Source organism: Vipera berus (assembly GCF_964194415.1).
Source record: "Vipera berus genome assembly, chromosome: W".
Lineage (NCBI taxonomy): Eukaryota > Metazoa > Chordata > Lepidosauria > Squamata > Viperidae > Vipera > Vipera berus.
In genome coordinates this window covers 75,280,834-75,395,833 of record NC_138210.1, presented here as the reverse complement: position 1 = coordinate 75,395,833, position 115,000 = coordinate 75,280,834, and the positions used below count along the sequence as shown (strand labels likewise).

Sequence of the window (115,000 nt, the reverse complement as noted above, 5' to 3'; positions counted from 1 at the left end):
TCGCGGGCCGGATCCGGCCCCCGGGCCTTGTGTTTGACATGTCTGGTGTAGGGTTTCCTGCCTCAGCAGGGGGTCAGACTAGATGACCTCCAAGGTCATCCTTCCAACTTTATTATTACTGTGCACATCCGGCATAACTGCAAGTTGAGTTGCGTGCACATGTGCGTGCAAGCTGGCCTGCCCATTGTGTGAATTGAGGTGTGTGTGTGTGTTTGTGTGTGTGTGTGTGTGTGTGTGTGTTTCTCCTGGTGCATTGCTTGCACGGCCCGGTTGCGAATTGGCCACGTCCCCCCCGAGTGGGCCACGGCCCGGCGATTGGGGACCCCTGGTCTACAAGGTAGAGGGGAACCCCAGATGGGAGCCATAGCTAAAAAGAGACAGGTAATTTTGAATTGCTTACTACGTTCCTCTTACTCATGACCTTTCAAGAATTGGGGAGGGGGGCTGAAACGGAGCCCCCCGCCCAAGGGAGAGCCACAGATGAAGGCTTGCAAGGCATGATTTGGGGGCTCAGGAAAGAATCTGGCAAGGCGCACCCCGTCGGAAGGAAGCTCACCTTTTATCCTGGGTGCGTCCTCATTTTCGGGGTCAAACGTCATGGCCAGATCCTGGTAATCTCGGATCATCTTGAGACCCTTCCCCAAACACCTGGAAACACCACACCCAAGTCACGGGACCACACAGGTGCTGAGTTCACGGACCGTCCGTCCCCCCTGCGTTATTTTTCAGGAGCTGCTCCTGAACCCAGAGCGCCTTGGTGGCCTCTGAGCTTGGATGCTTTCTTGCAGAGGTTTCTAGCCCTGATGATGTTCTCTAGTTGGGTCACGAAACGTCTGCAAGAACACAACCAAGCTCAGAGAGCACCAAGGACCCCAGTGCAGTTGTCCTCCTCCTCCTCCTCCTCCTCCTCCTCCTCCTCCTCACAACCCCCCTCCCTTCTAGCACTGATGGTGTTCCCTAGTAGTTGGGTCATGAAAGATCTGCAAGAACACAACCAAGCTCAGAGAGCACCAAGGACCCCAGAGGAGTTGTCTTCTTCCTCCTCCTCCTCCTCCTCCTCCTCCTCCTCCTCCTCCTCCTCCTCCTCCTCCTCCTCCTCCTCCTCCTCCTCCTCCTCCTCTCCTTCTTGGCCCTGATGGTATTCCCTACTTGGGTCATGAAACGTCTGGAAGAAAACAAGCAAGCTCAGAGAGCGCCAGATATTCCCCTTTTAATCTTTTAATCTTTAATCTCCTATAATCTTCTTTTGCATCTGAAGCCACTGCCTTCTTCTTTCCTCGGAGGAAGACCCCCGCTGGCCTGCTAGGCCAAGCCCAAGCCCCCCCCCACCCCACACACACACTTCCCGAAACAACCCCAGAGAGAAATGGGTCCAACCTGCAATGGGGACGAGGCTAGTCCTGGTTGAGGTTCAAAGGGGCCCACGCGTTCCCTTTTTCCTCTGTTGGTCTTTGGACTGTCAATATTTCCTCCCTGAGAGACGTTTCAAGGTTTGCCAAAGTTTGCGCAAAAGAGAAGCGCCCGGCTGGGTCTGCCCTGGGCCTCTTATACTGGGCTCAACGCTCAGCCCCTCCCTCGGCTCTGGGCCCTCCCCCCCTTTCAGGAGAGCATTTCCACAAAGAGAGGAACTGTAAGGAATCCTCAAAATGGGACCCAGAGGCAGGTTTCAGAGACCAGGCAGAATAGGATGGGATAGGATAGGATAGGATAGGATAGGATAGGATAGGATAGGATAGGATAGGATAGGATAGGATAGGATAGGATAGGATAGGATAGGATAGGATATAATATAGAACATACAGTAGAACATATAATATAAAACATAGAACATAGAAAGAACAGAATATAGAATATAGTAGAATAGAACAGAACAGAACAGAATACAATAATAAAATACAGAATAGAACAGAACAGAACAGAATATAATAATGAAATACAGAATAGAATAGAATAGAATAATAAAATAGAATAGAACAGAATAAAATAATAAAACACTGAATAGAATAGAATAATAAAATACAATAGAACAATAGAATAATGAAATACAGAATAAAATAATAGAATAATAAAATACTGAATAGAACAAACAGAATAATAACAGAACAAAACAGAAGAGAGCTTGAAGGGCCCTCGGAGGTCTTCTAGTCCAGCCCCCTCGGGCAGGACAAAGACCGAAATGAGAGACCTATTAGAATGGTGACAACCACTTGGAGTCGCTCTCCAAGGAAAGAACCGACAGGCATTTGTCCAGGATAGAATAAAGTGTCCTGTCTTGGGCCCCCAAAGGTTGGACTAGAAGACCTCCATGGTCCCCTCCAGCCCTCGGATTCTAGGAAGGTCTATGAACTGCGACACCCAAGAGCTGCAACAGGTACCTGTCTGGCAAGAATTCCTTGTAGGTTCTGGGGTCTTTGGTGGTCTCTGAGCTGGATGGTTTTTCTTGCAGACGTTTCATGACCCCGCTAGGCAACGTCATCAGTGCTGGAAGGGAGGAGGAGGAGGAGGAGGAGGAGGAGGAGGAGGAGGAGGAAGAGGAAGAAGAGGAGGAGGAGGAGGACGACGATGACGATGACTGATGGGTCCTTGGGGGTCTCTGAGTTGGGTTGTTTTCTTGCAGAGGCCTCATTACCATACTTCATCAATGCACTAGAACAGGGGTCCCCAACCCCTGGGGCTGTGGACCGGCACCGGGCTGCAGCACACCGCAACCAGTCCGTACAAACAAGAAAAGCCCCATCCGTAGGATGCAGGCGCACACTCTCCAGTCCGCGGAAATACCTCTCTCCACGGAACCGGTGGTCCCTGGTGCCCCGAAGGTTTGGGGACCTCTGCACTAGATCATTACTTAATGAAATGTCTACAAGAAAAGCCACCCAGCTCAGAGACCACCAAGGACCCATCACTCCTCCTCCTCCTCCTCCTCTCTGCAACCCCCCTCCCTTCTAGCACTGATGATGTTCGCTAGTTGGGTCATCAAACGTCTGTGAGAAAACCACCAATTCAGAGCACCAAGGACCCCCCCTTCTTCCTCCTCCTCCTCCAGCCCCCTTCTACCATTGATGATGTTCCCTAGTTGGGTCATGAGATGTTTGCAAGAAAATCGCCCAGCTCAGAGACCACCAAGGACCCATCACTCCTCCTACTCCTCCTCCTCCTCCCTTCTAGCACTTATGACGTTCCCTAGTTGGGTCAAGAAATGTCTGCAAGGAAACCACCCAGCTCAGAGACCCCCAAGGACCCCACAGTCCTTCCTTCCTTCCTTCCTTCCTTCCTTCCTTCCTTCCTTCCTTCCTTCCTTCCTTCCTTCCTTCCCTGATGATGTTCCCTAGTTGGGTCATGAAAGGTCTGCAAGGAAACCACCCAGCTCAGAGACCCCCAAGGACCCCACAGTCCTTCCTTCCTTCCTTCCTTCCTTCCTTCCTTCCTTCCTTCCTTCCTTCCTTCCTTCCTTCCTTCCTTCCTTCCTTCCTTCCTTCCTTCCTTCCTTCCTTCCTTCCTTCCTTCCCTGATGATGTTCCCTAGTTGGGTCATGAAACGTCTGCAAGGAAACCACCCAGCTCAGAGACCACCAAGGACCCCACAGTCCTCCTCCTCCTCCTCCTCCTCCTCCTCCTCCTCCTCCTCCTCCTCCTCCTCCCTTCTAGCACTGATGACGTTCCCTAGTTGGGTCATGAAAGGTCTGCAAGGAAACCACCCAGCTCAGAGACCACCAAGGACCCCACAGTCCTCCTCCTCCTCCTCCTCCTCCTCCTCCTCCTCCTCCTCCTCCTCCTCCCTTCTAGCACTGATGACGTTCCCTAGTTGGGTCATGAAAGGTCTGCAAGGAAACCACCCAGCTCAGAGACCACCAAGGACCCCACAGTCCTCCTCCTCCTCCTCCTCCTCCTCCTCCTCCTCCCTTCTAGCACTGATGACGTTCCCTAGTTGGGTCAAGAAATGTCTGCAAGGAAACCACCCAGCTCAGAGACCACCAAGGTCGTCCTTCATTTCCACCCTGAGTTGTGGAAATGGTCCAGCCCGGCCTCTTCACCCCACCCCCCATGCCTTCGGGGTGCGCTGGAGCTGGCCTTGGGCTGGACCAGTTTGGGTGTTGTCCACCCCAACATCTCTCCAAGGTCCCCTCTTGAGGTAAACTGTCCTAACGGCCATCAGTCATTTACAGGGAGTCCTTGATTTGCGGCCATTCCTTTAGTGACCATTCAAAGTTACAACCGCATTGGGGAAAAAAATGACTTAGGACAGGTCCTCCATTTACAACCGTCGCAGCATCCCCCCCAGTCACGTGATCAAAATTCAGACCCTTGGCAACTGGTTCGTATTTACGACGGTCGCAGTGTCCCCCGGGATCAGGCGATCCCCTTTAGCGACCTTCCCGCAGGCAAAGTCGACGGGGGAAGCGGGACTCACTTAAGGACCGTGTGACTAGCTTAACGTCTGCAGCGATCCACTTAACGGCGGCAAGGAAAGTCGTAAAACGGAGCAAAACGTGCTTAACTCACTGAGCGACAGAAATTTGGGGCTCAGCTGCGGTCGTAACTGGAAGACTGCCTGTATAGTATCTCAGGGTCCATATTAAGACCTTAAGTGACCCCCTCCCCCCCCTCCGAATTCCCGAGGAGGTGCGTGTTCAAGACAATGTTCCCGTCTTCTGCACGGATCCTCTCCAAATTGAGAGGCTCTCGCATCTGACAATCAACACAACTTCCTTTGGGCACACAAACTCTGTGGCCTTTCTTCCCGAGGTGAACCTGGACCACATGACCATCTCAGCTTCTAACGGGCAGCAACCACGTCCTGCAAATTTGCTGATGAAAAAGTTCCAGGCTTTCCTGGAACTCGGTCAGCAATATTGAGGGTTTGGGTGAAGGAACTCCTCCATCGGCTGCACAGAGCCTTCTTCTGGAGAACTTTCCACCCACGTGTGGCCTCGTTGACACTTGTCGTCCCACATCAGAGCTCTGCAAAGTTGGCAACTTGTGGACCTGACTTCCTAGAATACCCCAGCCAAGAGGGAGCCACAACGGCTTGGTATGGCCACCCGTGGAACAGGGCATCCGGTGTGGGCTTGGAGAGCAAGCGGTTAAATTTCGTTTTTAGTGTGTGCCATTGTGCCCACAGTAAAAATTGACAAGAGTTTATCTATCTATCACCTATCTATCTATCTATCTATCTATCTATCTATCTATCTATCTATCTATCATCTATCTATCTATCTATCTATCTATCTATCTATCTATCTATCTATCTATTATCTATCTATCTATCTATCTATCTATCTATCTATCTATGTATCTATCATCTATCTATCTATCTATCTAACTATCTATCTAGCTATCTATCTATCTATCATTATCTATTATCTATGTATCTTTCTATCTATCATCTATCTATCATCTATCTATCTATCTATCTATCTATCTATCTATCTATCATCTATCTATCCATCCATCACTGTATCTATCTATCTATCTATCTATCTATCTATCTATCTATCTATCCATCCATCCATTATCTATCTATCTATCTATCTATCTATCTATCTATCTATCTATCTATCTATCTATCTATCATCTCTGTATCTTTCTATCTATCTATCATCTATCTATCCATCCATCATTGATGTATCTCTCTATCTATCTATCTATCTATCTATCTATCTATCTATCTATCTATCTATCTATCCATCACTGATATATCTATCTTTCTATCTATCTATCTTTCTATCTACCTATCCATCCATCATCTATCTATCTATCTATCTATCTATCTATCTATCTATCTATCTATCTATCTATCTATCTATCTATCTATCTATCTATCTATCTATCTATATCTATTGATAGAATCCACAAGTCATAAAAGGGCCAATTTTGAAGACCCCCTGACCTACAGTTGCAAGAAAAAGTACGTGAACCCTTTGGGATTACGTGGAGTTTTGCATGAATTGGCCATAAAACACGCTCTAAACGTCATGTGTCACAACAATAGAAAAACACAGTCTGCTTAAAATAATACTACACAAACATTAGCTGTTGTCATGTTTTAATTGAACATAAGATGGAAACATTCACAGTGCAGGGTGGAAAAAGTATGTGAACTTTTGGACTTAATAACTGGTTGACCCTCCTTTGGCAGCAATAACCTCAACCAAACGTTTCCTGTAGTTGCAGATCAGACCTGCACAACGATCTGGAGTAATTTTGGACCACTTCTCTTCACAAAACTGTTTCAGTGTAGCAATATTCTTGGGATGTTTGGTGTGAATCACTCTCTTAAGGTCATGCCACAGCATTTCAATCGGGGTGAGGTCAGGACTCTGACTGGGCCACTCCAGAAGGCGTATTCTGTTCTGTTGAAGCCATTGTTTTGTTGAATTACTTGTATGCTTTGGGTCATTGTCCTGTTGCATCACCCATCCTCTGCGGAGCTTCAGTTGGCGGACAGATGGTCGTACGTTTTCCTGCAAAATGTCCTGATAAACTGGAATTCATGTTCCCATCAATGACAACAATCCGTCCAGGCCCTGAGGCAGCAAAGCAGCCCCAAACCATGATGCTCCCTCCGCCATGTTTTACAGTAGGTTTTGATGTTGGTGTGCTGTGCCTTTTTTTCTCCACACATAGTGTTGTGTGTTTTTCCCAAACAACTCAATTTTGGTTTCATCTGTCCACAGTATATTTTGCCAGTAGTGCTGTGGAACATCCAGGTGCTCTTTTGCAAACTTCAAACGTGCTGCAATATTTTTTTTGCACAGCAATGGTTTCCTCTGTGGTGTCCTCCCATGTACTCCATTCTTGTTTAATGTTTTCCTTATTGTAGATGTGTCAACAAAAATGTTAGCATGTGCCAGAGATTTCTGTAGGTCTTTAGCTGACAATCTAGGATTCTTCTTTACCTCATTAAGCATTATGCGCTGTGCTCTTGCAGTCATTTTTACAGGACAACCACGCCTAGGGAGAGTAGCAACAGTGCTAAACTTTCTCCATTTGTAGACAGTCTGTCTTACCGTGGACACATGAACATCAAGGCTTTTGGAGATACTTTTGTAACCCTTTCCAGCTTCGTGCAAGTCAACAATTCTTGATCGTAGGTCTTCTGAGAGCTCTTTTCTGCGAGGCATGGTTCACGTCAGACAGTGCTTCTTGAGACCAGTAAACCCAAAACAGGTGTGTGTTTTTAAAGGGCAGGACAGCTGTCAGCAACACATCCAATATCATCACGCTGATTGGAGTCAAGGTTGGCTCACTCCTGGCTCCAATTAGCTCTTGGAGAAGTCATTAGGCTAGGGGTTCACATACTTTTTCCACCCTGCACTGTGAATGTTTCCATCTTATGTTCAATTAAAACATGACAACAGCTAATGTTTGTGTAGTATTATTTTAAGCAGACTCTGTTTTTCTATTGTTGTGACTTACATGACGTTTAGAGCGCATTTTATGGCCAATTCATGCAAAACTCCACGTAATCCCAAAGGGTTCACGCATTTTTTCTTGCAACTGTATACTACAACTGTGCATCTGCTTTTTCTTTGTTTTTCTCTACATTAAACCTCATTTTGTTGGATGGGGCCCCTTGTTCAAGTTTTTCAAGATCTTTTTGGATCCCGAGTTTTTCTTCTGGGGTGTTGGCTACTCCTGCCAGTTTGGTGTCATCTGCAAATTTGATGGGTTTCCCCCTCAATTTCCTCGTCTAAGTCATTGATGAAGAGATTGAAGAGTCCAGGGCCCAAGACGGAGCCTTGTGGTCCCCCACTGCTTACCTCCCTCCGTGTGGATGTAGTGCCGTTGAGGACTACTTGTTGCTGCATCCCGGTGGTCAAAATTCAGACGCTTCGGCAACTGACTTATATTTACGACGGTTGCAGCGTCCCCGGGGGGGGTGTCACGCGATCCCCCTTTTGCGACCTTCTGACCAGCAAAGCTGAGGGGGAAGCCAGATTTGCTTAACAACGGGGTTACTCACTTAAACACTGCAGTGATTCACTTAATGACCATGGCAGGGAAGATCGTAAAATGGGGCAAACTTCACTTAAGAGCTGTCCGGCTTAGCGACTAACCTTTTGGGCTCAATTGTGGTCGTAAGTTGAGGACTACCTGTAATTTAGTCAAACAACCAGCCACAACATTGCTGAAGAAGAAGCGGTGGCAGATAAATGGAATTTTGTGTGCCCGGAAAGTTGCAAAATAAACGCTCCCCCTTCCCCAGTTACGCTTCTGTAAAGCGCAAACTTTCTCTTTTCCTTCCAGGCAACCCTCACAAATAAAAAGATTTATGTTTATAATAATGCTTCTGTGGGGTTTCACTTCCTTCTAAATTTTCTCTGAAAATGCTTTATTTTGCAGTTCATTTTTCCCCCCTAAGGGTTTGCCTTAAAACATCTTCTCCAGAACTCAGATTTTTTTTTAATTTTGCCTGTTTGCAACTTTTTCTTGTCTTTATCCTGTCTTGGCAGCAATACAGAGGTGTCCGGGCAAATTAACCAACCGTGGGGCAATTCAATTTAAAACGAAAGAGAGTTTTAATAGCGGTGAGCTCCTTTCGAGTTTCACCCACGTCGATTGTCCTGGCCCAGGCAAAAAAACCCTCTCACTTTATCCCTCTGTTTGGGACTGCCTGATTCCTACAAACAGGAATGATTCGATGTGATCGGATTGGCTCACTGCGCATAAAAGGGACAGCAAAAGCAGGGCATAATTACTGGGGAGACTTTGATGAACTAATTCATAAATTAAGCCCACCACCACGCCCGAAAACTTAGGCAGGATCGGGGCTCGGAGTGAGACACCCCCTGGAACCCAGCCTTGGGAGGCAGATATGTGGGGAAGTTGAAGCTGTGTGGACTTCAACTCCCAGAATTCCCCTGCCAGCGTTTTCTTTTTTTTTTTGACTTGAGAAAATGAGTCAGAAGTGTTCGAAAGAATGCCAAAATTTAAGTAAAAATCCCTTCGCGCCCCCTGCCCCCTTCAAAGATCCATAAACACGTAACAGACATTCTCTATGTACCAGAGGGGTCTCCAAACTTGGCCACTTTAAGACTTGTGGACGTCAACTCCCAGAATTCCCCTAGCTTTGGCCCCGCCTAGCTGGCCCATGGCCACACCCACAGTGGCCCTCATTCTTCCCCCCCTCCCCCCAAAGAATCCCCCTTCTAAAAGGTGCTCCCCAAATTAAGGGTCTAAAATTGATAGGCCAGGTGGGACACACACACACACACACACACACACACACACCAGCTCTGCAAATGTAGAGATTGGAAGCAAAAGGAAGTTCCAGGCAAAGCCGCAAACCCTAATCCTCGGAAAGAGGAAGTGATTGGACGTCTCCGAAAACAGGAAGGCAAAAGGGCATCTTTTCATGAATGGGGGCTGGGGGTGGGTGGGTGGGTGGAGGCCATGACTCAGAGCCCCCTGAGAAGAGGGCGGACCCCCACCCCCACCCGTCCCCATCTTGCAATGGGCAGAGGAGGCCCAGATTGGCCGATGGGTCAGGAGTCGAGCTGGGGGTGCAGAATGGCTGCTGAAGGGGCTCCGTCCATTTGGAGGACGCAGACCCCTCCCTCCCTCCTTTGCATTCCTTTTTCTTCCTTCCTTCCTTCCTTCCTTCTCTCTCTCTCCCTCCTTTTTCTTCCTTCCTTCCTTCCTTCCTTCCTCCCTCCCTTCTTCTCTCCTTCCCTCCCTTTTTTCCTTCCTCCCTCCCTTCCTCTCTCCTCCCTCTTTTCTTTTTCCTTCCTTCCTTCCTTCCTTCCTTCCTTCCTTCCTTCATTCCTCCCTCTCTCCCTTCCTTCCCCTCCCTCCCTCCCCTTTTCTTTTTGCCTTCCTTCTTCTCTTCCTTACCCTTTCCTTCCTTCCTTTTCTTTTTCCCTCCCTCCCTCCCTCCCTTTTCCTCCTTCCCTTCCCTTCCCTTCCCTTCCCTTCCCTTCCCTTCCCTTCCCTTCCCTTCCCTTCCCTTCCCTTCCCTTCCCTTCCCTTCCTTCCATTCTCTCCATTCCATCAAATGGGCCTGGACAAGTCCCTGCAGTTTTTTTGGCAAGAGTTTCCCCCACCCCCCAAATAGGGCCCAGAGAAAGTGGCTGGCCTGAGGTCTTCCAGCCGACTTTGTGCCTAAGGTAGGACTGGAACTCACAGCCACCCATTTTTCCACCTCAGTGCCCCAAAGTGGTTCTCCTTCCCTCTCTACCTCTTTGCAATCCTTACCAAGCCCCACAGGCAAAGTGCCAGCAGTGTCTCTCTCTCTGTGTGTGTGTCTGTGTGTGTGTGTGTGTGTGATCACAGCCGCAAGGCATAATTCTTAAAGTCTTGGAGAGGAGTGTGTGAAGACCGCACAATCAGTGACAAGGGGCTCCCCCTGCTGGTGCCTTTGTGTTGTTGCCGTGTTCCAGGGTGGGTGTCGCGCCCTTCCCAACACAATGCTAACACGACTTTGTGCTTAAGGCTACCTGAACAACATCTGGCAATTCTGAAGGTACAAATTTGCCGCTGTCTCTTTTGCAGACTGAGAAGTTAGTAGGTTTCTGGGTTTCTTCCTCTGTCCGGGCTGCGTCTCCACTTATCTGACCGTCCTTAAGCAGCACCCCTTTCTCCTGAGGCAGCCTTGCTCAACCGTGGCCCCCACAAAGATGGGTGGACTTCAACTCCCAGAATTCCCCAACCAGCATTTTGCATTCTAAAAAAAGCTGTCATCAAATTCCTCGAGATTAATATCAATATATTATATTTATTGAGACCAAGATTTAAGGCCATCCAAGCAGACAGATTGCTCGGTCTCTTTTTACTGTAGATTTCAAAAAAGACTTTTAAAACGAACTGGGGCCGGGGGTGGGTGAGGGAGAATCCCAGCTATTGAATCCCACCCCCCCAAAATAAATCACTCTGCCAGATGCGCCGGTGGGTTTTCATTAATTTTTAATTATTCATTGCCGAAGGCGATAATATTTCTATGCAAAATACTCTTATATCTCCCCCCCAGCCCAGCCCCGCCCCCACCCCTGCCGATCCTCAGTGCCCCCGCCCGCAAGAAAACCCCCCCAGCTAGTTCTTTTAATTTTTATTTTACTTGGGGTTTTTGTTTTTGTGGCATTTTGGCAAGGGGAACGACTGACCCTTTTTGTGCCTGACCAACTCCTTCTGCCCCCCCTCCATCATTGGGCGCTATGTGGGGGGGGAAAACGGCATGGGGGGGGCTCAGGGATCCTGTCCCTGGATTGAAAGCCCTTGACAAGTCAGTCAGCAGGATGGCTGGAGAGGGGGAAGGGTTAAGACCCCCACTAGCTCCCCGAAAATACAGGCCCAACCCCTGGGGCCAAAAGCAGCCAGGTTTGCAGGATGGGGGCGGTCTTTGGGACCCGGGGTAATAAATAAATCTTTCTCTCTCTATACATATATATTTATATATTCCCCCCTACCCCCTTTTCCCTGGACAATGGTGCCTCCCAGCCAGCTGCCTTCTCTTCCTGGAATCGGCCACTGGGGGGGCACCCAGAGCCATCTAGACCACCCCAAGCTGCCTCTTTGTTGTGCTCAGAAAAAAAAACGCTTTTTTCCCCCTGCCTTCCTCTCTCTCTCTTTCTCCCCCCCCCCCACAACCTGGACCAGGTGAACGTCCACCTGGATGCGCGTAAAAGAAACCCAACGTTTGAAATAAAAAATGAGGAGGTGGTCTACCACCCGGGGGGTGGGTGGGTGGGAGGCGGGCAGGCGGACCCAGCAGTGGGGAGGGGGTCTCGAAGGCTTTCTTCTTCATCGGAAGGCCATGTCGAAAAACGGGATCGATCTGCTGCCTCCCATGTTTTCTCTCATTCCTGCAAACGCTGAGGACTAGGAACTTGATTTGCTTTCCGGAGAGTGCCCGTTGCGTCGAAACGGTTCGGGGCGGATAGAAACCGCAAGGCAGAATGTGCCAATGACTGAAAATTCTCCCTATCGTTTTACTCCGTAATTCACAATTTCTGCCCCCCCCCACCGCCACGAGTTCCGGAATTATCAATTTTGCATCTTATTTTGTGTGTTGCAGAGGACTTCCCAAGCGGTAAAGGGTGTGGGGGGAGGGCGTAATTTCTCTAACCGACCTTCTTCCCCCTCCAAGTTTCTCTTTGTTTTTTGCTTGTATGTACAAAAATAATAATAATAATAATAATCCGTTCCTCTTTGAAATGACAATTTTCCAATGGAAAATCAAAAGCAATTCTCCAAAGTAGATTTTTCCCCCATTAAAAACTGTTTCTCCTTTATATATTTGTGTTGGTTTTTTTTCGTAACATCACGCACAGCCGCACCAAAAGACTTGATATGACCGCAAAAAGAATCACAGGACATAGAAAAAAAATATTATTATTTTTTGCTGTTTATCTTCTTTTTCTCTTTTTCTCCTCTCTTCTTCCTTTCCCTTCCATGGAAAGAAAAATCCCCCCCCCCCGTTTTTTGTCCTCTCTTGAAGCTGCAGGTGACTCTTCATGTACTCAAAGAAATCAAAAATAAGAAGAGCCAAAAAAAGGAAAAATGCAACAATTATTTCGCATATATATGAATAAAATTCCTAAGTCGCTTGGCTATTTGACGCAAGCGTAATTCTTCTCCAATTCTTGTTTGAATTCAGTGTCTCTCAGCTTCAGCAACTTTAAGACGAGTGGACTTCCCACTCCCAGAATTCCCTGGCGCTAATACATTCCTTTTGACATGTACACCCATTGTGGCCTGCTTACTCTCTTTTAATCCCTTCCTCTGCAATCTCTCCGCTCTAGGAGATGATAGGAGAATAAAAACAGGTATGGCCGACTGGGCAATTCTGGGGCTTGAAGTCCATTCCTCTTAAAGTTGCCGCGGTTGAGAAGCACTATTTTAACGAACAATAACAATAATTCTTCCCTCGAAATATACGGAGGGAGAGAAGGAAAGCTCATTTCTCTTCCTTTCCGGGGGAGGGGGAAGGGAAAAGATATTTGAAAAAAAAAGCAAAATGTTGGGAGAATGATTTGAACCCTTTTGCAGAGGGATTTTTTTCTCTCTCTCTCGTCTTTTTCTCCCCATTGTCTCCTTCCTCTGTTCAAGAAGATGAAACCCACACGAATCCAAAGTCTTGCCAAATTCTCTTTCCGGTGTGTGTATCCAATGAGGAACTCTGCCTTGGCCACATCCAGAAGACGTAAACAGATCAAAAGTGTCTTCTGCTTGTAGGAAAAAAAAAGAAAATAAAAAAAACATCCTTTTCCTTCCTTCTTTCCTTCCTTCCTTCCTTCCTTCCTTCCTTCCTTCCTTCCTTCCTTCCTTCCTTCCTTCCTTCCTTCCTTCCTTCCTTCCTTCCTTCCTTCCAGATTCCTGGCCCGCTTCCTGCTTGCCAAATAAAAGAGATCAGAATCTAAGGACTAACTCCCCCCCTTTTTTTTCTCCTCGCCCCCCAAATGACCGCATGCAAATGCTAGCACTGTTGGGGACCAAGGGGGAGGAGGTCAGAAGCCCCTCTTTTTGCGCTGCGGAAAGAAAAACTGGGGGAGGGCATCGCCACGCGAGTCAGACAAGAAGGGGGAAAAAAAGCAGACTGTCTTCGCGCCCCCCCCCTTCCCCATCCGAGTCTTAAAACGAAGAGAAGAAGAAACTCAAAGTAAGGGCATATCTCGAGGCGCTTGCCCATCCCCCCACCCCAAAAGAGTGGCCAACAGCTAAGTTCAGGGGGGGGCAAGAGGCAGAGGCGCTCCTCTGCTCCAGAGGCAGCTCCGGCGATGCGGTTGCAGAGTTGGTGCGGTTGGTGGGTGGAATTCAGGATCCCGGGGAAATTTAGTTCATCGCCCTAAAGTCTCTCACGAGCCGGAATCCAGATATAAGGACCAGAGAGTTCCTCGACGATTCTCTTGATCTTGTGGTAGACCTCTTCGAAGCTCTCTCCTTCTACGATGGCTGGAGGGGAGAGAAGAAGAGAGGCTGAGCACCATGGGGTAGCAAGAGGGGGATCCTCTGAAGGTGTCATGGCCCCATCGGGATCCCCGTTCAGAGGAGGAGGAGTTGGAAGCGGGACTGTCCGGCGGGGAGATACCGGCTGCAAGGATGCCCGAGGTCCTACATCCACACAAACACACTTCGATCACCTCCGGATACGTTTGTGGAATAGATACGTGCAGCTGGACTAGAAACTTGAGATTATAGGGGTGTTTTTTTTAAAAATAAATAAATAAATTGTGAAGATACAGATTCGAACCTACCTGAAAAGCATTCTGTGAACTCCTGCTCCAGTTTCGTAGCTCTGTCGAAGGCCTTCCGCGCCTGCTCCTCCGTTATCCGCTTGTTAATTTCTCTGGGGTCACAAATGGCACACGTTAACCACCCAGCAAAACCCCATGGACCGCCTTGTCCCCTCGTTCATTTCAAACCTGGCTCTCTGCACATGGGCAGAGAACCCCACTGGGGTGGTTCCTCCTCCTCCTCCTCCTCCTGCCTGGTCTAATGGTCCTGTGTTTGCTCAGGGTAAGGTAGACTATTCCTGAACATGGAAGCTCCAGATGTGTCGAAGTAGCCTTCCTGCTGATTGTGAGTGATGGGAAAGGTAGTAGTCCAGACCATTTTGGTTAGAGAAGGGTAGAATTTGAGCAAAAAAACAAATTTCTGCCCTGGAGCTGATGGTCATTCAAGGGGACCCCGGACTGTTCTCTTAATGGAAAAAGGACTGAAGTCACTTAAGTAATTGAGACCTAACTTGCGTGTCCCTGACTGCCCCTGAACATGGAAGCTCCATCTACCAAAACTCCTTCCAGCCAAGGGCGGAGCCAGGGTGACCTGCTGTCTTTCCTGCTCTTGTGGCAGGGAGTTCCACAGCACAATCCCCTTACCATTTGCCTTGCCTTGCCTCCGTGTCTCTCTCTCTTCCATCAGACCCCAACATTGGGGAAAGAAGACAAAGCTTTCCCCTTAGCCCCCTTGCTTGGCTGCAGCCTCTTTGTAGCCCCCCCCAACCCTGACCAGCACACGTGTAGAGCCCCCCTCCCAGCTCCCCACCCCGCAGAACCCCCTAACTCACAAAACATTCTCGAGGGAGTGGGGCCGGATGAAAATGGCGATGGGGTGAAGCTGAGCGGCTTGCAGCCTCCGAACAGCGTTGGCGGAGACGTCCAAAATGCAGTGCTTGCCCTGGAGGGGGGAGGGGGGTTGGGGGAGGGAAGAGAACGATGGGCTCAGGAACTTACACTCACAACCGTTGCAGCATCCCTGTGGTCACGTGATCCAATTTCAATCGGCATGCTTTTATGACGGTCGTACCGTCCTGGGCTCACGTGATCCTCATCTGGGACCTTCTGACAAATAAAGTCGACGGGGAAGCCAGATTCCTTTAGCAACCGTCTTGCTGGAGTGATTCACTGAACAACTTTTGCCAAGAAAGACGGCAAACTGGGGCAAAATTCGCTTAACGACTGCTTTGCCTAGCCAGGGAAATTTTGAGCTCCGTGGCAGTCATACGTCAACGGCTCTTTGTGTTATACATCATATTCTCTGGTGGGTTTTGGTGCAAGTCCAGCTGTTTCAGCTGACTTGGCTAAGAAGCTGCGTGAACCAGCCCCAGCGATCGCTCCTTTGCAGGGGGGTGTCTCAAAGGTGTGTGTGGGGGGGTGTCACGATATGGCAGCCACAGCCATGTGGACAAAATCCCATCCCACTTTTTATGCTCCTCCTGCAGAACAACTCTGCTCACCCGTCTCCGTGTCCTCCCACATACCTGCTCAGCCACTTCCCGTACGGATTGGACGCTTGTCCCATAAAGGTGGCTATTGTATTGTCCGGCCTCGATGAACTTGTGGCTTTGAATGTCCTTCTCCATCTTCTCCCGCGAAGCCACAAAGTGGTAATCTCGGCCGTCCACTTCGTACTCTCGTTTCGGCCGCGTGGTGTCTGCAAGGGAGAGTTGGCGTCGCTCCCTTCCACAACATAGGTTGGAGGAACCCTCTCCGTAGGTGTAGGCCCCCCCTCCCCCAAATCCGTTTCCCCAGATCCAGTAAGAGATCCCAAATCCCCAGATCTCCCACGTGGGAGGACCGCTCTGTGGTGGACTCACGTGGCACGCAAGAGCCGAATTTGTCTGGAAACTCAGAGAGGAGGTCATCGTTGACACGGTCCTTGGTGGGCCCCAAAATAATGATCGGACGGGCATAATGAACTAGAACGAAAGGCAGGCAAGTTAAAAAGAGGAAGGGTCATCATGATTAGAAGGGGGGGATCCAAAATCCAAGCAGGGATCTCGAAATTTCGAGCCACTGAGATCATTTGCACATAGCCCAACGACGCGTGCAAATGTAGGTAGGGTACGACTGCAATTGTGTGTGAGTTAGGACTTCCACAAAAGGGGAGATCACTGTCCCCCCCCCCACTCCCCTCCCGGAATCATTGTTGTCCAAGTATTCCTCGACTTACAATTCACTTAGTGACCATTTAAAGTTACAATGGCACGGTTTCAGCCTCCCCCAGGCACGTCCTGAAAATTTGGATGCTTGGCAACTGACTCCTATTTATGACAATCTCAGCATCCCGGGGCCACTCTTTGCGACCTTCTGACAAGCACAATCAATGGGGAAGCCGGATTCACTTTACAACCGTGTTACTCGCTTAACAACTAAAGTGATTCACTTAACAGCTGCACCAAGAAAGGTTGTAAAATGGGGCAAAACTCACTTAGCAAGTATCTCAGTTAGCAATATAAAGTTTGGGCTTAGTTGCGACCGTAAGTTGTGGAGTACCTGTATTTAAAAGTGGGCATGGTAAGACTCGGGAAACAAGGGACTATGCCGGAGGTGTGTGGTGTGTGTGATTGTGTGTGTGTGTCCAAAAATTCAAGATGGCAGCTGTTGTCCGCAGAGAAGCCCGGGTGTGTGCAAAAGGCCTAGAGAGGCAAGTATCTGCATTGGAAGGGAATTAATTAGCAGAATACTACAAGAACAGAATTGGAAGGACCCTGGAGGTCATCTAGTCCAAAGGTTGTGGACTGGAGGAAATGGGAGGGGGAAGCATTTTACACATGTGCGTGCGCACGGGCACCTACGCACTGAAAACGGTGCGGGGCTAGCGTGATACTCACTAACCCTACCCCATCCTTACGTGGCGCAGCGTCATTTCTGTGCCCTGTGGCACGGCAGCATCCATTTTTTGTGCCTTGCAGCGTGGTGGTGACTCATTTTGGCACGCCGCAGCATGGCGGCGCCCCGTTTCCCCACCCCCGTGGCATGGTGGGCATCCCATTTTCATGCCCTGAGGTGTAGTGGCGGCATCCTGTTTTTGCGCCCCGTGGCTCAAGCATGCAGGTGGGAGAAATCCAGAACATTTTCCCAGTTATCCCAAATGGGCTTCCTGGCTTCTCTCGGGCTGTTTTGGAACTGTTTGACTTTGATGTGATATCAAAGGAGAAATCAAATCGATTGTCGCCCTCCCCCCCCCCCAGGGTTGAGGGAGGTGGAAAGAAAAAGGCAAAATCTGGGGAGGTGTAGTGCTTGTGGTGGTGGTGGGGTTTGCCAGAGAGTTTGGCCAAGGAACCAACCCCCCCCCCGCGCCAATCTGCTGCCTTTCAGAAGTGTTTGACTACACCTCCCATCACTCCCAGCCGACTCAGAGACGCCTTTCAACTGCCTTGACCAGCGATGGGTTCTTCGGTCCCATATCTACATCCGATAACCATTTCTACTTGTCTTTCCTGAATTGCCTACGTTTTTCCTCTTTTTTTCTTCATTGGGGGGGGCATTTCACACAGCTTTTCTGCCCGCTGCATTTGCACTGGAAGATGGGACACCGATGTTGTGAAACACAGCACCAGTGGGGCGGGGGACAAGCAAAGAAGCCAGAAATGGGGGGGGGGGTTCACCTTCCATTTGCACAACAGTTTCGTAGCTCAACACAGCATCTTCTCGACCTGCAGAGGAAAAATAGGGAGTGTGGTCAAATATTCTTCCAGGAGGAGGAGGAGGAGGAGGAGGAGGAGGAGGAGGAGGAGGAGGAACAGGGATAGCGGAGAGAAAGAGACAGCAAGCAGGGAAGCGGACAGGAGGAAACGGAGGTTCCCCAGGGGTGGACAAAGGTTCAGGAAGCAGGACCTCAAGAGACTGACACCCACCTTGACAGCCTGATCCAGGGCCCCGATCCTGGAGGAGGGAAGGAAGGAAGAGAAAATAAGGAAGAGGAAGAGAGAAGGAGCAGAGAAAAAGAGAGGGGAACGCACACCACTGTTTCTGTGAGGGAGGTGGGGACAATGTCTGTGGACACTGGAGGGGTGTTCCTCCTCAAAGAGGGGGGGCTCTGGAAGGGAAGCTTCTTCCCCAGGACTCCAGGCGCAGGACTAAAGGTGGCAGCTGCTCCCACCCTGAAGAGGTTCTCCAGATGTGGAGAAAGCCCACCACGTTGTCCAGCAGGACACACAGATCTGTAGGACCCTGCTCGGGTGCGCTGCTCCGTGGACGTTAAACTGTCTTTCCCACACTGCGCAGACGTGTCTCGTTAGAAAGGTTTTTCCAAGCTGCAGAAGAGATCTCCGGGGCTAATTCAGGACAGATCCCTCTACACACACACACACACACACACACACACACAAAACACGCACACACGGGTCCCCAGGAGAAGCCTAGCAGGGGTTTGACGGCAGGGAACAAAAACGAGAGCAGCGTGCCCGGCCGGAGCTTGGCTCGGAGCTGGGTTCCCCCACCTCCTCCCTTTGAAGACTGGTGGACTTTAATTTTGAATGCCCAGCTTGCAGGCTAACAAATTACTAAAAGGTGTTACAGGTTGTGCTGGAGTTAGGGGACAATTGGGAGTAGGACTCCCACATGGCTTCGTAAACGGAGGTTGTTAACTGAATCACAGTGCTGGTTAGGCGAGAACTTCCTTTTGCTTCCTGCTAGCTCCACTACCAAAAGCTGGCAGGAAGTTGCCACTCCCAGGTGTTTGCAAGCAGGTGGCAGGTAGGTAAGCTGCCGGTGGAGAGGAGTGTGGGAGTGGCAGGGGAGGCCTGGAGAGCCTTGGAGGGGAGGAAATTGCCGGGGTGTGTAAGTGGCAGGGGAAGTGTGACAGGGATGTGCAGGGTGTACAAGAGTGTGAGGGCGTGTGAGGGTGTAATGGACATGATGAACCTTAGGAAGGGTGCATGGGAGTATACGAGCGGTGGGGAGATGCAGCAAGGCTCGGGGACGGAGTGTGAGTGTGCAAGGGAGGCACGGTGAGGCTTGAGAAGGGTGTACGGGCAGTGGTGGGATTCAAATATGTGAACAGCCAGTTCTCTGTGTGGATGCCACTTCCAGAAGTCCGTTCTGGGCCTGGGCAGCAAAAAAATTAGCTACCGGTTCTGCTGAACTGGTACGAACTGGCTGAATCCCACCAGCGTGTATGGGGCTGTGCAAGAGGCTGAGTCAGCGCATGCTTAGAGGGTCGGGTGAGGAAAACTAACATCAGTGACCTGCCATCTTTTCTGCCGTCTTCCCCAGTGACTTTCTGGGGAAGCCAGCAGGAAATGTCACGAACGGCTTTCACATAATTGTGAGGCCCTGCAACCACTTGTAAAGGTGAGCCAGCTGCCAAGCGCCCAGATCACAATCATGTGACTTCATAACGTAACTCCGAATGGTTATAACTCGAGAACTACCTGTAATCAGAGAGGGTTTGGCCAGACTCCAGATTAGACGCTTCTCGGTAATTCCAAATTATCTTGACAAATGTCTCACAGTTACGTTGGGGTCCTGAACCCCGTCTTTTTCAAGACCAGGGATGGACTCACCTTTGCTTTTAATCGTGTCCACTCCCGTCGCTCGACCCTGCAGAAGGCAGAGAGAGAGAAGGCGCATCAGCTGGGGATCCCAAGGCCTTCCTTCTCAGCCCCCCAACGATCGCTAAAGTCCAGGATCTTCTCCAACTGCCCAAAGATGGGGGCTCCCCACCATTAAAACCCACCCCAAATGGCATGAGACCATCAAATTTCGCCGCTAAGAATTGAGCACCTTACAAGATTTCCCACCAATTTTACCACATCGATTGACACGATCTAGCACATCAATTTTTGGCGACCGCAAACCACCAAAAATCTTGCAGGGGATTTGCTGGTTTTCGCACAACCAGGCAAGACCACAGACATGTTCCACTTTTGAAAGTCGCAGGAGACACACACACACACACATCCCCCAAAACCCTCTCCCTTACCGCCTCTTGCTGGGAATAAAGCCAAGCTCGTCACTGTCACCATCCGGATGGACGCGTCGCGCCTGCCACCATTCCTCGTCGGAAGCGTCAATGACATGTAGGACGTCGCCAAAATGGAAACTCAGAGCTTGGCTCAAGAAGCCACAATCCTTGGTCTTGTCGTAGTCGAAGAGAGCCCTGTTTGATGGAGGTGGGAGGGGGAATGGGAGTGGGCGTACAGGTGAGAAGGCCAAAAAGTCACGGACTGTTTCAAATTTGCTCCTTAAATTCGCTGGATGGTGAGATGGGCTGCATATACAGTTTCTCAGGAAGGAAACCCTACAGCATTTCAGACAAACGGCTGTCCAGTCTCTTCTTAAAAAGTTGAGGACTGTCTGTGAATGGGACATTTCCACCAGGCAAGTTGACAGATTCTTATTTTTAAAATAACACCATTACCACCACTCTGGTGATTGTTATTTTTTTGTGTGTGTGGGGAGACACCCCTGGATTCTAGGACGGGGGCCTAAGGGCTGGGGGCTCACCGGATGTAGAAGCCCCTTTTGGGGTTACTCCGAAGCGAGGCGGTTCCTGAGCCCAAACTGCTATTCATCAGTTGTTCCCGCAGATCGTGGATCTTGGCTTCGAAGCGGCTGTACTCTGGAAGGGGGAAGAGATCCAGAAGCGGGTCTGTGTGTGTGTGTGTGTGTGTGTGTGTTTGTGCGATGCTGGGTCATAGAATCACGGAGTTGTAGAATTGAAATTCCCCCAGAGATCATCAAGTCTGCTACTTCTCCAACCTTGGGGACTTGAAGAGCTGAGGACTTCAACTCCCAGAATTCCCTGGCACTAATACATTCCTTTCGATATGTACACCCATCGTGGCCTGCATACTCTCTTGTAGTCCCTTTCTCTGCAATCTCTCCGCTCAAGGAGATGACAGGAGAATAAAAACAGGCCCGGCTGGCTGGGGAATTCTGGGGGTTGAAATCCTCCCCTCTTAAAGTTCACGAGGTTGGGAAGCATCAAACACAGAGATGATCACTGACACCTCCAAAAGCGACAGGTGACATGTCAATGTGCCCCCCACCCCCATTTCAAACAGCCCCCTCCTCTGCAGACATTTTCACCCAAAGCACCTGCAGGGCAGGTCGAAAAAGTCAAGAGGGCAGCCAAGACCAAAGTTGTGCCTCTTTGTTGTGCACGGCACAATACAGGCAGTTCTCAACCTACAACGGTTCGTTACGGCAATGAAAAAGGGGGCTTATGACCATTTTTTCACACTTAACGACTGTCGCAGCCTCCCCAGGGTCACGGGATCAAAAATTCAGATGTTTGGCAACTGACTCGTATTTATGATGGTCGCAGCGTCCTGGCGTCACATGATCCCCTTTTGCGACCGTCTGACAGGCAAAGTGAGGGGGGAGGGCAAGCTGGATTCATTTAACGACCGTGTTATTAACTTAAGAACTGCAGTGATTCACTTAACAACTGTGGCCAGAAAAGTCCTACAATGAGGTTAAACTCACTTAGCAAGATAAATTTTCGGCTCCATTGTGGTCGTACGTTGAGGACTCACCTGTATTGACACCCATACCTCCCCAACCCCATAGACACCCCCATTTCCATCTCCCTCCCTCAGGAGTGCTAATAAAATTGGGGAGGGGGAGATTAAAAAAAACCTAAAAATTCTCCCCAAATTTTCACCCCAATCGTCCTCAGCGGGATGGATGCCCAGTCATAACTAGCCAGGATGAAACACCACCAGGAAAGCTCACAAATTATCATTTTTTTAACCCCCCCACCCCCCTCCTCGCCACTTTTCAGGTGGAGGGGTTGACTTTCACCCACCCTGTCTCCCACCTCCCCTCGTGTGTCCTGCATTGGGTCTCTCTCCCCCACCCCCAAAAAATATATCTCACCATCTGGCTTGTACTGGGCGATAATGGTGACCGTCTGCCCGGCGTTTTTCAGAGCGATGGCAGCTTGTTCGTGGGTAGCGTTCCTGAGATCCACGCCGTTGACCTGTCGGAAGAGGTTAATAACCGATCAGAAGAGCTGGAAAGGACCTTAGAGGTCATCTAGTCCAACCCCCTGCTGAGGCAGGAGACCATATATCATTTCAGACACGTGGCTGGCCAGTCTCCTCTTAAAAACCTCCAGTGTTGGAGTGTTCACAACTTCTGGTGGCAAGCTGTTCCACTGGTGAATTATCCTCACTCTTAGGAAATTTCTCCTTAATTCCAGGTTGCTTCTCTCCTGGATTGGTTTCCATCTGTTGCTTCTTGCTCTGCCTTCAGGTGCTTTGGAGAAGAGGGGGAACCCCCCCTCTTCTTTGAGGCAGCCCCTCAAATACTGGAATACTGCTATCATGTCCCCCTTAGTCCTTCTTTTCTCTAGACTAGCCATTCCCAAATCCTGCAACCGTTCTTTGTATGTTTTAGTCACCAGGCCTTGGATCCTCTGAGTTACTCTTCTCTGCACTTTTTCCAAAGTTTCACCACCTTTTTTGTAATGTCGTGGCCAAAACTGGCTGCAGTATTCCAGATGTGGCCATACTAAGGCTCTGTAAAGCAGTCCTAAATACTTCAGCTGATTTTGATTCTATGCCTCTGTTTATACAACCAGGGATTGCATTAGCTTCTTTAGTTGCTGCCGCACACTGCTTATTATACTGCTCATTATTTTATTTTATTTTATTTTATTTATTTTATTACATTTATATACTGCCCTTTCCCGAAGGACTCATTATAAATAAGCAGTTTGCGGCAGCAACCAAAGAAGCTAATACCAACCCTGGGTTTTATATTATAATAAATATTACATATATATCATTATATATATATATGTGTGTGTGTGTGTGTGTGTATGTATATGTATGTATGTGTATATATATATATATATATATATATATATATATATATATATATATATATATATATATATATATATATACATATATATATATATATATATATATATATATATATATATATGTATGTGTGTATATATATATACACATACATACATACATACATACACACACACACACACACACACACACACACACACACACACACACACACACATATATATATATATATATATATATATATATATATATATATATATATATATATTATTTATTTAATTAAATTTTTATACCGCCCTTCTCCCGAAGGACTCATATATATATGTATGTGTACGTGCCCACAGAGAGGGCCTCCTCAGGGTGCTTCCGGTCAGGGAATGTCGACTGGTGGCCCCCAGGGGGAGGGCCTTCTCTGTGGGTGCCCCCGGCACTATGGAACCAACTGCCGGTTGAGCTCCGGATGGCATCGGACCTCCGATCCTTCCGTCGCGGGTTGAAGACCCACTAGTTTGAGTTAGCTGGTCTGGCCTGAAGGGGAATATGGGTTTTTAATTGGTTTTATTATTTTACTATTGCTGTATTTTAATTGGGCATGGTTTAATTCTCTTTTAATTTTTGTACAGTTATTTATATATGCCCTGTGAACCGCCCTGAGTCCCTAGGGAGAAGGGCGGTATAGAAATCCAAGAAATGAAATGAAATGAAATGAAAAATATATATATATATATATATATATATATATAGGTCCGACCCATCGCGACCCTATGGACAACGTTCCTCCAGGCTTTCCTGTCCTTTTACCATCTTCTGGAGTCCATTTAAGCTCACGCCTACTCTCTCTCTCTCTCTCTCTCTCTCTCTCTCTCTCTCTATATATATATATATATATATATATATATATATATATATATATATATTCACGGGTATGTAGGTCTTGGCGTATTTTCCCGTGTAAGATTGAGAGTGTCTTACACTCTCAATCTTAGACGGGAAAAGACCCGAATACGCCAAGACCTACATAGATAAATAGATAGATAGATAGATAGATAGATAGATAGATAGATAGATAATATATAGATATATATAGATATATAGATATATACATATACATACATACATACATATATATATATATATATACTGTATATATTGATAAGCAGGATAATAAACAGTCTAATAAATATTACAATAAATATTATGTATATTTTAAGCAATATCATAAGCAGGATAATAAACTATAATAAATAGTATAATAAATATTATATATATTATCATAAGCAGGAAAGTAAGCAATATAATAAGCAGTATAATAATTAGTAAGATAAATATTATAATATATATTACAATAAATATTGTATAATAAGCAAGTATAATAATTAGTAAGATAAACATTATAATATATATTACAATAAATATTGTATATTATAACAAGCAGAATAAACTATAATAAATATTATAATAAATATTATATATATTATAGTAAGCAGGATAGTAAGCAGTATAATAAATATTATATATATTCTAATAAGCAGTAAAATAAACTATAATAAATATTATAATAAATATTATGTATACTAGCAAGCAATATACTAAGCAGTGTAATGAATATTATATATATATGTATGTATGTATGTATGTGGTGGCACGACAGCTCCCTTTGAACCTGGAGGAAACTGAATATCTAGATCCGTACCAATCGGGTTTCAGACCCGGGCACAGCACGGAGATGGCATTGGTCGCACTGGTGAATGATCTCTGGCGGGCCCGAGATAGAGGTTATTCCTCTGTCCTGGTCCTATTAGATCTATCAGCGGCTTTTGATACCATCGACCATGGTATCTTACTGCGTCGTCTTGAGGGGATGGGAGTGGGAGGCACCGTTCTGCAGGTGGTTCTCCTCCTACCTCTCGGACCGTTCGCAGACGGTGTTGGCAGGAGGGCAGAGGTCAAGCCCTAGGCCTCTTAGTTGTGGAGTGCCTCAGGGTTCGGTGCTCTCGCCCCTCCTGTTCAACATCTATATGAAGCCGCTGGGAGAGATCATCCGTAGCTTCGGGGTGAAATATCATCAATATGCTGATGATACCCAGCTATTCATCTCCACCCCGAACCAACCCAGTGATGCCCTCGATGTGATGTCCCGTTGCCTGGAAGCAGTACAGATTTGGATGGGAGAAAACAGGCTTCGACTCAACCCGGCCAAGACTGAGTGGCTGTACATACCGTCATCTCGTTTAGTCCAAGAGGTTCCATCTCTGACTATAGGAGGAGAGATGTTACCTCCCATTGATAGAGCACGCAATCTGGGCGTCCTCCTAGATTCACGACTCAGTTTTGAAGATCATATTGGAGTCGTGGCTAGGGGGGCATTTGCACAGATTCGTCTTATATACCAATTGCGCCCCTTTTTGGACCGAGATGCCCTACGTACAGTCACCCACGCACTCGTAACCTCCCGTATTGATTACTGTAATGCTCTCTACATGGGGCTGCCCTTGAAGACCACCCGAAGGCTTCAGCTGGTGCAGAATGCAGCTGCACGGGTTGTGATGGGAGCACCCCGATACTCCCATATTACACCCCTCCTGCGTGAGCTGCATTGGCTACCAGTTGCCCTCCGGGTGAGATTTAAGGTGCTGGTACTTACCTTTAAAGCCCTACATGGCTTAGGTCCGGGATACTTGCAGGACCATCTGCTGCCGGGAACAAATTCCCATCGTCCAGTACGCTCACACAGAGAAGGCCTCCTCAGGGTACCGTCAGCTAGGCAATGTAGGCTGGCGACCCCCAGGGGGAGGGCCTTCTCTGTGGGAGCGCCAACCCTATGGAATCAGCTCCCCCCTGAGCTTCAGATGGCCCAAAACCTCCAATCCTTTTGCCGCGGCCTCAAAACACTCCTGTTCCACCAGGCTGACCTGGACTGACAGGCATTTTAATTAATTTATATTTAGAATTTTTAATTTATTTTTAATTCTTTAATCTTAATTTATTGCACAGATGCTTTCAATTTTATTTTTATCTTGATTTCTGTACTTATTATATGTTTTGTTGTTAGCCGCCCTGAGTCCTTCGGGAGATAGGGCGGGATATAAATCCCATCAATAAATAAATAAAATAAATGTATGTATGTATGTATGTATTCTGATATGCAGTATAATGCCTACTATCCTGCTTATTAGTCTGGTTCAACCCCAGGCCTGCTGGCCCTTCGAGGGAGCCGCAGGAGTGGGAGGGGGTGTCTCTTACTGAGAAGATCTGGTCCCCCTTCCGAAGTTCCCCGCTGAGGTCAGCCGGTCCTCCGGCCAGGATGAAGGAGATGAAAATGCCCTCGCCGTCTTCGCCCCCCACGATGTTGAACCCCAGCCCTGTGGAGCCACGGTGGATCACGATGCGGCGTGGTTCCCTGGAGAGAGAGAAAAAAGTGAGGGGGTCCCAGGGGGTCATCTAGTCCAGCCCCCGCTCCCCTGCTGGCTGGGCTACTCTGGGAGTTGAAGCCTACACATCTTCAAATGGCCGAGTTTGAAACGGACTCCCCTCCTCCCGATGTCTCACGTGGCTCCTTCCGTGGCCTTCCTTCCGAACCCTTTCGGGTAATTAAATCTGTGCTCGGATCTCCACTTGGTGACCCTTTTCAGACTAAGCCAACCCAAATCCTTCGCATCTTCCTCTGCGGTGGCCGTGCGCCCTTTGGCAGCCCACTGGGCTCACTCCAAATTGAAACTGTCTTGGCAACTGACTCGCATTTATGATGGCCGGAGCGTCCCAGAGATCTCGTAATCCCCTTTGGCGGCCTTCTGACAGCCCAAGTCAATGGGGAAGCCAGATCCGCTTAACAACCGTGTTCCTCATTTAACAACCGCAGTGATTCCCTTAACAAGAGTGGCAGGAAAGGTCGTAAAATGGGGCAAAGCTTGCTTAAAAAACTGTCTCGCTTAACAACCTAAATTTTGGGCCCAGCTGTGGCCAAGCAGAGCCGTTCACTGTCCTTGGTGCTGAATCCACAGCTGCCTTCAGCACCAAGGACAGCCAATGGCTCGGCCGAGGCTCTGCGCCAGGTGCGAGGAGGCCACACCCTGAGGAGGCGGAGCCAGCACTTACCTGGGAATATCTTCCTCCCCCATCAGTTCTTTTGGGATGGGGGAGTACCTCCGAGGAGAGGTGGGGGTCATGGCTTGTGGGTAGTCGCTACCCAGGTAACTCTGATGACCGATTTCGTTGTCCAGGTGATGAGAGTAAGCTAGCCACAAAGAAGAATAATAATGATGATGATTTATTGGATTTATACACCACCCGGCTTCCAAACGAACATGCAAGGAAGCAAAAGGGAAGGAAGCGGGATTAAAAAAGGGGGAGGTGGCGTTTTTGCAGAGGCAAAGAGCTTTGATTAAGAATTTGCACACACACAAAAATGTATTTCTCATCTGTTGGTGGGCAGTAATGTGTTTTTTTAATAGATCAGTGAAGCTCTGCAAATGTTAAAAATAAAGGCCTTTAAGGTCCCTCACAGCCAGAGATATAAAAAAAAATCCCCCAGTTTTGCAAGTATGATGAGTTTAGTCGGGTTTCCTCTGGAGAGGTCAGGGTCATTCTCAAGCCCATGGATGACCAAGGATGCCTCCGTTGTGAGGTTCTCTAAGAAGGGAGGAGGTGGAGAGAGCAGGAGGAAGGGGCGGGAAGCCACTCACAGGAAGTGAGGTCAGGAGGGGCGTAAGAGTCGTTCAAGTCGAGGGTGGTGGGCTTGGCCACCTTCAGGTACACAATGTCGAAGGTGTTCTTCAGAGCTGCCACAGCGTCTTCGTGCATGACATCCTCCAGGCTCACATTGTTTACCTGCAAGTAGGGGGGGAGAAAGGGCTGTTGATTGACAGACTCACCTGTGGTGTTGGGTGAAGGCACTCCGCGTCCCACTCAACCCATTTTCATCCTGGCTAGTTACAAACTTAGCATCTGTTTAGCTCAGCATTTCTCAACCTTGGGAACTTTAAAAAGTGTGGACTTCAACTCCCAGAATTCCCCAGCCAGCAATGGGGAATTACACATCTGAGATGAAGGGAGACGTAATCCCTGAAAGATCACCTCTTGTGAAAGTTGTGAATTTCCCCCAGCCTACACTTAGGGGTGCCGACAGGAAGAAAGAGCCAGCGACATCACATATATCATGACTTAAATGCACAAATTTGTGAGTTCGCTTAAGTTGGGCTAGGTTGGGTTGGGTTAGGTTGGGTTTAGTAGAGTTGAGTTGAAGAGTTGGATTGGGTTGAGTTGAGTAGAGTTGAAGAGTTGGGTTGGGTTGAGTTGAGTTGAAGAGTTGGGTTGGGTTGAGTAGGGTTGGGTTAGATTAACTTCAATTGAGTTGGGATGAGTTGAGTTGGGTTCAGTAAGGTTAAATTGGCTTGAATTGAATTGTTGAGTTGGGTAACATTAAGTTAGGCTGAGTAGCATTGAAGAGTTGGGTTGGGTGGAGTTGGGTTGTGCTTGATGAATTTCAATTGAATTGGGATGAATTGAGTTGGGTTTGGTAAAAGTTAAATTGGGTTGAATTGAATTGTTGAGTTGGGTAAGGTTAAATTAAGTTGAGTAGTGCAGAAGAGTTAGGTTGGGTTGGATTTGATGAACTTCAATTGAGTTAGGATGAGTTGAGTTGGATTGGGTAAGGTTACATTGGGTTGAGTTGAATTGAGTTGGGTTGGGTAAGCTTAAATTAGGTTGAGTTGAATGGAGTTGGGTTGAGTAAGGTTAAATTGGTTTGAGTTGAATTGAATTGGGTTGGGTAAGGTTAATTTAGGTTGAGTTGAATTGAATTGGGTTGGGCAAGGTTAATTTAGGTTGAGTTGAATTGAGTTGTTGGGAAAGGTTAAATTAGGTTGAGTTGAACTGAGTTGGGTTGAGTAAGGTTAAATTAAGCTGATGTCAAGTTTCCGATGTCAGCAGCGTTGACAGCTGAGTTGAGTCATTAGGCTGAGTTGGGTTGGGTTGGGTTAAATTAACTTGAATTTAGTTGGGTTGAGTTGAGTAAACTGAACTGAACTGAAGATATCTGAAGCATTATGGCTGATTTGGCCAGATCTATCATCCCTTGTTAATCTGGACTGAAATTATCTATTCCTTTTGGCTATCTCTAGATTTAACTTTGGGGGAATTCTTGTAAGACCGTTCCCCCACCCGGGTTCTTGGGCAGCCCACAAACAGTCCCACCCAGCCCAGGCCTTACCGCCAGGATTTTGTCCCCGATCTGCAGCCGCCCGTCCTTGTGGGCTGCTCCGCCCTCAATGATTTTGGTGACGTAGATGCTGTTGTCCCCCGGAATGTGCTGGTTGCCCACACCGCCCGCAATGCTGAAGCCCAGCCCTGTGGAAAAAGTCCAGAGGAGAAAGTTTGTGATAGAGAAGGGTGGAGAGCAGGGTGCACGTAAGGTGAAAACATCTGGAGGAAACATTTTCTTAGGGCTGAATTCTTTTTAACACAGGTCCACCACCTATGGTCCACAGCCCGGTACCGGGTCCACAACAGGCCACGGGAACACCTAGCGAGCTCCACCCCACTCGCGGGAGTGCTTTTAACCATTTTAAGAAGATCCCATACAATCTCTAATATCATCTAGCCCAGAATTTCCCAAACTTTCTGGCTTGACAGCCCAGCAGGGAAATATGCGTGCACGCAGCCCTGCACGTTCATGGGCAAACGGGAGCACGCAGGACACCGGCGCTAGTGCGCGTGTGCCCCCGCAAGTGGGCTGCGCGTACCCATGGCACATGAGCTACCGCCTGTGTGCATGCGCAAATGGGCCACATGCCCCCCACGGCACAGGCACGTACATGCAAATGGGCCGCAAGCGCCTGCGTGACACTGGCGGCGATGCTAGCGTTCCCACGCGTGTGCAAATGGTGCTACCGTGAGTGGGTGGGGCTCGCCAGCTATTCCTGGGGCCAGTGGCCAACCTGGGTACTAGTCCAACCCCCAGCCCATGTCAGCATCTACTGCGTGACATGAGCATCTGGATAACTTGAAGGCCTCCAGCAATTAGAACTGACATTCCATACTAAAAGACAGCATGGATGCAACAGCCCTTCTCCCTCATTTGTGCCCAGCACGTGGCCTTTAAAGATACACTGTGCCTGCCACTGGAGGTTCCATTAGCTGTGCTAGGGCTGACAGGATGGTGGGGGTGGAGAAGATCTTTTTTTCCCTCTATGAAGGGTCCCTGTTCAGAAGCAGAACCAGACACGAATTCTCCACTTAGGGCAGTACTTGTCACCTTTGGCGACTTGACGATGGGTGGACTTCAGCTCCCAGAATTCCCTGGCGCTAATACATCCCTTTTGCTAGGTACACCCATTGTGGCCTGCATACTCCCTTGCAATCCCTTTCTCTGCAATCTCTCCACCCTAGGGGGATAGGAGAAAAAAAAAAGAAAGGCATGGCTGGCTATGGAATTCTGGGAGTTGAAGTCCACCCATTTTAAAGCTGCTGAAGTTGAGAAAGACTGGTTTGGGGTAACGTGGCTTCACCCAAGAGTCCTAAAGAGGGGGAACATGAGCTCCCCCAGGTCTGTGGGAAGTCCTGGGGGGGGCTGAGGGTGGTTACCTTTAGGACCTTTGATCAGCTTGATCTCGATCACCTTCTCTGCCAGCGGTTTCCGGCGCATGACGTAGAGCCGCACGATGGAGCCGGCCTCCTTCAACGCTTCCACTGCCGTGCTGTGGGTCACCTCCCGTACGTCCACATCGTTCACAAAAAGAATGCTGTCGTTCACTCTGTTCCGGGGGAGAAATCATAAAAAAAAATAAATCAGAATTGTAATTCCCCCCGGGAGTCATTTGGTTGACTCGGGCAGCTGGAGAACTGGAATGCACGAATAAAATAGATTACAGGCAGTCCTCGACTTATGAGCACGCGCTTAGTGACCATTTGAAAAAAAAAGGACTTACGACTGCTTTACACACTTACGACTATTGCAGCATCCCCTGTGGTCACGTTGTCAAAATTCGGACGCTTGGCAACTGACTCGCATTTATGACGGTCGCAGCGTCCCAGGGGCGGGTCACGTGATCCCCTTTTGTGACCTCCTGACATGCAAAGTCAATGGAGAAGCTGGATTCGCTTAACAACCGTGTTGCTAATTGAACAACTGCAGTGACTCACTTAATAACACTGGCAAAAAAGGTCGTAAAATCGGGCAAAATTCACTTAACAGAATAGAATAGAATAGAATAGAATAGAATAGAATAGAATAGAATAGAATAGAATAGAATAGAATAGAATAGAATAGAATAGAATAGAGGATGGAATTGGAATTGGAATTGGAATTGGAATAGAATAGAATAGAATAGAATAGAATAGAATAGAATAGAATAGAATAAGAAATGGAAAGAATAGAATAGAATAGAATAGAATAATAAGAGAATAATAAAAAATAGAATAGAGAGGAACAGAACAGAACAGAATAGAATAGGGCTCAATTGTGTTCACAAGTCAAGGACTCCCTGAAATAAATTTTAAAAGGGGGGAAGAGATGGACCATGGAAGCTGGGTTTTTGGGGATGGGGGGGGCGGACAGAACTGATGTCCTCTTGGTCCCCTTCTTCAGATCTGGCTCCATTTACGGCAAAGAGATCAAAGGAACAAAAGGGATTGTGCGAGATTTGAGATAAATTAAGCTAGGATGAAGCTTGGATCATAGTTTTGGGGCCACCATCTTGACTTTTTTGACTTCTTGGGGGGGGGGAACAGATAAAGACCCCTGCTCAGTCTCTCCCTATTTTGACCCGCTCCCTTGCAAAGGATCAGATGAAAGCCTTCGGCCATATTGTTTGGGATGAAGGGAATATCCGGGTAGCTTTTATCAGAATTTCTGTCTTGCTTTTCAAGCCTCGCAGGTGACAACTTTAGCCAGTCTTGGGGGTGGGGGGGGGCAGGGGGTGGGAAGCAGCTCAGCAGGGCTAGGGATGGTGAGTCCTGGGATGGGACACCACCAGGAGAGCCAGGTTTCTAGGTGGATCTAAAAACCGAGCCAAGCAAGAAGGCAAAGCCATCTCTACACGGCCTCTTCAGAGAACGCAGCGCTGGAAGGATTCTTCCACCCACCCCCCGCCACCCCACGCCCGACGTTCACCTTAATCTGCCATCTTGAGCGGCCGCCCCTCCAGGGATGATTTTGGTGATGAAGATGCTGGGGTCGTCGCCAACGTGTGGATTGTCGGTGCCCCCGGCAATGCTGAACCCCAGCCCGGAGTTGCCCTGCGAGAGAGTAAGGTCTAAGTACAAACTTCAACTCCCAGAATTCCCCAGCCAGGAAGGCATCCTTAAGTCCTGCAGACTTCAACTCCCATAATTGAGATTGAGATTGAGATTTATTAAATTTATATGCCGCCCTTCTCCCCAAGGACTCAGGGCGGCTCACAACAATAAAAAATTAAAAAACATAAAGTACAAAATTTAAAAAAGAATTAAACAATGGATGTAATAAATGACAATTTAACCCAGCCAGAAAGGCATCCTTAAGTCCTGAGGACTTCAGCTCCCAGAATTCCCCAGCCAGGAAGGCATCTTTAAGTCCTGCAGACTTCAACTCCCAGAATTCCCCAGCCAGGAAGGCATCTTTAAGTCCTGCGGACTTCAACTCCCAGAATTCCCCAGTCAGGAAGGCATCCTTGAGTCCTGCAGACTTCAACTCCCAGAATTCCCCAGCCAGCATACTCATTGTGGCCCTGATTACTCTCTTATAATCCCTTCCTCTCCAATCTCTCTGCTTTAAGGGATAGGTGAAAAAAAAACCAGGCATGGCTGGCTGGGGAATTCTGGGAGCTGAAGTCCACCCGTCTTAAAGTTGCAAAGTTGAGAAACATACGTAAATGACTTCTTTGTCCCCTTGATTTCGCACGCACGCACGCACGCACACACACACACACACACACAAACACACACACTTACCCTCTCTAGTGTAATCTCTTCATATTCCATCTCGCCTTCGGTTCCATTTACCTGCCGGGAAAAAAGAAGGATGCGCAGTGAGAGGTTTGATGGAGGCGGGTTGGTTTGCTGCCCCAAGAGGGAAAAACTTCTGGAAGACCTTCGGGATTCGGGCGGTGGGGGTGGGGGGGTGGGGAGAGAGGCGGAAGTGGCCAGCGAGGGGGGGTGTCATGCGAGGGCGGGGTGGGGGGGGGCTGGCCAGAGGACCTGGGGGAGGCGTCGAAGTGGACCTCTGCGGAAACTCACATAAGCTGGTGCTTCTAAAGTGTCGGTGTTGACAATGACGGGTGGAGAATTGGCCTGGAGACAGACAAAGAGAGAGAGAGGGGGGGGGGAAAGAGGAGGGGGCGAAATTATAGGACTGCACAGCCTGGAGGCCACGTCTCCTGATAATCTCTTTCTTGCAAGGGTCTTCAGCAGATCTGGATCTGCAAGGGCCGGGGACCCCACCCCTGGATGCTTTTTCCACCCACCCACCCCTCGTGCATGCAGCCTGGACAACCCCCTTCCCCCCCCCCGCCTCCCCCAGCCTGACCCCCCCCAAAAAACCTCAAATCTGCATTCTCCCTTCCATCCATGCAGCCCCTTCGCAGGGCCATTTTATGCTGGAGCCCAAAACGCCGTGCAATGCAAACAGGGATCTCCATATGAAAATAAAATAAAAATAAAAATAATAAAATAAAATAAAATAAAATAATAAAATAAAATAATAAAATGAAATGAAATGAAATGAAATAAAATAATAAAATAAAATAAAAAATAAAAATAATAATAATAATAAAATAAAATAAAATAAAATAAACCAAATATTGCACAGTGGGTTGCCGAGTGCAGGGCGCAAAATGTGGCTACCCTGAGTAGCTGGTGGGGTCCCTGACTGACGGAGACGGGGCAAAGGGAGGGGAGGAGAGGGCCCAAGGGAACTCCACGCATATCTCTTGCGATGCCAAATTGGGACACCGGTAGGCATCGTACTGGCGGGGTAGCCACGGGGGTGGGGGTGCCAACCTGTTTGGCCTGGAATCCAAGAGGGCTGAAGTCCTGCTTGGCTCCCCACCCACTCACCTCTCTCTCCCCCCACTCCATTTTTCATGCTTTCCCTCTTTTTCTTCCACCTCCAGTGGCTGACAACAGTCTCCATGGCAACGCCATGACAACAGCATCTCCCTCTGGGGATGCAAATGAAGGGGACAGTCCTCAGGTGGGAGGGGCTGAACTATGTATTTGGGGAGGGGGGGCTATTTTATTGGAAAGAGGGAGGGAGCAACCCCAGTCTCCCCCCCCCAGGCCAAAATGACCCTCCCGTCCGTCTGTCACGGGGGCAAGGAAGGACGTCAGCCCAGCTTCCCAACCTGAACCCTCTTTGGGGGTGGTGGTGTTTGGACTACAGCACCCATCAGCCCCCGCCCGGGGTGGATGGACATTGGAGTCCAACGTCCCGTGGGCAGGGGAGGCTGGAGGGGTGTAGTGGAGGTCTGCGTCTGGAAATGCACATTTGAACTCCTCAGGGTGATGCCACAAACCACGGCTTCCTCGTTGGAGCGGCGACACGTCAACGAAGCCGTGATGTCATCAAGGCTTGTTCCCAGGGCAGGGATTATGGGTGGGGAATGGACAGTCTGGATTCATAGCCTAACCAAGGCCTAACCAAGAATTATTAAGGTAGCGGCAAAGAACGTCAGCCATTCCACGGAAGGCGGGGGGGGGGTGTATATATAAATTTATTTATTCAGCCTGATAAATTCAATATTTCCAGACAGCGTGGAAATTCTTTAAGTACTGTTGGTGTGAAAAATGGATTTTTTTTCACGTAAATTTCAATCTGCAACTCCCGATAATTCACCATTTTTTTCAGATTACTTTTAATCAAACCGTACAGCACCTAGAATAGCAACAGTTCTGTCTAGTGGTTAAGGCACCGGGCTAGAAACTAAGGAGCCGGTGAGCTCTAGTCCCGCATTAGGCATGAAACCCAGCTGGGTGACTTTGGGCCAATCAGAGGAGACGGTGAGTTCTAGTCCCGCCTTAGGCATGAAAGGCAGCTGGATGAATCTGAGCCAATCACCAGGAGACGGTGAGTTATAGTCCCGCCTTAAGCATGAAAGCCGCCTGGGTGACTTTGGGCCAATCACCAGGAGACGGTGAGTTCTAGTCCCGCCTTAGGCATGAAAGGCAGCTGGATGAATCTGAGCCAATCACCAGGAGACGGTGAGCTATAGTCCCGCCTTAAGCATGAAAACCGGCTGGGTGACTTTGAGCCAATCACCAGGAGACGGTGAGTTCTAGTCCCGCCTTAGGCATGAAACCCAGCTGGGTGACTTTGGGCCAATCACCAGGAGACGGTGAGTTCTAGTCCAGCCTTAGGCTTGAAAGGCAGCTGGATGAATCTGAGCCAATCACCAGGAGACGGTGAGCTATAGTCCCGCCTTAGGCATGAAACCCAGCTGGGAGACTTTGGGCCAATCACCAGGAGACGGTGAGTTCTAGTCCCGCCTTAGGCATGAAAGGCAGCTGGATGAATCTGAGCCAATCACCAGGAGACGGTGAGCTATAGTCCCGCCTTAAGCATGAAAACCGGCTGGGTGACTTTGAGCCAATCACCAGGAGACGGTGAGTTCTAGTCCCGCCTTAGGCATGAAACCCAGCTGGGTGACTTTGGGCCAATCACCAGGAGACGGTGAGTTCTAGTCCCGCCTTAGGCTTGAAAGGCAGCTGGATGAATCTGAGCCAATCACCAGGAGACGGTGAGCTATAGTCCCGCCTTAGGCATGAAACCCAGCTGGGAGACTTTGGGCCAATCACCAGGAGACGGTGAGTTCTAGTCCCGCCTGAGGCATGAAAGCTGGCTGGGCTTTCTTTCTCTCTCAGGCCAACCCACCTCACAGGGTTGTTGTTGAGGGGAAAATAGGAGGAAGAAAAAGCATTTGGCCTATTCGTTGCCTTGAATTACTTAGAAAGTAATAAAAGTGTGATTTAAAAAATCTAAAAATAAAGAAGTAAATAAAATAAAAGCTTTTTAACAACTGTTCTGTCAGGCACGCTACATATGAACGAGAGGCCTGCCTCTTTAATTATGATGATCATTATTAGGCCGCTCAGTACGAATTGGGACCCCCCCCAATCCCCCCAATATTCAGCCCCTATTTCCCCTCTACAAGGATCGGCAGGGCAGTTCCCAGGATGCCCAGCCAACAGAGCGCAAAGAATTCTGGGAATTGCAGTCTTTCTCCTAAGGGTGCGAGACTAGGAAAAAAAAACAACCCAATTTAGCAAAGGAACGCCCCCCCCTTCATCTTCCCACGTTTCCCTTTCCTTCCCCAGCGCGCCCCACCCCTCATTCCCAACCTGTCCTTCCCTATTAACAGAGTCCTTCTGGTGGGGTTCACTTTCGTCAGGGTGACTTCAGAGGTCATCTAGCCGAGCCCCCGGTTCAAGGGAGGACCCGCCAGCGTAGCAGCTTCGCCAGTTCAAGTGCCCCCCCCCACCCGCCAGGGAATTTTCCTCCTTTATACCCTCCCCCCCATTCCCCAGGTTAGAACCAGGCCTGGGTTCAACTCCTGCCTTCGGGGGCCAGAAAGGAGAAGCCCACCCACCCTTCTGGGTGAGGACAACATCAACCCTCATCCACCTTGTGGCTGGATGGGCCCGGAATCCCTGAAGAGCTCTGGAGAGGGACTTGGATTGTAGACCCCCCTCTGAACCTCTCAAAAACCCCAGCCCCTTTTAAACTGGACCCCCGAGGGGGGGGGCGGGTCTGACCAGGGCAGAGCAGAGGAGACCCTCCCCCTAAGCTCCCGTGTTTGGCCAGCCTGACTGCTTGGCCCATTTTAGCCTTAAGGGTTTGAGACCCCAGCCCCCCCTCCTCTTTTGGTCTCTGCCCCCAGGCCCCCACAAGGTACAACTGTTTCCCCCCCCCCCCCCACACACACACAGCAAGGAAGATGCCAGCCTGAGAGACAGCAGAGAAGGCAACTGCCTCAGTCCGACTACAGTTCCCAGTGTCCTCCGCCTCCTCTCATCTGACAAACCCTTGCAGTCTGGCTCTCCTGGACCTTCCCCTGTCCTCCCCCACCCCCACCCCCACCCCAAGCCTCTCTCTCTCTCTCTCTCTCTCTCTCTCTCTCTCTCTCTCTCTCACACACACACACACACACACACACACACACACACACACACACGGACCCCATCTGCGTCTCCCCACAAAGCCAAACCCTTCTCATTCTCCACCCTTCTCTTGTTTGAGAAACAGCAGACAGGACACAAATCCACACACCCACAACTGAACTAAAAGCAAAGCAGCCCCAGGTCAGAAATGGCATAGGGACTCCTGCCTGAGTAGGGGGCTGGACTAGATGACCTACAAGGTCCCTTCCAACTCTGCTATTCTATTCTATTCTATTCTATTCTATTCTATTCTATTCTATTCTATTCTATTCTATTCTATTCTATTCTATTCTATTCTATTCTATTCTATTCTTATTCTATTCTTCATTCCTATATTCTATTTTGTTCTGTTCTGTTTTCTATGTTCTATTCTATATGCCATTCTATATCCTATTCTATATTCTAATTCTATATTCTATTCTATTCCATTCCATTCCATTCCATTCTATTTTTCATTCCTATATTCTATTCTATTCTATTCTATTCTATTCTATTCTATTCTATTCTTCATTCCTCTATTCTATTCTATTCTATTCTATTCTATTCTATTCTATTCTATTCTATTCTATTCTATTCTATTCTATTCTATTCTTCATTCCTCTATTCTATTCTATTCTATTCTATTCTATTCTATTCTATTCTATTCTTCATTCCTCTATTCTATTCTATTCTATTCTATTCTATTCTATTCTATTCTATTCTATTCTATTCTATTCTATTCTATTCTATTCTATTCTATTCTTCTATTCTATTCTATTCTATTCTATGGATGGAAGACCACCAGGAAATGCCAGTAACCAAGGAGGGGCTATGCTGGGAACTTTAATATTATTTTTTTTAGAAATCCAGAAACAACAGAAAAATCCTCGCTCGAGGCAGCCAGCTTTTCAAACCTCCAACATGCCACCCCTTCCCAGTACCATGGGGGGGGGGGGAGAATGGAAGGAAGGGGGGATGAGGCGTTGAACCCCAACTGGTCCTGGAGAGCCGGAACAGGCACAGCCCCCACCTCCTGGGGTCTCTACTCTTCCCACTAAGAACGGAGACTGTGCCGTGGGCTGGTGCCAGGTTGGCATCTGTGAGTGGGTAGAGGCGTTGTGTAGGAGACGTTTTGTAGAAGCACAAGCAGGTGTGGCGGTGGGGGGGGCAAGGGATGATCTCGGTGGGGGGCTCTGGGGAAGGGGGTGCCGTGTGCGAAAGAGAACATGAGGGACGGCTGCGGGACCAAAGGGGATCTTCAAATCTGCTCATTGTGACAGGGACCCCAAATTGAGAAGACTGCGCTGATGTATCTGCACTCTGCACATGGAGCCTCTGCCTGGGCTGGCTGGGTGAAATTAGGAAGTCGCCAGGCCCATTAGGGGGAACGCTGTTGTCGTTTGTGCGACACTCCTGTGCGGCGTTACAAAACTAACAACCACGGTCCCCAACTGGGAGCCCTCCAGATTCACCCCGGCACTACAAAACGTGTTCTCCTAAGTCAGGGGTCTTCAAATGTGGCCCTTTTAGGACTTCTGGACTTCAACTCCCAGAATTCCTCAGCCAGCATGAGGGAACTATGACCCTTTGATGACTTGTGGACTTCAACTCCCAGAATTCCTCAGCCAGCATGAGGGAACTATGGCCCTTTTATGACTTGTGGACTTCAACTCCCAGAATTCCTCAGCCAGCGTGAGGGAACTATGACCCTTTGATGACTTGTGGACTTCAATTCCCAGAATTCCTCAGCCAGCGTGAGGGAGCTATGGCCCTTTTCTGACTTGTGGACTTAAATTCCCAGAATTCCTCAGCCAGCGTGAGGGAACTATGACCCTTTGATGACTTGTGGACTTCAATTCCCAGAATTCCTCAGCCAGCGTGAGGGAGCTATGGCCCTTTTCTGACTTGTGGACTTAAATTCCCAGAATTCCTCAGCCAGCGTGAGGGAACTATGACCCTTTGATGACTTGTGGACTTCAATTCCCAGAATTCCTCAGCCGGTGTGAGGGAGCTATGGCCCTTTTCTGACTTGTGGACTTCAACTCCCAGAATTCCTCAGCCAGCATGCCTGGCTGAGGAATTCTGGGAGTTGAAGTCTACAAGTCCTAAAATGGCCACGTTTGAACACCCCTGATTTAAATGATATCCATATGCAGATTCTCATGCAGATCATTAAACTAGCTTTGCAGATTCAGAGTAATATTCCAGTAGAACAAAACTAGAATATGACTATTTTCTATTTTTCTTTTTTTTAAAAAGGAACAAACTTTCCTTTTTTAAAAAAAATCCTTCCCTTTAGAAAATTAGAACATCAAAGAAAGGCGGGTGGAAACACATTTCCCTAAGATGTTTAACGATTTTGTTTAACAATTTTATTTTATTTTTTTAACTTTTTCCCCCCAATGTCTTTTGTTTAATTTTATTCTGTCTCTGCTGAATTTTTTTTCCCCGTTTGGATTTGAACCGTTTGAATAAAATCAAATGAAATTGTTAAACGTATTCCTGAGATGCTAGATTTTTACATGCAAGCATGTCAGGGTGACCAGCTGTTGAGACCATCCCTATCCAAAATCACAGGTGAGATTTTGGAAGTTTTTAAGAAGAGACTGGCCAGCCATTTATCTGAAATGGTTTCCTGCCTGAACAGGGGGCTGGACTAGAAGACCTCCAAGGTCCCTTCCAACTCTGTTATTCTATTCTATTCTATTCTATTATTATCTATATTCTATATTCTATTGTATATTCTATATTCTATTCTATTCTATCTATATTCTATTGTATATTGTATATTGTATATTCTATGTTCTATGTTCTATTCTATTCTATTCTATTCTATTCTATATTCTATTCTATCTATATTCTATATTCTATTGTATATTCTATATTCTATATTCTATATTCTATATTCTATGTTCTACATTCTATTCTATTCTATTCTATTCTATTCTCTATTCTATTCTATCTATATTCTATATTCTATGTTCTCTATTCTATTCTATTCTATTCTATATTCTATCTATATTCTATTGTATATTCTATTCTATTCTATTCTATTCTATTCTATTCTATTCTATTCTATTATTTTCTGTACTATTCTAATTATTCTGCTGGCAGCGAGCTCCTCATGCAAATGCTGACCTTTAGCATAAGAGATCAAGGCAACCCCATCCCTGTTTTTTTAATGCCGGTTTGAACCCAGAGCCAACCTCGGGTGTCCTATTAAATGTGGGCTTGTGGAAGTTGACACCCCTGAATTAATCTTCTAGTTGCAAACAATGATTCCTTCACCCCACCATCTTGACCCCACCTTCACTTTCTAGAAAGCCCCCTACCCACCCCCAAACCTGGCCAGGCGTGTCCCAATGGGGTTGCAAAGAAGAGAAGGCACTCTGCCCCCTGGTCACAGGCCCCGGGATAATTTCCCAGGATGGCGATCAAAACATGTTAGGGAAGAAAGAGAAGGCTGGGGCGCAGGTAAGGGACATGTGCTGGGGGAGGGGAGAGATGGCCACTCAATGCCCCCATCTTCCCCACCCGTGTTGGAGTTGGTGGACCTGTATTTTTTCTCCTCCACAGTGCCTTGATTAAAATATTGTTTTCTGCCGATTTGTCTGGTGTCAATCCCTGCTTATCTGGAGCACGGGAAAAACAAATCCTTTTCTCTCTTTCTGTCTCCTTCCTTCCTTCCTTTTTTCTTTCTGCCTCTTCTTCCTTCCTTCCTTCTTCCCTCTTTCTCTTCCTTCCTTTTTTCTTTCTGCCTCTTCTTCCTTCCTTCCTTCTTCCCTCTTTCTCTTCCTCCCTTCCTTTTTTCTTTCTGCCTCTTCTTCCATCTTTCCTTCTCTTTCTCTCTCTCTCCCTCCCTCCCTCCCTCCCTCCCTCCCTCCCTCTCTCTCCCTCCTTCCCTCCCCTGGGGACAGGACCCATTTTGGCACACACACAACCCACTTTCCCTTTCCAAAAGGAAAAGGCCTGGGGGGGGCACTAAATCTCCTGCCAGGAAGGGGGCAGCTCGAATTATCTGGAGCGGCTAATGAGGGTGCCTGGTTCTGGGTTGGAAACTCCAGGAGTTTTGTTTCAGCAATCACACACACACACAACACACACACAACACACAACACACAAACCTCTTTCTCCAAGAAAGCTGGATCCAGGTTTGTCAACCTCAGTGTGTTGAAGAGGGGTGGACTTCAATTCCCAGAAGTCCCCAGCCAACCATGCCTATTTCACCCCCCCCTCCTACCCTGTAAAGCAGAGAGATTGCAGAGGAAGGGATTATAAGAGAGTAAGCAGGGCCACGACAGTGCCGGGGAATTCTGGGAGTTGAAGTCCACCCCGCTTGAAGTCGCTGAGGTTGACAAACCTTGATCTAAAGAGTTGATTTCACAGCATCTCCATCTCTCTCTCTCTCTCTCCCCCTGAACTTCCAAAGACCCCTTCATCATCATCATCATCATCATCATCATCATCATCATCATCATCATCATCATCACAGGAACGGCCCCGTCAATCTGAAGCCGCATCTCGGCTGAAATCTCAGCTCCCGGGAAGGGGGGGAGGAGAAAAGGAAAAGCCCCCCCCTCACATCAAAACCATGGAGGGAGGGGGGATTTAGAAGTCATCTGGCAACACCTGAAGGCCTAGCAGCCCTTTGGGGCCGAGCCCCCCCACCCCAGCCTCGCCCCCCCCACAGCCTCTGCATTAATTCCCTCCCTCCACCCCCCCTTGCTCACCTTGCCAAGCAATGCAGCATTTTCTTTTTTAGCAGACGCGCACAAACAGCGGCAGCCCTTTTGCATCTCCCAAGCAACACCCTTCCTCACTCCCTCCTTCTTTTTTTTGACGGGGGGGGGAGGAAGCAGGGAAAGCGATTGAGAGGCAGGCGGGGGTGGGGTGGGGGAGAAACTGAGGCAGAGAGGCCCGCGCCGGGCTGCAGAGAGGGCAAAAGTGACACCCCTCCATCCTTTTAAAAAAAGGGGGGGGGAAAGGGGCAGGGTTTGGGACGAGAAGGAAAAAGTAAAAGGGGGGGGCTAAAAAATTGAATTATGCAACCGAGGGGTCTTCTCTCCTTACTCATTCCCCGCGCCGCCCCCGCGGCCCCCCCCCCGCGCAGGCCACTTTCTCTTTCTGGGGGGAAAAATGTCAAAAATGGGAAACCGTGCGTGCTGCCAGCCGCCCCCCTCCCCTCCCCTCCCCTCTCTCTCTCTCATTCATAATTCCAGTAGAAACTCGCTGACGCCATCAATTGTCTCGAAAGCTGACGCGCTCCACCGGCCCCAACACACAACAACAACAACAACAACAACAATCACAACAACAGACACAGAGACACGCGCGCCCGGCGCCCCAAGCGCTGTCAAACTACCCCCCTAACCCAAGTCCTATTATCCAGCCTGCAAATTTCATCTCTAAACCCCCCCACCCCCCACCCCCACCCGGACCCCTCCTCAAATTAAAATCGCCTGCTCCGGGACACGCAACCCCTCCCCCCCACTGCTGGGGGTGCGGGGCGTCTCTCGGAGGGGGAGGGGGGGTCTTCCTATTTCCCTCCCCCGTGCAAATAATGTACGTAGACCCCCCCCCCAAGGGTTTGCCACCGCGAACCCCTCCCCCCTCCAATCGGGTTTTCCTGGCGGCTGGGGGCGGGCAAGCCAATCACTTCTTCTCCGATGCAGTGTGTGTGGGGGGGGTTCCTTGGGGGGGGTCACTTGTTAGGGAGCCTGCGGAGAGGCTTGGAGTTTGGGGACCCCCCTGGCCGGATGGAAAGAAAAGTTTGTAAGCCCCCCCCCCCCGTCCCCGTATGGCGGTCCCACCTCTCCCCCCCCCCACGAACGGAGCTGTCCTGCCGGAGCTGCACCCCCCCCCCGACACACACAATTCCCTAAGAGATTGCACAATCTGCCCCTCCCCCCATTGCTCAAGTCACTCCCCCCCCCTCAGGCCTGAGCGAATCCAGCCCCCTCCCCCATCACCCTTTCCAAAATCTGCCCCTCCTCTGTCTTTTGCCCCCCCCCATGCACGCACCGGATCAGCCCCCAAATGTAACCCAGAGCCCCAAATATTTGCAGCCACCAGTCGGGAAGTATGGGCTTTGTAGTCCCGTGCAGCTGAAAAACCAGGCTCTGTGTGTGTGTGCGTGTGCGCCTGCCGAGATCCTCAAATCTGGGGAGACCCCCCCACACCCCCAAAACATCTCTGTTCTTTGTGCAGCCTCAAAAATAAAAAAAATAAAACCCACCCCGTCGTTTTAAAACCTGCCCCCTCAGCCGGCTTACAACCCCGCTCTCTTTGTCCCCCAAATTACGGACCCCTGCCCCCCCCATATCACTGCCCCCCCACCCACCCCCCAATACCGTTAGGAGATGCCGTTCTCTCTTCGCCTTCCGGACGTTGTTAAGAAAACGCCGTCCCATTTTCTTGGCATACCAGACGGAGACAAACATGATGTGGCACACAGTAAGGGAAGTGAGGGGGGGGGTGACGGACCGAGGCAGCCCCCCCCGCCCCCCCAGTTCTTTAGAAGCAGCTTCAAGATTCCCCAATGACTCCAAGCTTTGCTTTTCTGGACTGGGGGGGGGCTAGTTGGATTTGCGATGCCAAAGGGGGAGGGAGGGCAGCCCTGGGAAACTCCTGCTTTTTTGGGGGGTGGGGGGGTGGCAGGAGGCTAGATTGTGCCAACGTCTTGGGGGGGGTCAGCAAGGAAGGCGCTCTACCCCTCCCTCCCGCTCATCCTCAGGGGCAACCCCCTTCCTTCCTCTCCTGGTGTGTGTGTGGGGGGGGCAAACCGGCTCACGCCCCCAACGGGCTCCTGAAAAGATGGGGAACAGTAGCAGGTGTGGGGGGGGCATCAGGGAAGGGGAAAAAAAACCCCAGCCTGCCCCTCCCGTCCCAGAGAGAGAGGGAGAGAAAAATAAAGGGGGGGGGAGAGGAGCAATATCTAGGCCCGGAGGGGAAAAGGGGTCTCTCTCTGCTGCCACGGGGGAGCGTTTTCCTAGGCGCTCTGGACCCCCACCCACCCTTTTTTTCCTGCCTCCTCAACCCCCCCCCCCACCACCACCCCCAATCTGCCGGCACGCTCCTCCCCGTTGCCTTTTCGGAGCAGATGGAGGCCCAGATGGAAGAGGAGCCGAAGCCCCCCCCCCCACCTCCCCATGCCTGCTGGGGCCAAAGGAGCAGGAACGAGGGGAGCCAGCTCCTTTTGGGACGGGGGGGGCCTCGGGCAGAAAGCGAGGGTCTCTCTCTTCCGCCGCCCCCCCTCCACAACAACACCGGGCGTCCCGATGCCTCCCCTTCGCCTCCTCCACCTTTTCATTGGCAGGAGAGAAAGGGGAGGGGGCGTCTGAGCTTCCGGTGGGGGCAGAAAAGCTGGAACGGGGGCTCTGGGCCTTCGTGGGGGGGGGGTTTGCGGGAGAGGCGGGGAGGGGGCTAGGACGGAGGAGACCTGGCTTGGGGAGGGCTCTAAGTAGGAGGGGGGGTTCAAATCGGCCCCCCCTTTCCCCCCCCTGCCCGGAGGGCTGGGGAAAGGGAGAAGAAAGGAGGGGGGGAGGGGCTTCGCAGGTGGGCCACAGGTCCCGGGCCGAAGGGATGGAGCGCGGGGGGGGGACCCCCGCCCGAAACCCCTCCCCCTCCCTTACCTGCCCAGGAAAGACGGACGAGGAGGGCAGAAGAGTGGGTGGGGGGGCTCCGCGCCCAGGCAGGCTGGGGTGCGTCTCCCCTGGCATCCGAGCCCCGAGCCAGCCGGACCTGGAAGAGCCGGCGGTCCGAGGATGCCCTGCCGTGTGCCGCCTCGGCCACCAGGGGGCGCCCTTCCCCTGCCGCTGCAGCAGCCTGCTGCCAAGCCTCGGGGGGGGGGGGGGCTGCTGGCCCAACTTGCCTGCGTGGGCGGGGGATGGAGGAGGAGGAGGAGGAGGATGGGAGATGTGGTCCCTGGCAGGGGCCGGCCGAGGCCAATCAGAATAAATGGGGAAGGGGATTCGGGCTGCAGGCCTTGATCCTTTTTTTTTAATTATTATTTTTTAAATTCTCTTGCGATTCGACGGGAGGGGGCCTCAGTTTCATCCCCCCCCACCCCCAAACAATCCTCCTTCTCCCTTCCTCTCTCCACCCCCCCCCCACCCCACCTTCCCTGCCTTTGGTCCAGACCTCAGGGAATCAGGATTCGAACCAGGGATCGGGGAGCTAGTGGTAGCAAGCTTTCCCGATGCACACGTTCTAGGGAAAAGGCAGAAGCTTTGGGACTTTTTCCTGAAATAATTCCTTGGGATTTTTATCTCGCCCCCTCCCCACCCCAGACTAGCCCCTTTCTCTACCCCAGAATAGCCCCTACCCCAGAATAGCCCCCACCCCAAATTAGCCCTTACCCCAGACCAGCCCTTACCCTTTTTCCCTACCCCAGACTAGCCCCTAACCCAGTTTAGCCCTTACCCCAGATTAGCCCCTAGCCCAGTTTAGCCCCTACCCCATAGCCCTTACCCCTTTTCCCTACCCCAGACTAGCCCCTCCCCTCTAACCCAGATTAGCCCCTCCCCCTATAGGGGATCCACAGCGGATCCCTCCAGAGGTTAACCTCTCCGTTAGCAGCCCTGTCGGCCACAACAATAATCCCTTCCGCTGCGATCTCTCTCTCTGCTCCAGAGCGTGGGAGGCAGAAAACGGCCATGGCGGCTGGCTGGGGAATTCTGGGAGTCGAAGTCCGCCCATCGTAAAGTTGCCCAGGTTGAAAAACGCTGCCCTAAATTAACACCGACAACAAAAAACAGGGAACGCGCACGTTGACTCACAAGCACGCTAATTCCCGCCGCTCTGCTTGCGAAGGAAAACCTTCGCAAGGTACTTAAGCCCTGATTAACTGTCCTGACCTTTCAGCTGCGCAGGCCATCCAAATTAAATACATTTGCATCAGGACAGGCCCGGCTGTCCTGCTGTGGCCCTTCGTCACGTTGTCTGGGACGGAGCAGATGTGACGTCCGTGAAGAATGCACAGCTTTCTTTGGGCTTTCGCAGCCTCCATTTTGACTTTTTTGCCCTCCTGGGGGGACTCTCCTGTTCATAACCAAAGGCAGATTACAGTAGTCCTTAGCGGTTCCCGTTCCTAACTTCTATCTCTCTCCATGTTGGGAAAGTCCTCAGAGAGGTGTTATCAAGCGGGGAAGTAGCCTCGCATCCTGTACAGCAGCTGCAAGAGGCCTCAGCCTGAGATTGCCTTATTTCTTCATTTTATTTCTTTATTCAATTTATTAAATCAAGTTACCCACGCAGGCTAACTCTGGGCGGCTTACAATATAGCCGTAGCTGGCTGTGTCCAACACCTTACAAGGTATTCCTCGACTTACAACAATTCATTTAGTGTCCCTGGTTACGACGGCGCTGAAAAACCATGACTCAAGGCTGGTTCGCACACAACTGCTGCAGCCTCGTGCGGTCAAAAGTCGGACCCGTGGCAACTGATTTGTATTTGCGGTGGTTTGCAGTGTCCCGGGGTCAGGCGCCACCCTGTTTCGCGACCGTCTGACAAGCAAAGTCGACGGGGAAGCCGGGTTCCCTAAACAATGGTGTGACTCAGTTGATGGCCGCAGCGATAGACTTAACAAGGGTGGCAAGAGAGGCCACAAAATGGGGATCAAAACCCCACTTAATGAATGTCTCACTTAGCAACGGGAAACATTTGGCTTAATTGTGGCCGTATGTCAAGGAGCACCTGCGTAGGAACACTATGGGCTGAAAAATAGCAGAAAAACACCTGCAGAACTTCACAGCAAGCTTGCAGAGGGGACCACACCTCCTTGCCACCCCACCCCACGTCTAACCGCCCATCAAACCTCACCTCCTCTGACGCGTGCCCACCCACTTTATAGAGAGCGACGGGGGAACGGTCCCCCTCAACTTGCGACGTTTCTGCGGCGGGGAAGGAAATGACATCACGCAAAGTCCTGCCTTAACATCCTCTGAATGTAAAGTCGGGGTCTCCAAACTTGGCAAGGTAAAAAGCCTTCTGGACTTCAGGTCCCAGAATTCCCCCGCCAGCTCTGTTCACTTTTACTGTAATCAAGACATATTACATCTACCGCATACCCACCGTCTATTAAGAACAGGGCTCTTCAAACTGGGCCCTTTGATGACTGGTGGACTTCAACTCCCAGAATTCCCCAGCCAGCTCTTTTCACTTTGCTGAAACCAAGACACATTACGTCTACTGCATACCCACCGTCTATTAAGAACAGGGCTCTTCAAACTTGGCCCTTTTATGACTTGTGGAGTTCAACTCCCAGAATTCCTCAGCCAGGTGCCATGCCCATTTTCTGCCTCCCACGCTCTGGAGCAGAGAGAGAGAGAGAGATTGCAGAGGAAGGGATTACAAGAGAGTAACCAGGCGTTTGAAGAACGATTAAGATTAAGTTACCTTATCAAGCAATGCAATAAACTTTGGAAAAGTCTAGCCCTATTTCTCCTCCTATCCTTGCCGAATTTTGGCAAATGCTTTCTGGCTGGGGAATTCTGGGAGCTGAAGTCCACAAATCTTAAACGTGTCCAAGTTTGGGGACCCCTGGCAGAACGGGCATTGCCAATGGGGGCTGTGCCTCTTCTGCTTCTCAAGGACTGGAGGGAAACACGTCGCTGCGATGGAGAGTAGAAAGGTGTTGTGGATACTTTGTGGCTATGCTCAAAACAACAACGGAGCTCGTCTTGGCAATTTCGCACAGGGGAAACCCAGTCACATCCGGGCACCTTCTGGAAAAATCTGGATTCCTCTCCTTTTCGGAGCCCTCTCTCGAACACAGACCTATTTTGCTCCCGCCCAACCCCCCCCCCCGGAAAAAAAAAAGCTTTCTACAGATGTGCCACCATTCCCGCCGCACGACAACGTGAAAGACATGGAGACGTTAAGGCCAGCCCACCTCAGAAGGTGCTGAAGAGAACATTCCCCACCCTTTCATTAGCATTTATTTAATTAGCATTTATCCCTTGTTCCTACTTCACCGACTCTTAAGAGGAGAAGAAGCGCAATCAATTAAAAGCCGCGAGGTTGCACAAGCCGCATTTAAAAAAAAAGGGCCAGCAAGCAGCCGACTTGTAGTTAGCACGCTTCAACGTTACAAAAAGGAGGCTTTCCTCTGAATGAAAGAGGATGGGGTACCACCAGGAAATGCTGCCCAGCAGACCGGGAGGATCCCCTTCCATATTGTCGCGAGGACAGCCCCACAAATCTATCGACGGGGATCCCCCAAAACTCAGCTCCAATTTGTGGAAATTCACGAAAGGAAGTGGGGGAGCGACGGTCTCCATCTTGACTTTTTTGCCCTTATCCTCGTGCTAAGTCCGCGTTTCTCCCTTTATTTTTACTTTTTTTTTTTTTTTTTGCAGCGGGTAGGAAATTTGCATCAACCTGTGCGAAAATTTTATGCAAGATTGCAGGAAAATGTTCTTAATCATATTCTTGCTTTCAGGAGAAAGAACCAGCAAACAGCGCAGAACTCTGGAAGGTCTCAAAAAAACTAATTTCAACCTTCCTCCTTCGCAGAGAGAGAGAAAAATGGAGTTTCTGTGTGGTCAAAGGAAGTTGATATCCAGCTTTCTCAACATCCTTGAAGCCAGTTCGTCTGATGCTGAAGGCACCAGGTCAGAAACCAGGAGACGGAGAGTTCTAGTCCCACCTTAGACATGAAAGCCGGCTGGGTGTCTTCGGGCCAATCACCAGGAGACAATGAGTTCTAGTCCCGCCTTAGGCACGAAACCTGCCTGGGAGACTTTGGGCCAATCAGCGGGAGACGGTGAGTTCTAGTCCCGCCTTAGGCATGAAAGCCGGCTGGGTGACTTTGGGCCAATCAGCGGGAGACGGTGAGTTCTAGTCCTGCCTTAGGCACGAAAGCCGGCTGGGTGACTTTGGGCCAATCAGCGGGAGACGGTGAGTTCTAGTCCTGCCTTAGGCACGAAAGCTGGCTGGGTGACTTTGGGCCAATCAGCGGGAGACAGTGAGTTCTAGTCCCGCCTTAGGCACGAAAGCTGCCTGGGAGACTTTGGGCCAATCAGCAGGAGACGGCGATTTCTAGTCCCGCCTTAGGCACGAAAGCCTGCTAAGTGGCTTTGGGCCAGCCATTTCCTGTCAGCCCAAGCCACCTCACAGGGTTGTTGTTATGGGCAAAATAGGAAGAGGAAGGAGGATTAGGTATTCTTGCCCCCTGGAGTTACTTATAAAGCAATAAAGGCAGGATAGGAATCTAACGCAAACAAAAGAAAACAAAATAACAAAAAGAAAACAAAACCGCATTCCTTTTAGGGAAACTCTCGCAAGGGCTGCCTCCCAATTTGTGGATCAGACTTCCCCAGAAGACCTACTCGGCGTGCGAGATTTCAAGGCATTCCCCGGCCCATCTCCCACACCTGCCCCCCCTTTGGGTGGCAGCCACCCCATGCACCATTCGAACGCAGCCCGTTTAACCGCCCCAATCCTCCCCACGGCTTGTGGTTATAAATACAGGTACCTCTCAGCAGGGCAGAGCGGAGGCTACGCGTGTCGAAGGGCTGCGTGGAAAAGGTTGCGTGAGGGTAGGGGGTCGCCAGGGGCCACGCAATGCTCCAAGCCATGCCTGTCATGCTCACACACACATGCAGAGAGGAGACAGAGTCACAACAGGTAGACAGACTCATGGGGAGTCCCTGGTGCTCTCTGACCTGGGTTGTTCCCTTGCAGACGTTTCGTGACCCAACTAGGTAACATCAACATCATCAGTGCGAGGAGGAGGAGGAGGAGGAGGAGAGGGAGGAGGAAGAGGAGGAGGAGGAGGAGGAGGAGGAGGAGAACTGTGGGGTCCTTGGTGTTCTTTGACCCAGGTTGTTTCCTTGCAGATGTTCCATGACCCAACTAGGGAACATCATCAGTGCTAAAAGGGAGTGTTGGGTTATTCTCTGTTGATATACAGTCGCTTCTTTGGCCCGTGTTGGTGGGCATGTGGTTTTGTCCTTGGTAGCTCTGGGATGGGTGCTTGAGCAAGGGGTTGGACTACTAGAAGACCTCCAAGATCTCTTCCAACCCTTATTATTCTGTACAGGTAGTCCTCGACGTACGGCCACAATTGAGCCCAAAATTTCTGTTCAGTGAGACGCTTGTTAAGTCCCACCCGTTTTGCCACCTTTCTTGCCACAGTTCTTAAGTGAATTACTGCAGTTGTTAAATTAGTCAAGATTGTTGTTCAGCGAATCTGGCTTGACTTTGCTTGTCAGAAGGCCGCCCAAGGGGTTCACGTGACCCCGGGACACTGCGACCCTCACAAATAGGAGCCAATAGTTGTCAAGCGTCTGAAAAGAAATGGCTAAAAATGTCCCATTTCTCAGTGTGGTCGTAATTTTGAACGGTCAACTGAATGAAAGGTCGAAAATCGAGGACTAGCTGCAGCTGGTTTTTGAAATAAAAATGCAAGAACTAGACGATGGAGACAGACGAGACGCTCAGAGACATCTGCAAAGGAATAAAACTCACAAAGGAGGAAGTGAACAACCACACACTGGGCTTCCTGGATGGACTCGTCAGCAGAAGATGCAACGGCAAATTAGAGACTTCAGCTCTGCTGAAATGCAACCCACACTAGTTTAGTGGGTCCTTTAGCAAAGTAACAACCCGACCTCCCACAGGAATTGCGGTGGAAGAACATTATTCAGACGAGGACAAACGCACTGCAGCAACACCGGAAAAAAGGACACACATCTCCAAAAGTCCCAGGAGCTCAGGAAGAAGAAACAAAACAGGAGTCATCTTACAACGGGGATCCCCAACTCCCGGGTTGTGGCCCATTCGGAACCAGGCCGCACAAGTGGCAGGTGAGCGCGCGAGCGCACGCAGCTCCACTTGCCCGAACGGTAGGCAAGCGTGTGGGTGCTCGCATCTCCACTTGCACAAGTGGCAGGCGCACGCGGAGGCGCCCCTCTCTCCCCCACGCTGCTGCCACCACAAAGCCGGAAAGGCTGGGGACTGCTGAGGTACGACATGCAATGTAGGGTCTGTAATGGAGTCCCGCAGAAGGCTAGCAGAGCACATTCACAAACACCAACTAGCAGTCAGAAGACACAGTGAACACTGCTTAATCTCACAACACATGGACAGACTCAACTGGGGAACTGGGGGCATCTTAGACCCTGCTTAATCCCAAACCATTAGGGAATTCCTGGAAACCGGGCTTTCAAACAAAACAGCCATCAGCGGACACATAGCGATAAACCACATTTACCCACCGTTCCAAAGAGACAATTAAAAAAAAAGCTAAGAAGGAAACGAAACAACTAGAACGCATCGTCTCCAGCAACCGACACGCAGATAAGCAGGGATTAACACCAGACAAACAATCAAGCAGAAAACAATACTTTAATCAAGGCGCTAACAAGGAGAAAAACACACCTCCGTCAACACCGGCAGGGCGAAGTGTTGTGTCTAAACAGAGAACAACCCCCACCCACCCACCCACCCCTGCTGATATTGGCGATGTTACCTAGTGGGCACAGGAAACGTTTGCAAGCAAACAAGCAGGTTCAGAGAACACCAAAGGACTCCACAATTCAACTCGGAACCACAAATATTGTCATTCAAAGGACATACGCGTGTCTATCACCAGGGTGGGCTGATGGGGAACATCTGTCCCACATGTAGGCCAGGTGTGTGTGTGTGTGTGTGTGTGTGTGTGTGTGTGGTGTCTGATCATTAGGGGACAACAAGGAGGTGGTTCTTCAGAAGGATAGTGGTGAGTGTGGAGTCTGGGTTGCGGTGCCAGCACACTGATCAGCTGTGGCTAGGCGCAGCAGTGACTGAGTAGGTGAGGTTTAAAAATTGACCCACTCCAGATGTCAAACTCTCTAGGCATGTCAGTCCCTACCTAACCTTCTTTTTTGAACAAGCTGGCCTGGTCTGACGGGATGGGGTTGGGTTTTTTATAATTAGTTTTAATTTTTAATATGTATTAATTACGGGCATAGTTGTTTAATCACTTTTTAATTTTTGCATCCTGTTTTTTATTATGTATTGCCCTGTTCACCGCCCTGAGTCCTTCGGGAGAAGGGCGGTATACCAATTAAATTATTAAATTAAATTAAATTATTAAACTTCCAAGGAGCCTTGAGTGACATATTCCTGAATTCAGGGCCCGGGGCTGTAGCCCACCGATCTGCCAGCATCACATCTAGCTTTGTGCTGCAACACTGGCATGTTGGTGCCTCTCCACAGTTTTAGAACTGTGGAAATCACTGCTCTTTGGGGCAGTGCATCAATTACAAGCAGCCCTCAACTTACGGCCACAATCGAGCTCAAAAACTTCAGCCGTTAAGTGAGACCTTTGTTGAGGGAGTTTTACCCCGCGTTACGACTTTCTTGCCACCGTTGTTTGGTTGTTAAATTAAGTGAAGTGAATCCGATTCCACCACTGGCTTTGCTTGTCAAAAGGTCGCAAAAGGGGATCACGTGACCCCGGGACGCTGCGACCGTCATAAATGCGAGTCAGTTGCCAAGCATCCAAATATAAATCATGGGACACACGGGGACGCTGGAACGGTCGTAAGTCACTTTTTTTCAGTGCTGTTGTAATTTTGATCAGTAATTGAATGGTCGTAAGACGAGGACTATCTGTACAGAACCACAATAGGCAAAAATTAACCTGGGCTTAGTTGGGGAGGAAAAAGGGATTTTTTTTTAAAAAAAATCTGACAAAATTCCATTTTTTTAATCAAGATTATGTTTTTGTTCCATAATGAATGAAATGTGGCTGTTCTGGTGTACACAAGAAAGAGGCGGTCCTCGAGTTATGACTGTATTGGAAACTGCCCATCACAGTCGTAACTCATGACAACCATAAAGTCGGTCAGCCTGATTTCATGACCCTTTTTGCAGCACTCATTAAGTGAATCGGCAGTGTCAGTAAGTGAATGCCTTTGCCGCTAAGCAAACTGATCATTTGCTGGGGGTGTGGGTTTGCCGAAAACCACAACTAAGTGCTGGATTTCAGCAAAACGGTGGTAAAACGCAACCACGGGGATGCCACAAAAAGTTGCGATGGTGGTCCGGTTGTTGAATGTCTGAAGGGCAGTCAAATGAGAGTTGGGGGACCCAACCCACTGAAACGACAAGTCCAGATTACAAGTATCGCCAGGTAGTCAGTCAAAAGCAACTGGTCGGTCGCATTTTGAGGACTACCTGTGTTCCCGCTCGAAAAAGTCAGGAGTAACCAGTTGACACGCCACAAAAGCTCGGGGGAGTAACAGAAAACTGAGGGACACAATCTTCCAATTTGCCAGGAACACACACATACCGGTATTTGTATGCTGGACCGCTGCATGCTACAGAGACAGAGACACCGAAAGACACATCACGAGTGCAGAATCATACACCAACCAGCCATTGTGAAACAACACAAGCTGGGGGTCCCCACTTTGGCCCATGCTTTTGCTCCCTGGGAATGAGTTACGCACCACCTTCTCACATCACAACGTGAAACACACAGAGGAAATCTGAAGTTTGTCGAAGTAAACGTGGACGATGTTTCTTTTAAAAACTGTTCTGTGCCTCAACAGTACGGGACCTGACATTGGGAAGGTTAATGAGCCTCGAACGGGCCAGGCTTAAAATTCGTACTCTACAGAACTCAGAATCAAAGGTAAATGTTGGTCTCTGGCTAGCTGGGATCAGCACCCCACACAGTTTGGCATATTTTTCAAAACACATTTGCAGCCAAGACAACTGGCGGGCAGCCATTCCATGTGATGAAGAAAGCGCCACAGCGATGCGCCCGCTACACGACAGAGAGACGGACATGCACCACCCACGGGTCTTCTTTGCACCAAAACGACAGCAGCGCACCCGGGCCTCGGCGGCAGGATTCTCAGGCAACACGGGGCGGACCTTTCCTGACCCACGTACTGCTGCGTGTAACCCGGACACACAAATCAACGTACATGCACCAGGCCTTGCAGACAGGCACAGGGAGGCGGCCGTCATGCCAGCCCGAGGACTCCAAGAGACAGTGGGTGCCAGTGTGTGGAGGGGGTGTGCGGCAGGGGTGGGTGGGGCCAGGTGCACCAGTGGTGGCAGCGGCGGCAGGACGGTGCCCCGTCTCCTGGCCGGGGCACCCGTGCCCCCGCTTCCTACCTTGATGGGGGAGATGTGCGAGTGAGACACGTAGCCGTGGACGCTCTCAATCTGCGATAGATTCTTCTCCGCCACGTGGACCAGCTCGGGGCCCTTTACCTGGTTGGGGAGGTGGGCGGGGCTGTGCTCCAGCGGGGGGCTGTCTTCATCTTGGTAGCGATATTTCTGAAAGGAAAGGACAGAGGCAGACCGTCATCAAGGGAGGACCCCCCCTGCCTGGCTGGCAGGCCTGACTGCAGAGCAGGTGATACCAGTAACAGAGAATATCTGTAGCTCAGGGTTGACGTGAGGGCTCTTTGGCGCTCGCTGGGCTGGGCGGTTTCCTTGCAGACGTTTCATGACCCAGCTGGGGGAACATCATCAGTGCTAGAAGGGAGTGGGGTTTAAGGAGAGGAGGAGGAGGGGGGAGGAGGAGGAGGAGGACTATGGGATCCTTGGTGCTCTCTGAGCTGGGTGGTTTTCTTGCAGAGGTTCCATGATCCAACTAGGGAACATCATAAATACTAGAAGGAAGTTGCGACGGGGAAGAGGAGGAAGAGGAGGAAGAGGAGGAGGAGGAGGAGGAGAGTGACTTTGGGGTCCTTGGTGCTCTCTGAGCTGGATGGTTTTCTTGCAGACGTTTTATTACCCAAACTGCATACCATCATCAGTGTACTGATGACGTTACCTAGTTTGGAAATAAAACGTCTGCAAGAAAACCACCAAGCTTAGAGAAGCATTCTCCTCCTCCTCCTCCTCCTCCTCCTTTCTGCAAACCCCACCCCCTCCTAGCACTGATGATGTTCCCTAGTGGGGTCATGAAAAGTCTGCAAGAAAACCACAAAGCTCAGAGAACATCAAGGAGCCTTCAGAGCAGGAGATGTTCGCTCCACCCAACATCTGGATCTGAACCTAGGGCTCACAGCGAGACCAGGGCACCCCCCAACCTCCCTCCGGTCCTAAAGCAGGGCCCCCTGTATATAGACAGTCCTTGACTTACGGCCACAGTTGAGCCCAATCATATCTGTGGCTGAGATAGTTGTGATGTGAGTTTTGTTCCGTTTTGCTCCCGCAAACAGAAATAGAACATGGCAAAAGAAAGCAAAGATAGTACCCATTGCGATAGGCGCCTTGGGTGCAATCCCCAAACATCTGGAGCACCCCTTGAACACCACCGGCGTTGACAAAATCCCCATCGGTCAATTGCAAAAGGCAGCTTTTCTTGGAAGAGCTGAAATCCTGCAAGGACAGACTAACACCATCAAACAGCCACATCTGTCTAGCCCAGATCCATGGGAAGTACCAGAGAGCTGGATAAAGAGGCCAAATCCAGCCACAACATCTGGCTGACTTTGCAACCGCTGTAATATTATAGCTTCCCTCCTTAACACCAACAAACAGCCACATCTGTCTAGCCCAGATCCTTGGGAAGGACTCAGGAGGTGTATAAAGAGGCCAAATCCGGCCTCAACATCTGGCTGACTTTGCAACCAATTACAGTGCAGAATAAATACAGGCTTGGAACAAGACCGAAGAAGGGATTTAAGAAGGATTTTGGCGGGGGGGGGGATTGTCACCCTCTCTGCTCCACCCCCGTCTTGATTTCTTCTCTGTTTCTTTTCACGAGACCCCAGAGGGAAAGGAACAATTACGGTATTTCCTGGCAGTTCAAACTGCCGGTGCGAAGGAGTCAGCGGAGCCTGCGGAACACCCTCCCACTGGGACCTCTAAAATGTGGAGGGAACCGGCGGGTCGGCGGGAAGAGGAGATGAGACCACAAAAAAAGCACAACGGCATAAAATCTCCCCCTAACCCCCAATCATGGGGTGTTGGGAACGCACCCCCCAACCTGACTCTGACCCGCAAAGGACCATTTCTCAAGCACCTCCGGAAGGAATGACGCCGGCAGGGACCCAAGAGGAATTCTGGGATTGTGTCGGACTGATTGTGCGTGCAAAGGATCGCACAGTCGTGGTGTGCAGGGCGCAAGCGATGATGTTCGGAGGCTGACAAGGAACACCGGGGAAGGTTGAGCCTCCTAGCTTACAGGCCATCCCTGAATTACGACACAATTGGGATCAGAATCTCCGTTCTGAAGAAGTTCTTAAGCGAGCCACGTTCAATTTAACCCCCTTTTTGGGCACGGTTGTTAAACGAATCACTGCAGTTGGTAAGCGAAACAGGTGGCCATTAAGTGGATCTGGCTTCCCTCGTTGACTTGGCTTCTAAGAAGCCAGCTCGGAAGGCCACAAACGGTGATCACGTGATCCCCGGCACATTGCCACCGTCATAGATACAAGTCAGTTGCCGAGCCTCTGAATTTTGACCACGTGAGCCTGGGGATCTGACCGCAGTCGTAATTTCAAGACCCTCGACTTACAGCCATTCATTTAGCCACCATTCGGAGTTACAACAGCATTGAAAAAAGTGACCTACGACCATTAATCACGCTTAACGACCGCTCATTGTAGATGTCCCCCACGGTCACACGATCAAAACTGAGACAGCTGGTGACCGGTTCGTATTTATGACCCGGTCACATGATCCCCTTTTGCAACCGTCTGACATGCAACGCCCGTGGGGAAGGGTGATTCACTTAACAAGGGTGGTGAGACAGGTCATCAAATGGGGCAAAATTCACTTAAGGGATGTGTCGCTTAATGATGGAAATTCTGGGCTCTGTTGTCGTAAGACGAGGACTGCCTGTAATCGACCCCTCTTTAAAAATAAGGACAGACCTTGTAAAAAAATGTCTAATGCTGGGACCTTCCTCCCAGCCCAGATTTCTCTTCTTTTTCTGGGAGTTGAAGTCCACAAGTCATCCGAGGGCCGAGTGTGAAGACCCCCTGCGTTATAACTTCGAACGGAACACTAAAGGAAGCACTTTATACCAGTATAAAGTCCTTCAGGACAAAATCAGGTAACGTCTGAATCTCCTATGCGGCGAAAGGTGCTTCCCCCGCCCCCCACCCACCCCGTGCACTTCCAGCTTTGCAAGCCAGACCAGAAAAAGGTGACTTCGGGTGGGAGTTTTGTGTTCCCAGTAAATTCCCCGGACAAAATTTTGGAGATTCTGCCTTGTCAGCAAATGGCTCCCTTCTGGAAAAATGCTTGTTCGGTAATTCCCCTCCCGCCTTGCAAAACAGTGTCAAGCAGTCCACGCTGGAGGTGTGAGTAAGTTCTCCGGGGGAGGTGGTGGTGGTGATGGCCTATCCTCCGGATGGTTTCTTGCTGCGCAGAAAAAGGGTGCATCGTTTTTTGAGCCACAAACACAGCAGGTTGTGCTGATCTCAGCTGAGAATAATAATAATAATAATAATAATAATAATAATAATAATAATAATAATAATAATAATAATAATAATAATAACAACAACAACAACAACAACAACAACAATTTGATGTTGAATATGATAACAGCAGCACGGTTACTGGTGGGACAATATTGGAAGAAGGATAGTTTGCCTACTATAGAAGAATGGGTGTTTAAAGTTTCGAATCTTGCAGAAATGTCTAAGATTTCTGCTTACTTGAAAGATCATTCACAGGAAAGATATATTTCAGTTTGGAGGAGATGGATAGATTATATTCAGAACAAATATGGGACTAAAAAGTTCCATTTAGCTTATGAGTAGATTTTAGAGGGATATTGTTATTGATCTTAGTGTTGGTACTTTGTATGTATCTATGTTAAAGGGGAGTTAAAGCACATTATGAATTTGGTTAATTGTATATTATGCATAATTTTTATTTAGAATATGATTATTATAACTATAATCCTGTATTTAGCTCTGGGAAGTGGGGGGGGAAGTGGGCAGGTTAGGGGTGGGGGGTATTTGGGGATATATTGTAAAATCTTGTTTTTGTAAAACTCTTTAATAAAAAACAACAACAACAAGCCGCCCTGAGTCTTCGGAGAAGGGCGGGATATAAATGGAATTAAAATTAAATTAAATTAAATTAAATAATAATAATTGTAATGTATGTGACTGACATACAGGATAACAACTACAGGAGGCGCTGTGCTGGACAGCTCCGGTAAGGAGCCGCGTTCGGCGGGAAAACCTCGCAAGCCCATTGGTTGACAGCCTGGCGGGAAAACCAGGTTTGAATCCATTGGCTAGCGCTCACCTGGACAGGTACAAAAGGACCCAAGTATCCTCCTTTCCCCAGTTCCAGTCTGCCATTCCAATAAAGACCAATTGTAACCTTCACGCGTGTTTGTGTTCCTGCTCCAAACTTAACAATAATAATAATAATAATAATATAGAAATAGAATAGAACACAAATTGCTGCGAACACAAAACTCCCACCCGGGTCACCTTTTTCTGGTCTGGCTTGCAAAGCTGGAAGTGCACGGGGGGGGGGGAGGGGGAAGCACCTTTCGCCGCGTAGGAGATTCAGACGTTGCCTGATTTTGTCCTGAAGGACTTTATGGTGGTATAAAGTGCTTCATTTAGTGACCATTCGAAGTTAGTGACCTCCAAGGTCCCTTCCAACTTCTTCTTCTTCTTCTTCTTATTATATTATTATTATTATTATTATTATTATTATTATTATTATTATTATTATTATTATTATTATTATTATTATTATTATTATTATTATTATTATAACGCAGGGGGTCTTCACACTCGGCCCTTGGATGACTTGTGGACTTCAACTCCCAGAAAAAGAAGAAAAAGTAGAGGAGGAGGAGGAGGAGGAAGAGGAAGAAGAGGAAGAAGAGAACGAGGAAGAAGAGGAAGAAGGAGAGGGAGAAGAAATTAAAAAGAGAAGAAAAAGAAGAAGAGGAGGAAGAAGAGGAAAAAGAGAACGAGGAAGAAGAGTAAGGAGAAGAAGAAAGAAGAGGAAGAGAAGGGGAAGAGGAAAAAGAAAGAAGAAAGAGAAGAAAAAGAAGAGGAGGAAAAAAAGAGAAAAAAGAAGAAAAAGAGGACGAGGAAGAAGAGTCAGAAGGGAGAAGAAAAAGAAGGAGAAGAGGAGGAGGAGGAGGAGGAATCACATGACCCCAGGACACAGCCGCCATCATAAACACGGGGCAGTTGCCCAATGTCTGAATTTTGATCACATGATCACGGAGATGCTGCGATGGTCGTATGCGTGAAAAAGGGTCATAAGTCAGTATTCCAGTGCCGTTGTAACTTTTAACAGTCGCTAAACGAATACTAATAATACTAATACTAATAATACTAATAATACTAATAATACTAGTACTAGTACTAGAAATAATAATAATAATAATAATAATAATAATAATAATAATAATAATAATAATAATACTAATAATAATAATATGATAACAACTTGACATGGGCATGGCTCAAGATGGGAATCATCAAGAAAGAAATGGAAGACTTAATACTGGCTGCTCAAGAACAAGCACTACAAACTAATCCCATGAAAGCAAAGATACAAAAATCTACTGACAACAATGAATGAAAAAAAAAAATCTACTGACAACCCAAATTGCCGACTTTGCAACGACAAAGTGGAAACTGTTTCGCATTTAATATGTGAGTGCAGCAAAATCGCGCAAACTGATTACAAAGGTAGACATGACCGAGTTGCTAAACTAATCCACTGGGCATTGTGTAAAAAATACAACTTGCCCGTGTCCGAAAAGTCGTGGGAACATAGGGTGGAAAAAGTTGTCGAGAATGAGAGGGTGAAGATCTTGTGGGACTTCCAAGTACAGACAGATCACCATTTGGAACGCAACACGCCAGATATCGCAGTCATAGAGAACCGAAGCGTACAGTTGATTGATATCGCTCTACCAGGAGATGCCAGAGTCGAAGACAAAGAACTGGAAAAAATTATGAAATACCGCGACCTGGCCATCGAAACTGCGCGATTATGGATGAAACGCATAACAGTGACACCCATTGTCATCGGGGCACTGGGAACGATGTCCAAAAACTTTGCAAAACACATCAAGAAACTGCAGCTTCCTGCAATAACTCCAGCAAAGCTACAAAAAACTGCGCTACTCGGAAGATCTTACATTTTAAGGAGATACCTGGTTGATACCTAGGATGCTGGTAGCAACCTGTGTCAACCATTAGTGCCAGTCAATTTGAGTGTTCAGTTGACTGAGTTTCATCTTTTATGAATAAAAGTTTTATTATAATAATAATAATAATAATAATAACAACAACAACAACAACAAAACAACAACAACAACAACAAACAACAACAACAACAACAACAACAACAACAACAACAACAACAACAATAATAATAATAATAATAATAATAATAATAATAATAATAATAATAATAATAATAATAATAATGTCAGAAGGGACCTTGGAGGTCATCCAGTCCAACCCCCTGCTCAGGCAGGAAACCCTATAGCATTTCAGACAAATGGCTGTCCAGTCTCTTCTTAAAAACTTTTAAGTCAAGGGCTATTTGTAGTCCGTCCACCTTCAACTGCTTGAATGGCAATGACAAAGTTGTGCTTCGTTGTTGCCGGATTTTGGAAAACACCCTGACCAGGTGCAGGGCGCCATTTGGGGCTAACTCTGCCATTGGCCTGGCCCAGCTGCTGCTCTCAACCCTGGCCCCTTGAAGATGGCTGGACTTCAACTCCCAGCATTCCTCAGCCAGCCACTTTTTTTTTCATTTTGCAGAAGTCAAGTTATATTATGTCTACCGCATTCCCACCATCTCTTAAGGAAGCTACAAAAAAATGGACTAAAGTACTTTAGCCACATCTCTTCTCGTCCTCTTCCTGCTGACTGTTGGCAAAGCCTTGCTGGCTGGGGAATTCTGGAAGTTGAAGTCCACCCGTGTTCAAGTGGCCAAGGTTGGGAAATCCTGGTTTAAACTACAACACTGTCTCAGGGGGAACACTCCTTGGCTGGGGATGATGGGGCTTGCCACGAAGCCACCTGGGGGGCACCAACCAGCCAGGCGGGTATACAGAGCTTCACCTGTTTGTTTCCTACCTCAAAAACCAACCACCTCTCTAGAAACAATCTTGGGGGCGGGGCAGATACACTAGGCTGCAAAATGATAAGAAAGAGAAAAATTGATGATTAGATAGATAGATAAAAAGGTAAAGGTAAAGATTCCCCTGCACATGCGTGCTAGTCGTTTCCGACTCTAGGGGCCGGTGCTCATCTCCGTTTCAAAGCCGAAGAGCCAGCGTTTGTCCGAGGACGTCTCCGTGGTCATGTGGCCGGCATGACTAGACGCCAAAGGCGCACGGAACGCTGTTACCTTCCCACCGTAGTGGTCCCTATTTTTCTACTTGCACTTTTACGTGCTTTCGAACTGCTAGGTTGGCAGAAGCTGAGAGGAGTAACAGGCGCTCACTCTGCTACACGGCACTCGGGATTCGACCCGCCAAACTGCCGACCTTCTGATCGGCGAGCTCAGCGTCCTAACCCACTGAGCCACCGCATCTCGATAGATAAAGGTAAAGGTAAAGGTTCCCCCGCACACGTGTGCTAGTCGTTTCCGACTCTAGGGGCCGGTGCTCATCTCCGTTTCAAAGCCGAAGAGCCAGCGCTTGTCCGAGGACATCTCCGTGGTCATGTGGCCGGCATGACTAGACGCCAAAGGCGCACGGAATGCTGTTACCTTCCCACCGTAGTGGTCCCTATTTTTCTACTTGCATTTTTATGTGCTTTCGAACTGCTAGGTTGGCAGAAGCTGGGACGAGTAACAGGCGCTCACTCTGTTACGCGGCACTCGGGATTCGACCCGCCAAACTGCCGACCTTCTGATCAACAAGCTCAGCGTCCTAACCCACTGAGCCACCGCGTCCCTTCTCGATAGATAGATAGACAGATAACTGATACATGGAGAGAGAGAGAGAGAGAGAGAGAGAGAGAGAGAGAGAGAGAGAGAGAGAGAGAGAGAGGGGGGGGGGGAGGGAGGGAGGGAGGGATAGATAGATAGATAGATAGATAGATAGATAGATAGATAGGTAGGTAGGTAGGTAGGTAGGTAGGTAGGTAGGTAGGTAGAGAGACATATGGATGGATGGATAGATAGATAGATAGATAGATAGATAGATAGATAGATAGATAGATAGATAGATAGATAGATAGATAGATAGATAGATAGATAGATAGATAGATAGATAGATAGATCAGGGGTCTTCAAACTTGGCCCTTTTATGACTTGTGGACTTCAACTCCCAGAATTCCTCAGCCAGCATGCCTGGCTGAGGAATTCTGGGAGTTGAAGTCCACAAGTCATGAAAGGGCCAAGTTTGAAGACCCCTGAGATAGACAGACAGACAGACAGACAGACAGACAGATAGATAGATAGATAGATAGACAGAATTGATGGATAGATAGATAGATAGATAGATAGATAGATAGATAGATAGATAGATAGATAGATAGATAGATAGATGATAGATAGATAGATAGACAGACAGAGATAGAGATAGATAGATAGATAGATAGATAGATAGATAGATGATAGATAGATAGATAGATAGATAGACAGACAGACAGAGATAGAGATAGAGATAGATAGATAGATAGATAGATAGATAGATAGATAGATAGATGATAGATAGATAGATAGATAGATAGATAGATAGATAGATAGATAGATAGACATTGCTCTCCCTTAATATTTTTGCAGCATACTAAGCTGATTGGTGCGATGCCCCGCCTACCCGAAAGAGCCACGCCCACAGTCCCAACCGGGTCTTTCCAAAGTTCATTGCTAGGCACGCGGGAGGGGGGGGAAGCGGGACCACTACCCCCCCCCCATCCGACCCTGGGGGAGCGCCGAAGCCACCGGCGGGCGTAACCCCACCCCCGCGTTCCGATTGGCTGGCGGAGAGAGCCAAGGCCCCGCCTTCCCACCTGCTCCCCCTGCGGGGCGCCCCTCCCGGAGCCGAGCGCCCGATTAATCCCCAAAGCCTCTTAAGGACCAAGGACAGCGACGGGATCATCGCGGGGGGGGAGGGGGCGGCCCAGCGCGGGAACAGACCTCGCCCTGCCCCCGGGGCCCCCGATCTCCCTCCAGCGGCTTGGACTCCGGTTCCCATCATCCTCACCCCCCCACACACACCCTCAGTCGAGCCCGACTCTCAAGCTGCAACACAAACCCATCCAGCTCCGCGGAGGGGGGGGGTGTCTGCCCTCGGCTCTTTGATCTGCGGTGTGGGGGGGGGTTTCCTTTGAAAGCCCCCCGAAAGTGCCGCCGAGTTAACCTCGGCGGAGCACTAAAAAGCAGGGGTCCTCCGCGTCCTTGGGTTTTTTTTCCCTTGTTCCAGCCGACCCCCACTCATCCTTCTCCTTCCCGCCCGGGAAAGAGGGGGGTGGGTGGGGAGACTCGGGGGTCCCCTTGTGTGTGGGGAGGGGGGAAACGAGGGGGCGCCCTTCTTTTCCCCGACCCCGCTTTGTTTCCCTGCCTGCCCGCGCTGCTCGGGGATCCGGAGCCGAATCCTGACCAGGTCGTGGGCAAGCGGCTCCGGGACACCCCCCCCCACCCCCAATACTCTTAGACGAACCCAGGCCTCTTTTCTCCCCAGAAGCCCCCCACACACACACCCCGGACGGCCCTACCTTGCAGCCGAAGACGAGCGAGATGGTCCGTTGGCTGCAGGTGACCTTGCACTGGCATAGCACGGGCGAGCAGCAGCCCGGCCGTCGGAAGGCGGCCGAGACCCGGGTCAGCCCCATAGCTCGGCCGGCCCTCGGAGGGCCCATCCGCTGCCCCGCCGCCCGCCCTGGCCGCACCTGCGCCGCGCTCCGCCGGCCGCTCCAGCTGCAGCTCTTGCCCCCCCCCCGCTGGCATCCCGCCAACTCCAGTCTCCTCCTCCTTCCACTCCCCCCCCCCCCCCCGACCGCTGACCTCTCCCACTAACTAGGCGAAAAGCATGGATCGGGCCCGGGGGGGGGGGAGTAGCGATGTGCCTCCCCACACACACACACAAACACAGACTTTCCAAAGAGAAAGTCCTTGAGCAGGAGAACAAGAGTGGCATCTTGGAGATAGGCTGCTCCTGGAGCTGGAGGTTCCCTTTTGGCACTTCTCACTCAGGACAGGGAAAGCTAGTGTTTGGAAGGCCACAGACACAGACACAAACACACATACACATACACAGAGAGAGAGAGAGAGAGAGAGAGAGAAAGAGAGAGAGAGAGAGAGAGACCCATTTTCCTTACAAGCAAATTTACTTTTTCTTTATTTAATTATTATCCCGCCTTTGTTACTTTATAAACAACTGAACACAGAGGACATACCCAGTACACCTTCCTCCTCCTATTTTCCCCATCACAACAACCCTGTGAGGAGGGTAGGGATGAGGGAGAATGACCAGGCCAAAGTCACCCAGCCGGCTTTCGTGCCTAAGGCGGGACTAGAATTCACTGCCTCCTGGTGATTGGCCCAAAGCCACCCAGGTGGCTTTCCTGCCTAAGGCGGGACTAGAATTCACTGTCTCCTGGTGATTGGCCCAAAGTCACCCAGCCAGCTTTCCTGCCTAAGGCGGGACTAGAATTCACTGCCTCCTGGTGATTGGCCCAAAGCCACCCAGGTGGCTTTCCTGCCTAAGGCGGAACTAGAACTCACCGTCTCCTCGTAATTGGCCCAAAGTCACCTGGCCGGCTTTCGTGCCTAACGCGGGACTAGAACTCACCGTCTCCTGGCGATTGGCCCAAAGCCACCAAGTCGACTTAACGCCTAAAATGGGACTAGAACTCCCTCTCTCCTGTCGTCACTACACCAAGCTGACTCTCCCCGGTAAATAGTCCATAAAAAAAAACGTAAAATGTTCATAAAAACAAAAGCACCACCTTAACTTTTTTTTAAATTATACCCTGCGGAGAAGCCAAGCTCTTTCCAAAACGTTTACATCTGGCTAGCCCTCATCTGATAAACTCCCAGCGCTGTGGGCCACATCTGGGAACCACATCTGGACCCCAAAAGGAGGCCGTTGCGAGCCATTTCTGCATGTCTGCCAGGAAAATCTGCTGATTTATTCTTTTCGTATAGGCTGTTAGTCCTTCGCTTACAACCCTTCGTTTAGGAAAGGGGCCTGATAGCCAGGGTTCACACTTACGCCCGTGGCAGCATCCCCTAAGGTCAGGTGTATCAAAATCCAGCCGCTTAGCAGCCGACTCGCATTTACGACGGTCGCCGGGTCCCAGGGTCACGTGACCCCCTTTCGCGGACTTCTGACGGGCAGAGTCAACGGGATTCATTTAACAACCGTCTCGCTAACTTAACAAAGGCCGGCGATTCGCTGAACCCCGCGGGCAAGAAATGCCATCGAAGAAGGAAAAACTCACTTAGCGGCAGAAATGTCATGAATTGAGGACTTAACTGGATTTGATAGTGTCGGTAGCTTGTTGTGAGCCACCTAGAACCGAATAACAACAACAACAACAAAGTTGGAAGGGACCTTGGAAGTCATCTAGTCCAACCCCCTGCTCAGGCAGGAAACCCTATCCCATTTCAGACAAACAGCTGTCCAGTCTCTTCTTAAAAACCTCCAGTGTTGGAGCATTCACTGCTTCTGAATGCAGGTAGTTCCACTGGTTAATTGTCCTAACAGTCAGGAAGTTTCTCCCTAGTTCTAGGTTGCTTCTCTCCTTGATGGAGAGATGGGCAGCAGACGCATTCAACCGATGGATAACAATTCACCCTAGAGAAGAAAGTCCAGGGATCAAAAAAGACCTCAGAACAACAGGTCATTTTTTATTTATTCCATTGTTAAGGCGGCCTACACTGCAGGGTCCACCAGCCCATAGATCTAGGGCAGACATGTCAAACACAAGGCCTGGGGGCTGGATCCGGCCCGCAAAGTGGTTTCATGCAGCCCGCGAAGCCATCCTGGAAACAGTGAGGGAACGGCCCCCACTGCCTTGGCCCTGGCCCAGAGACCCTCCTCCTGCCAGAGACCCCCAGATCTGTCCCGCTCCTGCCCAGGCCCCCATAGGCACCCTTGATGCCAACGATGTAGAGCTGGCCATGCCCACCCAGTAGGCCATACGCACTCTAGCCACGCCCACCCAGTAGGCCACGCCCACCCAAGCCACACCCACCCGGCCCCCTGAGGGCAACCGCAATGCTGATGCGGCCCTCAATGAAATTGAGTTTGACACCCCTGGTCTAAGGTCTCTGCACCAATGCACAGCCACCGTTTACCGCACAAAATTGAAAGTGATATAATACCCGTTTCCGAAGCTTGATGTGACGTAACACCGGGGCTACCCGTCAATCTTTGTCGACCTTGGCAAGTCGGAGATGGGTGGACTTCAACTCCCACAATCCCCCAGCCTTCATGGACCCCCTGTGAGGATGCCGTGGGCCGCCAGGGGTCTGCAGACCACAGGTTGAGAACTAAAATGACCTTATCAACGAATGCAATCAAGGTACTCTCTAAATAAGAAAAAAAAACAATCAAGGTGTTGAGGTCAAGGCATCTTCAACTTGCCAAGGTTGGGAAGCCCTGTGCTTATTCAGAAGGATCATGGGGTGCTTTACAGGGAGGAAGAGCCCCCCCTTCATGTTGAGGTCCAGAAGGAGCATCCAGAGGATCTCATTCAAGAACGTTTAGTAGGAATTCAAGGAAGGAGGAAGGAAAGAGATCACCGTAAAGGTGTTTTGTAGACCACCAAGCCAGGAAGACGTGGTCTCCAGAGTGTCAACTATCTCGGCATTTGCTGGAAAACCCAACTTGGTCAAGTCAACCAAGGTCTCCACACTTCCTCAGAACTTCATCTATCTGGGCACCTGTTGGAAAACCCAACTTGGTCAAGTCAACCAAGGTCTCCACACTTCCTCAAAATCTCAACTATTTGGGCACCTGTTGGAAAACCCAATTTGGTCAAGTCACCAAGGTCTTCAAACTTCCTCAGAACCTCATCTATCTGGGCACCTGTTGGAAAATCCAATTTGGTCAAGTCAACCAAAGTCTCCACACTTCCTCAGAACTTCATCTATCTGGGCACCTGTTGGAAAAACCAACTTGGTTAAGTCAACCAAGGTCTTCACACTTCCTCCAACTATTTGGAAAACCCAATTTGGTCAAGTCAACCAAAGTCTTCAGACTTCCTCAGAACTTCAACTATTTGGAAAACCCAACTTGGTCAAGTCAACCAAGGTCTTCACACTTCCTCAGAACTTCAACTATTTGGAAAACCCAACTTGGTCAAGTCAACCAAGGTCTTCACACTTCCTCAGAACTTCAACTATTTGGAAAATCCAATTTGGTCAAGTCAACCAAAGTCTCCACAAAGTCTCCAACTTCATCTATCTGGGCACCTGTTGGAAAAACCAACTTGGTTAAGTCAACCAAGGTCTTCACACTTCCTCAGAACTTCAACTATTTGGAAAACCCAACTTGGTCAAGTCAACCAAGGTCTTCACACTTCCTCAAAATCTCAACTATTTGGGCACCTGTTGGAAAACCCAACTTGGTCAAGTCAACCAAGGTCTTCACAGTTCCTCAGAACTTCAACTATTTGGAAAATCCAATTTGGTCAAGTCAACCAAAGTCTTCACACTTCCTCAGAACTTCATCTATCTGGGCACCTGTTGGAAAACCCAACTTGGTCAAGTCAACCAAGGTCTTCACACTTCCTCAAAATCTCAACTATTTGGGCACCTGTTGGAAAACCCAACTTGGTCAAGTCAACCAAGGTCTTCACACTTCCTCAGAACTTCAACTATTTGGAAAATCCAATTTGGTCAAGTCAACCAAAGTCTTCACACTTCCTCAGAACTTCATCTATCTGGGCACCTGTTGGAAAACCCAACTTGGTCAAGTCAACCAAGGTCTCCACACTTCCTCAGTGCGCCTCCCATTCCAGTTTTCAGACAATTGAAGAAGGATCCTCCTAGATGGCATCCTACTCAAGAGTTAATTGGGGGTTGAGGAGATGATCAAACCAAGGAGAACTTTGGAAGGAAGTGATTGTGTCACCTTGGGGTTCAAGATGCCACCAAAAGAGAAACCAGGGCTTCGTCCTTCACACCCATGAAACATCAGGGTAGCCAACTTCAGTGAAGCCAGAGAAGTATGGAGTTAGGATCCCAAGGACAGGAATCTCAAAGGAGATCGGGAGAGCTGGGATCGTCTCAAAAAGAAGGCAGTAGAAGTCCCATTGGAGACCCAGCGAGGAGAAGAATAAGGAAGGCAGCTTAGGAAGCCTCCTCATATGCACCTGGGCTGAGCTAAGAGTCCAGAGGGAGATTTATGGGAAGACCAGTGACGGAATCACCAATGAAGAAGTTCCCCCAAGTGATCCTCCAGGCTAGGGAAAGACAGTTCTCCGGACAAACCGATGGTCATAAGTGTGAGAAACGCCCCAAGTCACTTTTTTTTCAGTTCCGTTGTGTGTGGCTAACTCAACGACTGCCGCGATTCACTTAACGATGGAGGCAAGAAACGTTGTAAAGCGAGGCACGACTCACTTTGTAAGGGAGGCCAAACTCGCCGTGCTTACTACAACTCTCGCGCATATTGGGGGCTCAACTGCAGTCCTATGTTGAGGACTAGCCACCTTCTCAAAAGCATGTCCCGTGCCCGGATGGTTTTCGGGGGGCTGCAGAGGACACCCCCTCCCAGGAATGGGGGTGTGCTTTTTGCACACTTCCCCTGACCTTGTTAAAATGACTTGGTTTTGTTCGTTTCTCCTTTTTTTTCCTACCTGCCTGAATTTCTGTATATAAGAGCAGAGTCACCTGATAGGGGAGACAGTTGGGGTAAAAACTGCAATGTATAAAAAAATAAATGTAAATTACCTAGTAGCACCGCCCTTCCTTGGCCTGTGTGTTTTAACAAATAAATAATATGTAAATAATTACTTCTTTTTTGTTCCCGGTGGGGATGGAGACCCTGAAAAAAGCCTGGGGGTTTCCTTGCAGACGTCTCCTGACCGGACTAGGAAACATCATCAGTGCTGGAAGGGAAGGGATGAACAAGCATTGACGGTGATCCCTGGTTGGGCCATGAAATGTCCACAAGAAACGACGAGCTCAGAGAGAACCTAGGACCTCACACTCCTCCTCCTGTTCCTCCTCCTCTTCCTCCCTCTTCCCTTCTTCCTCCACTCTGCAAACCCCACTCCTTTCTAGGACTGATCACGTTCCCTCCTTGGGTAATTAAATGTCTGCAAGGAAACCACCCAGCTCAGAGAGCACCAAGGACCCCACAGTTGTCGTCCTCCTCCTCCTCCTCCTCCTCCTCCTCCTCCTCCTCCTCCTCCTCCTCCTCCTCCTAGCACTGATGATGTTCCCTAGCTGGGTCATGAAACGTCTGCAAGGAAACCACCCAGCTGAGAGAGCACCAAGGACCCCACAGTCTTCTTCCTCTTCTTTTTCCTCTTCCTCTTCCTCTTCCTCCTCCTCCTAGCACTGATGATGTTCCCTGGTTGGGTCATGAAATGTCTGCAAGGAAACCACCCAGCTAAGAGAGCACCAAGGACCCCACAGTCTTCTTCCTCTTCTTCTTCCTCTTCCTCCTCCTCCTCCTCCTCCTAGCACTGATGATGTTCCCTAGCTGGGTCATGAGACGTCTGCAAAGGAAACCTCCAAACTCAGAGAGCATCAGGGACCCACCCACCCTGTAAAAGCCATCGGGGGGGGCAGGGCAGGGGGATTCAGGGGATCGGAATGAGCTGTCTCCCGAGATCCTAAGCATGGCGGAAGATAAGAGGAGCAACTTCAGTCCTTCTTGTCAACCCCCCCTCCCCGCCCAAGCCGCGTTGGCCAGCAGCCCAGCCCTGCTTGCGTTATTCCAAGCTGGTTAATCCCTGGCTTAATCACTGATCTTCCCCAAACTTCTCTGGATGGGGGCAGGAAAGAGCCCCGCCCTCAGCACCGCCAGAACAGCACTCTGCGTGAGTCAGAATCCCCCTGCACCCCAAAAGAGAATCACAAAGGCCAGCCCTACCCTTCCACCCTGGCTGGGGAATTCTGGGAATTGAAGTCTTAAGCTATTCTATTATTCTTCTATTCTATTATTATTCTATTCTATTCTATTTACTCTACTCTACTCTATATTCTATTCTATTATTATTCTATTCTATTCTATTCTATTCTATTCTACTCTATTCTACTCTATTCTACTCTATTCTACATTCTTTCTATTCTATTCTATTCTATTCTATTCTATTCTATTCTTATTCTTATTCTTATTCTATTCCATTATTATTCTATTCTATTCTATTCTATTCCAGTCCAGTCCAGTCCAGTCCATTCCTTATTTCTATTCTATTCTATTCTATTCTACTCTATTCTACATTCTTTCTATTCTATTCTATTCTATTCTATTCTATTCTATTCTATTCTATTCTATTCTTATTCTTATTCTTATTCTATTCCATTATTATTCTATTCTATTCTATTCTATTCCAGTCCAGTCCAGTCCAGTCCAGTCCATTCCTTATTTCTATTCTATTCTATTCTACTCTATTCTACATTCTTTCTATTCTATTCTATTCTATTCTATTCTATTCTATTCTATTCTATTCTATTCTATTCTACTCTATTCTACATTCATTCTATTCTATTCTATTCTATTCTATTCTATTCTATTCTATTCTATTCTATTCTATTCTATTCTATTCTTTTCTTATTCTTATTCTTATTCTTATTCTATTCCATTATTATTCTATTCTATTCTATTCTATTCTATTCTATTCTATTCTATTCTATTCTATTCTATTCTATTCTATTCCAGTCCAGTCCAGTCCAGTCCATTCCTTATTTCTATTCTATTCTATTCTATTCTACTCTATTCTACATTCTTTCTATTCTATTCTATTCTATTCTATTCTATTCTATTCTTATTCTTATTCTTATTCTTATTCTTATTCTATTCCATTATTATTCTATTCTATTCTATTCTATTCTATTCTATTCTATTCTATTCTATTCCAGTCCAGTCCAGTCCAGTCCAGTCCAGTCCATTCCTTATTTCTATTCTATTCTATTCTATTCTATTCTATTCTATTCTATTCTATTCTATTCTATTCTATTCTATTCTATTCTATTCTATTCTATTCTACATTCTTTCTATTCTATTCTATTCTATTCTATTCTATTCTATTCTATTCTATTCTATTCTACTCTATTCTACTGTATTCTACTCTATTCTACATTCTTTCTATTCTATTCTATTCTATTCTATTCTATTCTATTCTATTCTATTCTATTCTATTCTACATTCTTTCTATTCTATTCTATTCTATTCTATTCTATTCTATTCTACTCTATTCTACATTCTATTCTATTCTATTCTATTCTATTCTATTCTATTCTATTCTATTCTATTCTACATTCATTCTATTCTATTCTATTCTATTCTATTCTATTCTATTCTATTCTATTCTATTCTATTCTATTCTATTCTATTCTATTCTCCCAAAAATCTTGCCTCACCCACCATGCAGCTCTGGGCTCTGTTGTCTCCAGCCTTGACTACTTTTAAGACTTGCAGACTTCAACTCCCAGAATTCCCCAGCCAGCTCCCAGAATTCTGGGAGTTGAAGTCCACCCGTGTCAAAGTTGCAAGGTTGGGGAAAAAAACTGAATTAAAACCAGAGAAAAAAAGTAAAAACTTGCTCCATAAGACTAGCTGAAGGCCTACAGGAGGCAATCCACAAACATATTAAAATCGTTTGTTAAAGTGAATTAACTACGCAACATTTGTTTTTATCACAAAAGGTAAGAGCCTTTTCAGAATAACAAAATAACAGAGTTGGAAGGGACCGTGGAGGTCATCTAGTCCAACCCCCTGCTCAGCCAGGAAACCCTACCCCATTTCAGACAAAATGCCTGTCCAGTCTCTTCTTAAAAACTTCCAGTGTTGGAGCACCCACAGCTTCCGCAGGCAAGTCCCGTTCCACCGCTTATTTCTTCTAATTTCTAATTTCCCGCAAACTTTGTCCGTTTCCGCCCTGCTATGCTAGTCACTCATCTCTGTCAATATTGATAAAAAAAACCAAACACCCGGATTACAAAATCAGGGCCATTGCTGCAGGTATTTCTGTCCCCACCCAGCATCCACCAGAGATGGCGGGGGCGTGGGGGGGGGGAGAATGAAAATACGAATATATCCATTGAAGGCTACTGACATATTTCAGGATCTCTGCAGCAATTTCCAGAAAGCCTCAAAAAACCAGCCCAGGGCCCTTGAAAAGGCCGACTCAGCAGCCCTCCCCCCCACACCCCCCCCCCAAACCCCTGCAAACCAGAAATTGACAGCAGCTAAAGCAAGCACTAACCAACATTGAACGAGCAGGGAAACCTCCTATCTCTGTCTGATAGCTGAGGTGGTCGGGACCCACAACCGGTTCCAAAGGAAATGGAGCATTTGGGGGGGAAAAGAGGGAAGGACTAACCAGGATTGGCAGCGACCTCTTTCTCTGCGGGTGGGGGGGAGGGGGGCTGGCTAGCATCTAGGGGGAAGGAGAGGGGGGGTCCGATTGCCAATTAACCAGGATTGAAGGGGGAAGGAAGAGAATTTCATGTATCCTGGCCTGCTGCTCCTATGTTGGGGGGGGGGGGGAGAGGGCTAGCCTTAAAGGAGAGGTGGGCTGTGGGTCTCCAGGGCATGTGACCACCGAGAGCAAGAATTTTTTTTGGGGGGGAACGGTGAGAATTATCGGATGGGGGTGCTACACACAGGCAAGGGGGACCCTCCAGTGGGAACGTGTAAATGAGGAAAAAAAACCACAGGAGGAGATATAGGACAATATTTGGGGTGCTGGGCCCCCCCGAAGTGGCTAGGAATAAGACAGGAGGAAGAGGGGGGGTGACTCAGGGCACCCCAATATTATGCCCTTCCACTTTTAGAGGTTATTTCATTATTTTGACACCAGAATCAGACACCTCCGCAGTGACAGCACCTGAAGACATCGGTCAGGCTGCACGGGGATGCGGCGCGGGGGGGGGGGGTTTGTCTCAATGTTGGGGCCCGATTATCTCCCCCCACCCACCCAGATACGCAGACATATCCCTGACACACGTGCAGACAGCTTTCTTGAGCTAGGAGACCACCGACCCGCTTTTTGGCCGGGAGAAGTGTGTGTGTGTGTGTGGGGGGGTCTCTGGGCATCCCCAAGTATTCGATCCAGAGGGATACCTAGGCTTGGCCCGACCCCTCCCCACTCTCTTTCCCCTCCCCCCCACCTGTGGCTCTGGGGGAGACGCCAGGGTGAAGGCAGCGGGTTGGGGGGAGGCGGTGGGGGACACCCCCCCTGGATTGGAGGGGAGGGGTCCGAAAGATAGAAGAGGCGGACCTACCACGCATAGGCACATAGAAGAGAGTCTGTCCTTCGTCTTCATGGGGGGCGGAGGTGGGGGGGGGCCGCGCTGGGAGGGGGCCGCTGCCGCCGGAGGAAGGACGGAGCGCGGAAGGAGGGTGGCGGAGGGAGAGGAGGAGGAGGAGGAGGAGGAGGAGGAGGAGGAGGAGGAGGAAGCGGAGCCGGGAGGGAGGGCGGGGGCGGAGGAGGCGATCCCAAAAAATTGATGCGGCAAGAAAGGAGGGGGCTTGTGTGTGTGTGTGTGTGTGTGTACGCGCGCGGAGGGAGGGCGGCGGGGGGAGGCCGTGGCAGGCGGGTGGGGGCGGCGGAGGGTCTGCTTGGACACTTGGGGGGCGGGGGGCTGAAGGCAACGGTTTTGCCCCTTGCAAGGAGGACCGGCCCGGATGGGGGGGGGCTGCGCCCGGGAGGGAAGGTGAACGGGCGGGAGGGGGGCAGCGGCAAGAGACGCCGGCACCCCCCCCCATTGCAGCACGTCGGGAGGGGCCGGACGGCCGGCCAGCGCAGGAGGAGCGGCGGAGACCGGGCCGGGGGTCCGCAGGGCGCCTGGACCCTCCCCTCTCGCCGTGGGGCGTCTGCAGGAGGGGGACCTTGGGGGGGGCGGCGAGCGGGACCGAACCCAGATGGAGATGCGCGGGGGTCGCGGGGCTGGCCGAGCAAGCGAGGCGCCTTTGCGCACGTGTGTGGCCGGACAGACGTGCGGGTGGGGGGGGGGGTCAGACGTGCGAGAACAGAACCGGCCCTTCGGAATGGGAGGGGACTAGGAGGAGGGGAAGCCTCGTGTGAACTCCCCATCCCCGGGCCTCTTTCCAGTGGGGCTCGCCAGGAGCGCCCGTTTCCCCCCCCCCACCCGCCGCACACGTGTAGGAAGAAACGTCTGAAATGTCCGCAACCCCGCCGCCCAGGCGGAATGCGACAGGGCTGGGGAGGGGGAGGCGTGCTGGCGCAATGGCACACCGGCAGCAGATGCCGGGGTCGGAGGGGGAGGGTGTCCCAGGGGTGCCTTAGGATCAACCTCCACAAGCCCCCTCGGGCCCTCCTGAGATCCGGCAGACGAGCCTCTCCCCGAGACCCCTCAAAGGGAGACGGAGACGCCGCCCCCCCCCGCTAAATGGTGTGTGGGAGGGGGGCAAGGCATCGTATCTGGGACGGGGCGGAGCGTTCCCGGAAGTGGGAGGTGGGTTGGCCAAGCCCACCTGCCTCGTCTTGAGGGATCGGAGCTCCTCGAAGGCTCCCCCGCCCCCTTCCCTTTCCCCGACCCCGACCCCCGACCCCCTCCCCACCAAGCTGACCCATGCATCCCTAGATATCCAGCCGCTGCGCTGCGAGACTCCGTTTGCCCATCTGGAGTATGGGCACAGCCAGGCGCTCCGTTTGGAAAGGGCATCCCAGACTTCCCCGAGCGGGAAGGATGGGTATTGTAGTCCAGCCTCGGAGAGAAGGGAGATGGTGAGCCGGGCAGCCCTCCACCCCCCCACACACACACACGCACGCACGCAAACCCAAGAGGAGGGGGCCCCCTTTCTCTTCCCCCCCCACCCCACCTCCACCATCCGCAGTGATGCGTTTCCTACATTCATCCCAGCCTCCCGGTCCCTCCGTCGCTTAGCAACGGAGCCACCGGGGTTCTGGGGTTGTCATGGCGACCGGTCTGCTGCTGCTCCCGCGTGTGAAACGATGGGGTCGGGTTGTGTGAATGGGGCTGGGGGCTGCGGGGGGGGGGCGGCATGTCAGCAAGCGTGTCATGCAACAAGCTTCGAAAAATAGGGGAAAGCCAAACAGGGTCTCCTGGGGTCAGGGAGTGGGGGGGGCGATTTGGGGGCTAGGAAGGGTGGGGGTCAGGATGGCCTGGAAGCAATCGCCCCCCCCCTTTGTAGGGATGAACTTTTAAAAAGCTAACCCCCCTCCCCATTTTAACTTTATCTTCAGCAGCCTCCAAGAGACACCCCCCCACCCCTTGGATATTCTGGATATAAATATACATTAGTCTAAGAAGGATATTTTAAGTAGCATACTATTTTCTTATTTCTTATTTCTTTTTTTCAAGATAGGAGGAAAGTGTTGGGATGGCCTGCGTGAGGAAAAAGACTTAAAATGCTTACGTGGCATGAAAAGTTTCACCAGTAAGACTAAAAGAAAAAAAAATGAAGAAGGAAAAAAAAATCTTTTTTAGGAAAAAAAAAATTTTATACCCAATTGTCACCTATCAAAAGAACAAGAATTGTACTAACTTAAGGTTGGCAAAAAGGGAACGTTCTGGGGAAAAAAGAGAGGAAATCAAGTAAAGCTATTAAGTGGATTATAGATCATGGAAACTAACTGTTAGTGAATGTTTTAAATATATATTATAAAATATATTATAAAAGGAAAAAAAGAAAAATTTAACCAGTAAGAACATTTCCAATATTGTGGGGGAAAGCCTACTTAAATAAGAATTTTAAACAGGATCGATAAGTCCATTGAGAAGTTAGAAAGGACGCTTTATATCCGTGCGGTTATCGTTTGAAGAAATATTAGAAACATGTCTATATTTAATTGCTGTTTACCTAAATAATAAGAATGGTATTAATTCAAGGTTGGCGAAAGAGAATGTTATTGGAAGAAGAGAAAATCAAGCAAAGCTATTATATGGACTATAGAATTATAGAATAATTGTTAGTGATTGTTTTTTAAATATAAAACCAGACAACACGATGTTTATCAAATGTTAAGGCAATTATGTTAAAAAAAATTAATAAAAAATATTTTTTATATAAAAAGGGAGACCCCCCTCCCCAGGGGCAGGCCTGCAGCCCCCCCCCCCAGTGTCCCACAGCGCATCTACCTAATACAAGCCGTCCTTGACTTACAACGATTCATTTAATGACCGTTCAAAGTTGCAACGCTCCTGAAAAAAAGTGACTTCGGACCGTTTTTTTTCAAAACTTAATGACCCTTGAAGCATCACGTGATTTACATTCGGATGATTGACAGCTGACTCACATTTATGACGGTCGCAGTGTCCCAGAATCCTGTGATCCCCTTCTGCCACTTTCTGACAAGCAAAGTCAATTGGGAAGCCTACCAACAGAAATTTTGGGCTTAATTGTGGTTGTAAGTAATTGGGTTTTAAGGGACCCTAGGGGTCTTCTAGTCCAACCCCCTGCCCAAACCGTGGATCCTAAACCAGGGGTCTCTAAGCTTGGAAACTTTAAGATGGGTGGATCGCCTGCTGGCTAGGGAATCCTGGGAGTTGAAGTCCACCCGTCTTAAAGTTGCACGGCTGTGACTTCTCTCCGTTTTTCAGACCACCAGTGCAGCATCGCCCTGGTCACGGGATCGAAATTCGGACGCTTGGCCACCGACTCGTAGTTATGACGGTTGCGGCATCCCGGGGGAGGGGGGGTCAGGTGATCCCCTTTTGCAACTTTCTGACGAACAAAATCAAGAGGGAAGCCGGATTCACGTCATAACTGCGCCTACTAGCTTAACAACTGCAGTGATCCACTTAAGGACCATGGCAAGGAAGGTTGCAAAGTGAGGCAGGAATCCCTCAACAACTGACTCGCTTAGCAACAGAACTTTCGAGGGACTGCCAGTAAAAGTGCGCAAGAGGGAGAAAGGAGACCAGGCACTTAAAACTTGATAAGGTTGAGAAACCCCAAACATACACAGCAACCCTGGTGCACACACAGCATCCGGGCCTGATCATCTCCAGATCTTCCCTGTTGTGTTATTGTCAACTCCGCAAGCAAACCCCGCTTCCTTCCAGCCCTGATGATGTTCCCTAGTTGGGTCATGAGACGTCTGCAAGAAAACCACCCAGCTCAGAGAACACCAAGGACCCCACAGTCGTCGTCCTCCTCCTCCTCCTCCTCCTCCTCTCCCTTCTAGCCCTGACAATGTTCCCAAGTTGGGTCATGAGATGTCTGCAAGAAAACCACCAAGCTCAGAGAGCACCAAGGACCCCACAGTCCTCCTCCTCCTCCTCCTCCTCCTCCTCCTCGCACTTCTAGCACTGATGATGTTCCCAAGTTGGGTCATGAGACGTCTGCAAGGAAACCACCCAGCTCAGAGAGCACCAAAGGACCCACAATTCAACCCCGAGCTGCAGAGTTTGTCTGCTGGATTTGGTCAAACCCCAGATCCAGAGCAAGGCCCCAGATGGGAACATTGCTCCCAGCTGCCCTGCAACATAGCCTTTGTAGTCCTCAGGACGTGGAACCCTTCTGTTCATGTCTGAACAGGGTGCCAGGACATTTCACCAAATTCTAGGGTGGGATGGAGAAGGTCAGGAGCAAAAGGCCTCAGACCAGACGGGTCAGTTGTAGTCATAATTGCAGAGATATGGGCTGCCTCTCCCCATTTGGAAACTGCCATTACAGAGGATCCTGGACTGGGGAAAAAAATCAGAGAAGAGCAGCTCAGAGGATCCAAGGCCTGGAGACTAAAACATACGAAGAACGGCTGCGGGACTTGGGTCTGGCTAGTCTAAAGAAAAGAAGAAATAGGGGGGACATGATAGCAGCGTTCCAAGTATTGGGGGGGCTGCCACAAAGAAGAGGAGGGGGTCACACTATTCTCCAAAGCACCAGAGAGAAGGACGAGAAACAATGGTCAGGAACTGACCAAAGAGAGAAGCAACCTGGAATTAAGGAGAAACTTCCTGACAGTGAGGGCAATGAACCAGCGGAACAGCTGGCCACCAGAAATCGTGGGTGCTCCATCACTGGAGGTTTTTAAGAAGAGGCTAGACAGTCACTTGTCTGAGATGGTATATAGGTTCTCCTGCTTGAGCGGGGGGCTGGACTAGAAGACCTCCAGGGTCCCTTCCAACTCTGTTATTCTGTTAGTGTCAGAATCCATTTATATCACATTCATAAATGCATGTTTAAAACATTATCCACCCCCCCCCCCCCTGGATTCTGCCATCTCCAGACGAAGGAGGAGCGGATGTGGATTCAGCCTGCCTTGGGTTATTTCAAAGACCAAGGAAAAACTTTTGAACTGGGGGGAACAAAGGGGAGGGTTAGGGAAGAAGGCGTCTGGCCTGTGTCTCCATTTGAATCTGTAAAGGAAGAAGGCAATAACCATAAAGATTCGAAGTTCCTTTTTCCCCACGAAAGGGATGACACGAAGTAAAATGATGGGGGGCTGACCAAATGGGGTTGAGGGAAGGGGGGGATTGAACCGGGAACCCTTTATAAAGTTTCAATTTGTAAAACAATACCAAGTCCTGTCTTGTATTTCCACAACCAAGCATGTCCTAGTAAAGATTCCTTTTGGACTAGAACTGACTCCAAGAGTTTTTGTCTTCCTAAGACGTGGATTGGGGTGGGTCCTGACAGTCTAACAAAGAGAAGGACAGGGGGTGACATGATAGCGGCCTTCCAACATTTGAGGGGCTGCCACAAAGAGGAGGGGGGTCAACCAATTCTCTAAAGCGCCTGAAGGCAGGAGAAGAAGCAACAGATGGAAACTCATCAAGGAGAGAAGCAACCTGGAATTAAGGAGAAACTTCCTGACAGTGAGGACGATTAACCAGTGGAACTGCTTGACACCAGAAATCGTGGGCGCTCCATCACTGGAGATTTTTAAGAAGAGGCTAGACAGTCACCTGTCTGAGACGGGATAGGTTCTCCTGCTTAAGCGGGGGGCTGGACTAGAAGACCTCCAAGGTCCCTTCCAGCTTCTATTCTATATCTTTGTGTGTTTTACAGTGCTTAGTGACCGTTCAAAGTTACGACGGCGCTGAAAAAAAGGGACTGATGACGGTTTTTCACACCAACGGCCGTTTCACACTTAGCAACTATCTCACCGAGCAACCGAAATTGCGGGGTGACTTGTGTTCACGAGTCAGGGACTACCTGCACCCCCACACAAGTGGGAGGAAGGTGTAGGACGCTGGGAACCGGGATCCGCTATAGATGTAGCTTGTAGTAAGAGCGGAGAAGGAGGGGCGCATTGGGGCACCCCACAGTTCCGTCCTGGCCCCATTACTCTCTGACGTTTTCAAAACTCAGTTAGATTGGGGGGGGACAGAAAGGGGTGCTCGGCCGATTTGCAGGTGACCCCAAAGCTAAGGTGGGGAGAAGGAGATTGTTACCAGCTCAGGGTTCAAGAGGATCTTGGAAGATCTGAACTCTGGGCCCGATACAGCTAGTCCACAACTTACGACAGTTCGTTAATAATAATAATAACAACAATAACAACAGCAACACAAATACAAAGACCTAGATGACCTCCAAGGTCCCTTCCAACTTTATATTATATTATTATATATATAATCAATACCTACAAATAGAAATAGAAAGACTGTGGCAAAGGCGAGCAAGGGTGGCACCAATAGTCATAGGTGCCTTGGGTGCCATCCCAAAACATCTGGAGCACCACTTGGACACTGTCATCGGCATTGACAAATTCTCCATCAGTCAATTGCAAAAGGCGGCCTTACTGGGAACAGCTTCCGTCCTGCGACGAGATCTGTAACGCCATCCAACATCCACATCTGCTTATCCCAGGTCCTTGGTAAGGACTCGATAGGCAGACAAAAATGCCAAATCCAGTCTGAACATCTGGCTGACTATGTGAAGAATAATAATAATAATAATAATAATAATAATAATAATAATAATAATAATAATAATGATGATGATGATGATGATGATGATGATGATGATGATGATGTTGGAAGGGACCCTGGAGGTCATCTAGTCCAGCCCTCTGCTCAGGCAGGAAACCCTATATCATTTCAGACAAAGGGTTGTCCAGTCTCATCTTAGAAACTTCCAGTGTTGGAAAAGGAAGAGAGGGAAGGAAGGAAGGAAGGAAGGAAGGAAGGAAGGAAGGAAGGAAGGAAGGAAGGAAGGAAGGATGATAAGTCACTTACAAAAGTGGCTTATGACCAATCCTCACACTTAAGACCATCGCAGCATCCCCACAAAATTTGGGTACTTGACTGGCAGAGATTGAAGATGGCTACCCTGTCACATGATCACCTTTCCCTGCCGGCTATTGACCAGCATTGTCAATGGGGGGAGCCGGATTCCCTCAGAGACCATGTGGTTCACTTAACGATGATGTGGTTCGCTTAACGACCCCGTGGTTCGCTTAATGACCCCGTGGTTCGCATAGCAACTGTGGCAAAAAGGTTGCAACGTCTGGCATGACTCGCTTAACAGCCACACACGCGCGCACATGCGCACACACACACACACACACACACACACATCTGCTCCTTTCTGGAATCGCTTCTCCCCGGGGTCTATTGGCCTCCGCCCTGCTCTCCTTTAGACAAGCTTAGAAACCTGGCTTGTCTAGCAACCCACCAAGCTGGCGAGATTCGTATCCAGGCTCAACGGATGACAGATGGCCCGAATGTTCAATGTTTGGTCTACTTAGCCCAGTGCAGACAAAAAATAAATAAATAATAATTCTGCATTTTGTGGCAGGTCCTTAGGAAGTGTTTAATTTTCCATACGGCCTTGAGTCTTTTTCTTTTTAATTTGGCATGAAGTATTGTGCTTCGCTTCCGCCAGATGTGCAGACTGGAATCTGGCATTTTTGACCCCCTAAAGTCCTTCCCCAGGATCTGGGACAGCCAGATGTTCGTGTCCGATGGGGTTACAATGATCCTGGCTGTTCCGAGCAAAGCCACCTTGGGCAACGGACCGATCGTGATTTGATATTTTTTTTTGTCAAGTCAAGCAGCAATTGTAACTTTGCAATGGACCGATCGGGACTTCCATAAAAGATAGAAAAGATAGAATAACACACTCGAAAGAGACCCGAGAGGTCATCAAGTCCAGCCCCCTGCTCAAGCAGAAGACGACATACAATTTGAGTAACCACAACCTCTCAAGTTCCACTAGTTAATTGTCCTAACTGTTAGGAAGTTTCTCCTTAGTTCCAGGTTGCTTCTCTCCTTGATGAGTTTCCACCCGTTGCTTCTTGTCCTGCTTTCAGGTGCTTTGGAAAATAGAGGGGACCCCCCCCTCTTCTTTGGGGCAGCCCCTGAGATACTGGAAGGCGGCTATCATGTCACCCCTAGTCCTTCTTTTCATTAGAATAGAACTGGGTGGGACCCTGGAGGTCTTCTAGTCCAGCCCCCCACTCAAGCAGGAGAACCTATACCATCACAGACAAGTGACTGTCTAGACTCTTCTTCAAAACCTCCAGTGATGGAGCGCCCACGATTTCTGGTGGCAAGCTGTTCCACTGGTTAATTGTCCTGACTGTCAGGAAGTTTCTCCTGAATTCCAGGTTGTTTCTCTCCTTGATTTATTTCCATCCGTTGTTTCTTCTCCTGCCTTCTGGTGCTTTGGTGAATAACGTGACTCCCTCTTCTTTTTGGCAGCCCCTCAAATAATGAAATGCTGCTATCATGTCACCCCCTCACCCTTCTCTTCGTTAAACTAGACGTCCCCAATTCCTGCAACTGTTCCTTGTATGTTTTAGCCTCCCGTCCCCTGATCATCTTTGTTGCTCTTCTCTGCCCTCTTTCTAGAGTCTCGACATCTTTTTTACATCGTGGTGACCAAAACTGGATGCCGTATTCCAAGTGTGGCCTTCCCAAGGCCTTGTAAGGTGGTATTAACGCTTCGCCTGATCTCGATTCTCTCCCTCTGTTAATGCAGCCCAGCACTGCGTTGGCTTTTTTGGCAGTTGTCGCACACGCCTGGCTCATATTTAACTGATTGTGCACTAGGACTCTGAGATCCCTGTTGCAGTTACTGGCAGGTTCAAGTTATTATTATTGTCACTGAACTGAGTGCAATTCAATTTTCACACAACGCGCCGTGAAGAGACTGGACAATCACCTGTCTGAGATGGCGTAGGTTCTCTTGCTTGAAAAAGGGAGCTGGACTAGAAGACCTCCAGGGTCCCTTCCAGCTTCTATTCTATTCTATTCTATTCTATTCTATTCTATTCTATTCTATTCTATTCTATTCTATTCTATTCTATTCTATTCTATTCTGTATTTTGTTATTCTATTCTATTCTATTCTATTCTATTCTATTCTATTCTATTCTATTCTATTCTATTCTTCATTCCTATATTTATTCTATTCTATTCTATTCTATTCTATTCTATTCTATTCTATTCTATTCTATTCTATTCTATTCTATTCTATTCTATTCTATTCTATTCTCCATTCCATTCTATTCTATTCCCATATTCTATTCTATTCTATTCTATTCTTCTATTCTATTCTATTCTATTCTATTCTATTCTATTCTATTCTATTCTATTCTATTCTATTCTATTCTATTCTATTCTGTATTTTGTTATTCTATTCTATTCTATTCTATTCTGTTCTGTTCTGTTCTGTTCTGTTCTGTTCTGTTCTGTTCTGTTCTATTCTATTCTCCATTCTATTCTATTCTATTCTATTCTATTCTATTCTATTCTATTCTATTCTATTCTATTCTTATTCTATTCTTTCCATTTCTTATTCTATTCTATTCTATTCTATTCTATTATTCTATTCTATTCTATTCTATTCTATTCTATTCTATTCTATTCTATTCTTATTCTATTCTATTCTATTCTATTCTATTCTATTCTATTCTCTTCTTATTCTATTCTTATTCTATTCTGTATATTATTATTCTATTCTATTCTATTCTATTCTATTCTATTCTATTCTATTCTATTCTATTCTATTCTTATTCTATTCTGTATATTATTATTCTATTCTATTCTATTCTATTCTATTCTATTCTATTCTATTCTATTCTATTCTATTCTATTCTATTCTATTCTATTCTATTCTCATTTATGTGACACCCTATCAAACTAGCCACCTTCTGAAATAGTTTGAAACACGGAGTAACAAGGAAAAGCAAAATGCATTACTGGGTTTACCCCCGCCCCCCATCCTGGTGACTAAGTGGGAGCTGCAAAGCTGAAGCCATAATAGAGGTTTCTTCACATTTTTTAAAAAATGTTTGATAGCAAATAACCAACAATAATAATAACAGCATCTTCCAAGGAACAAACGCTACTTTGCTTTGCTCAGAAAAAATATTTCTGAGTCCCTTTTGGATGCCGGGGTCTATGATCATTCCCCGTTACGTCATTAAGTGAGACTAACCACCATTAAGGTATTACAGGCAGTCCTTGATATTACCACAGTTCATTTAGTGATCGCTGGTAGTTACAACAGCACTGAAAAAGCTGACTTGCGACCGCTTTTCACACTTAGCAACCATTGCATCAACCCCGGGGTCACGCGATCAAAATTCAGACGCTTGACAAGCGACTCATATTTATGACGGCTTGCAGCGTGTCCCCAGGCTCACGGGATCCCCTTTTGCGACCTTCCGACTAGCAAAGCCGCTTCACAACCACATTATTAACAAGTGCAGCGATTCACTTAGTAACGGTGGCGAGAAAGGTCGTAACGTGGGGCAAAGTTCACTTAACGGCTGTTTGGCTCAGCATCAGAAATATTGGGCCCAACTGTAGCCGTAAGCCAAGGACTTCCTGTGTTTGTTGCAAAGCCCGCAGCGATTCGGGACAGCTCTCTCTCCCACCAAAGAGGCTAAAAAAAAAACGGCTTGGTCTGGCTCAAACCGATTCCACGGATGGGGGTTAAAGTCAACCACCCCCTCCTTGCTGTGTGAACCAGGAAGACGGTACTTTCCGGAGCGACTGGCTGGCGTAAAAAAAAAATTCAAATTTCCGCTTTAAGAAAGTCAAAAGGCAGCGCAAAGGTGGGGAAGAGAGAAAGGCGGGGAAAATTCTGCGGAGGTGTTTTTCCTCAACCTCAGCGGCTTTAAGATGGGTGGACTTCAACTCCCAGAATTCCTTGAACTCTTTGGATGTAACAGGATAACCCAGCTGGAAGGGGCCTCGGAGGTCATCTAGTCCAACCCCCTGCACAGGCAGGAGACCCTGTACCGTCTCAGACAAGTGGCTGTCCAGTCTCTTCTTGAAAATTTCCAGTAGTGGAGCACCCACAACTTCTGGAGGCAGGTTGTTCCACTGATTAATTGTCCTCACTGTCAGGAAGTTTCTCCTTAGTTCCGGGTTTCTTCTCTCCTTGATGAGTTTCCATCCGTTGTTTCTCGTCTTGCCTTCTGGAGCTTTGGAGGATAGGTTGACTGCCTCTTCTTTGGGGCAGCCCCTGAGATATCGGAAGGCTTGCTATCCTGTCCTCCCCTCGTCTTTCTTTTCATTAATCTAAAGGTAAAGGTAAAGGTTCCCTCGCATATGTATGCTAGTCGTTTCCGACTCTAGGGGCCGGTGCTCATCTCCGTTTCAAAGCCGAAGAGCCAGCGCTTGTCCGAGGACGTCTCCGTGGTCATGTGGCCGGCATGACTAGACGCCAAAGGCGCACGGAACGCTGTTACCTTCCCACCGTAGCGGTCCCTATTTTTCTACTTGCATTTTTTACGTGCTTTCGAACTGCTAGGTTGGCAGAAGCTGGGACGAGTAACAGGCGCTCACTCTGTTACGCGGCACTCGGGATTCGACCCGCCAAACTGCCGACCTTCTGATCGACAAGCTCAGCGTCCTAACCCACTGAGCCACCGCATCCCCTTCATTAATCTAGACATACCCAATTTCCGCGACGATTCTTTGCATGTTTTAGCCTCCAGTCCCCTAAATCCTCTTTGTTGCTCTTCTCTGCAGCTCTTTCCACAATCGTGGTGACCCAAACTGGACCGCATATTCCAAGAGTAATCTTACCAAGGTAATTACAGAGCGGCATTAACTCTTCACCTGGATATATATCCCCATTGTGGTTTGCTTATTCTCTTCTAATCCCTTCCTCTGCGATCTCTCCTCTCTAGCGGGTAGGAGAAAAAGAAAGAAAGGGAAAAACAGGCATGGTTGGCTGGGGGATTTGGGGGGGGGGTTGAAGTCCCCACATCTGAAAGCTGCTGAGGTTGAGACGTGTTTTAAGGTCACAATGGGAAGAGGAGGGGGGGGGGCTTACTGAATCCTTGGCCTGACCTGGTGGGAACCTCCATGATTTGGGGGTTTGGAATTTGGACCCCCTTCTGTATCGCAGCTGGACAATAGCCAGGAGATGCTAATTCCTTCTGATCTCCCAAGAGATTTTGCTCCTCCGGTTTTTAGCTTTAACCTGTGTGTACTTTCAGAGACACAGATACACACAGACAAACACGCACTAAACTTCAGGTGTCCTGGCCCCAGGACCGTTCAGGTAGCCCTCAGCATTTAGCAGCCGTTCAAAGTTACGACGGCGCTGGAAAAAACAAGCCATTCTGGGCCATTTTTCACACTTAGGAACGTTGCAGCCTCCCCCGCGGTCGCCTGATCAAAATTCAGACGCCCGGCAACCGACTCGCCTTTACGACGGTCGCGGCCTCCCGGGGTCACGTGATTCCCCCTTTTGCGAACTTATGACAAGCAAAGTCAACGGGGGGTGGGAGGGTGGAAGCCGGATTCACTTAACGACCGTTTTACTAGCTTAACAAATGGAGTGATTTACCTAGCAACGGTGGCGAGAAAAGTCGTAAAATGGGGCAACAGTCACTTAACCAGCGTCTCACTTAGAAACAAAAAAAAATGTGGTCGTAAGTCGAGGTCTTGACTGTACGAAGGGTGAATCCAAGAAACAAAAATGGCAGCCGCGGGACCCCCGATGAAAACCTCCCTTCTTTTTTTGGTGGGGGGCATCCTATCTCTTGGGACCCCACCCCACCCCACCCGCGGACACGTCCGGCTTGCAGGCTGGCCACAAAATGAAATTATTTGACTTATTTATTCATTAAATGTTTATGCCGCCCATCCCCTCCCTGTTAGGTGACTCCGGGTGACTGATGGGTTCTAAAAATAAGTAAAAATAAATCAATTCATATATTAAAACACAATTAAGATATACAGGCGATGGTTTCCTGCCTGAGCAGGGGGTTGGACTAGATGACCTCCAAGGTACCTTCCAACTTTTTAAAAAAAATTTTAAATTTTTATTTTTAAGTTGCCTTAAATAACAGCAACAACAACAGCAATAATAACAACAAAAACAGCAACACTCGGAAGGGACCTTGGAGGTCATCTAGTCCAACCCCGCCCCTGCTCAGGCAGGAAAGCCTATACCATTTCAGACAAATGGCTGTCCGGTCTCTTCTTAAAAGCTTCCAGTGTTGGAGTGCCCGCCATTTCTGGAGGCAGGTAGGTAGTTCTCCTGCAACTCCATCTTTGAAACGGCTCCCTGCCTGTCTGGTTCAGCAAGGTAAAAGCTACAGTATTTGCCGGCTGCCTTTTAAAAAATAAAAATAAAAATAAAATAAAAATCTTGCCCTCCACGAGGACTAGACACTTGGAAAACAGGCTGAGGAAGTCACGAGGAGGCTGAGGGCAGCATGAAAGCTTCTGGGGGGAAAAAGACCACGGGGGGAAAAAGTACAGAGAAGAGCAAACAAAGATGTTGCAGGAGCTGGAGACAAAAAGATATGAAATTGCCGGAATTGGGAACGGCCAGTCTAGAGAAAAGAAGGACTGGGTGTGTGTGTGTGTGTGTGTGTGTGACATGATAGCGGAATTGCAGTATTTGGGGGGCTGCCCCAAAGAAGAGGGGGGCGGTCCCCCCATTTTCCAAAACGGCCAAAGGCCGGAGAAGAAGCAACGGATGGAAACTCGTCAAGGAGAGAAGCAGCCTGGAACTAAGGAGAAACTTCCTGACAGAACAATGAACCGGTGGAACTCCTTGCCTCCAGAAGTTGTGGGTGCTCCAAAAACTGGAGGCTTTTGAGCAGAAATTGGACAGCCCTTTGTCTGAAGTGGTCGAGGGTCTCCTGCCTGAGCAGGGGGCTGGACTAGAAGACCTCCAGGGTCCCTTCCAACTCTTATTCTCCTGTTACGAGCACAACTGAGCCCAGAATTTATGTTGCTAAGTGAAAAATTTGTCAAGGTACTTTTCTGGCCACGTTTATTAAGCGAATCAGCCCGGTTGTTCAATTAGTCACCCGGACGTTAAGCGAATCCGACTTCCCCCTTTGACTTGAGCACCCCCATGCCTGCTCAAAGGCACTCTCTCTCTCTCTCTTTCTCTCTCTCTCTCTCTCTCTCTTATTCTCTTTCTCTCTCTCTCTCTCTCTCTCTCTCTAATTCTCTTTCTCTCTCTCTCTCTCTTTCTTTCTCTAACTCTCTTTTTCTCTCTTTCTCTCTTCTCTAATTCTTTTTCTTTTTACTCTCTCATTCTTTTTATCTCTCTCTCTCTTTCTCTCTCTCTCTCTCTCTCTCTTTCTCTCTCTCTCTCTCTCTCTCTAATTCTCTTTCTCTCTCTCTCTCTCTCTCTCTCTCTAATTCTCTTTCTCTCTCTCTCTCTCTTTCTTTCTCTAACTCTCTTTTTCTCTCTTTCTCTCTTCTCTAATTCTTTTTCTTTTTACTCTCTCATTCTTTTTATCTCTCTCTCTCTCTCTCTCTCTCTCTCTCTCTCTCTCTCTCACACACACACACACACACACACACACACATACACACACGCGTGTGTCCATAGGAGCAGGACGAGGATGAGGCTTGATTACTATCTCAACAATGCCCATAAAAATCAATTAAAAAATCAATCCAAAGATGGGAAGGAAATGAGGGGAGGGTCCCCCCTCTCTCGTCCTGGGGGAGGGGGGGAGAGGAAGGGTCCAGCGGGGGGGGGTCCCCGAGAGGAGACGGAGCCCCTTCCCTTTGGGGTGGGGAGGGGAGGGGGCCGGGAGGGAGTGGGTGCCAGGGGCTGCAGGAAAGGATGGGGGGGGGCGTTGCTGTGCGTTGCCCAAAATAATCCCCCCTACGCATCCGCGATCCCGTTATCCCTGGTTGCCATGGCAGCCCAGAGGCAGCCGAGGCGGATGGGAAGCGGGGAGGAACGTCGAGGTGGGGGGGGGGTCTTTCAAGGTCGGGAGGGGGGCTGAGGGAGGAAGCCCGGAAGGAAGGGTTGAGCCTCGGGGGGGGGGCTCCCTCGACCCGGGGAGGGGGGCTTTCCTGGAAAGCCACTTGTCGGAATTTTTGATGGACAGCCGTGCCCCCCCTCCCCCATTTGGCTCTGTGAGATGGGAGGCAGCCCCCCCCCCACTCTGGAGACCTCCAGGGAGTGGGACTACAACTCCCATGGTTCCCATTGGACTACAGCTCCCTGAACAGGACACACACACACACACACATTCACACACGTTCTGCAGGCTGACACCCCCCCACCCCCAAGGCCCCGGTCTGTTCTCTCCTGCAGAGGCAGCCGCTCCAAAGGACTGGAATCAGGAGGGGGGGCAAAGGGTGGTCTGGAGCCCCCAGTTCAGGGGGGTTTGTGGTCGCCCCTCCGAATTCTCTGCCCTTCCCGGAGTTTAGGTTTTGCGGAAGGAAAGAAGGAAGGAAGGAAAGGAAGGAAAGGAAGGAAGGAAGGAAGGAAGGGAGGGAGGGAGGGAGGGAGGGAGGGAGGGAGGGAGGAGAACGGAGGGAGGGAGGGAGGAAGGAAGGGAGGGAGGGAAGGAGAGAGGGAGAGAGGTATAGGAATGAGAAGGAAGGGAGGGAGAACGGTGGAAGGGAAGGAAGGAAGGAAGGAAGGAAGGAAGGGAGGGAGGGAGGGAGGGAGGGAGGGAGGGAGGGAGGAGAACGGAGGGAGGGAGGGAGGAAGGAAGGGAGGGAGGGAAGGAGAGAGGGAGAGAGGTATAGGAATGAGAAGGAAGGGAGGGAGAACGGTGGAAGGGAAGGAAGGAAGGAAAGGAGGAAGGAAGGGAGGGAGGGAGGGAGAGAGGGAGGGAGGTATAGGAATGAGAATGGAGGGAGCAAGGAAGGAAGGAAAGGAGGAAGGGAAAGAGGGAGGGAGGGAAGGAAGGAAAAACAGGGAAGAAGACAAAGGGAGGGAGGGAGGGAAGGAGGGAGGGAGAGAGGGAGGGAGGGAAGGAGGTATAGGAGTGAGAAGGAAGGAAGGGAGGGATAGGAAGAAGGGAGGGAGGGAAGGGACCTTTCAGGGCAGCCCCCCCCCCCACACCTCCTGCCAATCCCCAATCCCCCTTCCCCCACCCCTCAGTCCAAGGAACCATCGGGAGACCTGAAAGGAACCTCATGCCACCTAACTGGCTCCTAACGACAACCATTGTTTTGAACATAACTCAAGGTTCTAGTCCCTATGAAGACGCGACCCATCCCTGAGGCCTGCAAATGCATTCAAACAGGCAGCATTCAAACAGAGCTGGGAAATCCCCCTTCCATGCCAGACGCCATCAATCTCATCCTGGAGAAGATTTCAAGGGTATTCTATTTTTTTTAATTATTATGCAGGTAGTCCTCAAGTTACGACTGTTTGTTTAGCAACCAAAGTTACGACAGGGCTGATGAGCGGTTTTGGGTAAAGAAGGGAAAAGTTTGGGAAATGCCGAATTTAACCAGCAGATGCTTTTTAAACCAGTCCAACGCCTGACAGTCCTCGATTTATAACCACTCGTTCCGAGTTACGACGGCACGGGGAAAAAAGTGACTGGCAGCCCGTCCTCGAACTTACGATGACTGCAGCATCGTCACGACGACGTGATGAAGGCTTGGGCGCTTGGCAACCGGCATTGTGAGTCCTCGACTTACAAGCACAGCTGAAAACCAAAATTTCTGTTGCTAAATGAGACAAGTTAACATTGCCCTGTTTTACGACCTTTCTTGCCACCGTTGTTAAGGGAACCACTGCAGTGGTTAAGTGACTAACACGGTCGTTAAGCGAATCTGGCTTTTTCGCCCCCCCCATTGACTTCCCTTATCACAAAAGGGGATAATAATCAAAGATAATAATAATAAAATTGGAAGGGACCTTGGAGATCATCTAGTCCAACCCGCTGCTCGGGCAGGAAACCCTATACCAGTGATGGCGAACCTTTTAGGGACCGAGTGTCCAAACTGCAACCCAAAACCCACTTATGTATTGTCGGGTGCCGGGTGGGCGTGGCCCATTGGGTGGGTGTGGCCCATTGGGTGGGTGTGGCCCATTGGGTGGGCGTGGCTGCGGTGATAATGGCAGACTGGGTGGGACTAAAAAGTTCCATCAATCAATTCCAACTTTGTGAGATATATTTTTTTCCCCACAAGAAGTTGAAATTGATTGATTGATGGAACCTTTTTTTTTTTTTGCACACAGCGGCGGAGGCCTAAAGCAAAAAGGTTTTATAAAACCCAGCTGGAGGCCTAGGACTGGGACGACGGTGCGCGTGCCCACAGAGAGGGCTCTGCGTGCCACCTGTGGCACGCGTGCCGTAGGTTCGCCACCACGGCCCTATACCATTTCAGACAAATGGGATGCCGAGAACGTCATAAATGTGGGTCGGTTGCCAAGGCTCCAAATTTTGATCACACGACCCACTTGGATGCCGCCGTGGTCGTTAGATGTGAAAAACGGGCCTAAGTTGCTTTTGGCAGTGCGGTTGTAACTTTGAACCATCGCTAAATGAATGGTCGTAAGTTGAGGACTGGCTGTGTTTACGACGGTCGCAACGTCCTCGGAGGGGTGTGTGTGTCACCTGATCCCCTTCGGAGACCTTCGTACGGTCAAACTCAATGGGGGAAGCCAGATTGGCTTAAGGACCGTGTGATTCGCTTAACAACGGAAGCAATTTGCTTAAGGATCGTGGCAGAAAGGTCGTAAAATTAAACGCGATTCACTTAACGACCGCCTTTCTTAGCTAGTGGGCCCAATTGTGGTCGTAAGCCGAGGACTACCATTACCACATAGCTGCCTTACCTTACCAAGACGGAACCCCAAGCTGGGGGGTCTTACAGCTCTTCCCCCTCCCAAGAGCCAGAGACCTGACAAGCCTTTTAGAGGCCCAAACCATCATTCTCACAGACTGCCACAAACCAGGTTTCCCTCGTGCAAGCCAGCTTCTCACCCCAAACCAAGCTTGTACACAGGTGGTCCTCGACTTACAACTACCACGGGGCCCCAGAATTTCTGCTGGTAAGTGAGGCGCTTGTCAAGTAAGTTTTCCCTCAGACCTTTTGGGCCACCATTGTTAAGCGAGTTGCTGCCATTTTTTCAGTTAGCAACACGGTAGTTAAGTGAGTCTGGCTTTGCCCCATTCGCAGAAGAGGATCGCGTGACACACACACACACGGCACACTGTGCAGCTGGTATAGGTACACGTCAGTTGCCAACCCTTTGAATTTTGAACAAGTGACCACGGGGATGGTGTGACGGTTAATAATAATAATAATAATAATAATAATAATAATAATAATAATAATAATAATAATAATAATAATAATAATAATAATAATAATAATAATAATAATAATAATAATAATAATAATAATTTAATTTCTATACCGCCCTTCTCCCAAAGGACTCAGGGCGGTGTACAGGACTCAGGGCGGTGTACACCAAGAGCCTTGGAGCAGTGGGCTAATGCCTCCTTAAGTAACACCAGCTGCCTGCAATTAGTGCAGGTTCGAGTCCCACCAGGCTCAAGGTTGACTCAGCCTTCCATCCTTCCCAGGTAGGTAAAATGAGGACCCAGATTGTTGGGGGCAATTAAGCTGACTTTGTAATAATGCCGCTTGGGGGTGTGTATGAAAGCCCTAATAAGCAGGCATATACGTAGAACGAAGGCTACTGCTAAGCTTGTAAGCCGCCCTGAGTCTTCGGAGAAGGGCGGGATATAAATGGAATTAAAATAAAAATAAAATAAAATAAATAAAATACAATAAAAATACAATATACAAAAGTTAAAAAGGAATTAAATAGTGCAGCCCAATAACAATAAAAATAATGCAATTAATATTAATATTAAAATACCCCAAACCCATCAGACCAGGCCGGCTTGTTCAAATAAGTATGTTTTTAGGTCACGTCGGAAGGAGCGAAGGTCGGGAGCCATCCGGAGCTCAACCGGTAAACGGTTCCAAAGGTCTGGTGCGCCCACAGAGAACGCCCTCCCCCTGGGGGTCGCCAGTCGACACTCTTTGACCGACGGCACCCTAATTAAGCGTGACAAACGGTCCTAACTCGCTTTTTGCAGTGTCGTTGTAACTTCGAGTGGCCGCTAAATGAACGGTCGTAAGTCGAGGTGTACTTATAACGCAAGGGTCTCCAACCTTGGCCACTTTAAGACCGGTGGACTTCAACTCCCAGAATTCCCCAGCCAGTATACTCACTGTGGCCTTGCTTACTCTCTTATAATCCCTTCCTCTCCAATCTCTCTGCTTTAAGGGATAGGTGAAAAAAAACAACCAGGCATGGCTGGCCGGGGAATTCTGGGAGTTGAAGTCCACCAGTCTTAAAAGTTGCCAAGGATGGAGACTCCTGTTATAAACTAATTGAGGCCAGATAAAAATCTAATAAATAAATAAAACCCACCTGCCCGGGCCGCGGATGGGACCACCCAGGTTGAGCCCATCTTGTCCACCTCCCACACGTTTTCCTCGGCGGCCTAACTAAGCCGTTTGCTGCATTCACACAACACGCATTTGCGCTCCGAGCGAGGGGGCCGGCTTCGCACAACCTCCCCCCCCAAAGCGGATCTCTGTGTGTGAACCGCCCCGCACAAACACGCCCTTCTCAAGCGCGCCAAAGGGCCGCCTCCACCTTTTCCCCGCCTCAAACCCTTGGGCAGAAATTCTGCTGCCTCAGTTTCCCCTTTTTTTCTCCTAGACCCGAAAGGGGTGGGCGGGGGTGGGTGGGGCGAAGATAGACCTCGGCAGGACTTTTCTTTGCGATCCTAAATAGTAAGGAATGCAGCGCAGAGCGCCTACCCCCAGCTCAGCGCCAAAGTCACAAGCGCCATGCTGAAACTTGGGGAGGTCCCGAGTTCGAGTCCTGCCCTAAGCACCAAAAAAAGGAGTTTTCTCAGCTGACCAAGAGCAAAGTGAGGAACGTGGCGAAGGAAACCACACAAATGTGTCCAAACCAGCCTGAGTCAGGTGTCACACACACAGACACACAGACACACACACCAACAACCCCACAACCCTCAAAAGAACCTCACAACCAGGAAAGACGGACCATAGAAAGTAGGTGTAGAGACAGGTCAGTTCTCGACTTACATTGTTTCATTTAGTGACCGAAATCACAACAGCCCTGAAAAAAGGGACTTATATGACCGTTGTTCACACTTAACGACTGTTTCGGCATTCCCAGGGTCACGGGATCGAAATTCAGACGCCTGACAACTGCCTCGTATTTATGACGGTCGCCGCGTCCTCAGGTTACGTGACCCCCTTTGGCGACCTTCCGAGTCCATGGGGAAACCATTAATGACCGTAGTCATTCGCTTAACAATAGTGGACAGAATAAAATGGAGCAAAACTCAGTTAAGAAATGTCTCACTTAACGACCGATATTTTGGGCTACAATTGTGGTTGTAAGTTGAGGACTGACTGCCTCTTCCAGATATTCTCAAGACAGCTTGTCACGGACATCGCGAGATCCCGTCAAAAGGAGCGAAGAACGAGACGGGGTCCTAAAGCACAATTCATTCCCAGGAAGCTTGTGCGTGTCTGTGAGTGTGTGTGTGTGTTTGTGTGTTGTGTTGTGTTGTGTGTGTACATGCTTCCTCAACCCTTGGCTGGACCAGCCTCCTTCAAAGTCCCCACAAATCCTTCTGATCAGCCCAGGGATGGATGGATGGATGGAGGGAGGGAGGGAGGGAGGAAGGAAGGGAGGAAGGAAGGAAGGAGAGAAAGAAGGAAGGAAGGAGGAAGGAAGGAAGGAAAGGAGAGAAAAGGAAGGAAGGAGGGAAAGAAAAGGAGGTTAAGGAAAGGAGAGAAGAAGGAAGGAAGGAAGGAAGGAAGGAAGGAAGGAAGGAAGGAAGGAAGGAAGGAAGGAAGGAAGGAAGGAAGGAAGGAAGGAAGGAAGGAAGAACAGGGAAGGGGATAAGGAAGGAAGGAAGTGAAGGAGGACAGGGAAGGAGAGAAAGAAGGAACGAAGGAAGGAGATAAGAAAGGAAGGAGGGAAGGAAGTAAAGAAGTAAGGAGAACAGGGAAGGAGAAAGAAGGAAGGAAAGGAAGGAAGGAAGGAGAACAGGGAAGGAGAGAGGAAAGGAAGGAAGGAAGGAAGGAAGGAAAAAAGAACAGGGAAGGAGAGAAGGAAGGAGGGAAGGAAGGAAAGGAGCTGCCTGAAAAAAAATAGGAAAAAAAATACAGGAACTCCTTGACTTACAACCATTCACTTAGTGACCTGTTTGCAGTTACAACGGCCCTGGGGAAAAAAGCACCCTTTTCCACACTTACGACCGTCGCAGCCTGGTCGCACGATCAAAATTCAGGCGCCTGGCACCCGGCGTCTCCTTACGACGGTCCCGTAATCCCCTTCGGCGACCTTCTGACCGGCAACGGGGAAGCCGGATTCACTTAACGGCCACGGGACTCCCTTAACCACGGCCGCGATTCACTTAACAACAGCCTGGCCAGCCAAGGCGGTAAAAAGGGGGACTAAACTCACTTAACAAATGTAGCCACCCAAATTCTGTTATCGCCTGTTTTGCGCCCTAAAAATCCGGGAAGTGGGGGGGGGGCTGTCTTGCACCACGGACCCAGCTCCAAACCAGATACCCCCCCCCCCGATCCAGCTTCCCATCCATGCCTAGAAGAAGCCCCCTCCCCTTCCTTTCCCAGCCTTCCTCCTCCTCCTCCTCTCCCACCCACTCAATAAATTGCATTTATTTTACCTGCTTCCCACCCACTCCGAGCTGCTGCTCAGTGCAAAAGCTGGCTGCCCCCCCCAGCCAACGATGGGGGTCCCAACCGGTTCTCTCCTTGCCCACCTTCCGGCTGGGGGCGGTCAAAGGTCAATCCCGGTGATGTGTCACCGCCTCTCGAAAGACCCCCCTTCCCCGCTCGCCCAGCAACCTCACGGCCCCACACGCCTCTCGAGTTTTTTTTGCTCTTTCCACACAAACGCGCCCGCCTAGACACACACACACACACACACACACACACACACACGATGAGTCACGGCCAGGGCAGATTATCAATGGCAGGAACCACGCGGTGTGTAACACACACACACACACGCACGCACGAACTGCACAGTTGTCACCCACAAATGGTCCCTCCTCTCCTGTGGTTTTTTTTCCCCCCCTCGGATGCTTCCGCTAAAGAACACCGCGGGTCTCGCAAGATGTCCATGAATATGGGAAAGAAAGAGGGGGGGGGGAAAGGAAAGAAAAGGAAGTGGGTGAAGGAAGAGGGGTCTTACTTGCAGTCCGTTTGGGGTTTTTTTGTGGGGGGGAAAAGAGAGAGGTAAGAGAGAGGCATTCCCCCCCCCCGGAGACTTTGGAGGGAGGCTATTCTGGGTGGTCCCCTTTCCCTTAGTTGCAGATCTTGGGGGTGGGTGGGTCATTAAACAAGAAGCCGGTGGGGGCCACTGACCAGACATCTGAAGGAGGCAACTCCTTCGCCAGGGCTGATTTCATGCTGGGTCGTCAACCCCCTGAAATCAGTGTTTTTCCATCCTTAGCGGCCGGAAGATGGGTGGACTTCAACTCCCAGAATTCCCCAGCTCGTGAGTGCCAGACTGGGGCACAGCCTTAGGGGTCCTTCTGAAGAAGGTCGGTTGTTCTCCCTCCAAGAAATTGCCCCTTAGGGGTTTCCCAAATGTCAAAGCCTGTGGGGTCCTCGTTTGTGTGTGTGTGTCTGTGTGTGTGTGTGTCTGAGCTGGGTGGTTTCCTTGCAGACGTTTCATGACCCAACTAGGGAACATCATCAGTGCAGGAAGGAAGGAAGGAAGGAAGGAAGGAAGAAAGGAAGGAAGGAAGGAAGGAAGGAAGGAAGGAAGGAAGGAAGGAAGGAAGGAAGGAAGGAAGGAAGGAAGGAAGGAAGGAAGGACTGTGCGGTCCTTGGGTGGTTTCCTTGCAGACGTTTCATGGCCCAACTAGGGAACAACACCAGGGCTAGAAAGGAGAGAGGGGATTGCACTTCTAGCCTTGATGGTGTTCCCTAGTTGGGCCATGAAACGTCTGCAAGGAAACCACCCAGCTCAGAGAGGACCAGGAACCCCACAGTCCTCCTCCTCCTCCTCCTCCTCCTCCTCTCCAGAAACCCCACTCTCTTCTAGCACTGATGATGGTTTATGAAATGTCTGCAAGAAAACCACCCAGCTCAGAGAGCAAGAAGGACCCCCATAGTCCTCTTTCCTTCCTTCCTTCTAGCACTGATGACGTTCCCTAGTTGGGTCATGAAACGTCTGCAAGGAAACCACCCAGCTCAGAGAGCACCAGGGACCCCCCAGTCCCCCCCCAGATGCAGATACTCCCTCCCACCTGCACACTGACGCCTGCTGCCTTTTGAAATCCAGGTCCTGCCCCGGATCTCCCAACTGGCCCAGCGGCTTCTCCACAAACGCATCTTCTACTGTACTCAGCGTCTGTCCGTCCGTCCGTCCGTCTGTCTACCTGCCATCCACAAGTCCTGCTTTGAACCTCCGGCTGTCCACGTGTCCCACCCCAAGTGCGAAACTCCGGGAGGAACTTTGGAGAGGCCTTCCCCTACCTTTCCGAGGTTCAATCCCAAGACTTTTCAGAAGCTAAACTTCTTCGCTCTGCGTATCCAACACCCCACACACACACACCCACACACACACCGTGTGCAGCGTACGATGAGAAGGCGCCAAAGGCCAAGGGGAAGAGGGACACTTTGGGGGGTGCCCAGCGCCCCAACCTCAGTCCCATTCTGGAGCAAAGGAACCAAGACTCTGAGGCAGCCAAAGGTGACTCTCTTTTTCCCCCCCTCTCCAATCCCAAAACTCTTTTTTTTTTGCACCTTTCCCACCGAAGCAGGTTTTTCTTTGTCTAGATGCTTTTGAGCTGCTATTTTCACAGGCCAGGAGGCATAATGAAATGCCACCCCAATTGCTAAAAAAAAATCACACACACACACAAACATTCAACCCCCGGCGCCTCCAGAGTGCCCAGATCAACCGGGAAGGGGTCGAAACCCCCCCCAAACGGCACCGTTAACATCCCTTCGACGCAAAGGGAGACGGGATCTGTCAGCTCCCATCGGGCGACTGCAGATTTGCCCTTCTCAGCTACTCTTCTGGCTTGGAAACTCCTTCGTTAATTAACCAGATCCGTTAAACAGCTGCATTTGCATAATGAGCTGTAAGCTCGGTTACTTTTCATCTCAGCTTAATCTTGGGGTTGTTTTTTTAAGGCGAAAGGGGTTAGCCAACTGCCCAGCCTCTTTTTAGCTGGATCCTGTCCTTAACGCGGTCACGTCGGAAGGAATATTTTGCCCAGGTTTAGCCACAGCTTTAGGGACACAAAAGTCTAGCCGAGGCCTGGAATGGACAGAATTAAAGGCACCTTGGTGGTCTCTGAGCTTGCTAGCCCTGGTGATGTAACCTGGGTGGGTAATGGAATGTCTGCAAGGAAACCACCCAGCTCAGAGACCCCCAAGGACCCCCCAGTCTTCCTCCTCCTCTTCCTCCCCCCCTCCTCTCTTTGTCTCTTTTGAAGCTTGCTAGTCCTGGTGATGTAACCTGGGTGGGTCATGAAACGTCTGCAAGGAAACCACCCAGCTCAGAGAGCGCCAAGGACCCCACAGTCCTCCTCCTCCTCCTCCCTTCTAACATTGATGATGTTTCCTAGTTGGGTCATTCATGAAATGTCTGCAAGGAAGACAATCAAGTTCAGAGAGCACCAAGGTCCCCACAGTCCTCCTCCTCCTCCCTTCTAGCCCTGATGATGTTCCCTAGTTGGGTCATGAAAGGTCTGCAAGGAAACCACCTAGCTCAGAGACCCCCAAGGACCCCACAGTCCTTCCTTCCTTCCTTCCTTCCTTCCTTCCTTCCTTCCTTCCTTCCTTCCTTCCTTCCTTCCTTCCCTGATGATGTTCCCTAGTTGGGTCATGAAAGGTCTGCAAGGAAACCACCTAGCTCAGAGACCCCCAAGGACCCCACATTCCTTCCTTCCTTCCTTCCTTCCTTCCTTCCTTCCTTCCTTCCTTCCTTCCTTCCTTCCTTCCTTCCTTCCTTCCCTGATGATGTTCCCTAGTTGGGTCATGAAAGGTCTGCAAGGAAACCACCCAGCTCAGAGACCACCAAGGACCCCACAGTCCTCCTCCTCCTCCTCCTCCTCCTCCTCCTCCTCCTCCTCCTCCTCTTCCTCTTCCTCCTCCTCCTCCTCCCTTCTAGCCCTGATGATGTTCCCTAGTTGGATCATGAAACATCTGCCAGAAAGCCCCCAAACTCAGAGTGCAACAAGGGCTGTTTATTTCAACCCTGAGCTACACATATTCTCTTTGACGGACAGAACTATCCTCGCTTCCTTGATCTGGCTGTGAGAAAGGAAGGGACACACAGCTCCATCTGAAAGCAGCCCCCCTCCAGGGGTCTCTTCCCCATGATCCTTGACTAGCACAAGACGTGAGATCTGGTAACAACCCATAGGGATCACCTTCAGGAAGGAAAGAAGCCACCCCTCACTCTTCGCATATCCATTATTAATAGGAGGGGGGAAGTTGATAGAAACCCCCCCCTCTTCTCTGAAGTTGCTCTTACAAAGGGCTTCCTGGCAAGTTCAAGAGGGACTCAAGTCCTTCTCCAAGGGCAGGACGAGAAGTGACGGGGAGGGGGGGCTCATCAGAGAGAGAGAGAGAGAGAGAGAACCACAACCTGGAACTCAGGAGGGGGTTTCTGGAGATGAGTAACCCAGCCCAGCGTCTGAAGTTCTGGCCTCTCCACCACTGGAGGTTTTGAAGAAGAGATGGGGCAACTGTTCGTCTGAAACGGTATGGGTTTTGCTGCCTGAGCAGGGGGTTGGACTAGATGACCGCCAAGGTCCCTCCCAAACCTTGGATTCTATGGTCTATATCTTGTCTGTCTGTCTGTCTATCCATCCGTCCATCCATCCATCTGCACTTGTGATGCTAGCTAGTTGGGGTAATGAAACATCTGAAAGAAAACAACCAAGGTCAGAAATCCCCAAGGACCCCCATCTGTGTGTATGTGTGTGTGTGTGTGTCTACTTATCTATCTATCTATCTATCTATCTATCTATCTATCTATCTATCTATCTATCTATCTATCTATCTATCTATCTATCTTTAGGTTTTCAAGGGGGGGGGGGAAAGGGGGTGCGTGTGTGTGTGTGTGTGTGGTATCAGGATGCCTGCCTTGGGCCCCTGGGGGTTGGACTAGAAGACCTTCAGGGCCTCTTCCAGTCCTTTGGATTCTATAAGTCCCCAAATCATCTCCACCCCTGCCCAAACCCTGCTCTTCTCCACAGGGTCCCCCCAAGGCTGCCATGCCAACCAGCTGCCTCCCCAAACAAAGGGTGGGGGGCTTTCCAGGGACCCCCTTCTTCAACCAGCCTTTTCCTCTCTGCCTTCCCTCCACTTCCTGATCCCAGTGCCGACCTCCCCTGTCCTTAAAATTCAGGTCCTTCAGTCCAGCTCGCTAAGGCCCTTTCTGGTCTTCTAGCCTCACATTTCCCGCCCCCCCTTTACCCCCCCCCCCACTGACAGCCCCCAGACCCTGTGTAAAATAGTAGGGAACACCCCCCCACACCACCCCTTCTGCTTAGATTTCCACCCTGGCACCTTCCTTTCCCACCAAGTCTTCTTCCAAAGCCAAAAGGATTCCACCCTGTTTTCCCCTCTTGGCCCTTGGCCATCAAGCCCCCCCCCCACACACGCCCAACACAACCAGAGTCTTGGGGGGGGGGGAAGGACCAGCACTGCAGCTCCCCAGATGGGGAACTGATAGACAGACACGGTAACCATAAGACTGTAATTCACCCACACAGAACAGCGGGGAGGGGGGGGGGAAATCAGCCTTCAAGCCCAATCGGAGTGTGATATTTAGCGCACCGCCTGTGTGTGTGTGTGTGTGTGTGTGTGTGTGTGTGTGTCTCGGGCAGAACGAATTGGCTCCTTCTGGTGCTATTTCTGGAACTCTTTCTCTCCTCCCCCCCCACCTCTTCAACCCCCCAGTCTCTGTAATGTGCTCCTAAAAGTGCCTTTCTCCATTCCCAGGAATGCCAAAAAAAAAAAAAAGCTTTGGTCGACGAAGCTGCTTCTCTCCGCGGACCCCCCCCACCTGTTCAGGGACGCCCCCCACCCCGTCCGCCAGCCCCTTCCCCTCCCCTCATTCCTGTCCCCCACCCCCAGCCCCCCACCCCACCCCCCGGCCCTTCTTTTGTAATCAGGCATTCACCCCACCCTGATTAATCAGGAGTGAACATGGCTTCTCCTGGCCGGAAGGCGGGATGGGGAAGGGGAGCGAGCAAGGCTGAGCTTGTAGGGTGTCTCCCCCACCCCCCCACCCCTCCTCAATTCTCAGGCTGCTGCATTGTTAAGCTACTCTTCGGAAGCCTTAGGAGGGGACCCGCCGACCTTCTCCTGGAGCTACGCGGGAGGGGGGGCCGGGAAGGAGCCTGAAAGGGGCGCCGCTTGTTCGGCCTCCAGCCTGATTCAGGCCTGCCTACTCTTCCTTGCCGCTACTACCAGCACCTCTTCGTTGACTTTGGCACACCCCAGCCTTCTCCCCACCCCCCACCCTCCCCCGACCCCGCCACGGCCTTCATTCTTCCAGCCCCCGCCCCCGCCCCCACCCCCACCCCCCACCCGCCTCGACACACCTGTCACCTCCTTCCTCACACACCTGTAGATGAGCTACTTGGTAAAGCGCCGCCGAGGAAAGAGGCAGCTGCCAATCAGCGCCCGGTCCAGGAACTGCCGGAGCACCAGGCCTCGAGTTGAGGCCTGGGCATTCCGCATCTCCTTTCCCCCACCCACCCACCCACCCACCCCCACGACCCCCAGCCCCGGGCAAAGCGAAGAGGGCAGGGATGGGGAAGAAGGAGAGAAGTCGGAGGGGCGCAAAGGCGGCTTCGGCCCTCGGGGTGGGGTGGGGTGGGGGGATCCGGTGCGCGCCATCCAGACAACCCTCCTCCTCCTTCGCCTCACCCCCCCACCCCCCCCCACACACACCCCCGCCGGATCTCTGGCAAGTTTCCCCCGAGACGAGCAGAATCCAGAAAGCCCGACCACCCCACCCCGCCACGTCCGAGGGGGCCCGTGTGCTCCGAGCAGACCGCCATGCAGAAGCCCCCCCTGCAGACGCGCGCAGCCCACACCCCAAAGTCCTGCCTTGCTATGCCACGGGGGGAGTTGGTGGGGGGGGGAGGAAGGGAAGAAAACGCGTGTGTGGCGGGGGTCTTTCCCTAACCCCCTCAAACCCGTGCTGCGGGGGGGGGTGTAAAAGCTCCCCCTCCCCGTTGGTAGGGAATGGCCAGGAGCCGGCTCAGGGGGCTGGGGAGGGGGGCTTCCGAAGCGCCTCCCTCGCTCTTAGGAGGCAGGCGAGGCGGGGAGGGGGGGGGTTCGCGACCCTTCCCCAGCGGTCTGAAGAAGGCTGCTCCACAGAGCTGCAGCCCCTCGGTCTCCCCCCCCCCTCCGCCGCCTTTAGCGCTGTCATGGCCCCAGCCCGGCGGCGAGCGGCGGCTTTCAGCACCAAGGCCAGCTCCGGGTTCCCACGCTTCCCTCCGCCCGCTTCGCCCCCTCCCCATCGAAGCCCCCCTCCCCACCCGCCTCGCCCCCAAGTGCCTGATCCCACGCAGCCTCAGCTCCATGGAAACTGTGCCGAGAGAGAGAGAGAGAGAGCTGGTTTCCCACCCACCTACCCCCATCTTCCACCCGCCGCCCCCACCCTCGGCCCTCGACCACCCAGGGCCCCCTCCCTCGGCCCTCGACCACCCAGGGCCCCCTCCCAGCAGCCAGGGCTGGCCGGGCAGCTCGTCCCGTGCCCCCTCGGCCCTCTCCGGCCTCTGGCCCCTCTCCTCCGTCCCTCGCCCCCCCCTCCCAAGTCCCACACACACCGGGCAGCGTCCCCCCCCCCACCCTCCCAAAAGGGGCTGTCAAAGGGGGTCCTTACCTTGGTGGTGACTATGCACAAGCAATCCATTGGATTCCGGACCCGAGCAGCAGTAGCTAGGTGGCGGAGATCTGTAGCACATCAGACACGCCGGGGCTCAGGGTTACCACTCGCCCCCCCTCTCCCCTTGACAATGATCCTTGGCTTCCTCGCCTTGGCAGCGGAGAGGGGCACCCGGGCTGGGGGTGGGGGTGGGGTGGGGGCTCCCAGGCGGGCGTGTGCGTGCCTGTGGCGGGGAGGGGAGAGGGGGGGTCGGCGGGCGGGCTGGGTGTGTAAATGTGCGAGAAGCGATGGGCAGCGCGTGTGTAGCGAAAGGGAAGAGCAGAGAGGAAGAGGGAAGGGAGGGGGGAGCGAGCTGGCTTGCGGAGAGTGGGTTGGGGGGGAAGTGACAGAATGTGGAAAAGGAAGGGGAGGGCGCGCGGCCGGGCGGGAGGGCGGTCTGGGGGGTGGGGGAGGAGGAGAAGGGGGTTGCTCCCCAAATCGAGCCCCCTCCTCCCAGGACGGGCAGCGGGCGCAGCGTGGGGGGGAGGCAGGAAAGGGAGGGAGGCGGAGGGAGAGCAGGTAAGGAGGAGGAGGAGGAGGAGGAGGAGGAGGAGGAGGAGAGGGAAGGGCCAGGCAGAGCCCCTACCTCGGGCTTCAGCGCCCCTCCGGAGAAGGGCAGAGGGAAGGGGGGGAAGGCAGGCGCGGGGGACCCACCAAGCACAGAGGCAGAGAAGGGGGGGTTAACCTCTGGAGTGCCGGAAGGGGGGTGGGTGGTGGCAGAGGTGGCCGACGCGTCACCAGGAGTTAACTCTGCAGGTGCTGGAAGCAGGCGGGGTGGATGGGAAGGGGGCAAGGGGGCAAGGAAGCAGGAGAGGACAGAGACTTGGGCCACCCAAGGAGACCAGGCCTCCTGGTGGGGGATTAAGGGCCCTGGAATCCAAGATATAGGGTGGTGGAGGAGGGCTCTGGATTTCCCACTTCTTGCCCGCCCGCCCCCCCTCCGTGGGAATCTGAGAAACAAAGGCCCAGCATAGCCCCAAAATGCAGCCAAAAATCCCCACGGGAGAATGAGAAGCTCTGGGCAAGGACACAGAGCACAGATTCCAAGGGCAGGAAAGGGACCTCAGTGGTCATCTAGTCCAACCCCCTGCTCAAGGCAGGAGACTTTCTGCCATCCCGGTCAAGTCTATTCTTGAAAATCTCAACCCACAACTAGGTGGGTGCCAGAGAAGGGGTGGGTTTCCTTGCAGAGGGAGGATTGGGGGGTGGGGGGCTGCCCCACAGAAAGGTCCCACTTCAGCGCCCTTGATCCAGACTTCAACCTATTTCTCTTCTCCCCCCCCCAATATGGAAATAAGAACCCCTTAACTGGCTGGGTTTACAGATGGGGTGTCACGAGGCCTCCTCAAGAAACAAGAAACTTTTGTGCAAGCTACGCACCCAGAAACCATCTCCTCAATACCTCCTGCGTCCTCACACACACACACACCCCAAAACAAAACCAAAAATGGGTTGGGGGGTTTCCGCAGCTGCCCTAGAGGATGGCAGATAGCAAGAAGATTGGCACCTGGGGAAAAATCTTTGGACCCATCTTTTCCCTGGCTGAGTTGCCTGCGGGGAAGGATGGGGCTGGGGAAAAGGAGGGAGTGGGCAGGAAAACCTGAGTGTGTGTGTGTGTGTGTGTAAATATATAACACATAAGGCAAAAGATGAGGTAGGAAGGAAATGGACAGGTTTGTTAGAAGGAGCAGGAGGGGGGGAAAATGTCCAGGGTGGTCTTTGCAAGCACCCCAAGGGAAGGTTTGCAAGTTTGACCCCTCCCCCTCCAAGCAGAGCCTCAAACTACAACTCCCATCGTGCACAGAGGGTTACGCTGGATGGGGAGCCACCATCCAAAGGCCTGGGCGGCAGATTCTGCCCCACTTTTGTGGCAAGGAAGAGCAACTTAGGAGTGCACGAAGAACCGGCTGAGTTTTTTCCATCCAGCTTCAGAGCCAAAGGGGGGAGGGGAAAAAAACTGCACCCCCACAGGCAATAAACCCCACCCTCCCTTGCAGGGACGTTGTTCCCTAGTTGGGCAACGAAATCTCTGCAAGCAACACACACACACACACACACACACACACCCCTCTCCCCCAGGTCTTCACAGTGCAAAGGTTTGTCCCTTCAAACTTTCCGCCGTCTTAGAGAGGGGAGCTGGCTTTGGGTCCCATGCAAACCCTCTGCAGCCTTCCCCGCGGCCCTCCAAGGTAGACTGCTGCTGAACCAGGAGGCTCACCACCAACCACAAACCCAGGTCCTTGACCAAAGCAGCCATGAGACAGAGAAGCCCTCTCCTAAGAAAGAAAACCTTGCAGGATCGGTTGCTTTAGCCCTCTTAGTCTTCACAACACCTCCGTTTGAACTACAAAGACCATCTTCCCCAGCCAGGCTCAGGAGTCCTCCGAGGGGTGGCAGCTATCTAACCGGCGGGTGCTATCGGGTTTTCAAAGCGCTCCCAATGTTCCCACCGGAATAATTTGTCTCGCAACCCCCCCAGTTAATCTGTGGAACTCGCTGCCACAGGATGGTGCGAGGGGAGCCCTGATTGGAGAAGGACGCCATGGCCAGCTGTGATTTGGGGTTAGGGTAACCTCTAATGGCAGAAAGTGAAGAGGAACTAAAGAGCCTCTTGTTGCGAGTGAAGGAGGAGAGTGCAAAACTTGGGTTGAAACTAAACATTAAAAAAACCAAGATCATGGCATCTGGCCCTCTCAATTCCTGGCAAATAGATGGGGAAGAAATGGAGGTAGTGACAGATTTTATTTTCCTGGGCTCCAAGATCACTGCAGATGGGGACTGTAGCCAAGAAATTAAAAGACGCTTGCTCCTGGGAAGGAAAGCCATGGCAAATCTAGACAGCACACTAAAAAGCAGAGACGTCACCCTGCCGACAAAAGTGCGTATAGTCAAGGCTATGGTCTTCCCAGTTGCAATGTATGGCAGTGAAAGCTGGACCATAAGAAAGGCCGAGCGCCAAAGAATGGAGGCCTTTGAACTCTGGTGCTGGAGAAGACTCCTGCGAGTCCCTTGGACTGCAAGGCGATCAAACCGGTCGGTCCTAGAGGAGATCCACCCTGACTGCTCTTTAGAAGGCCAGATCCTGAAGCTAAAACTCAAGTACTTTGGCCACCTAATGAGAAGGAAGGACTCACTGGAGAAGAGCCTCATGCTGGGAAAGATTGAGGGCAAGAGAAGAAGGGGACGACAGAGAATGAGGTGGCTGGATGGAGTCACTGAAGCAGGAGGCGTGAGCTTAAATGGACTCCAGAAGATGGTGGAGGACAGGAAGGCCTGGAGGAACGTTGTCCATAGGGTCACGATGGGTCGGACACGACTTTGCAAACTAACAACAACAACAACCTCTTGGCGAGGCTGGTCAAGTGCAAGATTCCTTTCTGGTCATTATGCCAAATATGGTCAAATTGGAACTCGGGACCCTCTTCCCTTGCCTTGGGGGAATTTCCTGGATTCTAAATGGCCCAGTCAAGGACATCCTGCTTCCCCCACCCCCAGTACATGGGCCCGTGTCCTGCTGCTCTGTTTCTGGTTCCTATGGGAGAATCCCAGAGATTAATTAACTGGAATTTCATTTAATTAAAGCAAAGATGTCCTCAACGCTCCTTCCCCCCCCCCCCGACCCAGTTAGATCTTTTCTCTGGATGATTCTTCCTCTTTCATCTTCTTCCTCTCTTTTACTCTTCGTTGTAACTCTCTCTGTCTCTCTATGGATCTATCTATCTATCTATCTATCTATCTATCCATCTTTCATCTATCTCTCTTATCCATCTATCATCCATGACTGTCTGTCTGTCTGTTTATCTATCTATCTATCTATCATCTATCTATCTATCTATCTATCTATCTATCTATCTATCTATCTATCTATCCGTATTCCGTATTCTATTCTGTTCTATTCCGTTCCATTCCATTCCATTTTTATTACTCTATTCTATTCTACTCTATTCTATTCACACACAGGGGAAGGGAGGGGAATAGATCGGCATGGGGGAGGCGCAGTCTGTACCCCTTTTATATATTTGAGCGTCCCCCCTCCCAAATACAGGGGTGACATAATTGCAAAAATCAACCTCACTTTTGTTGTTGGTCAAGTTTAGTCTCGGGCGTTGAGAAAGGGCCTCCCTCCCGAGACAGGAGGAGGATGTGGCCGAGAGACCCGGGGGCGCTAAACGTGCCCCTTTGGGTGCTGAACCCCCAAACTGAACACGGGCAAAGCTTCGGGTGGGGGGGGGAAAGGGGGGAGGCTCCGCCGGAGACAGATGAAACCCATCCCTACCTTGGGCAGGGACCTTTGCGAAGCCGATCGGCCGCACTCGGAGACGGTCACTTCATAAAACTCCTGGATATCTGAGTGAAAGACAGCCAAACACATCTGTTAGAGAAATATCACCCAAGTTTCGCCTTGTAAAAACTACGCAAACTGGACGGCATCTTGGTGGCAAAGAGGAGGGGGCAGGTTTGGGGCCCGGCCTCGTGCCGCAGAGGCTTGAAGGCAGGGGAGGTCAAAAAAGTCAAGATGGCAGCCACAGCTGTGCAAAAGAACCCTTAACCCACGGCGCATGTCTTGTCTTGATCTTCACAACCACCACACCGACAGAGGCTCCACCCACCCTGGTTGCCAGCCTCCAGAAATAGCAGGCTTCACAACCAAGATCTCCTGGTGGTCTCTCGACCATTAATATCCCAAGCTTCTACGAGACGCAGGAATGTCTCCCCAGGCTCTTCCACTATTCAGTAATTGAGATCTCCTGGTGGTCTCCCAACCGTTACCACCCCGACCTCCTCCATTTCCCTAGCTCTGTGATTCCATAACTGAGATCTCCTGGTGGTCTCTCAACCATTGCTATGGCGAGCTTCTCCGAATCCAGGCCACCTCAGGAAGACGCTCCCAGCCTTTCCCTTAAATCTTGGCCTGTTTCGACTGCACGCACACAACCTCTTAACACACCCACCATAGTTACTGGGTTTCTAGGTGGACAGAAGGCCTCGAACCCCAAACGCCTCTTGATGTCCTTATTTGGCTTGCAAAAAATGCAATGTATATCAGTGTTTCTCAACCTCATCAACTTGAAGATGGGTGGACTTCAGCTCCCAGAATTCCCCAGCCACCATGGCAACTTGAAGATGGAGGGACTTCAACTCCCAGAATTCCCCAGCCACTATGGCAGACCTTAATGTGGGTGGACTTCAATTCCCAGAATTCCTCAGCCACTATGGTAGACCTTAATGTGGGTGGACTTCAATTCCCAGAATTCCTCAGCCACCATGGCAGACCTAAGATGGATGGGCTTGAACTCCCAGAATTCCTCAGCCACCATGGCAGACCTTAATGTGGGTGAACTTCAAATCCCAGAATTCCCCACCCACCATGGCAGACCTAAGATGGGTGGACTTCAACTCCCAGAATTCCAGCCTGGCTAGGGATTTCTGGGAGCTGAAGTCCAGGAATCTTAAAGCAATCGAGCCGGAGAAACACTGCCGCACCACAGGAGCTCAGCCAGTCAGCCTTCCATTTTCCTGGTTCGTGTAGCCATCCCGTAACTGAGATTCCTGGCCAACCCCGAGGCTGCTGTCCAGCAAACCAGGATTACGTGGACTTATTTGAGCGGCTGCTTCTTCTTCCGTCTCTGGCAACTCTGCTAAATATAAGCCATCTTTCGAAAGTCTGGAAAATTACAGACTTTGGCACGCCTTACTCAAAATAAACAGAGATTGCCGGGTCTATAAATACATCCGAGCAATCCTTGTTCCGCAATCTGGTTTGTTGACGAGGCGGGGGGCTCAGAGACCTCAGGCACATTCCCAGGACCGCCGTCCCGCTCCACTTGCCCCAAGGAAAACGTGGCCTGCGTTTGAAAAACACGCTCCCCGTGACAAACCCTTTTACGTACGTGAGTGTGCATGTGTTTGTTTGTGTGTTTATCTGTGATTGTGCATTTAGGTAATCCTCAGCTTACGACGATAACTGAGCCCACAATTTCCCTGGCTAAGCGAGACAGAAGGTTGGACTAGATGACCTCCAAGGTCCCTTCCAACTTTATTATTATTATTATTATTATTATTATTATTATTATTATTATTATTATTATTATTATTATTATTATTAAAGTCTTGCCCCGTTTTACGACCTTTCCTGCTGCAGTCATTAAGTGAATCGCTGCAGTTGTTAAGGGAGTCACAGTCATTAAGTGAATCCGGCTCCCTCATTGACTTTGCTTGTCAGAAGGTCGCAAAAGGGGATCACGTGACACTCCGCACCGTCATAAAGAGGGATCGGTTGCCAAGCGGCCGAATTTTGAGCGTGGGGATGCCAGGACGGTCGTTAAGTGTGAATAAGGGTCCTTTCAGCGCTGTTGTAACTTCAAATGGTCACTAAACGAACTGTTGCAAATTGCGGACCAGCTCCACGGATTTTCTCCCGCCCCCCCCCCGCCCAATCTCGATCGGCTCAGGTGAACAACGGGAGTAACCCACGCTTGTTTGGACAAGCCAGGATTTGGGACAAGTGGGGTTGGACTAGAAGACCTCCCAGGTCCCCCTCCGCCCTTAGAGTCCTCGAAAGGCGGGTCTCTTGGAGAAGGGGACCCATGCATTTCCCTGACATGCCAGCAGGTGGCAGCAGCTCACTAACCGGGGCTAATTCTTAGAAAGAAAAGCTGGAAAGGGAGACCCCTTAGGAAGGTCCGGTGCCGGGTGCGAAAGACGACATTAGAGAAAATATCCCAAGCGATCTTTTTTTCCCCCACCCCCACCCCTCCAAAAAATCACCTTGCAGGAAGCCGCCTTCCTTGGCCCTTCAGAATAACAGTTCTGAAGACAAAGGTTGAGCCCGGCTCCTACTGGATGGGAGGCCAACAGGTGATCCTAAGCTTTCATTTTTTTTCTCTCTCTCTCTTGTCTCCTCCCCCCTCCCCCCCCCCCACGTAGCTTTGGTTTGGTTCCAGCCAGCGCCGTACCTACCCAAAAGGGCCTGGAAGAGTTCGCTCTGGAAGATCCCCAGGAGTCTGTCCCTCCTGGTCTGGGAACCCGGGTTCAACGACGCGGGTTGCTTCATGAGCTGGAGGACGGTGGCCGCCTCTGGGTTCAAAGGGAAAAGCAGAAAGGAGGAGGAAAGCAGTCAGGAATGATGGCTTATTCTGCCCGTTGCAGAATCAGGCAGACTTACCACTGGTCCTCAGGCTTACGACAGTGGCCACCCTATTGCAATTCGGGCGAGGGAGGGGCTGAGCAACGGGGCAAGTATTTATGAGGGTGGCAGCGTCCTGGGGGCGGAGGAGGGCAGAAGTCACGTGACCATTTGCAAATTTTTCCAGTTGCCTTCAGTGGGAAAACTGGGGCCTGCTGGGAAGCGAGGGGGGAGGGGGAGCGGCTGGGGTCTTCGCCAAGCCATTCGGTGCCGGGGTCAAAAAAGTTACTACCTTCATTTTCCTTTCGGATTGACCGTCATTCGCGCTCCGAAAAAAAAAAGTAAACACAGTGGCCATTGCACCTATATTTTTTGACGCACACACACACACACATACACAACAGGTGCCTCGGACACATTTGGCTCCTGGCTGCCCCAGAAAGCCTGGACTGGACAGTTCCTCAGCCTGACCCAGCCTCGATCCGGTTCTTTCCGAGTTTATTAGTTGAAAAGGGAGCTTGGAGCTATTTTCTACAGATTTTTTTTAAAAAATACATTTTAATAGACCTATAAAAATAATAATTTAGACAGAGGAATTACGTTTAGCTGTTTGGGCGGAGCAAATTTTCAACGTCCAATTTAAGCTCTGAGGGTGGAAAAGGACCACCGGGTTTGGCTTTCCGAGGCACTGCATCGCCTCTTGGTGCCCTTTCCTTTCCCCTTTCGGATTATTTCCAGAGCAAGGAACCAGCCAAGCACCTTCTAGTTTAGGATGTTGTGTGAATCCACCTTCTTTAGTTTTATTTTATTATTTTATTTATTTAGTAATCCGCCTCACACAGAGGAAGCCTGGGTAGGGTGCAAGTAAAAAAATGAAATAAAATAGGAAAACATAAAAGCAGTACATAAAATTTACCGTTTGGTTAGAATGAGTTGAAGATTAAGCATTAAAAGTTAATTAAAAGGTTGGGGGGGGAAGGGCTTTCGTTGGGTCTGTGGTGTGGACCCTGAATGTTGGCTAATTCAATAAACCATGGTTTGATTGTGCTAGCAAGCATGTCTCCCCCTGCTTTGCGCAGGCTTGCAGAATCCCAGCAATGTTGGCGTGTTGCCGGTCTGTTGAACACACACCACACAAACGCAGCTCACAATTCACTTTGCCGGGGTATCTTGAGAGAGAGAGATCCCAAAGGTTTTGTTAAAATCAGTCGCATATCTTAAAATCGGTGTTTCTCAACTTTGACAACTTTTAAGATGGGTGGACTTCAACTCCCAGAATTCCTTTTGTATTCCTTTTGGTATGTGTGGTCATTGTGGCCCCGCTTACTCTCTTATAATCCCTTCCTTTCCAATCTCTCCACTTTTAAGGGATAGGAGAAAAAAAACATAATCCAGGCCTGCCTGGGGGATTCTGGGAGTTGATGTCCACCCATCTGGATCCTGCCAAAGTTGAGAAACATTGATATAATAAACAGACATCAACAAACTTCCTTATTATCAGTCAAGAGACCACCCTCCCCACTTGGCCACTGACTCATATTTATGACGGTCGCAGTGTCCTGGGGTCACGTGATCCCCTTTGGCGACCTTCTGACAAGCAAAGCCAGTGGGAGAAGCCCGATCCCCTTCACAACCATGTTACTAACTTATCAACTGCGGTGATTCGCTTAACAACGAGGGCAAGAAAGGTTGGAAAATGGGGCAAAACTCACTTAACGACCGTCTCGCTTAACAACAGAAATTTTGGGCTCAGTTGTGGTCGTTAAGCCGAGGACTGCCTGTAATAGGTTCTAAAGGCTTAAGCGGCAGAATGTTTATCACCCTGTAAAAATTCTTTTTGGAAAAAGCGAACTCTTTGCGGCCCCTCTCTCATAATCCCTTCCTCTCCAATCTCTCCGCTTGAAGGGATAGGAGGGGGGGGGGGAAAGCACCAGGCATGGCTGGCTGGGGAATTCTGGGAGTTGAAGTCCACCCATCTGAAAGTTGCCTTGCTCGAGAAACGCCAGCCTGGAGAAAATTTCTAACTGTGTGGAGGCCATGGTTTACTTTTCTCTCTCCTTGGGGGCAGGGGGGGGGGTTCTCCCCACATTTTGCCCACCCCCGACCTCTGCACCCCACCCAGACCCCCTTCCCTCCTCCCCAAACCCCCCTCAAGAGAGAATCTCCTCCAATTCAGTTAGCCCACCCCCACCCTTGAGAGCCTGTGGCTGGCAGCCGAGGTTTGTGCCATCTCTGCCACCCCAACAGCTGACTGCCAACTTGGGGACCCCCCCCAAGATGGGGTGTTTCCCCTTCTCTGCCCACCTGGCAGGACTCTTCTGCCCTGGATGGCCGAACTGGGGGGGCTCCCCCTGCCCCCCGCCAGCATGGGAAGCGTGGCTGTCACCCTCCCCCATTCACAACTGCTGGCTAATGCCGGACGATAACAAAAGGCAGCCATGCCCAGAGAGGGCACCAGGAGACCCCCACCCTTAATTGGGGAGCCCCCTGTTTCTCCTTGCAGGGGAAAAGACCAGTATAAACCATCTTTGGGAGGGCGCAGCCAAGTCCTAGACCCCTCCCGCAGCTTTGTCCCAAAGTGGGGGGTGTCCTTAATGCCCCAAGTGCTCTCCAGTTTTTTTGGGGGGGGGCTGGGGGTGGGTTCAGCTCCAGAAGGGAACCATCTCCCCCCATGCCCAAGTGACACCTCCAAATCGGAGATAAAATCCGTCTACTCCAGGCGGCAACCTCAAATCAACGTACCTTGTCTTTTGACGGGCATCTTGCAAAGGCGGTTAGTACTATACAGCCAGCATGTTAATCTCTTAATCTCCCCCTCACCACCACCTCTAAACAGCTGCCAGATTAAAAGATTTGTAGGGCACGCCCCACCCCCCCCCCAAAAGCATTATGGGGCTTGTAGTAGGAACAGAGGCTCTTCCCAACCACCCCTCCATTCCATGGGCCGGAATAAAGTTTCAGCAAAGTTTCGGAAGCTTTTTTTCCAAAACGCTTTTCATAAAGTTCTCTTTAGAGGAGGCTAAAATTGGGACGGCTGTCAATCATCAGGAGCAAACTAACACAAAAACAACAAACCCCAAGATTCAGGAAGACGATCAAAATGTTAAGTTTTGTTCTGGAGATCTCGCTTTCTCCGTTATTTTACAATCCATCTGTAAATCGATTATTTTTTTTGAATAAAGATTTTTCGCTTTGTGTAATTCGTGCGTCGAAACGATGTTCCGGTGCGGTCTAGATTTGATAAGGTTACAAACCGAATTAATTTTTATACCGATACCTGGGAATATTACAGATAGTCCTCCACTTACAATTATCTGTTTAGTGACTGTTTGAAGTGACGCCGGCACTGAAGAGTGACTTTAGGACCGTTTTTCACGCTTAACGACCGTTGCAGCCATCGCCAGGATCACCGGATCAAAATTCAGACGCTTGGCAAGTGACACGTATTACGACGGTCGTAGTGTTTGCTTGCCTTCTGACAAGCCAGATTCACTTAACGACCGCATTACTAATTTAACAACCAGTGATTCACTTAACGACGGTGGCCTGAAAAGTCATATAACGGGTCAAAACTCCCTTAACCAATGTCTCACTTAGCGACATAAACTTTGGGCTCAATTCTGGTTGTAAATTGAGGACTGTGAAGTACATTTGTTATTTTGAATTAGACACATCTTCTTTTATTCATATTTATCTCAATCAAAAAAACACACCACATCCGGTCTCAGCATCTGGCAGATTGTACAACCGATCCAAATTAATAACGTCACCGCAACTGTCCAGAGAGCTCCACGTGTTTTTTTTCTGCTGCAAACGGGCTGAGAAGCCCCGGTTTTCATTTTCTTCACAATTTTTAAAAATTTTGCAACTTGAGACAACTGCCTTCACCAGGTGCAGCATTTTAACCTCTCCAACCCTGCCGGACGGGGTGGAAATAATGTGAAAATCCCCGGTGGGGCACGTCAACCCTCCCTCCCATGCACGTCAATCAATAACGCTCCAGATGATTGGATAAAATCATTTAATAGCAAATTCCCAGAAATGGATTGGTAAAGCTACAGGAACAAGCGAAGCAAAGGGGTGGGGGGTGGGGGGTGAAAACGGCTGAATATCCGGGTCTAGGTAAACCCCCGACTTACGATCACTCCTTTAGTGACCAAAGTTACAACATCACTGAAAGAAAAAAAAAAAAGAGTATACTACCAGCTCTCAAAATCGTGACTGTAGCCTCGCGGTCACATGATCAAAATTCGGGCGCTTGGTAACGATCTCACATTTACGACGGTCGCAGCCGGCGGATCGCCATTTGCATGTTACGCTGCAAGGAGTTCACTTGCAAACCACGCCAAAAAAAAAGAAAGGTTGTAAAACTGGGAGGTCGTAAGTCGAGGACTGCCCGCAGGCGTTGGGACTGAAGTTTCCAAAAATGACATCTGAACTTCCAGCGGGGAGAGGATGAGGCTTGAACGCCCCACCCCAAAAAGATGCAGTTCCCCCCCTCCCGGTTGCAACCAGGGAGGAATGCAGCTGAGAGATAAGGAGGGGGGGTGTCTCAGAGGGAGGGGGGGTCTCAGAAACCCAGGGCGTATGGTGAGACCACCCCTCCCTTCTCCACCATTGCTTTGGAGATGACCCGAAAATTCTTGAAGATTTGTTGGGTGGTGCTGGACGAGAGAGAGGTCAGGCTTTGGGTGATTCGCTTGTGGGCCTGAGGAAAGAGAGAAAGGACCGGTGAGAAGGGCCACCACCCCCCACCCCCCAGGTCAAAACACACACACACACACACACACACACACACACAGAGTGACAATCGGGGTTAGAGAACGAGAAGTTTTCCAAAGTCTTAAGAATAGACAACTGCCGTGGGTCATGTCCAAATTGGGCAAGCTTAAGACTTAGGGACTTTTATTACTCTCTTGCAATCCCTTCCTCTGCAATCTCTCCGCTCTAGGGGGAAATAGGAGGGGTGGGGGGAGAAAACCACACCACCAAGCGTGGCTGACTGGGGGATTCTGGGAGTTGAAGTCCACGCTTCTTCCAAGTTGCCGAGTTGGCAGAGACTCCTTGCTCTACGAACTTGCACACAACCTCCCAGGCGTAGGTGGGGACGGCCGTTAGCCTTTCGCTCGTAATTTATTGGGCTCCAGAGGGAAGTTTTATTGAATGCCAATTATTTTATATATTGCTTTTCCATTAGCTATTTGAGGAGGCTGCTAATGAAAAGGATCTCCTCTCCGGCGGCCGGGCTAACCCGATTACCTGGGCTGCCTCTGCGGCCGGCCGCTTAAGCAGAGGATCAAATTCAGCCCTCGGTAATAAAGAGAGGATTTTAGGCTCCCAGGAACCGGGATCGCCTCCTCGGTGGACCACGTGGCCTTCTTCGGAAAGGAGATCCGAGGCGCTTCCCACGGTTTCTTTGGGGAGGGGGGGGGTTTCCCCTGAAAACCATCCCTGCTTTTCTCAATAATAAAAAACCTTCTTTCTCTTGTCTCCTTCTCTCTTTTCTTCCTTCTTTTATCTCTACTTTCTTCCTTTATCTCTCTCTCTTTATCTATGCCTTCGTCTTTAATTCTCCTTCCTTTTCCTCCCTC

General features: G+C 49.8%; 3 protein-coding genes across 4 annotated transcripts in view; all 3 read right to left on the bottom strand.

Annotated features, from left to right (window-relative positions):
* LOC308676469 (uncharacterized protein) overlaps positions 1 to 626 on the bottom strand; it is a gene marked incomplete at its 5' end in the record, with an annotated part of 5,738 nt that extends 5,112 nt beyond the window's left edge. Inside the window, one exon of the mRNA XM_081342283.1 lies at positions 557 to 626. Within this exon, the coding sequence (XP_081198409.1) occupies positions 557 to 626 (70 nt within the window). The remainder of the gene's footprint in view (positions 1 to 556) is intronic.
* Positions 627 to 13,779: 13,153 nt separating this feature from the next.
* On the bottom strand, positions 13,780 to 102,271 carry LOC308676717 (disks large homolog 4; the record flags this gene model as incomplete). Of its 2 annotated transcripts, none has more annotated exons than XM_081342713.1 (21): positions 13,780 to 13,886; positions 14,189 to 14,280; positions 15,001 to 15,110; positions 15,694 to 15,866; positions 16,030 to 16,131; positions 17,824 to 17,871; positions 18,073 to 18,100; positions 19,723 to 19,759; positions 20,142 to 20,318; positions 20,666 to 20,780; positions 22,043 to 22,145; positions 26,236 to 26,392; positions 27,088 to 27,226; positions 27,675 to 27,819; positions 29,201 to 29,337; positions 30,574 to 30,743; positions 32,102 to 32,226; positions 32,920 to 32,970; positions 33,205 to 33,258; positions 54,218 to 54,382; positions 102,242 to 102,271. In XM_081342713.1, 21 exons carry the CDS (start codon positions 102,269 to 102,271, stop codon positions 13,780 to 13,782), a joined length of 2,265 nt encoding a protein of 754 aa, XP_081198839.1. The 2 variants fall into 2 exon arrangements, with proteins under 2 accessions (XP_081198839.1, XP_081198840.1); XM_081342714.1 differs by having other exon boundaries at positions 54,317 to 54,382.
* An 11,144-nt stretch (positions 102,272 to 113,415) lies between these two features.
* Positions 113,416 to 115,000, bottom strand: part of LOC308676716 (very long-chain specific acyl-CoA dehydrogenase, mitochondrial-like) — a 24,037-nt gene continuing 22,452 nt past the window's right edge. The window contains exon 20 of the mRNA XM_081342711.1: positions 113,416 to 114,117. Within this exon, the coding sequence (XP_081198837.1) occupies positions 113,980 to 114,117 (138 nt within the window). The 3' untranslated portion in view covers positions 113,416 to 113,979. The remainder of the gene's footprint in view (positions 114,118 to 115,000) is intronic.